The sequence below is a fragment of the Chlorocebus sabaeus genome, chromosome 13, assembly GCF_047675955.1.
Source record: "Chlorocebus sabaeus isolate Y175 chromosome 13, mChlSab1.0.hap1, whole genome shotgun sequence".
NCBI classification, from domain to species: Eukaryota; Metazoa; Chordata; class Mammalia; order Primates; family Cercopithecidae; genus Chlorocebus; species Chlorocebus sabaeus.
In genome coordinates this window covers 74,770,405-74,914,583 of record NC_132916.1, presented here as the reverse complement: position 1 = coordinate 74,914,583, position 144,179 = coordinate 74,770,405, and the positions used below count along the sequence as shown (strand labels likewise).

Here is a 144,179-nt window from a genome sequence, read left to right as displayed (position 1 = left end):
TGTAATCCCAGCACTTTGGGAGGCCGAGGCAGGCGATCACAAGGTCAGGAATTTGAGACCAGCCTGACTAATATGGTGAAACCCCATCTCTACTAAAAATACAAAAATTAGCTGGGCATGGTGGCAAGCGCCTGTAGTCCCAGCTACTCTGGAGGCTGAGGCAGGAGAATCACTTGAACCCAGGAGGCAGAGGTTGCAGTGAGCCGAGATCACGCCACTGCACTCCAACCTGGGTGACAGAGTGAGACATCATCTCAAAAAGAAAAAAGAAATTGGCAGCATCAGCTACCTCTAAAAGTAGAGGTCAGGATGAAGGCAAAAATAAGAGAATTGGTTGGAAGTTTGAAAAAGAAATAGATCCTCAGATTGCCTCATTGACTCCACATAGCCAAGTAACTCTCCTACTCCCAGGAAAACCTGGAAATCTATTCCCTGGATAGGGTAAAATAGTGCCTGCACAGGGGACATCAGGTGTAGCTGAGTGTGATGGTGTCATACTGAAAACAAGGAGATTAAATGAACACTCAAATACTAATGATTACATCCACTTCTCTGCCCTCTTCCCCTATTCATCTTTCTGAAAATTAGCAACTAGATTAATACCTTCTGTGAAGGCAGTTAGAAGATGCTTCTCTGGATAATCTGATGGGTCCGAAAGAAAGACAAAACTGTGCTTATACTGAGGGTCCTTAAGGGAAAAGCCAAGCCAAAGTACCCTGCAGTAAGTATCACAGATGAACATCATTGAAGTGTCTGATCAGCTTTTTAGTGGAAGAGACCACTACAAGAGAGTGAAGAACGCTTGTTGATCATGTATTTATAATCTAAAATGTGTTTCAGAAGAGTTTGAGAGGATCAGGGTGGAATTTGAGCCAGTGTAGCTCATATTCATAGCTGTCAGAAGATAATTTGGGAGATAATTAATACCGGAAGAGGTTTCTACTTTGGACAGAAATACGTTCTGGTTTGCCCAGAACAGACTCGGTGTATACCTCTTATAGATTAATTCATGGCTTTATTTTGTAGCATTCCCTTTTTTCACTCTCAAAAGTGTCCTGATTTGAATGACCAATGTCCCCAGGGATAGAAGGGAAGGTAAATTTAGTCCACAACACAGCTTGGAGAAAGACTTTAAAATAGTCCTGACAGTATTCTTCTGTGGCCCAGGGATTACAAGGTAAATTCGACTTCCTTTGTCTCCTGATAAGTAGATGTCAAATTCAGTACGTATCTCTGCAACAGTAAAAGTGAGCAACTATAACATCTTTATAGGGTAGCAACCATCTTAAGGAAATAGGGTCAATGCTCTCTGAGAGATTTTTATTTCTACTGATTCAACTCTAGCAAGCATTGGTTACATAGGACATCCCCATTTTAAATTTTGATTGAGATTATATTATATTTAAAAATGACTTTTTAAAAAAAAATCTGTAACTGTTTCCCCTCATCCTTCCCTGACAATTAGTGTAAATGAGATTAACTCTTATCACATTCCTGAGGCAATCCAAGCGTTAGATGAAAATTGTTCTCTTATTGCAGGAAGCAAAAAAAGCAAATGTAATAGACACATTAATGGAATACAGAAGTTTTATAGGTCATGACTCCTAATTCAAGTCCTGTAACTCCCAAGAATGTCTTCAACTATCATTAAAGAATGTCTTGGGAAAGAGTGCAGAAAATCAATCAGTCCATCAGTAGATTAACCTATCAGTTGATATTCCCATAAAGAGATAAGAAAATACAAATGCTGGTATAGCTTCAGGATAAACAAAAAATAAATGCCAAAATTAATTAAGTAATTTAAACATTGTACGAGAGTGAAATTACATGAACTAAGGTACATTCCAACTTTGAAAATGAAGTTATCAGTATCAATACTGCTGAGCTATATTAATACCTGTATAGGGAGACTTGTGATATATGCAGTACATGTGCAATACAAATAGACCAAATAATTTGTTCCCCATATTTTATAAATTGGGGGGTTAGATTTCATAAAGGGATTTTCTACTTCAAAAAACCATGAGTTCCTTTCAATTAATAAAGAGTTTATTCTTCCATAAGACTTTATAGAACACAACACGATACTTCTAGGATGATTTAAATGTGGATCCCTCCAACCTAACTTGTACCCTACAGTTGATCTTTACTTACCTACGCATTCCTCAACTCCCTCCATGAACGTACTCTTATTCCTACCTCTTAATCTCAGGCTTGTCTTCCCCCTGCCATGCTGGTCTCTCTCCTCCTGGAAAGCCCAGGTCCAGCCCCCTCTTCTGCTTGGAGACCTTCAGAAAACATTGATTTTTACTGATTGCTATTTGTTCTGATCCCTTCTGAACTGTGCCACTTTAATTAACACCAAGAAAATATCTGCATTGTACATGCCTCACATAATCAAGAAGAAAGACTACAGAACTCTTGGTTTTAAGAATCAGATCAAATTGTATACTTGTAATCAATGGTACAGATCCATGCACACAATAGGGTCTCAATAAAAATGAGTTTTATTTAAAAAGGTGAAAGAGAATTCTGTGACCAGCATGAGAGAAAAGATTCAAGCTTGAAATGCAAGGGACTTCTAGCTTTTCTTCCATTTTAGGCAAGTAGTATTTTTTTTTTAATTACTATTATACTTTAAGTTCTAGGGTGGTTTTTAAGTGGTTCCAAATTAATTAGCTTTTATGAGGATTCCTAATTTCTTTCAAATCAACACTTGGCTACACTGTAAAGCTGGGTTCTCAACTTCTGACTCCAACTCATCTCGCAATTTTACTTTTAGTCTTCATTCTATGACTATACTGACATTTCTATTTTCTTATCTCTTTGTGTGGTGATTATCTTGCAAGTGATTTGCTAAGTCAATGTTTTAATAGCACTTTGAAGAAGGGCCCATACAAAGGTGCATCTTCACTGATGCAAATAATGTCCAAACAATATGTGTTGTATGCTTTCCTCACATGTGGACACACAAGTGCTTATATCATCAATTGACTGATGCATTAGCATTTTACCACACCAGAAATATTGAAAACAGACCATTAAAAAATAGTTTGAGCTATATACAAAAGGAAAACTAATTTCAGAGCTGAATACAAACAATAAATTAGGCACATTACATTGAATTTGTATTTATAATAAATTATATGTATTTTATATGCATTTATTTTTGTATTATTGTGTAATATGTACACCTCAAATGATTAATAAGTATTACAAAGTGTATCCTGAAAAACTTAGTTTCAACACTAGATTCACTATCAAAAAATATACAAAAAAAAATACAAGTTCACCTTTTAAAGCCAAAAAAATTGTTTGCTGTGGCTGTAACAACAGAAATTCTTTCATATATTTTTATCAGGTTATTTACGGGTGTGGTCTAGAAACAAAAGAAAGGGAGAGGAATCAAAATCTTTTTAAACATACTATATTTATAGATATCTATATATCTCATAAACATGTTAGAAGTGTGATAGTTTTCCCTGAAGAATCTAAAAGATATTTTTCTTCATATTCAATCACAAAAACAGAAACTGACATGAAAGAAATCACTCAAAAGAAATGAGACATCTTAAAATTTCACAGCTGGGAAAAGTCTTAGTTCCACTCTCATAGTACACAGATGGGTAAGTTGAGGATCAAAGTGTCATCTGGTCAAACTTTTAAGTAGCAGAACCAAATATAGAATACCAATAAACTGACTCTAAGCAAGGCTTGCTATGTCATCTGATAGTCTATTATTATTTATTTATTTATTTATTCATTCATTCAATAAATATGGGGCAGTCGCTGTATGCCAGATACCATGCTAAGTGTGAAGGGTAAAATAAAACTAAGTTCTTATTCTTAGCCTGGACAAGTTCAGAGCTTTTAGAGAAGATAAAGAGTTGAAGAAATAAATTGAAATAAAATTTGGTAAATGCTATAATACAAAAGCAGAATGAGCACATAATCAGATAATCCTTCGTAAAATTACACTTGAGCTGGGTATTTTAGAGGATATATTATTTTTCCAGGGCTACTATAATAAATCACCACAAACAGTGGCTGAAAACAACAGAAATTTATTTTCTCATAGTTCTGGAGGCCAGATCCCTGACATGAAGATGTGAGCTTCCTTGGTTGCTTCTAGACGTTCTGAGGAAGAACAGCTTTCATGTGTCATTCCTAGCACAGGATGGCTGCTGGCTTCTAGGCACATCACTCCAAACTCTGCCTCTGTCTTTGTATCACTTCTTCCTCTGTATGTTCCTTCCCCTTATCTTCTCTTATAAGGAAACTTGTCATTGGATATGGGGCCTAGCCAGGATGATCTCACCTCAAGGTCTTTATCTTAATTACATCTACTAAGACCTTTTTTCCAAATAAGATGACATTCACTGGTTCCAGGTGGACTTCTCTCTTGGGGCTGGAGGGGGCGGGGCCACTATTCCACCTACTCCAGAGACAATCAGGATTTCACAGGTTAAAAAAGTCTAAAAGGGTATCCCAAGAAATAAAAGCATATGCCAATGCATAAACATTCATAAAAAAAAAAAAAAAAAGGCATGCCATTTAAGGGGAAGAGTAAGAAGTGTAATGTAATTAGAGTGAACCTAGAGAAGTGATGGGAGATGAGGCTTAAGCAGCAGGTTGGGTCAAATTGAGAAGCACAATGTAGATCAAATTAAAAAGATTTGAGATAAATTAAAATTATTTTGAACAAAGATGTCAATAACAACTTGGAGGCTATAAGAGGTAGAGAGGACACTGGAAGCTGAAAGGTTTTAAAATGGGCTGGCAATTTTTTTCTGTTAAGGGTCGGATTGTAAATATTTTAGGCTTGCAGACCACATTATTTCTGTCAAAACTACTCAACCCTGCTATTGTAGCACTGAAGCAGGTATAGATAATATGTAAATGAATTCGTGTAGACATGTCCCGATAAATATTTATGGACACCAAACTTGGAATTTCATATAATACTCACAGGCCATAAAATAGTATTCTTTTGATTTTTAAAAATGTCTTACTGTAGTCCTGTAATATAGTATTAAGTCAGGTAACTTGATGCATCCAGCTTTGTTCTTTTTGGTTCCATATGATTTTTAAAATGGTTTTTATTTTTTAATCCTGTGAAGAATGTCATTGGTAGTTTGATAGGAATAGCATTGAATCTGTAAATTGGTTTGGGCAGCATAGCCATTTTAATGATATTGATTCTTCCTATCTATGAACATTGAATGTTTTTCCATTTGTTTATATCTTCTTTGATTTCTTTGAGCAATGTTTTGTAATTCTCATTGTAGAAATCTTTCACCTCCCTGGTTACCTATGGTACTTATACAAAAACAGGCACATAGACCAATGGAACAGAATAGATAGTTTGGAAAAAAAGGTCACACATCTACAACCATCTGATCTTTGACAAAGCTGATGAAACAAGCAATGGAGTAAAGGCTACCTATTCAATAAATGGTGCTAGGTTAACTGGCTAGCCGCCATATATAGAAGATTGAAGCTGGACATGTTTCTTATACCATATACAAAACTCAACTCAAGATAAAGACTTAATTGTAAAACCCAAAACTGTGAAAACTCCTGAAGACTATCCAGATAATACCATCCTGGACACAGGAACAGGCAAAGATTTCATGACAAATACACCAAAAGCAACTGCAACAAAAGCAAAAATTGACAAGTGGGATGTAGCAGAAGAAACTATCAACAGAGTAAACAGACAAGCTACAGAATGGGAGAAAATATCTGCAAACTATGCATCTGACAATGGTCTAATATCCAGCATCTATATAAAGCTTAAACAATCCCATTAAACAACCCCATTAAAAAGTGGGCAAAGGACATGAACAGACACTTCTCAAAAGAAGACATACTTGCCACCAGCAAGCATATGAAAAAAAGCCTAGTAACACCAATCATCAGAGAAATGCAAACCAAAACCACAATGAGATACGATCTCACACCAGTCAGAATGGCTATTAATAAAAAGTCAAAAAATAACAGATGCTGGTGAGGTTGTGGAGAAAAAGGAACACTTATAGACTGTTGGGGGAAGTGTAAATTAGCTAAACCATTGTGGAAAGCAATATGGCAATTCCTAAAAGAGCTAAAAAAAGCAGAACTAACATTTGAACCAGCAATCCTATTACTGGGTTTATAACCAGAGGAATATAAATCACTCTACCATAAAGACACACGCATGCCAATGTTCATTGCAGCATTATTCACAATAGCAAAAACATGGAATCAACCTAAGTGCCCATCAATGACAGATTGGATTAAGAAAATGTGGGACATATATAACATGGAATGCTGTGCAGCCATAAAAAAGAATGAGATCATGTCTTTTGCAGGAACATGGATGAAGCTGGAAGTCATCATCCTCAGCAAACTAACAGAGGAACAGAAAACCAAACGCCACGTGTTCTCACTTATAAGTGGGAGCTAAATGATAAGAATTTATGAACACAAAGAAGGAAACAACAGACACTGTAGGGAGAGTGACAGAAGGGAGAGGAGCAGAAAAGATAACTATTGGGTACTGGGCCTAATACGTGGGTGATGAAGTGATATGTACAACAAGCCTACATGACATGTTTTTACCTATGTAACAAACCTTCACATGTACCCCCAGACCTAAAATAAAAGATTTTTTAAGTCTTAAAATAAAAAACCATTTATAGAGATAATGTTAGCAAAAACGGTAGGATAGCTAGCTTCAAGGGCCCATTTCAGTAGAGAAACACCAAAAACTCAAATAAAACTGTCAAAATCAACTTTGTCAGAACTCTGAAAAACAGATAACAATTTATATCAATCAAGCAAATATTTAATCAAGAAAAAAAAGCATCATGAAAATGGTAGGGCACTTATACTTGCTCTTGCGCAACTCCTTCTTAAGCTTGGTGATGATATTGAAGAGGGTAGGAAGCCCACCGGAAATGTGGGACTCTGGCCTCTGGTTTGTGAGAAAGCAGAGAAGACCCCATTCTCAAAAGAATTGTGTTTATCAGTTTTGTACTTTCCAGGGGCTACCAAAGGACTGATAGAAGGTGCTTGCCTTTGTTTAAGCTAACTTGGAATGCTCTTAGGTGGAAAAGGAGCCATGCTGAGGGAATTCTTTGAAAACACTGTAAGACAAAGGAGCAACCTACTACCATGTGAGGCAAGAGATTCCAGTTGAGGTAAACAGTAGACATGCCAAAAGCATGAGAAGAAAAGAAGGAGAGTTTTCTTGGGAAATAAGGGCATTGAAAAGCTCCCATGAAAACAGGAAAATTTAGAAAACCATGCACATGACGAGGACAGAACACAGACTTAGAAAAGATCTGAGAACACTCTAGGCTTTCACCACTGACTTATGTCTAGATTTAGCATAAGCAGGAAGTGAAGGCTAAGGCAGAGTTGTAAACACCCTGGCTGAGTTGGAGTGTCCCAACGGAGCAAAAGCTGCAAAGTATAGGAGGGTTTCTCTCTTTTCTTTTTTACATTTTCTTCCTTCTTTCCTTCTTTTGTTTTGTTTTTTGTTATTGTTGTTCCATTCTGTTTTTGGAGCCAGGCATTTAAGGAAAACTCTGTCAAAACACTAGCTGAATAGAAGCTAAAGAAACAGATTGGACACTACACGCAATAAAGAATACAGACGTTGCAAAATGACTTAGAAAAGTTACTAAACAAGCAACCAACTAAAACCCACAAAAAACTGCAAAACCAAACCCTGAGTAAGGGGAGAATCTGATTTCCAGAGGTACCACATTACAATATTTAAAATGCCCAGTTTGCAACAAAAAATACAAAGTATGAAAAAATAAGAAATATGCCCTAAACACAGAAATAATTAACAGAAACTGACCCTGTGAAGCAGAAACATTGGACTTACTAGAAAAAAACTTTAAATCAGCTGTCTTAAATATATTTAAAGAACTAAAGAAAACCATTGAAAAAGAGTGTAATGAAACCAAAATAACAATGTCTCAGCAAGTAGAGAATATTAACAAAGAGATAAAAATTATGAAAGAAAGGTACCAAAAGTATAAAAAATGGAGCTCAAAGTATAATAACTGAAATGAAAAATCCACAAGTATTTCCATAGTAGATTTGAACAGGCAGAAGAAAGAAACAGCATACCTGAGGATAGGTCAATTGAAATGATTTAGTCCAAGGTGTACAAAAAAGAAATAAATAGAGCCTCAAAGAACTATGGAACACCATCAAGTGTACAATAATACGAATAATAGGAGTTCCACAAGGAGAAAATAAAGAGACAGAAAGAATATTTAAAGAAATAATGGTCAAAAACTTCCCAGTGTTGATAAAGACACAAATGTAGATATCCAAGAATCTGAAGAAACTCAAAAAAGGACAACACAAAGCATTCCATATCAAAACACATTGTAGTCAAACTGTCAGAAGTAAAAGAGATAAAATCTTGAAGGCAGCAAGAGAAAAGTAAATTACAGGTACAAGGAATCCTCAACAACATTAGCAGTCAGTTTCTCAGCAGAAACTATAAAGGCCAGAAAACAGGAATGACAGAGTTAAAATGCTGAAAGAAAATACTGTCATTTAAGTATTGTATATTCAGCAAAACTGTTTTTCAGAAATGAAGACAAAATTAAGATATTATTTGATGAACATAAGCTATGGGAGTTTGTCACCAGTAGCACTACCCTATAATAAATGCTAAAAAGGAGTTCTATTCTTCAGATGGAAATGAAAGGACTCTAGACAGTAACTTGAAGCCATACAAATAATTAATGTTACTGGGATAACCACATAGGTAAACGCAAAGATTTGTATTATTGTATTTTTGGTTTGAAACTCTTCCTTCTTTTCCTACATGATTTAATGCCACAGGTATAAAACAATAATTAAATATCCATGTCAATGCACACATGATGCAAAATGTATTATGTAAAAACAACATAAAGGGGGTGGTAGAGCTGTAGGGAGCAAAGTTTTTGTATACTATTGAAGATAAGGTGGTGTTAATTCATAATATATTTTTATTAGTTTAAGGGATTAATATTCCTTGTGAATATAGATACAAAAATTCTCAAAAATATTGGCAAACTGAACACAGAAGCCCAGTAAAAGGATTATATGCCATAAGCATGATTCATCCCAGAAATGCAAGTTATTCAATATACAAGAATCGCTCAATGTAATATACCACATTAATCAAAATTTTAAAAAATTTACCACCTTAATTTATACAGGAAAAGCATTTGGAAAAATCCAACATCCTTTAATACTTAAAATAATTTAATTTAAAAATCAGAGATAAAATAGGACTTCCTCAACCTGATAAAGCACATTCATTTTTAAAAAGCTAATATTATACTCAATAATGGAAAACAAAGTTTCCCTAAAATCAGGAAAAAGACGTGGATGCTCACTTTCACCACTGCTATTCAGTAATGCACTGAAAATTTTAGACAAAGACTACTAGACAAGAAAAAAGAAACAAAATCATTCAAATTGGGAAAAAAGAACTAAAACTATTCCTGTCCATAGCAAAAATGGATATTTACAAAATACATACATAAAAAAATTCTAAAGAATTCACACAAAAAAACTACAAAATGTAATAAATAAATTTAGCAAAGTTGAAGGATACAAGATCAACACACAAAAATTAGGTGCATTTTTAAACATTTTTTATTTTCAATTGTGGGTATATAGTAGGTATACATATATATGGGGTACATGCAATGTTTTAATACAGGCATGCAATGCATAATAATCACATCATGGAGAATGGGGTATCCATCTCCTCAACCATTTATCCTTTTTGTAATAAACAATCCAATTGTACTCTTTATTTTGAAGTGTAGTTATTATTTACTGTAGTCACCCTGTTGTGTTATCAAATAGTAGGTCTTATTCATTCTTACTAGCTATTTTTTGGTACGCATTAACAATTCCCACCTCCTATCCACCCCCAATACCCTTCCTAGTTTCTGATAATCATTCTTCTACTCTCTCTGTCCATGAGTTCAATTGTTTTAACTTTTAGATCCCACAAATAAGTGAGAATACATGATGTTTCTTTCTGTTCTTTTCTTATTTCATTTAACATAATGACCTCCAGTTCCATCCATGTTATTGCAAATGACAGGATCATGTTCTTTTTATGGCTGAATAGTACTCCATTGTGTATATGTATCACATTTTCTTTATCTATTCATCTGTTGATGAACACTTAGATTGCTTCCAAACCTTGGATATTGTGGCCAGTGCAGCAACAAACATGGGAGTGCAGATATCTCTTTGAATATACTGATTTCCTTTCCTTTGAGTATAGAGTCAACAATAAGAAGATTGCTGGATCATATGGTAGTGCTATTTTTAGTGTTTTTGAGAAATCTTCAAACTACTTTCCATAGTGATTATACTAATTTACATTCCCACTAACAGCATATGAGGGTTCCCTTTTCTGCACATTCTTGCCAGAATTTGTTATTGTCTGTCTTTTGGATATAAGCCATTTTAACTGGGGTAAGATAATATCTCATTGTGGTTTTGACTTACATTTATCTGACAATTAATGATGTTGAGCCCCTTTTCAAATGCCTGTTTGCCATTTGTTTGTCTGAGAAATGTCTATTCAGATCTTTCGCCCAGTTTTTGACTGGATAATTATATTTTTCCTATAGAGTTGTTTGAGCTCCTTATATATTCTAGTTATTAATATTTTGTCAGATAAGCAGTCTGCAAATATTGTCTACCGTTATGTGGGTTGTCTCCTTCCTTTCTTGACTATATCCTTTGGTATGCAGAAGCTTGTTACTTGATGTGAACCCATTTGTCCTTTTTTGCTTTAGTTGCCTGTGCTTGTGGGGTATTACTCAAGAAATTTTTTGCCCAGGACAATGTCTTGCATGGAGAGTTCCTCCAATGTTGTCTTGTAGTCGTTTCATAGTCTGAGGTCTTAGATTTAAGTCTTTAATCTTTTTTGATTGAATTTTTGTATATGGTGAGAGATAGGGTCTAGTTTCATTCTTCTGCATATGAATATCCAGTTTTCCCAGCAGCGTGTATTGAAGACTGTCTTTGCCCCAGCACATGTTCTTGGCACCTTTGTCGAAAATAAATTCACTGTAGGTGTGTGGATTTGTTTCTGGGTTCTTTATTCTGTTCCATTGGTCTATGTGTCTGTATTTACATGAGCACCATGCTTATTTGGTTATTATAGCTCTATATTTGAAGTCAGTTAATGTGATTCCTCTAGTTTTGCTATTTTTGCTTAGAATAGCTTTGGTTATTCTAGGTCTTTTGCAGTTCCATATAAATTTTAGGTTTGTCTTTTCTATTTCCATGAAGAATGCTATTGGTATTTTTATGAGGATTGTGTTGAATCTGTAGATCGATTTGAGTAGTATGGACATTTTAGCAATATTGATTTTTCCAACCCATGAACATGGGTTCTCTTCAATTTCTTTCACAGGTGTTTTATAATTTTCATTATAGAGGTCCTTCACTACTTTGGTTAAGTTAATTACTAAGTGTTTAATTTTATTTGTGGCTATTGTAAATGGGATTACTTTACTGATTTCTTTTTCAGATGGTTCATCACAGGCATATAGAAGTGCTACTGATTTTTGTATGTTAATTTTGCATCCTGCAACTTTACTGAATTTGTTTATCAGTTCTAATAGTTTTCCTGTGGAATCCTTAGGTTTTTCCAAATATAAGATCATATCAACTGCCAAAAAGGATAATTTGACTTCTTTCTTTCCAATTTGCATGCCCTTTATTTGTTTCTCTTGTCTGATTGTTTTACTAGAATTTTCAGTACTATGTTGAATTACAGTGGTGAAAGTAGGAATCCTTGCTGTATTCCAGATCTTAAAGGACAGACTTTCAGTTTTATCCCATTCTGTATGATACCAGCTATGAGTCTGCAGTACGTTACTTTTATTATGTTAAAGTATGTTCCTTCTATACCCAGTTTCTTGAGGGTTTTTATCATGAAGGGATATTGAACTTTATCAAATGCTTTTTCAGTATAAATTGAAATGATCATAATGGTTTTTGTCCTTCATTCTGTTGAGCGATGTATCACGTTGATTGATTTGCATATGTTAAACAATTTTTGAATCCCAGGGATAAATCTCACTTGGTCACGATGAATGATCTTTTTAATGTATTGTTGCATTTGGTTTGCCAGTATTTTTTTGAGAATGTTTAAATTTTCGTTGGAGATTATTGCATCAATATTTTTCAGAGGTATTGGCCCGTAGATTTCTTTTTTGATGTGTCTGTGGTTTTTGGTGTCAGGGTAAAACTGGCCTCAAATAATGAGTTTAGATGCATTCCTTCCTCCTTATTTTTCAGAATAGTTTGATTAGGATTGGTATTAGAACTTCTTCAAATGTTTGGTAGAATTCAGCAGTGAAGCCATCAGGTGCCAGGCTTTTCTTTATTTGGAGATGTTATTATGGCTTTGATCTTGTTATTTGTTATTGGTCTGTTTGGGTTTTGGATTTCTTCCTGATTCAATCTTGGTAGGTTGTATTGTCTAAAATTTGTCCATTTCTTCTAGGTTTTCCAATTTACTGGCATATAGTTGCTCATTGTAACCACTAATGATCCTTTGAATTTATGCAGTATTAGTTGTAATATCTCCTTTTTCATCTCTTATTTATTTGACTCTTTCTCTTTTTTTCCTAGTCTGGCTAAAAGTTTGTCAATTTTGTTTAACTTTTTTAAAACCAACTTTTTCTTTCATTTATCTTTCATATTGTTTTCTATATTTCCATTTCATTTATTTCTGCTCTAGTCTTTATTATTTCTTTTCTTCTACTATCTTTGGGTTTGGTTTGCTCTTGCTTTTTTAGTTGTTTAAGATGCATCTTTAGGCTGTTTATTTGAAGTGTGTCTATTTTTTGACATAGGTGCTTATAGCTGTAAACTTTCCTCTTTATACAGTGCTTTTGTTGTTCCTATAGGTTTTGGTATGTTGTGTTTCCATTATCATTTGTTTCAAGAAATTTTTCAATTTCCTTCTTAATTTCTTCATTGTCTTTCAGGTACAGGATTTTCAGGAGCATATTGTTTAATTTCTGTGTATTTGTATAGTTTCCAAAATTCCTCTTGTTATTGATTTCTAGTTTTATTCCACTGTAGTCAGAAAAGATGCTTGATATTATTTCAATTTTTTTGAATTTTTTATGACTTGTTTTGTGACCTAATATATGGTCTATCCTTGAGAATGAGCCATGTGCTGAGGAAAAGAATGTGTATTCTGCAGCCGTTGGATGAAATGTTCTCTAAATATCTATTAGATCCATTTGGTCTATAGTGCATATTAAATCCAATGTTTCTTTGCTGATTTTCTGTTTGGAAGATCTGTCCAGTGCTGAAAGTGGAGTGTTGAAGTCTCCAGCTATTCTTGTGTTGGGCTTATCATTTTCATTAGCTCTAATAATATTTGCTTTACATATCTGGGTGCCTCAGTGTTGGGTGCATATATATTTAAAATTGTCCTGCAGAATTGACCCCTTTATCATCGTACAGTGACCTTCTTTGTCTCTTCTTATAGTTTTTTTCTTGGAATCTATTTTGTCTGATATAAGTATAGCTACTTCTGCTCTTTTTTGATTTCCATTTCCATGGAATGTATTTTTATATTTGTTTTTAGTTTGTGTGTGTCTTTATATATGAAGTGTATTTCTTGAAGCAATAGATCATTGAGTCTTATTTTTTAAGTTGCTTCAGCCACTCAACGTCTTTTGGTTGGAGTGTTTTCTCCACTTACATTCAACATTATTATTGATAAGTGAGGACTTAATCCTGCCATTTTGTTATTTGTTTTCTGGTTGTGGTGTGTTCTTCTCTTTCTTTTTTCTTCCTTCCTGTCTTCCTTTAGGGAAGGTGATTTTCTCTGGTGATATGATTTACTTTCTTGATTTTTATTTTTTGTGTCTTTATTGCATGTTTTTTGGTCTGAGGTTATCAGGAGGCTTACAAGTGGTGGATCACTTGAGATCAGGAGTTCAAGACCAGCCTGGTCAACATGGCAAAACCTCATCTCTATTAAAAATAATGTTTAAAAAATAGCTGGTTGGGGTGGTGGTGCATGCCTGTAATCTCAGCTACTAGGAAGGCTGAGGAAGGAGAATCGCTTGAAGTTGGGATTGCAGAGGTTGCAGTGAGCCGAGATTGTGCCACTGCAGCCTGGGTGACAGAGTGAGACTCTGTCTCAAAATAAAATAAAATTAAAGTAAAATTTAAAAAAAATTAACCTAGCAACAATTTAAAATTGCTCACATAAACAAACAAATGAAAACTAATAAAAACTCTAAGGCTTAACTTTGTCCCACAGCTTTTAAACTTTTTGTTGTTTCTATTTATATCCTAAGATACTATATCTTGAATAGTTGTAGTTATCATTTTTAATCGGTTCATTTAATCTTTCTACTTACGATAAGAGTAGTTTACACGTCACAGTTACAATTTTATAATATTCTTTGTTTTTCTGTGTACTTACTACTACCAGCAAGTTTTGTACCTTCAGGTGATTATTTATTACTCATTAACATAATTTTATTTCTGACTGATGTACTTCCTTTTGCACCTCTTGTAGGACAGGGCTGGTGTTGATGAAGTCCCTTAACTTTTGTTTGTCTGGAAAAGTCTTTATTTCTCCTTCATGTTTGAAGGGTATTTTAATAGGATATACTATTCTAAGGTAAAAGGTTTTTTTTTTCCTTCTAAATTTTATATATGTCATGTCAATCTCTCCTGTACTGTAAAGTTTCCACTGAAAAGTCTGCTGCCAGTTGTTTTGGAGCTCCATTGTGTGTTATTTGTTTGTTTTCTCTTGCTGCTTTTAGGATGCTTTCCTTATTCTTGACCTTTGGGGGTTGGATTATTAAATGTCTTGAGGAAGTCTTCTTTGTTTTAAATCTGCTTGGTATTCTATAATCTTCTTGTACTTGAATGTTGATATCTTTCACTTGGTTTGAGAAGTTCTCTGATATTATCCCTTTGAATAAACTTTCTACCCATATCTCTTTCTATATTTACTCTTTAAGGCCAGCAAATCTGAGATTTGCCCCTTTGAGGCTATTTTCTACATTCTGCAAGCATGCTTCATTGTTTTTTATTCTTTTTATCTTTTGTCTCCTCTGACTGTGCATTTTCAAATAGCTCGTCTGCAAGCTTACTAATTCTTTCTTCCACTTGGTCAATTCTACAATTAAAAGACTCTGATACATTCTTCAGAGTACCAGTTGCATTTTTCAGCTGCAGAATTTCCTTGTGCAAGGGAAACGGGGACCGGTGGAGCCCTCTATTCTGCCATCTTGCTCCACCTCTCCCTCCTGTTTTTTACCTTCTTTTCTCACTTGCTTCCCAGCATGAGTGAAAATTCCCTAAAGCCCTCACCAGAAGCAAATGCTAGTAACATGCTTCTTGTACAACCTGCAAAACTGTGACCCAAATAGACTTCTATTCTTTATAAATCACCCAGCCTCAGATCGTCCATTATAGCAACACGAATGGACTAAAATACTATTCATTGAAGAAACAATAGTCTTCTTATAAACGGTGCCGAGACAACTGAATGAATATTCCCACACAAAAGATGAAGTTGGATCTTTACCTCATAGAGTACACAACAATTCACTCAAAATGGATCAATGATGTAAATGTAATGTCTAAAACTATGAAACAGAAGAAAACATAGTGATAAATCTTCATAAACTTGAATTTGGCAATGGTTTCCTAGATATGACACCAATGGCATAAATAGCAAAAGAAAAAATTGATAAAGAAAACTTTATTAAAATTGTAAGCTTTTGTGCATCAATATACATTATCAAGAATGTGAATAACCTGTAGAATAATAGGAAATATTTGCAAATCACATATCTGATGAGCATCTACTATTCAGAACTCTTATAGCTAAATAACTCTTATAACTCAATAACAAAAAGAAAACAACCCAATTAAAAAGTGAACAAAGGACCTAAATATATATTTCTTCAAAGAAGGTATACAAATGGCCAACAAGTACATGAAAAGATGCTTAACACAATTAGGCATTAGTGAAATGCAAAATATAAACCATAAGATACCACTTGACACCCAGGAGGATGGTGTTTTAAAAATGGAAAATAACAAGTATTGGTGAGAATGTGAAGAAATTGAAACATTCCTGCATTGCTAGCAGGAATGTAAAATGTTGAAACCACTGTAGAATACTGTCTGGCAGTTTCTCAAAAAATTAAACATAGTATTACCAAATTACCCAGCAATTCCCCCACTAGGTATATACACCAAATTATTAAAAACAGAGACTCGGCTGAGCGCGGTGGCTCACGCCTGTAATCCCAGCACTTTGGGAGGCCGAGGCGGGTAGATCACGACGTCAGGGGATCCAGACCATCCTGGCTAACATGGTGAAACCCCGTCTCTACTAAAAAAAGACAAAAATATTAGCCGGGTGTGGTGGCGGGTGCCTGTAGTCCCAGCTACTCGGGAGACTGAGGCAGGAGAATAGCGTGAACCCAGGAGGTGGAGCTTGCAGTGAGCCGAGATCACGCCACTGCACTCCAGCCTGGGCAACAGAGCGAGACTCCGTCTCAAAAACAAAACAAAAACAAAACAAACAAACAAACAAAAAACCACCAGAGACTCAAACAAATACAGGTACATGAATATTCATAGCAGTACCATTCATAACAGTCAATTCATTCCTTCCTGCCTGCCCCATCCACTCCACACATGTTCCATTAAGACACTGAAAACAACTCATATGTTCATCAATGGATGTATTGGTAAATAATATGTGATTTAGACATACAATAAAATAATATTTAGTAATAAAAAGGAACGAAGTACAGATACATACTGTAATGTGGAGGAACCTCAAAAACATTAGGCTATATGAAAAAAGTCAGATGCAAAAGGTCATATGTTATAAGATTTATTGATATGAAATATCCAGAAGAGTTAAATCTATGCAGACAGAAAACATAATGCTGGTTTCCAGGTAATATGGTCTGGCTCTGTGTCCTCACTTAAACATCATTTTGAATTGTAATCCCCACGTGCTGGAGGAGGGACCTTGTGGGAGGTGATTAAATCATGGGGGCAGTTCCCCTATGTTGTTCTTGTAATACCGAGTGAGTCCTCAATAGATATGTTGGTTCTGTAAGAGACTTTTCCCTGTTTGTTTGGCACTCATTCTCTCTCTTGCTGCCCTGTGAAGAAGTGCTTTCTGCCATGATTGTAAGTTTCCTGAGACCTCCCCAGTCATACAGAACTGTGTGTCAACTAAACCTCTTTTCTATATAAATTACTCAGTCTTGGGTATATCTTCACAGTTGCGTGAGAATGGACTAACACAGTAAATTGGTACCGCAGACAGTGGGCTGTTGCTATAAACATACCTGAAAATGTGGAAACACTTGATGTCAAGGCAGAAGTTTGCTGTGGGGGTGGAGTCATCTTGGAGAACCTCTGCTAGGGCAGTGCAGAAGGAAAATGTGGGGACTGAGCCCCTACACAGAGGCCCCACGGGGGCACTACCTAATGGAGCTGTGAGAAGAGGGCCACTGCCCTCCAGACCCCAGAATGGTAGATCCACCAACAGCTTGCACTGTGTGCCTGGAAAAGCTGCAGACACTCAACACCAGCCTGTGAAAGCAGCCAGGAGGGGTCCTGTACTGTGGAAAGTCATAGGGGCAGAGCTGCCGAGTCCCTGGGAACCCACCTCTTGCATCAGCGTGACCTGGATGTGAGGCATGGAGACAAAATAAGTTATTTTGGAATTGCATGGGGCTGGTAGACCCTTTGTTTTGGCCCATTTATCCCATTTGGAATAGGTGTATTTACTCAATGCCTGTACATCGTTCATTTTATCTAGGAAATAACTACCTCGATATTGATTTTACAGGCTCATCGGTAGAAGGGACTCACCTTGTCTCAGATGAGACTATGGAGTTGTACTTTTGGATTAATGCTGAAATGAATTAAGACTTTGGGCAACTGTTGGGAAGGCATAATTGTGTTTTGGAATGTGAGAAAGATGAGATTTGGCCAAAGCCAGGGGCAGAATAACATGGTCTGGCTCTGTGTCCCCACCCAAGTCTCATCTTGAATTGTAATCTGAACTGTAATCTCCACATGTTATGGGAGGGACCTTGTGGAAGGTGATTAAATCATGGGAGTAGTTCCCCCATGCTGTTCTCATGACAGTGAGTGAGTCTTCTTGAGTTCTGATGGTTTTATAAAGGATTTTTCCATTCTTTGCTCTGCACTTCTCTCCCCTGCTGGTATGTGAAGAAAGATATGATTTCTTCTCCTTCTGCCATGATTGTAAGTTTCCTGAGGCCTCCCCAGCCATGTGGAACTGTGAGTCAATTAAACGTCTTTCCTTTATAAATTACCCAGTCTTGGGCATGTCCTTTTGCAGCGTGAGAACAGACTAATACACCAGGGAAGAGGAGGTGGTGGGAAACAATGGGGAACGACTGCTTAATGAATGTGGTCTTTTCTTTTGAGATGATGAAAATGTTTTAGAAGTTGATATAGGTAATAGCTGTGAATGTACTAAATGAAATTGAAATGTACAGTATAAAACTGTTAATTTTATGTAATGTGAATCTCACTCTTATTAAAAAAAAAAAAAAAAAGTGAAGGAAAAAGCTTTAGGTCACAATCCACGCAATAAAAGCCAGTAGGTTGGATTAGGCCCATGAGCTGTAGTTTGCTGATTACTATTTTAAGAGGTCACTACAATATAACAAACAAGAATGACATTGTTAGTGTCTATGACGTGGTTAGAAATTTCATAAGCTCTTTGAAGGCAGGATTCAAATCTCTCTTTCTACTATAAATTCATTATTCTTGGAGCAATCAACTGCTCAATAAATATTTATTCAGATGAATTAGTATTTTTTTTTAAATTGGGATACTGGATAGGTCTTAATCACCCTTTATCACCATTAGGTATTTAGAAAGTAGCGTGAAGTTTTCGAAGAGTGAAATAATGAATTCTTTGGGAAATGTTAAGCCTGTGAAAATTCCAGGTGTGTGTGTTCGGTGGGGTGCATGAGGGGATGGGTGTGTGTGTGTAGCAAATGTGGGTCTGCAGCTTAGAGGTGAGGTCATAGCTGGACATATGGACATACAGATTTGGTTAACATATATGAAATGAATCAGTGCTATCTAAAGTCATGGTCTCCAACTACAGCCAGTCCCTCATCACTGATCAATAATCTTTTTGTTTGGCCCCAGTTAGTCTCCTATAATACTAATAAATAAAATTCATCACTATCTCTGGAATCCTTATTCCATAACATTATTTCAATCTCAGTTGACTTTTCCCCCCACCATATAAAGATTATCAGAGAGGATCATATTCAATGTTTCTCACCCATCTACAAATCCATCCCTATTTTCCCTTTTAATTTTTCTCAGAGGTATAGTGTCCCACTCTTCTCCTAAGGTGAACTATTCCTCTATATCTTAGGTTCCATTCCCTCTCTTCTCCCAAAAGTCCCAAGTGCACGAATTATACCTTCCATACTCATCCCTCTTCAGCAGATTAACAGGGTCAAGTCCTTCTTATCTATAACACATTCTCTCTCTGTATCATTTGCTCTCTTTCTCTTACTCTTTCTCTGTCTCTCTCTCTCTCTCCCTCTTTCACTCTCTTCCCCCTCCCTATCTCTCCCTCCCTTTCTCTCTCCTCTCTCTGTTGTTACACACACATACACACACACACACACACACACACAAAATCCAGAATAAACTCCACCCACTCTTATTTAATGAAGAGGAGGAGTGTAAAATTCCAGTTAAAGAAAATTTCTGAATTAAAGCAACACTTAGTAGACCACAACAGCTGGGTACAAGAAAAGCAGGAGATGCTATTCCGAAGTCAGGGATGGAAAATATAAGGTGTTATTTCTCAATGTGATCAATTAACATCCAGCACTAGTTTGAAAATTCTATGAGGTCAATGATTGTGTTTGATCACATCCTTAATTCCTAAAAGAATGTCTTGGAAGAGTTGGGGAAGGCTGAAATACCACTGAGATAAATAGGCACTTGGGAGCTGAGATCCGGCCACTGCACTCCAGCCTGGGCGACAGAGCGAGACTCCGTCTCAAAAAAAAAAAAAAATAGGCACTTGGAATGGGGACTTTAAAGGCATAATGATAATCCAATCCAGGGTGGAATTTATAAAATTTGTGACACCAATCCATATGTTGTTCTCTATCATTGGTCAAAATCCAAGGTGCTGAAAAGGAAAATGGTGAGAAAGGCAGATGGAGAAAGACAAAGAATAAAACAGGTGCAGAAATAGGTTTAGTTGTGTACCTGACACCACCCAGGGTGACAGAGATTGAAATTCAGATTCTAATTATTGATAAGGATAAAACAATTAAGTACAGGTCAATGATTATTTAATATGATCCTTTATAATTTTTAAAGCTTCAAAAGGGACCTTGTCAAGAAATCAACTTCGTTAAAAGTGAGTTGTGTGTGGAAGAAGCCCCACTTCTAAAGTGTAGGCACTCAGTTTTAGGTGCTGGTTCAGGAAAACTGAAAAAAGAAATAAACAGTTACCACCATACCTCTTTCATCAAGTAACAAGAAGCAGTAGTCTACTGCTGAGGGAGTGGGCATGGAGAGAGACCTCCTCAAAGGCACAGGTGTTAAGGGCCTGCTCAAAGCTGAGAATGTAGCAAGAATAGAAAGGAAGATGCTCTCCCACTCCAGGCCTCACAATAATCACAATATAAAGCAATCTCCACTGAGTAATATAAAGACTGTGCAGCATTAAAGATAAGTAGAGGAACAACAAAACCAAATCCAGTTCAGTTCCGGACTACATCAACTCAATCTTCTGTTGACAGAAAAGTAAGTATTCCTGTTTCTGAGCAAAAATCTTATTTATAAAAGTCTCTACTGTTATATATAATGTTAGGTATTCATTTAAAAATTACTAGACACACATAAACAAAAGAAAAGCAAGAAAAAATATTACTAAATGTCTAGAGATAGAACAGTAAACAGAAACACAGTGACATCCTATATGTTGGAACAATTATACAAATAGGTTAATACAACTACCAGCAGAGAAATGGGAGATATAAAGGCAATTGAAAATCTAGAAAGAAAAATATTCAGAAACAAAGAATTCCTTTATGTGCTTATCATCAGATTGAACAAAACAAAATTAAAAAAATAACAACAGTGAACTTGAAGATAGGTCAGTTGAGTTCTAAGTGAAATGCAAAGAAAAAAAAGTGGAGGAAAAAATATAACATAGTATCCATGGGCTCTGAAACAGCATCAAAAGCACCTAAACATGTGAAGCTAAAGAAGAAGGAGAGAATGAAAAAAAAAGATACGTTTTAAGGAATACTTGCCCAAACCTAAAAATCAATGAAAGTCAACAAATTTAATTTCAAGAAGCTGAGGGAACCCAAAGAAAGATAAGCACAAAGAAAAACATATCTGTGCAGATTAAAACCGAAGGTAAGAAAAATGTCTTAAAAGTAGAGAAAAATGCAACGTTGTATAGAGAAAAACAAGTAAAAGAATGACAGCATAGTTTTCATCAAAAAATAGGGAGCCAAAACTCAATGAAGATCACCTTTGAAGCACAAAATGAAACAATAAAACATTGTCAACTTAAAATTCTACATCAAGGGAAAATATCTTTTAAAATAATAGCAAAATAAAGGTTTTTTCACACAAACAAAAGCTAAGAGAATTCACCTCAGCAAACCTGCACTACAAGTAATGTTGAAAATTCTTCAGGTAGAAGAAATGAGACTAGATAGAAATTTGGATCTACAAGAAGGAAGGAAACATACCAGAAATGGCAAAAATAAGTACAAACATAAAAGGAATTTTATTCTTATTTTAATATCTTTAACAGAAAATTGTCTAAAATAAAAATAGGAATGATGTATTGGGTAGTTTAAAACAAATGTAGAAGGAAAATGTGTGGCAACAGTACAAAAGATGTAAGGGAGAAAATGGAAATATGCTGACGTATATTCTTATAAGGTTCTTGTACTCTGTGAAGTGTTAACAACATTATTTGAAGATAGACTGTTAGAGATTTCTATTATAAACTTTAGAGCAATCATTTAAAAATTTTAAAAGTGGAATAACTAGCACGCCAAAAGTGAGCATAAAATGGAATCATAAAAAATACTCAATTAACCTGAAAGAAGGCAGAAGAAAGCAGATTGTTAAACATTAAGAACAGTTGAGCTCCAAATGGGCTGAAAATGTTCATTTTTAAAATAGAGCCACATTTCCTAGAAATAATGACTTGGTGAGGAAAAGATCAGAAAAGATAGTATAACAAACTATTATCACAGTTTTGGGTAGTAAATAAATACTTCCATGGATATGTTAGTCATCCAATAACTATGACCTTATTAGAGAACATAATTACAGTAGCGAAAGCTTGCTCCAATACTGAGTGAGACCAAATATACCTTTTTTTAACTTTCTATTCTTTCAGTTTTCATTGAGAGGAGAACAAAACAGTTTGTAAACATCACTGAGAAATAGGATGCCATATACAGGGTTCAGATATAATGAATCACCAGTTAGAATATGAGGCTAAAATCATCACTCATGAACTAAAGAGCTCAAAATCCAGGGACAGGCAGAGGTAAAGGAATGCTTTCAGAGAAGCAGAGAATGCAAAAAATAGAATTCAAATAAAGTTTCTTGATAGAAAAGCAACCAACTACCCATGGGGAAAAAACACACACACACACACACACACACACACACACACAAAATTTAGAGCTAACAGGACAACCATCTTGTCTGCATGTTATATCTCTTCTAAATCCTATCAAAGTTTGCCCATTTACTTTTCCAAGAAAAGAAGGCATATAATAGTTGAATGAATAAGCACTCTGGGTTCAGACAGATCTGCTTTCAAATCCTAGCCCTTCTGCTTACCTACTCCTTAACCTTGAAAAAGTTACTCATGTCTTCTCAACCTTCACCTCTTTAATATTAAAATAAAAACAATGCCTTCATGGAATAGTTTTGAAGATTGATGAGATTGTGAATGAACAGTGCCAAAGACTGCCTATCACACATAAGATACCACATATGTAACCATTGTTATTTGAGAAAGTAGTCTAAATTCACACTGCTATTCTAATTGTTGTATTTACAGAAAAAAATTGGGTTGAAGCATCTTTTTAAATATAAATTATCATATATAACATATCTAAATTGCAGAATATGTGCTACCTATAACAACGTCCTGAAGAGGGTCTTTTCGAATGGTAACCAATCCTTTCATCACCAAGATGTCTTTTATGGTAACTTCATGGATGCAAAGAATTGTGCCACTTCATTTACAACAATGCAAAAATATCCCATTAAATTAACATCATCTAGCCGAAAGCAAAGAAACCTAATGGTTTAGTTAGCCTAAGTGGTGGCCTTTCCTTCGGGAAACAAAACTTCCATTAGACTTCCTTTTTTTTTTCTTTTCTTTTTTTCTTTTTTGAGATGAATTTCACTCTTGTCACCCAGGATGGAGTGCAATGGTATAATCTCGGCTCACTGCAACCTCCACCTCCCAGGTTCAAGCGATCCTCCTGCCTCAGCCTCCTGAGTAGCTGGAATTACAGGCACCCACCACCCTGCCCAGCTAATTTTTGGTATTTTTAATAGAGATAAGGTTCCACCGTGTTGGCCAGGCTGGTCTCGAACTCCTGATCTCAAGTGATCCACCCAACTTACCCTCCCAAAGTGCTGGGATTATAGCCGTGAGCCACCACGCCCAGCCAGACTTCTTTTAAAATTTAAATTTCTCTGATAGACCATGAAATATTTAAGAAAACTCTAATGCTCCCAGCATCCCTGATCAGGAACCACTACTCTAATATACTGAGAAGCATGCCTGGCAAAATCAAGTAATTTTATTGCTAACCAAGTGATAAGATAATCCTAGAAAACCAAATTACCTACATCACTTTTTCTTCTCAAATATTATTTTTGACATATTCTATTAAAAATCACATGAGAATTCCAAATATAAAAATGCCAGAAAAGTGTAAGAACAACATAAAGCAACATCACCATAAATGACAAATATTTTCTTAGACACATAGGAACTAAAATGATACTTAGCAGTGGATCCTGGTCAAAGGACGTCAGTCAGAGATTACTTGATGGAAGAGGCAATTTTTGAGTTTGGTTTTAAAGGGGAAAAGAAACATAAGTCAGCCAAAACATACACATGTTTTTCAGGGAGAACGGCTTTCCAGGGAGAACGGCTTTCCAGATAGGACATATTATATTTGAGAGCTAAAAGGCATTACAGGAATGGGAAACAAGATTAGCTTGGAAGAAAAGGAGGACTTATATTTGGTGATAAAGTCAAGTGTTGATGTGACTGGGGAAGGTCATCTGTACTATCTACTGTCTCCAACAAAGTTTATATCTAATTTATCATGATCTTGTTTTGTTTGTAGTTACTTTGTTTTTAGGGTTTCCAAGTCAGAAATTTTACCAAGTTCTGATAGTCTGCTCCAGGGTACATAAAACAAGGGGAATATAAGTCTATAAGATACAGAGGAATTGCAATTGGCTATTTTCCTCTCCGTATGTAGTTTTGTCTATTTTGTTTTTGTCAATTACAGATTTCAACATAGAAACAGTCTGCTAAAGAAAATAGCTTCTAGATATATGTTGTTCTTCTGACTGGTTGCTAAGTATTTTCAGTTCTTAATTTGGGGTCAGGTCCTTATTGTAATTATAGATTTCACTTTGAAGCTTAAAAATAAAAGAGTTGCTGTGTGCTCATATATCTGTCCTGCATACATGTTATTTTTTTTAATGTGTTATTTTCAAAGCATTAAAATTGCTTTGAAAATGTATTGCTAAGTGTCTCTGTTTCAATAGAAAGAGCTCAAATTTTGTCTGAGACATAATAAGACATAATACCAGGAAGTCCAGGAGTCAGTCCATTGAATGGCTAAAAGGAAAATGCCCCTCATTCATTCATCCATTCATTCAAGAAATATTTTTAAACACTGACTTTTATATATATTCCAAACATTTTGCAATAATCAATGACTAATGATATGGTTTGGCTGTGTTCTCACTCAAATCTCATCTTGAATTTCCATATGTTGTAGGAGGGACCCTGTGGGAGGTAACTGAATCATGGGAGCAGGTCTTTCCCATGCTATTCTCATGGTAGTGAATAAGTCTCATGAGATCTGAAGGTTTTGAAAAGAGGAGTTCCCCTGAACAAGTTCTCTCTCTTTTTGCCTGCTGCCATCTACGCAAGATGTGACTTGCTCCTTCTTGCCTTCTGCCATGATTGTGAGGTTTCCCTAGCCACGTGGAGCTGTAAGTCCAATCAAACTTCTTTCCTTTCTAAATTGCCCAGTCTTAGGTATGTCTTTATCAGCAGCATGAAAACAGACTAATACAGAAAGTTGGTAACAAGAGAGTGTTACCTGCATTGCAGAAAAGATACCTGAAAATGTGGAAGTGACTTTGGAACTGGATAACAGGCAGAGGTTGGAACAGTTTGGAAGGCTCAGAAGAAGAGAGGAGAATGTGGGAAAGTTTGGAACTTCCTAGAGACTTGTTAACTGGCTTTGACAAAAATGGTGATAGTGTTATGAACAATAAGGTTCAGGCTGACATGGTCACAGATGGAGATGAGAAACTTGTTGGGAACCAGAGCAAAAGTGACTCTTGTTATGTTTTAGCAAAGAGACTAGCAGCATTTTGCCCCTGCCCTAGAGATTTGTGGAACTTTGAACTTGAGAGAGATGATTTAGGGTATCTGGTAGAAGAAATTTCTAAGCAGCGAAGCATTCAAGAGGTGACTTGGGTGCTATTAAAGGCATTTAGTTTTTAAAAGGGAAGCAGAGCATAAAAATTTGGAAAATTTGTAGCCTGAAAGTGCAACAGAAAAGAAAATTCCATTTTCTGAGGAGAAATTCAAGCCAGCTGCAGAAATTTGCATAAGTAACGAGGAGCTGAATGTTAATCCCCAAGACTATGGGGAAAATATATCCAGGGTACATCAGAGGTCTTCACAACAGCCCCTCCCATCACAGGCCCAAAGGCCTAGGAGGAAAAAATAGTTTCGTGGGTCAGGACCAGGGTTCCCATGCTGTGCATCCATTTAAACAATGTGCTGCCATTTAATATGTCTTCTATTTTAGATACTGAGTTTCTAACTAACAACAAATTAACTCATAAGTACTTACAATATATGCTTATATAAAGGCAAACGCTCCAATACATATGACAACCGTGTACTTGACAGAAAAACAACACAATAAACAGACCTGCATGACTGGGTTATTGGAGAATTCATTGAGTTACAAAGATGAATTTTTTTTAATAAAGCTATACCAAATCTCTTTTGTTGAACTTCCTTTTCCTTCTGAGGAACTATTCTCTCACTATCCTATCTAGATTATATTATTTTTAGCTGCTTTGAGTTATTAAAACAGTCTGATTCCAATTTTTTAAACTTTGCTTTGTTCATTTTAAAATTTAATTCTACATTTGATTCAAAGACCTTCTTATATCCTTATCCTAACCCAAGCTAGGGCTGTAGCTCTATCGGCAGAAATATCTATTTTTCACACACATTTTTCTTCTCTTTGCCTCTTCACTGTGCTGATTCTGTCATTATTGAGCATACCTGAACCATATGACGAATGGAAGAAAATATAAAATGATCACTGCTTAGCGCTTGAGTCTAAGTTGCATACCCCAATTCTACTTTACCAAGGAGTTATTGGAAGTATGCATGGTAAGTGTTTATGTGGTTCTTGAATCCCCATTCTGCTATTGTTTCTTAGATACGTGGTTTGTGTAGAAACCCTTAGGGAGTGGAGAAGGAGAGAAGAGATAATCTGGATACTCCTAAGTCCCAGTCTGAAACACTTCCAAATAGCACCCAACTGTATCACCATTAACCTCTAACAACTGTGCCCCACAAAACTATTCAGAACTGTTGGGCACACCAGTCAATGAAATTATGCCAAATAATAAGCATATATTCCGAGAGAGAAGAGAAAAATTAGATAATGTTACTAGTAGTTTCTATGAGCTCACTTGGTCACTTGTGTCTATGCTACCAAAGGATTCAAGAAATGTAAGAGGTAGATGTGAGTAGATACCATTCAGAAATTGAAATGCCAATCTTCTTCTTGCTGTGACCTTGAGGAGAGAGAGAGGAGAGAACACACTTTGTTCATAATCACAGCATTTCTCCAAATCCCACTACCTCTCCCTTATAATGACTATGAATGAGTGGGCAGGGGCGTAGTGTCAGAGCCTCTTCGTGGAACTGGCACGTCTCAGTGAGCCCTAAACAACGACAGCTGTCCCCAACTACTGGTGGACTTGGAATGTAATAGAAGGAATACATTTTCATTTTATTTTAAGTTTTGGGTCATAGTCATTAACTGGGGGCATCAGGGAAGGATGTTACTTTATATCTTGTCAAATATTAGCTAACAGAATCTCAGTTGTTTTCAGGTAGCTAAGATTCCTTGATGTGAGGGAAGGTAGAACTTTTTGCTAGCCCTAGAAAATGACCCATGATTAATATAAACCAGTCACAGAAGTTCCATTTTCCCATTCTCCTTCATTATAAACTCTCCTTCCCATATTCCTTGGAGCTAGAGGTAGCCATGTGACAACAGCCACATTCAATGAGACCTAAAGGAAAGTCTGTTTGGAAACTTTTGGGAAAAATTTTGTTTCAAGATACAAAGATCTTGCAAGAAGAAAGTTTTGTGCCCCTGCCCCTTTCTTTCCACTTGAGATACTAGTGTGTGGTTTTGCTGCCTAGAGCTGCTGTAGCCGTCTTGAGGCCATGAAGGCAAAGTCAATGAAAATGTGCAGGTGCAGGCCGGGCACAGTGGCTCATGCCTGTAAGCCCAGCACTTTGAGAGGCCGAGGCGGGCAGATCACGAGGTCAGGAGATCGAGACCATCCTGGCTAACATGGCGAAACCCTGTCTCTACTAAAAATACAAAAAAATTAGCTGGGTGTGGTGGCGGGCGCCTGTAGTCCCAGCTACTTGGGAGGTTGAGGCAGGAGAATGGCGTGAACTCAGGAGGTGGAGCTTGCAGTGAGCCGAGATCGCGCCACTGCACTCCAGCCTGGGCAACAGCGTGAGACTCCTATCTCAAAAAAGAAAAAATTTTCAGGTGCAACAAAGCAAAATGTATGAACCAGCTGCTACAGCAAACCTGCAGTCACTTTCTTCCAGACTTCTTGCCTTTATTATTTAAGCCAAAATTCATCAGGAATTCTGTTAATTGCATGTAAAATCCTTCCTAACCAAGATAACTCATGCTTTAAAAAATTCACAGTTAAATTATTAATAGCCATGCATTTTTTATTTAAAAATTATATTTACCTCCAGATAACTTCCTTCAAGATATCAGGACATGCAAATACACTCTGTCTTGATGATAATATTGTTTTCTGTAATAATTATTGATTGGTCTCATTGTCTTTAATAGTTGTGACTTCAAGGGATTGGGAATGAACTACCGGTTTTTTAAAAAATAACTAAACATTTTATTTTCAAGTTATTTAACATTTAGTTCCTAGAGTTGGGAATACAGGTTCAATGAAAAAATAAAATAAAGTTCTAAAAGGTGTGTTACAATTGGAAAAGTTAGAGTTAGACTAACCTTTGGAGTTAAGGTTATCATATAAAGAGGTTATCATATAAAAAGAATTCAATAATTTGAACATCTGTCTCTGCAGAGGTATAGGTTATTGAACTTGGGAGAAACCACTACATGGTTCTAATTCCTACTTTAAAAAATTATTCTTTATTGGTAAAGGCAACAAAATATTTTAGAATAGCTTACAAGAACAGTTTAATGTCAAGCACATTTTTTCAAGGAAAACCTTTTTAAAAATTAAATATAATCTATCACATATATGAAAAAGAACAATGGTTAATTGAATATGTTTATGATATATTTTTAGATGTCACTTTCCATATTCTAACTGAATATTTCAGTTTAAGTAATATCTTTCTACAAACTACACATACATACTCAGATTTACTTTGGAGAAAAAGTGCATATAACTATATATTGAATTATCTTTTACTTTTAATTTGTTCATAGCACATGTTCTAGTCATAAAATCAAGTTTTCTTCATTTTATTAAACTGATTAAGTGTGATAAATAACCACAGATAGAATTTATAAAATACAGCACTAGCTCTTTCTAACCAAGGGAGCTATTCCAGTTGTCTAGTTGCTTCATAGTCTAGTCTAGTTATTGCAGCTAAAAGTAAATGGTTATTCTCTGGTTGGAGATTTTATCTTTGTAGGGAGAAATAAAATATTTGTTTGTTGAAGTAGGTTGAAGCCGTTTTTGTTTCCCACAGGTATATAAGACAGATATTTCCAATGCTGTTATTCTCAAGTTAAATTTGCTAATATTTCAAAAACAAAATTGGTTTGGGATTTTTTTTCTGTTGCCACTGAAGAATCATTAGGCTGTATATCACAAACAAAATGTACTCATTCAAAAAGAAAGGCCCCAGTCTTCCAGTGTATCTATTCCCCTACGTTATTATTCTCAAATTGCTCACAAAATAGTATTTTCCCTCTTGTAAGCTCAATGCATATAAACCACATATATACAAGAATCTGGGTATGACTTAAAAGTAAACCAATTTTCCTGTTTCTTAACAGTTGTCTTTACCAACCAACAACAATATTCTCTGATTATAATGTCCAAAAATGGTGCAGACGTAGATGAAATTGTGATTTAGGCAAAGCTATTTTTCATGTCTTCTTAACCTCACTTCTGGAATCATCTTCCTGTTTTCTATAGCCCTAACCAACGAATCATTAATTCAACTGGCTACTTTTCACACAAGCATTTGGATGTACTGGACTTTGCAGGGTCATTGCTTGTCAAATGTATATACCCTTTCTCCCAGTCCTTTGGGACTCTGCTTTCCCTGGTGAATCTCGTTCTACCTGGTTTTATTGGGTTACCCTCTCCTAAGATATTTCTATATTTACTAAAACATTCTAAAAATAAAGTAAATGTGTTTTAAAAATTCTAAATTGTTATGTAAATGTAAGTGACCATTGTTATTTTTATTATTATGAATTTACCAGTGATCAATATCTATTGAATACCTATTATATGCCAGGTACTTTTCTAAGTAATTGGGATACATCAATGAACAAACCACACAAAAACCTCCGACTTCTTTCTACCAAGGAGAAACAGAAGATAAATACTAAATACAATAAATAGATTATATAATATGCTATAAGTACCCTTGAGAAAATAAGAACTATAGGTTAGGGAACAGAAGTATAAGGTAGACACTATAGAGTGGGATATAACTTTAACGGGTATTCAGGTTTCATTGAGAGGGTGACATCCGAACAAAGATTTGAAGGGGTTGAGGGAGTTACCCTTGAGAATACATTGGTGAAAGTGTTCCAAGCAGAAGAAACATCCAGTGACAGACCCTAGGGCTTGAGGGTACCCAGTGTGACTGAAGACATGCCAGGAAATCATTTTGTTTGGAACAGAGAGAGTGGGGGAAAGAGCAGTAGGGAATGGGAAATGGGAAACCAGCTCATGTAGAGCCTTGTAGGCCATTAGGATTTGTTTGGGTTTTTTGGGGTTTTTTTGTTTGTTTGTTTGTTTGTTTGTTTGTTTGAAACAGGGAGTCATTGAAAGACTGTGAGCAGAGGAAAGATCTGACTTATGATTTAATGAGATAAGTCTGGTTGCTTTGATAAGAATACATGGTAGGGAGGCATGAGTGCAAGCAGTGAGACTAGTTAGGAGACTACTACAATAATCCAAACAAAAGATAATGGTGCCTTAATTAGACCAGGCTAGTAGCAGTAGAGATAGTGAGAAATGATCAGTCCCTGATGCATGTTATGGGTAGAGCCAACAGCATTTTCTGAACATGGAATGAAATTTAAGAAAATAAGAATCAGGGATGACTCCAACATTTTGGCTTGACAAGGAATTTTTGGCAGGATGTAGTTATCGTTAGCTGTTACTACCAGTAGGCTTGAAAAGTTACTATTACCAAGGTCGGGACAAACTGTAATGACTGTAATGACTGTTCTTTAGCTTGCTTCTCATCTTAAACACAAGCAAGCAGGGTCAATTCTACGCACCTGAGAAAAAGTGTCTACATGGTATGATTTCCAGGGTACCAGGAAGCTATAATGCCCTCCAAAATCTCCCACTTCTTGTTTGTATTAGGAATCCACATTGTTAGAACTTTTCTGAAAGGTTTTGAATACTATTACAATACAAATGACCCTGAAGACAGATGCCTTTTAAGCTGTTATCAGTTAACAAATATGTTTATATTTTAGCATGCAAGAACAGTCGAAGAAACAGAAAGAGAGACCTGGAAAAAGCCTACTCAACTGGTACAGTTTCAAAAAATAAGAAACCTGAGGGCCATGGAAGTTAAGTGACTTACCCAGAATTATAAAACTTAGAGGGACAAGATGTGAGACTAGAATCCAGGTCTCCTCATTCCTGGGTCAGTGCTGGTTTTAGGTAGATTTGCCTTGGAACAGAATGAACAGCGCAGGATGAATCTCTATTTGGGAAGACCATGGTGCTGAAGGCTGAAATGGACTTCAAACTCCAGCAAGAATTATATAGAAATCCTATTTGAGGCTGTTCCCTTTTGTACTTTTGCATCGTACCAGCTCTAGGACACCTCTCTTTATTTTCATCTTCTCCCTTTGATGCATCTTTCCCTTGAGCCTCTTCCTATAATCATTCTCAATATTCTCTCCAGTTAAAATAAACAAGTTAAGATGTAAACAAAAATTCTTCCATTGATCCTAGATTCTTCTTCATCTCTCACAACCACCTCCAAGAAAGAAGACTTTACACTGGATGAGCCCTTCTCTTCACCTCTTATTCAATCTTCAGCCCTACTGCAAGCAAGTTCCCCTTTCACTGTTACTTAAATTCTCCAAGAAAAAGTTCCTGTATACTTGACCTCTCCCTAGCATTTAACTGCTGACTGTTCCCTCATCATTAAAACTCTCTCCCCACTTGGTTTCTGTGACTTTATGCTTTCTGGGTTTCCCATCCTATCACTCAGCTCATATTTTCTCAGTCTCCATTTAAGCTCTTGCTCCTATATTTGCTCTTTATTTAGTGGTGTTCCCCAGGGTTCTATTCTTAGTCCTCATCACTTCCTGATTTACAAATTGTCACTGATTTACTTTGCCTTTCCCTTGACTTCAACTACCAACTGTGTGCTCATGACATCTCTATTTTCAGCCCAGGATTTCTGCTAGCCCCATTCTCATGTAGTCATTCATTTGGTCATTCAACTCATCTAAATCAAGTGCCCCTATGTGAATGGGTGGCCACCAATACCTGAGCCTCAACACAGCCAAAGATGAAATCATCTTTCTCTCCAAATTGGACCTACTGATATACTTATTTCTGTGAAAAGAACTGCCCAACTCTCAACAGCTCCTCTCCTCTCCATTGCTGCCTTAGTTCAGCTCCTTCCCATACTTGAGTTTCCCAGCTGCAATGGTGCTCTGAGGGTCTCTCTGTCTCCAGTCTTCCCAACTGTTCCATCTTCCATAACATGACTAGAATTATGTAAGACACAAAAACTGATCATATCACTTCCCTGATTAAAATCATTCCATGTTTCCATATGGATAATGGGATAAATTCCAAATGCCTTGTCATGGTATAAAATGTTTCGATACTCAAACTCTTAGCTACTCTCCTATCTTACTTCATCTTTTGTCCATGCCTCACCACCTCTTCATTTTCACTTTTAATTCCCCGTGTGTCCAGTAGCTTGCAATCTCTTCAAATAATGCAGTCTGCTTTCCATCTCCAGGCCTTCCAGATTTAAGAGGCTCTTCTTGTCTAGGATACCATAGATCCCTGTTTACCTGGAACATACCTATTAATCCTTCAACATACAATTATCATTTCCTCTATGAAGGAATTTCTAAACACCCCAACAAATAGAGTTTATCATACCCTCATTTGTGCCCTCACAATATTCTGTATTTCTATCATATCACATACAAAAGTTCATTACACAGTTTTTAACAGGTTTGCCTTTCTTACTAGACAGTGAGAACACTGACAAAGATGCTACCTCATTTAACTTTATGTTCCCAACAATTTGTAGTGTTTGACAGACAATTCTGTAAAATATTTACTGAACAGTGTTTATCAGGTGCCAAGGATTTCTGCATATATGATATCTTAATTCAAATAAATATTTGTATACTAATACAGTTTCAAACACCAAGAACATGGCTAAAAGGGAATAATTTAGAGATAGAGGAAGGGGTGTGGATTTCCTGTATTCTCTAAATTATTCTCATATTGCAGGTATTCTTACAGTACCTGTCTTCGGTGCTTCTGCCAAATAGACCTCATATATTTTCCTTGGTATTATATTAGCAATAAAGTAGCAGAGAACTCAACTCTGTAGAGAAATTGGCCATGTATATTTTGACTTCTTCTGTGCATTATTTTAAACAAACAAAGCCTCCTATAACTTTCAGGCAGGGTCTCTACCAAGCCACAGCATTTTTCTTCAAACCGTGGATGATGAACACTTTCCTGTGAGACTTGATTGCATAAGTGCAAAGCATCCAAATTTCTTAAGAAATTGAAGGATATCAAATTATAAGGACAAGCTCAGACTAAGTTAGGAAATCTGTCTAGATTGGTATTTTGATACTTGCTACAAATGACTTTAATATACCAGGTTTTAAAAGAAAACTGAAATAGCAAAATAACTCATAAAATAGAGATAATAGCAATGAAACTTTTTGTTGATTTTATGTAGTTATATTTATCTCTAATTAGAAAATAAAGCATATGGTACAAGAATCTAAAAGCAAAATTTATTTACATCTGCAAATATAGGGTTTTTCCCATCATTTATTTCAATATCTTAAATTTTCTAATAACTTTTTATAGCCAGCAGTCACTTTAGAAATATTCTATTAGATCTCCTTGAAATGTGCACCATCAAAGGGATGAGGATAATGAGAAATTTAATAACTAAAACTGGTCCTTTAGGGTAGAGAAACCTTAATCAATCTGAAATGTTTTATAAATACATATCTGTATTCAAAATAACTGAAAGCACATTTTCATAAATATGCTGTCCTACATAAGATAATATTTCTTTTGTAATCAGTGTAATGATCACTGATGTTTTGGATTTATTTTAAATAGTTGATTAAATATTTCATTTCTGCCAACATATCCATTATGAATTATCTCCCTTAATGAGACAAATCTATGCTTTTCAGGTTGATTTTAATACATCACATCCAACTGGAAATAAATTGAACAAATATTCTGCACAGGAGAAAATAGGCATTAAAGGAACATGAACTTCTTCACTGGTCTCTGGTAAAACAGGGAAAACATTATCTCCCACACCTTTGTAAATCAAAATTCAAAACCTCTCTGTTCAAAATATTTGGGGCAAGCAAAAAATTCTGGCCATTTTCATATTGTTTGGCTAAAAACTTTTCCTACATAAATAATTCCTTTTGAATGGATTGAAATGCAATGAAATATATATCAATTTTATTACAAATGAATCTTTTCTTGATGAAGGTCATTCAAACTGTTAAAATTCCTCAATTACTACTATAAAGTTAAGAACTTCTTGTTTTTTTTCTAGCTGTTAGGAACCCAGAGAAATAAGTTTGCTTGAGGTTTAGAAGAGGATAATGTCAAAAATTGGATAATTCTCTATCCCAGCATCTAAATTCTAAAGGTCCCAGGCCTGATACCATGTCCTTTTTGTTTTCTTATCCACATTCTCTATTCTCTTTTTAGGTAATCTCATCCACTTTCTTTTTTTTTTTTTTTTTTTTTTTGTTGGAGATGGAGTCTCGCCCTGTCGTCCAGGCTGGAGTGCAGTGGTGTGATCTCGGCTCACTGTAAGCTCAAGCTCTGCCTTCCTTGTTCATGCCATTCTCCTGCCTCAGTCTCCCAAGTAGCTGGGACTAAAGATGCCTGCCACCACGTGTGGCTAATTTTTTTGTATTTTTAGGAGAGACAGGGTTTCACCGTGTTAGTCAGGATGTTCTCGATCTCCTGACCACATGATCCACTCACCTCGGCCTCCCAAAGTGCTGGGATTACAGGCATGAGCCACTGCGCCCGGCCCACTTTCATATTCATGTAGTGGTTCTCAAATGTGGCTCCAAAACCAGCACTGTCAGTATTACCTGGGAACTTATTAGAAAAGCATGTTTTCCAGAGCTCTCACTTTCACAGCTTCTGAACTGGAAACTCTAAGGGTGGCCCCCAGCAACTGATGTTTTAACAAACCCTCCAGGTGATTAGGCCCACTGGGACAATGACTCCTTCTACCTATGTACAATTATCTGTTCCCTGAGATACCCTTGTGGATATTTAAACAGTCATTTCACACTTAGTATGTCTGTCAAGAAGACAAACCTTCGTCTTCTTCCAAATCTTCTCCATTTCAGCAAATGTCACTACCATTGACTCAACTTGCTCAAGTTTAAAACGATGTCATCCTTGACTCCTCCTTTTCTCATTTTCCCCCATCCATTCTATTACAAAATCTTGTCAATTTTGCCTCCCAAATACATTTTAAATCCACCTACTTCTCTCTACCTGCTCCTTTTACATTCTTCCAATCTGCTTTCTAACCGGTCCCTCTCTTCCCCTTTTATGCCTCTCTAATCCATTATCCATATGACAGTCAAAATGACTTTGAAATTCAAATCATATCACTTCCCTGATTAAAAATTTTACCATCTTTAGATTGCCTATAGAATAAAATTCAAATGCCTTACCATGATCTGCAAAGACTCACATGATCTGGCTTCTCCCTACTCATTCCTTTTCACATGATACTACCTCAAGTATCTACTGCACAACAAACACATCCTCTTTGTTCTTTGAATATGCCAATAACTTCTTCCACCAGGAACCCTTACTCTTGCAATCCCCTTTGCCTAAAAGTGCCTAGAGTAACTGGCTTATTCTCATTCTTTAGTACTCAGCTAAAATGATAATTTCTCAGAAAAACCTTTTCTAACCATCTTATTTAAAATAAAATAAACCATCCTATTAAAATTTCAGCCCATTACATGGGTTCTTCATAAAATTCTCCAGAGTAAATATCACTTCTACAATCATCCTCCTTCTGTGTTGATTTGCTTATTGTTATCTGCCTATACCAATTCAACTCTAAGTTCCTTAAGGAGAAAAATTTTGTCTATTTTGCCATTTTATTCCGAGTTTCTAGCATGGTGCTTCACATTCAATATATGCTCAGAAGCAATTTTTTTTTTTTTTTTTAGACAGAGTCTCTCTCTGTCACCTAGGATGGAGAGCAGTGGTGCAGTCTCGGCTCACTGAAACTTCTGCCTCTGCTCAGAAGTAATTTTTAAATAAATAAGGCAGCACTGCGTTTAGCTGAGTTCCTCAATGTAACAGAATTAGCAATTTACTTTGAAACTATGGTATAAAGAAGGCATATCTTCTTGTTCACAAATTTTGCCCAAAGGCTTCATGCAAAAATGGTAATTTTTTTAAATGAAGTCTTGGGCAAAATTAAAATGTAATTAATATTTGGACAATTAAATTAGAAAATATATTATTGATTTGAACATAATACTTACATGCTTTTCACTTACTTTTTTAAGAGACTGAAATGTTTTAATAGAGTGCCATGTTGTCCAGGCTGGTCTCAAACTCCTGGGATCAAGCAATCTGCAGCCTTGGCCTCCCAAAGTGCTAGGATTACAGGCATGAGCCACTGTGCCCGGCCTACTTATGTGATTTTTAAAAGATAAAACCCATTTCACAAGTGTGCTAGATGGCTTCAAAAGCCACATCTTCAGGCTCCTATGGCACAGCAGACCTTTCTCTGACCACAGGGACATTTTGGTAGAAAAGTTAAGAATCAAAAAAGAGATTTCTCTTTAAAAACCTGGTAAAACACGTTCTCTTCCCCCAATCCCTATTTTTATCTACCACTTTCTCTTTCTACTATGGGTTAGATACTGTCCTAAGTACATTTAGTCTTTTCAAGAACCCTGCAAAGTAGATATTATTAATTCCAGGAAACTGAGGTTCAGAGCAGTTAAGGAACTTGATCAAAGTCACACCAAAGATTAGTCTAACTAGTAGATGCATGTTTCCCAATATATATTTTGCCAAGAAGATGTTACTAGCATTTTAGGAACAAAAAAAGAGTTCCAAGGTCAAATAGCTAAGAAAAGCTATGGAATCTTTGATCTCAAGCATTCTCAGCTCTATGGAGACATAGGTATTCTCACATACTGATGGCTGGAGAATAACTGGCATAGCAACTTTGAAAGGCAATAATGACAGTTGTCTAGGCTGGGTGCAGTGACTCATGCCTGTAATCCCAGAACTTTGAGAGGCTGAGGAGGGTGGATCGCTTGAGGTCAGGAGTTCGAGACCAGCCTAGTCAACATGGTGAAACCCCATCTCTACTAAAATACAAAAATTAGCCAGATGTGGTGGCGGGTACCTGTAATCCCAGCTACTCGGGAGGCTGAGGCAGAAGAATCGCTTGAACCCAGGAGGTGGAGGTTGCAGTGAGCAGACATCACACCACTGCACTTCAGTCTTGGTGACAGAGCGAGACTCCACCTAAAAAAAAAAAAAAAAAAAAAAAAAAAAAAAAAAAAGGCAATAATGACAGTTGGTTGGTCTCCATTTCTTCTCCATCCCAAGAGACATTTTCTGCCTTTCTCTGCTCTAAACTGTTCCCTGAGAGATTGATTCCTATAAACTCATCACCTGAGCTGCATCACAGCTGGCTTTCCATGATACTCAGCCAACAGGAGATACCAGTAGAAGATAGGAAGACAGGTCAGACCATTTCTCACCTGTTCTCTCCCTGCTTGGTACCTCATTTCTGATCACAGCTGCATCTCTCTAAGACTCCAGCTCCCTTTGGACAGTCAGCTCTCTCTGTAAGTAATATTATTTCTCCTTCTCCCTTCAAGTTTGGGCTAATAACAGCTTCCCTTGTTGCTAGTTTCTGCGTGGCTCACTCTCTCATGTTAGCTCCCTCAATCCTGTCAATTCTTCTGTGGTGGACTCCTCACTAAAGTCTCTTGAACCATTTGAATCGCATTCTATTTTATGTTGAAACCCTGACTTGCTATGTGTGTGTGTACATGTGTGTGTGTATGTGTGTCTAATATGGAAATCCAAGATATACTGTTGAATGAAAAAAGAGGAGCACCATTATGATATGATCCAACAAAAAACACTCTAAGTATTTCTAAGTGCATATGTGTGTTAGTAAATATATAGAAAAAAGATCTAGAAAGATCTTTTCCAATACAGCAATAAAATTTGGGATGATACACACTTTGGGTAGGAAACGGGATTAGGCATCTAGGAGAGATTTTATAATATTTTAATTTTTTAAGTGAATACATTCATGGACTACCTGTATAATTTTAAATAAATATATATATATTTTAAACTATTGCAAATCATTCAGGGAAAAAAATCTGCTACACCTCCACCTATTTAACCTATTATTAGTCAGACACATTTGGCCACTTAATCCTTCTCCCTGGAACCTTTGTTGGCACCTCACACAGTCTAGAAAGTGCTACATCGGGCCATCTGGCCCTTAGTTAAACATGATTAAGAGAACTTTCTCTGTTTGGATTTTGCTTCTTGAGACCTACCAGATCCATGATGCCATTCGTGTGTATTTGCTCACTCTTCTTATTATTATCCAATCCTGTGACCTCCTGTTCATTGGTCTTCTCCTACACTAAGGGGCAGACAGCTCAGTTCAGCATCAAGGATTCTGAAGGAAAACCTGGAAATGTTTGCAGTCCTGTTTTATGTTAACATGTTCTACTTAAGCTTTTAAAGCTACACTGTCCAGTATGGTAGTCACTGGCCATATGTGGCTCTTAAATGCTTGAAAGTGGCTAAACTGAGATGTGCTATAGGAATAAAATCGAAACCATATTACAAAGATCAAGTACAAAACCCAAGAATATAAAATATCTCATTAAGAACTTTTATATTGATTACATGTTACAATAAAAATGCAATTATAACAATTACACTATGATAATATTTTGGGTATAATGGGCTAAATAAATTTATTAATTAAATTAATTATTATTTTTTTTTACATTTTTATAAGGCTTTTATTTTATTTTATTTTATTTTTAATTTATTTATTATTATTAAACTTCAAGTTGTAGGGTACATGTGCACAACGTGCAGGTTTGCTACATATGTATACTTGTGCCATGTTGGTGTGCTGCACCCATCAACTCGTCATTTACGTCAGGTATAACTCCCAATGCAATCCCTCCCCCCTCCCCCCCCCCCCATGATAGGCCCCGGTGTGTGATGTTCCCCTTCCCGAGTCCATGAATAAATTAATTATTAATAAAACTAATTTCACCTAGTCCTTTTTACTCTTTAAATCTGGCTACTAGAAAATTTAAAATACATATGTAGCTCACATTATATTTCTATTCAACAGTACTAGCTAAGAGATGCCTACTTTTTTTATATTAAGATAAATACTTTTCCACAGGGCAGTCAGCTAGGCTGACAGTATAATTTTGACAGATGCAAACAGGTTAGCCCCTCCAACAGGCAGTTCTCTCACCCTCAGGATAAGGTCACTCAATAAAATCAGAATCATTTTTACCATTCTTGACATCAACCTCCAGAATCCAGAAAACCAAGCTGAACATATCATGTTCAGAGTAAATATGTCCTCTGATGCTAACCTGGAACAGAGGAAAAAGAAGAACTTAAATTTATTGACTGAGTTGGCTCCCTGTTAATGAGGATTCAGTGATGAATAGGACATATCCCTTGCCCTCAAGGAGACTACAATCTACTAAAAATGAGACAAACGAGTAAATAGCCAATTACAGTACAGTGCCAAAAATGTCATGAGAGGCACCTCCACAATGTACTGAAAAAACAAAAAAGAAGCACAGTAACTCACACTAGGAAAATCAAGGCAAGGTAGTCTTAAACAAGACCCAGTGAGTTTGAAAGGAGTGAAAAGTTGTGAGCTGGCCTGAATTGGATGGCATTATTTTATTTTATTTTATTTTATTTTATTTTATTTTATTTTATTTTATTTTGAGACAGAGTCTCGCTTTATCTCCCAGGCTGGAGTGCAGTGGCACGATCTCGGCTCGCTGCAACCTCTGCCCCCTGGGTTCAAGCAATTCTCCTGCCTCAGCCTCCCGAGTAGCTGGGACTACAGACATGCACCACTACGCCTGGCTAATTTTTCATATTTTCAGTAGAGACAGGGTTTCACTGTGTTAGCCAGGATGGACTCGATCTCATGACCTCATGATCTGCCTGCCTTGGCCTCCCAAAGTGCTGAGATTACAGGTGTGAGCCACCACACCTGAAGCATGTATACATAGCTGGAGAGGAGAAAATAATGCTAGAGGAGCTTCAAGTAACACAGTATGGTTTCAGTACAGAATCCAAGAACATAATGAAAGATAAAGAAAGGCAGATAGGTAGAAGCCAGGTCAGAAAACTCATTACTGATCAAGCGAATTTAGACTTCTTCTTGAAGGAAATGCAGAGTTATTGAATAGTAAGAACAAGAAATAATTTAATCAGATATGTTTAAAAAAATAATACTGACATGTGGAAAGGAGTTGAGTAGAGAGGCACATGACTTGAGGCAGGGTGACCTTTAATCTGTTGCAGTGCTCCAGTGGAAATATGGACTAAGGCAAAATGAACTAGCATAACGACAGTAAAAATGAAAGTTCATGGTCAGAACTTGGTCATCAAGCAGACATCGGCTGGGAAGAATCAAGAATAGGACGTAGCACAATGAAATTTACTCTGTGCCTCCTACGTGCCCAGAACTCTACTCCTTCCTTAGATAAACCCCCCAAAATAAACTATTAGCAACTTTCCAAGATAGAATCAAGCAAAAATAAAAATCTTAAGAGAGTTACTTCTAAAGAGAGTAGCTTTAGACAGTTTTCCATATTCCACCAAATTTACCGCCACAGAAGAAGTTAGGTTAATATTATCTATTGATAATACTAATTAATGTTAATTATCTATTGTTAACAGATAATATTAATTGTTATCAATATTAAATATCTATTGACATTTTCACATTCTAGCTTTAGTAATTTAAAACACAATTTTTCAACGTGTCCTTTTAGAATCCAGGATAACACAGTATATTTATGGTTCCCAATACAGTAAATGCAAATCCTCCATATCGTTCCAAGGATTTTTCAATCCTGAGTAAATCATCATACCTTTTTCTCTGGCCACAAGAAAATTTGTTTAATCGAAAACACCCATCAATTTAATAATCTAAGATTTTTTAAAAAGATGCCAGCTTTATAAAAACTTTAAATTAATATAATAATTATAGTAACTTATGAAAAGAAAATACTTAGATGAAGTCAAGTCATACATGTGAAATTACATCAATGTCAGTTGCACTGTATGGATTATTATTGGCACTGGTTGAGGTATAGAAAATGAATCATCACAGTATCTATCATATAACTTAGTGAGTAAATATGAAACATTAAGAAATACACAAGAAAAGCATACGAAAAGAGTAAATAAGCTAATTTCGCTTATCAAGATCTGTTTAGAAAAGATAATTATAATTTAGACAAATTTATTTTAAGAGTGGACATGATGCCAAAGCATCTGAATATTCCACCCAAAGATGAAAGTTTCAAAGTCTATATCAGTGGTATTTACCTGCCAACATAACCTAGTTATGAACACTTACATTACCACAAATATTTATTGAACACCTACTGTCTGCAAGGTAATCTGGTAGGTACTGAGGATTCAAAGATACAGGTATCTAACTTAGTGATTCTCAACCAGAGGCGATTTTATCCCCTAGAGGATGGTTGGCAGTGTTTGGGGACATTTGTGATGGTCACGACTGTGGTGGGGGGTTGCTACTGGCATTTAGTGGGTAGAGACTAGGGATGCTCCTAAACATCCTACAATGCACAGGAGAGCCCATCATAAATTATCTGATGTGAAATGTCAACAACACTGAGGTTGAAAAACCCTGACCGTGAGATGTTTTCTTTTTCACTTTTCTGAGCTTCAGTTCTAAAAACTGAAAAAAAAAAAAAAAATTCTACCTTGCTTACGAGCAAATGTGTATACAGTACATAATACACTTAAAGAAGGTGTTTATATTCCCATTATACTTCTTAAATTGTAACTCAAAAAGAGAAATGAATTGCCCAAAGACATGCAGCTAGTGTTGGGTCAAAGATTTTAACCTGTCTGCAGAGTCTGATTCATTCTACTAGAAATTTGAGAAATATGCCCTTGGCTAGGAAATACTCACCCCATATTGCAGAATATATGAACACTGTGATAAAATTTATCTTTATGATTTTCCCCATTAAATTTCAGTGTCTTTGACAAGGGTCTGATTCTGTATCCTTTTTCTTTTTCTTTCTTTCTTTTTTTTTTTTTCTTTTTGAGATGGAGTCTCCCTCTATTACCCAGGCTGGAGTGCAGTGGCCCAATCTCGGCTCACTGCAACCTCCACCTCCTGGGTTCAAGCAATTCTCCTGCCTCAGCCTCCTGAGTAGCTGGGACTACAGGTGCACACCACCATGCCTAGCTAGTTTTTTTGTATTTTTAGTAGAGACAGGGTTTCACCATAATGGCTAGGCTGCTCTCGAACTCCGGAGCTCATGATCTGCCTTCCTTGGTCTCCCAAAGTGCTGGGATTACAGGTATAAGCCACTGCACCCAGTCTCTGTATGCTTTTTCTATTTGAAAGGGAAAAAAGAGCTCTACATGACGTGAATCCTAAGGAAACTTCTTTGGCCTTTACTTTTGCAACTCACCTTTACTTCATGAACTCACAACTAGCTACTATATTTACAGTAACCCACAGGAAAGGAGGGAAATAATTGAGGCACCCAAAACTCTTTATTATCATTTGGGAAAATTAGAAAGTTTTACGTTGTCTGACCCATCCAGAAAAGTGATTCCCATCAGCACAACACAACTGGTGAATGTCTTCCTTGTCCATTCATTCTATTTGAACCCACTGGACAATTATGTTTTAATCTGTCTTTGTGGCTATATTCTTTTCCTTCTGGACAAGAGAAATATCATTTCAAAAAATGAGTATTGTTGTCATAAAATAGAGAACCATATTATATAGCTAGAGAAGACTTCATTAAAATAACAATTACTCAAAAGGCTGAGTAATTCAGATGTCTCTGAATTTTAAGGTAATTCAACAATCTTTGGGAACATGAAGAATGCCTAAAATCACTCATTTCTGAAATACTTATTTTTTTAAAAAATGCATCTTTAGTCCTAACTTCTTTGAAATCATGTCTTAAGACACTTCAGGCATTTTAATCAATGCTGAAAATTTTCTCAAAACATTATTTAGGATATAATTTCCAATTAGTTTTGTTTCGTGTACTTAAGATATGGTTCTTAACACCTGTATTTGTGGATGTTTATTTTCTATTTATTTTCATGACACTATTGGTATGTTAAAGGTACGAAATGGGTTTCCAGGAAGGAAGTCCCAGTTTATAACATTTTGGCTACAGGAAATGAGGGTTTGATTTACATGAGCTTGGTTTTTTAGCCATCCAGGAATCAATTAGTTCATAAGTTGGAGATCATCTGTTCAAGTGGTTCCCAAACATCTGTTGTTATATTGGTTTCACTGGAGTTACCTGAGATGGTTGGATGGTTTGGTTAATTTTTTAAAAATGAACTACCAGGAACTCATAGTCAACATGGGGGTGTTATGGCATAAGATCATAATTAGGCCAGGTCCAGTGGCTCACGCCTGTAATCCCAGCACTTTGAAAGGCTGAGACAGGCCGATCACTTGGGGTTGGGAGTTCGAGACCAGAGTGGCCAACATAGCAAAACCCCGTCTCTGCTAAAAGATATAAAAATTAGCCAGGTGTGGTGGTGTGCACGTGTAAGCCCAGTTATTCAGGAGGCTGAGGCAAGAGAATCACTTGAACCCGCAGGGTGGAGGTCACTGTGACCTGAGATAGAACCACTGTACTCCAGCCTGGGAGACAGAGTGAGACTCCATCCCAAAAAACAAACAAACAAACAAGGAACATAATTAGTAATCACATACTATTATTGTGTGGTATTTAAAAATACTTATTTAAATTTGTTTAAAGCCCTAATGACGAGTTCAGAAATTTAACAGAGCTTAAAGGAAATGGAATTCAAATCTAATTTTGTCATTGTCCCAAGGTGACCTAAACAATACACAAATGCTGAAGTCTAAGCATGGCCCTGCCCTGCTAGTGGATGGAAGCTTTGGAAAGGCTCTTCATTTCCTGGCAAGCACCATTTTATGTTAACATTATTATGAGTAAGATTTCTTGAGGTCTTAGATTCATTTTGAAAATGCGATCTACTATTTTTGTACTTCAAAATGACACATGATAGTGACCCTTGAAATACTCAAAGAATATTTTACTTGTAGATCTCAAAACTGCATAATGAATATTACTCAGAATCATAAGCATTGATAGAGTCGCCTACAATATTCCTATTCCTTAATGCCTAACACCATACTGACAAGATTAATTGAAAAATACGCCTTAGGGGAAAAAGTAACAGTTGGGTAAGGAGGGTGGGGAGGATCTGGGAGAGCGGGAAGGAGGGCCTATGATACAGATTATACTATCTTCATTGTTAAACACTGAATATAATCTCCCATCTTTCCTTACCAGCAGATTCACCTTCAACCTTCTTGCTTTTACCTAATTTAAATCGTTGCTTCATTCACACCTAAAACAAACACTGTCATGGGTTCATGTCCAATGCAGCATTTTGTGTACAGACTACAAGTTTTGCTTTAGAAGTTATGGGAGGCAGAAGGAACACAGCTTGAGTTTTTAGTTTTCAGGTTGAGCTTGCAGCAGGGGAGACAGAACAAACTTTGGACTTTGAAACCAATCCAACTTGTAAATCATCAAGAAAAAATGAAATTGAAAATTAAAAATTAAATCTATCCAGGTGTAGTCTAGGGAAAAGCTGTAAAGTTCTTAAAATGAGTATTTGGGTTCAGTTCGCACACCTCCTGTCCTTGATATATCCTGCTTATGCTCCTGCAAAGCATGTCCGACCCTTGGTACCATTTTGTTTGGTTGATCTGATATCACTCCTTTCAGCATAGCTGATGACCCCTGCTAGCACCAATTTTCCAAGACCATGTTTTTTCTTCCCACTCTTTTTTTAGTACTACATGCTTTTTAACAGTGGTTTTGGACATTGTAATTCATTCCAGAATAGTGGAGATTTTGATCCTAATATTTTCAATTTGTCAGAAGAAGGGAAAGCATTCTCAAGACAGGTTGGTAGTAGGAATTGGCAACAAGGAGTCATCTTTGGGAATCCCCAATCATACTGGGTGGGCCAGTTACTTTGTTTCCAGAGCGCTGGCAAAGGTAGGTGGAATAAGGAATAAATTTCTCTAGTCATTTTGTTAATAATGTATTCAGGAGAACACAGTGTTGGTACTGAATGATCCTTATTGTTGATATACAAGCCCTATGTCACCAAGTAATGACACACTTCTTGCCTTCAGTTTGCCCATGCTTACTTAGTAAGTCTGATGACTAAGTTGTATATTTTTATTTGACAGACAACATGATTTAGTAATAAGAGACAATAGCCTAGACAGAGGAATCAGGAGTTTTAGGTCCTCTTGTTCTCTTACAGCTAAATTGTGGCAAATTACCAAATTTCTGAGTCTCAGATTGCTCTCCTGTAAAATGGAAATTTTAAAAGCCTATTACTAGTCTGGGAACCAAATGGAAAAATAAATATAAAAGGGCTTTGCAAAATATACAGTTCTTCACTGATAAAGCATCATTTATCTTGTTTCTGTCCCTAAAGGGAGTTAAATTTGCCTTAAGTCCTCTACTCCCTCTCAACTAGTCCTCCTTCTTAAGAACAACTTAGAATATTCATTTGTAAAATAGATGCCCCAGTTAGGGGTATGGCTACAATAAAGCCACTGTCCCCAAAAGAAAATGAATCTACAGCTAAAGTTAGTGAGACCATACAAGGAAGAAAGTGGTCTGATTGATCTCATATTACAGTTTCAAGAAGGAGCAGATGAACTCCATGAACACTGAGTTATTCGCTGTCATGATGTCCAATCAGTTCATTCTGATTTGTGGAATGTCATTAAATCACTAGCATCTAATAGGTGGATGAACTCAGTGTACTCAGGGGTGAACAGGTGTCTCACAGCTGGGAGCTGCCAGAGGGCCAAGGTGCAATCATGAATGATGTTTTCTGAAATTAGCTCTGATGATTCTAATATTGAAAAACATTGTTCCACAGAGAAATTTTTCAAAGAATACGCAGAGCATTTGGTAAATACGGGATTGAACACTGGAAAATTTAAAAGAATTTTGTTTCATTATAATCACTGAATGGCAATGTACAGAATTCCATCTCTACAGTTGAAATTGCATCTCCATACAATAGACAACTGGACCTGAAGCTTAATATCTTGAATGGACATTACCATGATTACATATATAAATTACCACAATCAAGGTGAACAAAGGTGAAATGATGCTGTGGTTATTTTTAAATATTTCTGCTAGCATTAGTTGGATAGACTCAGCCAAACTTTGGGCCTAATTCTCTGCTTCTATGATGAGAAGTGACATAAAAGTAACAAGGATAACCTTACACAGCACAATATATGTTTAAATAGCAAGTTGCAAATTACACTTCCAGAAACAAGGTTATATCATCTTGTATTTGACAAAATGATTAGTTTGCAAAGGAAGGAGGATCCTACTTGCCTATTGTTCCAGCATTAGCACTACTTTTTCCAGCTTGCCTCATAAATCCTGGAATAAGGTAACTGATTTCCATCTATAGGCATACTTTGGAGATATCACAAGTTTTGTTCCAGGCTACCACAATAAAGCAGATATTGCAATAAAGCAAGTCGCAGGATATTTTTTGGTTTCCCAGTGCATATAAAAGTGACACTGACACTACAAAGTAGTGTATTAAGTGTGCAATAGCATTATGTCTAAAAAATGTATATACCTTAAGAAATATTTTATTGCTAAAAAATGCTAACATTCATCAAAGCCTGAGTCTTAATATTCTTCCTGGTGAAAAGTCTTGCCTCAATGTTGATGGCTGCTGACTGATCAGGATGGTGATTGCTGAAGGTTGGGATGGCTGTGGCAATTTATTAAAATAACACGACAAGGTTGGCTGTAACAATTGACTCTTTATTTCACAAAACATTCCTCCATGATATGCAATCTCTTTGAAGGCGTTTTACCCGCAGTAGAACTTCTTTCAAAACTCAAGTCAATCCCCTCAAACTCTGGACTGCTTTGTCCACTAAGGTTATGAAATATTTTTAAAATTTTGCTGTCATTTCAACAACGTTCACAGTATTTTCCCAGGAGTATATTCCCTCTCAGGAAACCAGTTTCTTGGCTTATGTATAAGAAGCAATTCTTCATCCATTGAAGTTTTACTATGAGATTGCAGCAGTTCAATCATATCTTCAGATCCCACTTCTAACTCTAGCTCTCCTGCTGTTTCCACCACATCTGCAGTTACTTCCTCCATTGAAGTCTCAATCCCCTCAAAGCTGAGACTTTGAGTCTCTGGGTGTTGGAATCAACTTATTCCAAACTACTGTTGATGATATTTTAACCTCTCCCATGAATCTCAAATGTTGTTAATGACATACAGAATAGTGGATCTTTTCCAGAAGTTTTCAATTTACTTTGTCTAGACCCATCAGAGGAATTACTATCTATGTCATCTATAGTCTTATGAAATTTACTTCTTAAATAATAAGATGTCAAAGTTAAAATTACTCTCAATCCATGGGCTGCAGAATGGGTTTTGTATTAACAGGCATGAAAACAACATTAATCTCCTTGTACATCTCCATCAGAGCTCTTGGGTTACCAGATGCATTATAAATGAGTGGTAATATTTTGAAACAAATCTTTTTTTTTTTTTTTTTTCTGAGCAGTAGGTCTCAACAGTGGGCTTAAAATATTCTGTATATCTATGTTATAAGCAGATGTGCTGTTATCCACACTTCATTGTTCCATTTATAGAGTACAGGCAGAATAGATCTAGCATAACTCTTCAGGGCCCTAGGAGTTTCAGAATGATAAATGAGTATTGGCCTCAAATTCAAGTCACTAGCTGCATTAGCCCCTAACAAGAGAGTCAACCTGTCCTGTGAAGTTTTGAAGCTATGAAAGTCCTAGATGGCCTTTTCTTTCTATAGAAAGCTGTTTTATCTACATGGAAAATCTGTTGTTTTGTGTGGCCACATGCTTCAATTATTTTAGCTACATCTTCTGAAAAACTTGCCACAGCTTCTACAACAGCACTTGCTCCTTCACCTTATACTTTGATGTTATGGAGATGGCTTCTTTTCTTAAATCTCATGAACCAACCTCTGCTCGCTTCACATTTTTCTGCTACAGCTTCATCACCTCTCTCAGCCTTCACAGAACCGAAAAGAGTTAGGGCCTTGCTCTGGATTAGGCTTTGGCTTAAGGCAATGTTGAGACTGGTTTCATCTTTTATTCAGGCCACTAAAACTTTTTCCGTATCAGTATGAGGCTGTTTCATTTTCTTATCATTTGTGTTTTCATTGGAGTAGCACGTTTAATTCCCTTCTAGAACTTTTCTTTTGCATTCACAACTTAGCTAACTTTGGCACAGGAGGCCTTTTTTCAGCTTATCTCGGCTTTCGACATGGCTTCCTCACTCAATTCCGTCTAGTTTTCGATTTAAAGTGAGAGATGTGCCCCCCTTCCTTTCACTTGAACACTTAAGAGTCCATTGTAGGGTTATTAATTGGCCTAATTTCAATATTGTTCTGTCTCAAAGAATTGGGAGGCCTGAAGAGAGGAAGAGAGACGGGCCATTGGTGAAGCTGTCAGAATACACACAACATTTATTAAGTTTAGCATCTTCTATGAGCAGAGTTTGTGGTGCTCCCAAAAAAACTACAATAGTAACATCAAAGATAACTAATGGTAGATCACCACAACAGATGAACAGCAAGTGAACACATGCTGCTTGAAAAATGATGCTGACAGACTTGCTTGAGTCAGGGTTGCCAAAAAACTTCAATTTATAGAAAAACACATTATCTGCAAAGCACAATAAAGGGAAGTAAAATAAAAGGATGCGGGGATTTGCTTATGCAAACAGTTTCGTATCTGTGATAAAGGAATATACTAAGTAAAATATGGACTACCCTGGACGGTCTCCACAACTACAACCGATGTTCACTTGGGCAAGAACTTAGTTCAAGTGCTTCTGTGGTCACACAACCCAAAAGGCCTCCACAGCAGAAATGCTGCTATTAGGTACTCACTCACTAATTATTGAGTCCCCAGTGTTTCCTGAGGGTTATTTCACAGGCTCCTGACTCTGAAGCCTCTCAAAGTTATTCCAACGTTAAGCTCATTTCTACGAGAAAGAGGTGAGAGGAAAAAAGACCAATAGTGGAAGGCCAGCTTCAGCGCAACACATGTACTTAATAGTTTCTCTCATCTTAGACTATATATTCACATTTCCCTTTAAAGTCTGTTTTTGAGGGAGAGAAGCTTTATTCCTACCTACTTAGTGGCTGCTTTATAACAGTAAAATAGACGCTTTTGCAGAATTCTTTTTTTTTTTTTTTTTTTTTTTTTGGTGAGACAGAGTCTCACTCTATCACCAAATGGGGAGACCTCGGCTTACTCAATCTCTGTCTATTGGGTTCAAGCGATTCTCCTCTCCTGCTTCAGCCTCCCGAGCAGCTGGGACTACAGGTGCGCACCACAACGCCCGGCTAATTTTTCTATTTTTAGTAGAGACGGGGTTTCGCTATCTTGGCCAGGCTATTCTCGATCTCCTGATCTCAGGAAATCCGCCCGCCTCGGCTTCCCAAAGTGGTGGGATTACAGACCTGAGCCACCGCGCCCGGTCCCTGCCTTTTATTAAAGCTACAAATCACACACACTCTTCGCTTCACAGGGTAGCCCCGCTCGCTACTTCAGGCATCCAGCCCTCCGGTATTCTCCAATGGCGTGGGGCAGAGCTATCGCGAGACTCCACTGTCGCCTCAGCAAGTCTTTAACAGTGTGGACTTGCGCAGAAGAGACTCTTGAAGCCAGTTCAGGAGAAAGGGGGCGGGGTGCTCTGACGAGCGCGTTCGCCTTGACCCCACGCTACAGCGCGCGCCCGGCAGCTAGGCGCTGTGGTTTCTGGGTCTCCCGGGGAACCCCTACACTATCCCGCAAAAAGCGCTTGTGCCCACCTCAAGCCGATGTTCAGTGGGTGGCGAATGCGTGCCCGTGATCTGCGGGATCTGTAGAGGAGCGCAGGCCTGGTGCAAAGAGACTCAAGAGGCTCGGAGAACCAGCTTGGGTAAGCGCTAGGGTGATGGAAGGTCAGGGGTCAGAGGTCGGGAGGGAGGGAGGTGGCCTCTGGCCTCCGGTACCAGGGAGGGAGGACGCTGGTTGTCCTGGAGCCCGGGAAGCTCAAGGGCTGAGAGGGAGCCGCTGCGCGAGTCTTCCCCACCCCTTCCCGATCCCGGATTAGCGAACCCCGGACCACCATGTCCCTCCGGGGATAAAGTGGGGTCGTGGGAAAGGAGGCTGTGCTTCTCATGCATTGGGGCCTGCGGTGTTTGTCTCGAGCGTCCAACACCCTAGGATCCGGGAGTCCGTCGTCACGCTCCTCGGCCTCGCGGTCGTTTGTTTGCTCGGCCTGCTGGGAGCGATCCAGCGCTGACAGCCCCGCTCAGACTCCGGGAGCCGCTGTGGGTCTTTCGGAAGATAACTGAGTGGGTATCACCGTGCGCCGCAGATCTGCCCCCAGAGGCTGGAACTGGGCGGCCGCCTCCCTTCTTTGTGCGCGGCATTGTGTTAGTAAAAAGGGAGGCAAAGGCTTCTCAGTCCGACTCAAAGTTCTCCGTTACCTCTGGAGCCAGATTAATTACATTCGAATTCAGAACCACTCTTCCACATTGTACAGTTTGGTAGTTGCTAGGTTTATGAACGAAGATAGGGTGTTGTTTGATGATTGATGGTCACTGTATAATAAATACAGTATTATTAAATAATGACCAGGAAGCTTTACACTTTTTCCAAGTAGTTGGACATTATCACGAGATAGAAATCCTAGATGTTTGATGCCTTCCAACTTGTACTTAAGGAACTTGGAGCTTTTTCTGAACAAAATAAGATAATTTTAAAGTTATTACTGTTACTTTAAATTATTCCAGTGGGCATTAGTAGGAATGATGAAACTCTTGAATAGAAACGTTCCATGATATCTCTACTGTCACCAAAAAGACTAGTTTATGATTAGTAAACATGCTGGAGACAGAGCAGTCCTGAGCAGTATTGTGATAATTATGTCCGTGTTCGCAAACCTGGACTTTCTAGAGCTTTGAAGGACCAGTTAACCAGTAAGCTGGCAATTGAGAATAAAATAGTTTACTTTTGAGAGATGCTATTGTATATCCTCTTTGTCCACCCGAAAGGAGCTGGACTTACAGAATTATTAAAGCTTTTATTATTAAGAGTTTAGGCTAGTAAGATTTAGGGGAAACAGAATTTGGTGGTGAAAAAACTTATGAGGGCATTTTTCAAGTTTATGTAACTAACATATTTTAGCATTTAGTAGATGAAAATACTCTCACCTTGCTGGAATTATTTCTACAGTAAAGGAAAAGATTATGTTAACCCTGGATCATTAAGAGCTTCCTAGTACTTAGTAACGAGTGGGCTTCGTTTCCATAAGACAACATTTTGGACAGGAATATGGCAAGTGTATAATCCTGTTTGCCCTTTATAGCCTAAACCCAGATCTACCATGGATTTGTTGTAATTCAGGATTTGTATGTATCTTATAAACATGAAATAATATTTTTTGGGGAAAAATATGAATTTAAGTTGTGTTATTCATTTGTTGGATTGTCTTAGTAATTTAACATTTTATGTTTATTTTTCTAGCATTCCATCCTTGTTTTCTGTTGAAGGTAAAATTCAGTCAATTTTCCTGCCTTGTTCTAGTATTTCATTTTTCTCAGAAATACTAAAGAATAGTTTCATATTACCTATAGTCTTCTAGAATATGGATAAGAGAGATTTCTCTAAAAAGAAATATTAGTAAAGTACTGTTAGGTCCTCAAAAGGAGGGAATATATCCACAGAATTAGAGATCTTTGTTTCACCCTTTCTGTATGTGTTTACTTCCTAGTACTGACCTGGCATTGGGAGTACAGCACTAAATGGGATACTACTCCTGCCCATCTTTCAAAGTGAACATTGTAGCAGTTGGGATCCAGGAGAGAGAGGACCTTAACTCAGCTTCTCTGGTCATGGAAGCCTTTCCAGGGAAGACTGGGATGGAGACAGGCATAAAAGCAATTCAAGCAAAAGGCTTTTACATTTAAATACAAGACAGTAAAAGTGTGGTCCATATAGAAAACTTCACATAATTACATTTTACCCAAACACTGCTAATTAAGAAGGAGGAAGAAATAGTTGTGACTGATAAGGTATGAAGAAAACTGGAAGAATATGGGATGTGGTTAGGTACAGAATTTCACCAGTACTTGACTTACTAGTTGCCATATTGCATTTTAGTCATAAGTATTTTTGACCAAATACTATTTTCTTTGGTGCGAAAAGTTAACCCTAAATAGAGATTTCCTTAAGTAAAGACTCAGTCAAAACCAAGAGCTTTTTGTTTGGTTGGTTGATTTTTTTGATCATGAATGTTTACTCAGCTAAGAACTGGACAAAGGCAGAGCATTGCTAGAAATGCTGGTATTGACTTTTCTGCAGTGTATTATTATCACTGATAAGTGCCTTGAGGCACTAATATTGGAAGAATCAGGTTGAAAGAAAACATCTGAAGGAATGTGCAAATTATAATGGTGTACATAATTTAAAAGATACTGGATAGGTTTTACCAGAGAACAGAATAAATAGTTGAAGTAATGTTTTCTGGTTTGGTAATGTGTCTGTTACAAAATTATTGTAGGAAATATGGCACATGTTACTTCTCACATTCCATTGGCTAGGACTGGTCACAGGACCATACTAAGCTGGACAGCCATTTCTCAACTACTCTATACTTTGAGTGGAAATAAGTGGATTTTAGTAGGCAGCTGGTTATCCATAACAAGGTTTTTTGTAGGGATTCTAAAAAATAAAGGGAGTAGTGCCTGGGTATTTCCCTGAGACATTCTGACTTAGTTGGCTAGGCATCAGGATTTTTTAAAATTTCCCTGGTGATTCTGATGTGCAGTCAAGTTTGAGAAGCACTGATCTGTGAACCCCCCTCCTGTGACATTAAAGTTTGGTTATTGTGAAATGTAATTTAGAGCAGGGGTCCCCAACCCCCAGGCTACGGACCGGTGCCAGTCCGTGGCGTGTTAGAACCGGGCTGCACTACAGGAGGTGGGCTGCGGGCAAGCGAGCATTACCACCTGAGCTCTGTCTCCTGTCAGAGCAACAGAGTCAGTAGATTACCATAAAAGCATGGACCCTATCGTGAACTGCATATGCACAGGATCTAGGTTGTACACTTCTTATTGAAATCTAATGCCTGATGATCTAAGATGGAACAGTTTCATCCCTAAACCACCCCCTCCCCACCCCACCCCTCTCCTCCGGTCCATGGAAAACTTGTCTTCCATGAAACCCGTTTATGGTACCAAAAAGGTTGGGAACTGCTGGTTTAGAGTATTCTCAGGATGACAATAAATAGCAACTACCATTTATGGAATACAGGCCAAATTTCTGGTACTGTGTTGTTGTACTTAAACTATTTCTAACCACAATCGTGCTATCATCCCCATTTTAGAGATGAGAAAATTGGTACAGAAGACTGGATAACTATTCCAGTGCCACACAGTTAGTAAATGCCAAAGCTGGAATTAGAATGAATGTAAGACTTCAAAGCATCGCGTTCTCACCTTTAAGCCACATTACTTTGCTAATGTGAGACTCTGCTAGAGAGTTGCTTTTGGAGTTTTCAGAGTTAATGATTCCACAAGAACCATGTTATTAATATTATTATGGTTAGTGTGATACATTTTGTAACTGGCCCACTTCCCTTTCTACACTCCCTCTACCCCTTCACCCCCCATATCCATGCTTTTTGCCATGTGCAGTTTCACCCAGTAAAGAAGTGTAGCATATTTCTCCACTACTTAACATGGGGTCCATGGATATGTCTTGCTTTGGTCTGTGGCACCTTAGTGGTTTTTAAACACTTTGAAAACTACTTGTGTGATTGGATTTGCACTAATACACCTCAACCATTGCCACAAAGAACATTCCTGAGTTACTTTGCTGATCCAAGGAGAGAGGATAAGAACTATATTAAGCAGAGCCAAACTGCTTTTCCAGAAACCTAGCCTAGATTAACCTCCTTCAGCTAATGTGCAGATCTATGAGAATAAATGATTGCTGTATCAAGGTATTGAGCTTTGGGGTAGTGTGTTATACAGCATGTTTGTGGCAGTAGTTAACTGATAAGCCTAACTTTTCAAAGTTCCTGCAGTGACCTGACTCACTTTCAGTATTCCAGCTTATGCTTTGAAGAAAACTGGACAAACATAAACACTTAGGAAATTAAGAGCTTTCTATATTATTCCTCCAAGATAAGAGAGGATAAGATGCTTTAAAAGTAGTTAACCATAGCCAAGGATTAAGTGAAGCACTGGCTAAGAGAATAGAATTCTCATGATTGACTTAAGCACTGTCTGATATATAGAATTTTTGCAATTATGTGAATGCTGTATATTTGTGCTGTTCAGTGCAGTAGCCACTAGTCACATAGGGCTATTGAGCACTTGAAGTGGGGCTAGTGAGACTGAAGAGCTGAGTTTATAACATTTGATTTTATTTACAGTCACACATCACTTAATGATGGGGCTGTGTTTTGAGGAATGCATCATAGACAAGTTTGTTATGTGAACATCTTAGAGTATACTTACACAAACCTAGGTGGTACCGCTGGCCTACTACACACCTAGGCTCTATGGTACAGCCTAATGCTCTTAGGCTACAAACCCGTACAGTATATTCTGTACTGGATACTGTAGGCAGTTGTCACACAGTAGTATTTGTATATTTAAACATATTTAAATATGGGAAATGTACAGTAAAGATATGGTATAAAACATAAAATATAGTACAGCTTTGTGGGGTGCTTAGCATGAATGCAACTTATAACACTGAAGGTTGCTCTGGGTTAGTCAGGGAGTGAATGTGAAGGCCTAGGACAATACTGTACAATTCTGTAGACTTTGTAAACACTGCACGCTTGTGCTACACAAAATTTAGTAAAAAATAAAGTAATGCAGTCAGGCACGGTGGCTCACGCCTGTAATCCCAGCACTTTGGGAGGCCGAGGCGGGCGAATCATGAGGTCAGGAGATCGAGACCATCCTGGCTAACACAGTGAAACCCCGTCTCTACTAAAAATACAAAAAAAAAAAATTAGCTGGGCATAGTGGCGGGCGGCGCCTGTAGTCCCAGCTATTCGGGAGGCTGAGGCAGGAGAATGGCATGAACCCAGGAGGCGGAGCTTCCAGTGAGTGGAGATCGAGCCACTGCACTCCAGCCTGGGCAACAGAGCGAGACTCCGTCTCAAAAAAATAAAAAATAAAAAAAAAAGTAATGCATTATGATGTTACAATGGCTATGATGTCACTAGTCCATAGGAATTTTTCAGCTCCTTTATGGAACCACTCTAATATTTGGTCCCTTATTGACCAAAATGTCATTATGCAATGCATAACTGTATTGAAAGTTAAGTAGTCATATGCAGCCAATAACTACTTTATTGGATTTGCTTTGGCCAATAGTAGACAGAAACTACTTACTTGGAGCTGCCAAGGAAACCACCTTCCTTTGAATCACAGGGCCACCTTGTTCCTAAATAAAGGTTCAATCATCAGGGAAGGAGAATAGACCTTAGGCAGGTAAATAATGTCACTTTAGTTTCTTTATGGTTATTGGTCTATTCATATTTTCCTTCTTGTGCCAATTTTGTTCATTTGTATTTTGTTAGCAAAATTTTATCATTTATCATTTTATCCAGATTTTTCAGGTTTATTGAATAAAGTTATATTTAATATTAAAATTTCTAAATCTCATGCATCTACTTTTTGTTTCTGCTCTTTAAATCAACTTTAAGATATAGTTTATATATGAGAAAATTCAATTTAAAGTATATAATTTGATGAGTTTTGACAGATGTATACTCTGCAATCATGTGTTGAACATTTATGTTCCAAAGTCTGCCTTCCTGTTCCTTTGCTGTCAGTCACCTCTTTCTACTTCCTTGCCCCTGATAACCACTAATCTGCTTTCTGCACTTAGGTTTTTGCCATTTCTAGAATTTCATGTAAATGGAAGCATATAGTATATAATCTTTCACATCTAGCTTCCTTCGGTTTAGCATAATGCTCTAACAGTTCATTCATGTTATTTTACAGAAGTCTCTTTTTATCACAGAATAGTATTCCATTGTATGAATATGCCACAATGTGTCCATTCACCAGTTGTTGGACATTTGAGTTTTCTTCCAGTTTGGGGCTTTTAAGAGTAAAGCTGTTAACGTTGAAGTTTAAATTTTTGTGGATTTATGTTTTGATTTCTCTTGGATAAATACCTAAGAGAGGGATTGCTAGGCTGCATATTAAGTTATATTCAATTTTGTTAGAAACTGATAAACTTTTCCAAAGTGACTGTGCTGTGTTCGAATGTTGGAGAGTTCAGTTCTGTTTGAACCATACTTGCAGTGTTTTAAATTTTTGACTATTCTAGTGTATGAATAGTGGCATCTCATTGTGATTTCTGGGTTGAATTTGCATTGCTTTAATGACTGATGCTGGTGAAAATATTTTCATGTGCTTATTTTTCACTTATGGGTCATCTTTGGTGAAATGTCTGTTCAAAATTTTTGACTGTTTTTTAAATGTTTATCTTACTATTGATTTGTGAGAGTTCTTTACATAGTCTGCAAACATATCCTTCATCAGATACTTGATTTGCTAGTATTTTCTCCCATCTATGACTTGCTGTCATATTTTGATGACAGTATCTTTTGAAGAACCAAAATATTTATTTTTGATGAAACTTAATTTATCATTTTCTTACATAGTCTGTGGTTTTTGTTTCCTGCTTAAAAAGTTTTGTGACTTTTTTTGGGCGAATCCAATGTCATTTAGGTTTTCTCCTCTGTTTTCTTTGAGAAGTTTTAGTTTTAGCTTTTATTTTTATTATCTATTTTTAGTGAACTCTTATATTTTATGAGGTAAAGCTTCATTTTGTTGCATATTGGTATCCATTTACTGAAAGGATACCTTTCCCATTGACTGCCTCTGAACTTCTTTCAGAAATCAATTGACCATATATGTGTGGGTCTACTGCAGGACATTTTATTGTGTTCCATTGATCTATATGTTTGTCTTTACACCACTACTGCGCCATTTTTATTTCTTTTGACATGCATCTTGGAATCAGTGTAAATCATTCAACTTTATTTTTATTTTCTAAAATTATATTGACTTTCCTGTATTGTAGGCATTTTAATATAAATTTTAACATCAGGTTATCAGTTTCTACTAAAGAAACCTGTTGGAATTTTGAATGGAATTGCTCTTCTATAAGTTAATACTAAGAAATTGACATCTGAACATTTTGAGTCTTCTAGTCCATGGATATAGTACGTTGTATAGATCTGTAATTATATACTATTATACTATTTTCTAAATTTTTATGTATGCTTGAAAATTTTCAGAATAAAAATATAGTAAGTTGTCTTTTGGAGAAATTTAAAAATCAAAAAAGTTTACTATATTTATGCATGTATTTTTAATTTTTGCTTTTTATTTCCTTGTGTGTGGATCCAGATTTCCATCTGATATTATATTTCTTCTACCCAAGCGCTTCTAACATTACTTAGATTTTAGGTATACAAGTGATAAGTCCTTGTGGCTTTTGTCGATCTTTTTTTCACCTTCGTTTTTGAAAGATATTTTGCTGAGTTTAGAGCTGTAGGGTGGGAGCAGTGGCTAAACCAGAAAAATAGGGCAAATCTGGAGAGAAGTCCTCACTTTTCGGTAATTTAATCATGGCATACCTTATTGTGATTGTTCTTTATGTTTGCCTTGATTGGGTTTCATTGAGCTTCTTGGTTTTCTGGGTTGATGGTTTTTATAGAATTTGGAAAATTTTCATGTATGATTTTTTCAAGAAGTTTTTTGTATCCTTTCTTTTCTGCTGACATTCCAGTTTTATGCATGTTTGACTCCTTAACATTGTCCAGTAGGTTTCTGATGTTCTATTTATTGGTTTTTCAGTCTTTGTTTATCTTGGCTTCATTTTTGACAGTTTCTGTTGTTACTGTTGTTTCCATTGTTTAAGCTTATTCTCCTCCTTTTTTTTTTTGCCATTTCTAATGTGCTGGTAATCTCATACAATGTGTTTGTCGTTTCAGATGTTGCATTTCCATCTGCATAAATTTTATAGGAGTCATTTGTATATCTATAATTTTTTTGTCATATTCATGTTTTCCTCTACCTTCTTGAACATATTGAGAATATTTACAGTAGCCGTTTGAATGTTTGTTTCTGCTAATTATATCTTGCTGGGGCTTTTTGATTTTTTTCTTGTCATGGGTCTTATTTTTCTGTTTTCTTTTTTTTTTTTTTTTTTTTTTTTTTAACGTGCCTGATAATCTTAGATTTGATGCCAGACATTTGTGTTAGATTTTGTTTCACTCTTTTAAAGTATTGTTGGGCTTTGTTCTGAGGGGCAGTTAAATTACTTGGGATTAATTGAGAGATTTACCTTCCTATTATATTGCTCATTAAATTATTTCTACAATTTATTTTATTTTATACAACAAATTGCCTTTACTAAATTTATCTATTAAAGACTAGTAAAACCATTAGAATTTATTTGATGTATAGATTATGGTTAATATGTTCATTCCTTAGTCTTATTGACCTGGTAAAAAATTGCTTATTGCTTTATATCTCACTGAAGATTTCATATTATGTTTATGGGCTATGAATTTATGCTGAATTTCTCATCTGGTAACCCTTAAGTACTAAATCATCTCTCGGTATACCTCCTGTTGTTTCATTTGTCCTCTAGAGTTCACAGTTACCAGCCAAGAAAACTTGAAAATGAGCAGCCGGAGGAAACGTGCTCCTCCAGTGAGGGTAGATGAGGAAAAGAGGCAGCAGCTTCATTGGAATATGCATGAGGACAGAAGGAATGAACCTATCACCATAAGTGATGATGATGAGCAGCCCTGCCCAGGTTCCGATACCTCTTCTGCTCATTGCATCATTCTAAGTGATAGTCTGAAGGAAGAAGTGGCTCACAGAGACAAGAAGAAGTATTCAAAAGTGGTGAGCTTCTCAAAACCAATTGAAAAAGAAGAGACTGTTGGTATTTTTTCCCCTTTGTCTGTAAAGTTGAATATTGTGATTTCTCCCTATCACTTTGACAATTCCTGGAAAGCATTTCTAGGAGAATTAACTCTTCAGCTTCTTCCTGAGCAGAGTTTAACTGAAAATTTTTCCGAAAGGAGTATTACATTGGTGAGTTCAGAGTCAAGCAATCAGTTCCTGATTTATATTCATTCAAAAGGTGAAGATGTAGAGAAACAAAAAAAAGAACCAATGAGTATTTGTGACAAGGGTATTCTAGTGGAGTCATCCTTCAGTGGTGAAATGTTAGAAGATTTGGGTTGGCTGCAAAAGAAGAGAAGAATAAAACTTTATCACAAACCAGAAGGAAATCACATTATCAAGGTACTCAATTTTTTGTGGTGTCTTTTGAGGCTCTTCTACATTGGCAGTCCACTTTTAAATTAACCTGTGAGAGAAGTCTGAAAAGCCAGCACTAAGCCTTTCATTATTAAGTTTCAAAGTACACTTTAAGCTTTTAATAACTATTAAAAGTATGTTACAACTAATCATTTTCAGGCTACACTTTTTCAAGATCTTCCATCTCTACTTTCAGTGACTTGTTTTGGTCCTCATCATCTGTTCCTCTTACTGCAGCAGTCATTTAACCATTTCTCTGTTTGCTATTTTGTGTTTTCAAATGCTTCGATTTTGTCTCTGGAATTGTATGATGTGAATGCAAATGAAATTCTGTTCATTACTGCCTACAGAATTAAGCATAATCTTTCTAATCTGGCACAGAAGTTCCTCCCTTGACAAACCCTTGAGCCTTATTTACCCTTTATTACTCTGCTTTTTATTTTGTCCCAGAAACTCCAAATTGATTTATTTCTTCCATATACCACACTGACTGTCTGCGTCTTTGCTTTTGCTCTTATAGTTCCCTCTGCTTCAGTTGTCCCTTTCCCTGATAATTTCTGGTTACTTTTTAATATTTAGTATAGCATTAATTCACCCAGGGAGATCATTTCTCAAATCTATTGGTAGTGTTATGTGCCCTCTCCTCAGAATCTCTGGTAGATTTTTTTTTTTTTTTTTCAGCCTTGGCGACTTGTCATGTACTTAACATTTTATATCATTCCCCTTTGGTAAACTATGAAGCCTTTCATCTTTACAGCCTAGTAAAGTACCTGGTACCTAAATTTTCAGTAGATGAATGAATAAATTTGTAATTTATTTCAGTCTCTTGCCATTCACTGGCCAAATAACTTTCTGTGAATCATTTAAATGCTCTAATTACAGTTTCTTTATGAAATGTCAGTAATACCCATTCTTCTTACAGCATAAAATTGTGTTTAAAATGAGGTCAGATAATGTAAGAAAGTATACTTTGCAAACTGTGAAGCAAATTAATATGCTTTTATGTTAAACCTGAAAATTTAAAACGTTAATTTCATGTTGTTTAACCAAAAACTGTTTCATATATTTCTTGCATCAATAACCTTAGTTATAGTTTTAGAATTGTCAGAAGGAAAGGGGAAAATTTAGAATTATTAGATTGCAATTAATTTTTCCCTGTACAGTGAAACTGTGTAACCAGACATTCCCTCTCTTTACTGATTTTGCCAAAATTGTGGCTCAGTGATAACAAGTATGTAACAATTTATGACTCACATATCTGTGTTCTATGTTCCCTACAAACCAAGTCTTAATCTATTGTGTTTTTCCCGATCCTGAATTTTACAAATATTTAAACATTTATTGCTGCTGTAATAAGACATCTCCAAGCAAGCCAAGACAGAATACAAACAGGAATGAAATACACTTTGTCATTCATTTTTGTGTAAGGCTGGTGGATTTCTGTTCTTTAGTGAAAGAATATGAGATTCTCAGTGATTAGGGACTCAGGTACAACATAGTCAACATGAAGTAAAGGGAACTAACATTTATTGAGTGTCTACCATTAGAAACTTTTATAGTTATATTATTTAAGCTAAACGTCTCTCCATTTTGTAAATGAGAACACTTGGGTCAAAATAAATAGGTTATTTTTTCTCCAATTCATTTAGCTTCTAAGTATCAATGCCAGGATTCAAAATCAAGTCTTTCAACTGTAAAACTTCATACTACGTTGCTTCACTAGGGTCAAAATATTAACATTAATCAAGGTCTGTGTTTTTACACATTTTAGTGTTTGATTCAGTAATAAGGATGCCCAAACCTAACAGTGTAGACGATTCCTAGCATGTATATCATAATCTTCTGGGGAAATCTGCATTTTTAACAAACTTGACTGATTAATTCATTAGTTTTGGGAATCATTTTATTAGTAGATAGAACTAGGTGTTCTTATCGCATTCTCCCAGGTTCGATTTCAGTTAGGGAAATATTTTTTTCCAGCAACTCGAATTGTACATTGTAGGCACTTACATTTGTAATTTGTTAGTGAAAATGAAACACGTGGGGAAAATTTGGTAGGTATGTATTTATTATTTGTGGCACAAATGCTATGAATACCTTTAAAAATAGTGATGCTAATTTTTTCTTTCTTATGTCCTCATAAAGAATGGTGTATTTCAAATGAAACTACTTTTATTTTGATTAATTATTTGTAGGTTGGAATTTATCTTTTGGAAGCTGGCCTAGCAAAACTAGACTTCTTGAGTGATGCAAATTCAAGAATGAAAAAGTTCAATCAGCTTATGAAGAAAGTAATGGAAAAGTTACACAATTATATTATTCCAGGTAATGTTTACAGTAAACTTAAAAATTGCTATTAGGAGTTGTGAGTTTTTTTCTCTAAGTGCTGGACATAACAATCAGAAAAACAGCTGATGAAGTCATAATAAAAATTAAATGATTATATGTCAAATTATGCTTATTTGAAATGCACCCACTAATATAATTTATTTCTTTGGTTAACTCTGTGTTTACCTTATTGTAAATATTAAAGGAATATTTACAGAGTCAATATGCAAGTCAAAAGGCAGAGTGTAAAGGGATCTGAACTGGTTGGGATTTTTGCATTATTCCTGTGCTTTTATTTTGTCATGGCCAGAAATTCTTGGCTGGCGTTTATTCCACCTCTCCTTTGCAGTCTGACAAATAATTTCAAAAGCCTGGTTCCCATAAAGACCAGATAACTTTGCTCTGTTTCTTGGCAAGACGTTGCATCTTTGGTCAGGACTGCAGATTCAGAGTTGTCTGCCATTGGTCACCATGGGAGAGTGTGGATGGCTTGGTGCAGCTCATCAACACTACTGGAAAAAGAGCCCAAATTCTCCAAGTTCTGCTCATGGTGGGTCAGCATTATTTCAGGTGCAAATTATAGAACATTGTCATACTGGAGTATTTGAAAATCAGTTTCTAACTTTGATTGTTATTTCTCTGGTACATTTTTTGCAATGCTTTATAATATCAGTAATAGTAAATCATTTTGCAAGTTAGATACTTTAAATGAGGAAACCTCTGGTTTTGGGATTAGAAGGAATGAATTTAAGTACATCTAGAGTTTTTAAAGTTATGGCCTTTTAAAAATATTACAATTTGTACATTTTAAAGCCTGGTATCTAAGGAAAGCTTCAAATTTAGCTATTAATCTTAGATTATATAATTACAGTAAAAGTCTATAAGAACCAAGCATAAAGCTATACATTAATTGTGAAGTCATGGCATATTTTTTATTGGAAAAAAGTAAATCATGAATTTTTTGGTGTGATCTTTTAGTTTTAGAAGTTATGAGGTGTGTCCTGTAAAAGTATATAGGCCTCTTTCAAAGCAGTTCAGAAATAAATGATAGACTTTTTCACCTTGAAAGAGTTATGTTTTTAATAAAGAACCATTAACTGAAAGGAGTTTGTAAATATGTTCAAGGTTTTTATTACTTTTTTCATGTTATAGTAAGCATAAATCTTCCACAGAACAATTGTGCCCACGAAATGAAATTAGTATTTTTACTATTTTACAAATTTGCATTGATAACTTAATAATCACTTGTCTTCCAATTGGCTGCTACTGCTACCAAATGCCTGTCCTTTTTTAGCATAAGAAATAAAATTAGAACCCGTTTCTTATTGGGCATGAACAGTTATGTCTCCATATGGATTTTGTATGTTAAAATTGTAAAAGTAAAAGTTGCTCCTGTATAAACTTCAAACAGTATTCACATTGAGTTCCTCAAATGTTTGTAAAATATCCGCAATGGACAATACACGTGTCAGCTACGTGTCAGCTTCTCTGAGGGGCTACAAAAATGAAAAACTTTGCCTTTGTCTCACTGGGGAAGGGACCAATGGACATAAATGATTGCAGTTGGTACTGCAGTAGATTACAATGTAATATTACTATATCCAGAACATAAAAGTATTGCACAACAGAGGAGAACATAATTGCAGCCAGGGAAAGCAAAAGAAAATGCCATGGAAAAAGTAGCAGTTAAACTTCCTTGAAGAATGGATGAGTAGATTTTTGATTAATGAAGAATTAAAGATAGGGCCTTTCAGTGACAAAACACGCTGAGCAAGAACCCAGAGTTGGACAAGTTCATCATATGCTCTTAGAATAAGAATTGCTTATAGTTAGAAAAGTCACGTCAGTTTTTGAGTACATTTGTTGTGTGATGTACAGATGTGTTGGAAGAGGATGAAGATGATCCGGAGAATGAGCCAGAGGGACAAGACATTGACGAGCTGTATCACTTTGTGAAACAAACACATCAGCAAGAAACACGGTCCATGCAAGTGGATGTCCAGCATCCTGCACTGATCCCTGTGTTGAGACCCTACCAAAGAGAGGCTGTCAATTGGATGCTACAACAAGAGTGTTTCAGAAGCAGTCCTGCTACTGGTAAGAATAAGATGTTTAAAGAAAAATTGATTAGAGAGATTACATCAGAGACAATTAGGGCAGGGGGAAATTAATCATTAAAATAAACATCCTGAAAATATAAGATAGAATGGGTGCTATGAACAAAATTATTTTCTAAGAAATTCTTTAAAATTGTAATCTAGAAAAATGAATTTGTGGGTTTCTTCATTCAGAAAAGTTTGAAATGGTTTTTCCTGCCAAAAGGAAATCAAAGGCTGCCTCAATTGGAATTTTTGAAAACCAAGAAATTTTTTTTACATTCCTTTCAAACAAAGAATTGCTGTTCAGAATCTGGTCCAGTGGGAATCTTACTGATCATCTGTAAGAAACTCACAATGTAATGGTGAATGTTAGTGACAGAAAGCAAATTTACAAAAGTAGGAGACTTATGTGTGACTAATTTACCTAGATTTTGCATTTTTTTCTTTACAGTAGTGTCATCTGTTGAGTATTTTTATGAAAGTAGTAGTTTTACGGGAGGCTTTTGTGCCACTTCTTTATTGCTGTCTTTTTTCAATAACTTTGTGGGGGTAAAAGTGATTTTTGGTTACATGGACAAATTGTGTAGTGGTGAAGTCTGGGCTTTTAGTGTACCCATCACCTGAATAGTGTATATTGTACCACTATGTATTTTTTCATCCCTCACTTCCCTTCTGAGTCTCCAGTATCCATTGTACTACTCTGTATGCCCCCATGTACTTATAGCTTAGCTCACACTTGTAAATAAGAACATGTGGTATTTGTTTTTCTGTTCCAGAGTTACTTCACTTGGGATAATGACCTCCATTTTCATCCAAGTTGCTGCATAAAACATTATTTCATTCTTTTTTATGGTTGTATAGTATTCCATGGTTTCCATGGTGTGTATACACACCTGCTCCCCTCCACCCACATTTTCTTTATCCACTCATTGATGGGCACTTAAGTTGGTTCCATATCTTTGCAATTGTCAATTCGTACTGCAATAAACGTGAACATGAGTGTCTTTTTGATATAGTGACTTGTTTCCCTTTAGGGAACAAGTTCCAGTAGTGTTCTGGAGTGAATGATAGATCTACTCTTAGTTCTTTGAGAAATCTCCATGCTGTTTTCCATAGAGATTGTACTAATTTGCATTCCCATCAGTAGTGTAAAAGCATTCCCTTTTTACTGCCTTCGTGCCAACATCTATAGATTTTTGAATTTTTAATGGCTATTTTATTCTAGAAGATAAAAATATAAAATACCTATTAATCTCTAAAGAAGCCAACTAAAAATTACTTGCTGTTTCATTGGTAGGTAGAGACATACTACTTATTTGGCATTTGGTTTAAATAAGTTAAAATATTAAGGGGAAGGATAGTGGAAGATTCTGGTAGAAACAAACTCAGCACTTCTGAGTTATGGTTTTAGATATTTTTTTCCCAGTTAAGTAAGCCTTTCTTCTCACTCTCAGACCCATAGAAGAGGTCAGGTCTGATTCGGGTAAATGTGTTAGCCAGCTGGCATATGTCTATTGAGTTATTCAAAGACTTCATATAATTTATTGCAAGATTAATTTAAAAAGACTCATTTATCAGGTAGGAACTGGTTATATGTATCAGTTTTCCTGTTAATTCTCTGTAATCAGCTACAGTTTGCTTATCTGTCCCATTATTTGCTGATGTGGATTTATGCCCAAAACAAAGAGAGCTAAAGAGTAATACCAGAAGAAAGGAAACTGAGGGACCTTTAGCTTTTTACTCACATGTTAAGTATGTGGCTTTTCTAAAATGAGATTTCACAAGAATATGGGTATCACTATGTCAGAGTATCCTCACAGTTAACCTATTCTTATTTTAATGTGATTATCTGACTGAAGGTAAAACAAAAATTTGTTATTATGATTATATTTTTCTTTAGAAAGTGCCCTGCACTTCTTATGGCGAGAGATTGTTACATCTGAGGGTCTGAAACTCTACTATAATCCATATACAGGCTGGTAAGGCAAAATTTTACTTATATGCTTGATTTAAAAAATACATATAATGAAAAACTGTCTGAGATTGTTAGCATATCTGTAACTTTGGCTTTACCTCATGAAGGAGTCAAAGGTAAAGTCTTATTAGACATCTCTATGGATAGGATAGATTTAGAATTAATAGCACTTGTCATTTTTCAGTGAATGAATTTGGAATAATAGACATAAGGTGCTTAGTTATCAAGATTTAAAGAGATTATTATTCTAAGTAAAAATGTTATCTTGTTTATTATGGGGCCAGTTTTTTTTTTTTTTTTCTTAGTAATCATTAAACATCATGAATGAATCAGTAGTTATTGCCCTTTTTATTTTTCTTTTTATTCATAGATTCATAAAGGTCATAGAAAGAAGGCAGACATGTTCTCTTTTGACTGCCACTCATTTCTGCGGAGTTACTTGTCAGCTCAGGCAGTTTTTTTGGTTATCACATTTTTTATGTTCGTAATCTAAGGTTTGAATTATTTTACCCTAAAATACAGTTTCAGTAAACTTAGACTTTATGCATTGCTTCCAGTTCTCTTTAGGAAAAGTATAATTTGTATTCACATTCTTGTGATGTGATTTATCTTGTTTTGTTTTTTTTTTTCCTTAGCATCATTCGTGAGTACCCAAATTCTGGGCTGCAGTTGCTTGGTGGAATTTTAGCAGATGAGATGGGTCTTGGAAAGACAGTGGAGGTTTTGGCTCTGATTCTGACACATACTCGACAAGATGTCAAACAAGATGCTCTCACTCTTCCTGAGGTAGGAGGGGTACAGTAGGGCTTGCAAAAGCTGGGGACATATGTTCTCGAAAAGCATCATATGTTGAACATTTGCTTGGCACTTAAGTCAACACTTTCTGTTCACTCTGTGGGTAATGATTTATATTAGTGGTTAGTTAACTTCAAGTGGGCAGAGAGAATGGGGTGTTTGTGACCCAGAAGGTTTATTTTTTAAGTAATGTTGGCCAACCTGGAAGAGAATTAGCAGTCACTTACTAAACTTCCTTCTAGTTGGCAGAGAAACTCCTTTACAAAAGTACTGTTGACTCCTCAAATGTTTTGTCACTAATAAAGTCTCCATATTACTACTAAATATTTTTAAGAGCTATTTAAAAATATTGTACAAATCTCAGATATATAAATCTTAGAACCAAATAATTAGAACTTTGTTAAAGAACAGGTAGCTTAGTAAATAGATTGCTAAATGAAACAAATTTCAAGTCCTTGTCCCAAAATACATAATTGTGTATAAAAATATAAATTTTAGAGTTACAGAAACAAAATCCACTAAGGCAAATATAGTATATAGCTCACATTTTCTAGTAATGAAATCCAAAATCAGCGTTTACATTAAATCTTGCTGAAATGAAGTCAGTAGTTAAAGGTGTAATTATAATTAATTACCTCTAGGATCCACCAGTCTCACAGCTTTAGCATTATGTTATCTTTCAGTAGGGTCAAGTTTGCAGAATTAGCCTTTCAGATTTGAGTAGGAAATAGAAAAAAATATGTTTTCTTTGTAGAAATGTGACTTGGAATATGTTGATTTAGCTCAGTAACTTCTCTCTGAGGTGTCCTACTCATTACTCTTTTAATTCCAAGTTATTTTCATATTATTATAAATTCAATGGGTTAATTTTATATTTAAATATACCTTTAAAAGTTAATTTCAGGCCGGGCACGGTGGCTCACGCCTGTAATTCCCAGCACTTTGGGAGGCTGAGGCAGGCAGATCACGAGGTCAGGAGATCGAGACCATCCTGGCTAACATGGTGAAACCCCGTCTCTACTAAAAATACAAAAAATTAGCCAGGCGTGGTGGCGGGCACCTGTAGTCCCAGCTACTCAGGAGGCTGAGGCAGGAGAATGGCGTGAACCCGGGAGGCGGAGCTTGCAGTGAGCCAAGATCGCGCCGCTGCACTCCAGCCTGGGCGACAGAGCGAGACGCCGTCTCAAAAAAAAAAAAGTTAATTTTGGAGGTTCCACACATAACATTTAGGTAATTTAAGATAATATGCACATTTTTTTAAGTGATAGCTAGCTGTAAACTCAGAAATAAAACAATGTATGTATCTACAGCTATTTGGCCCTTTCTCTTGCAAGTTTTTTACAACTGTTTTGCGTTTCCATAAAGAAGGAAAGTTAATTTCAATAAACAATTCAGAATACTGAGAGCAAAACACTGTGTAACTACTGACTGTTGTTTGTATCAGGGAAAAGTGGTGAATTACTTTATTCCGTCACATTATTTTGGAGGAAAACTGAAAGAGACAGAAATCCAGAATATCGAATTTGAACCAAAAGAAAAAGTTCAATGCCCTCGTAAGTATGACATCTCTTAAAGGAAATACCTTTTTGTAGTGATCTTTGCTAAAGTTCTTGCAATCCTTAGAGATATCTTGTAATTGTTATAAATAATTGTTTTTATAGTTATGTATGCTTTTCATAAATGAATTCAATTGCAAGTCATAATATCTTAACAAAAGTAAAGATGTATTCTTTTGTTTGACTTGGCCTAGGTAGTTCTTGCTCAATCTGTTGTATTTAAATCTCTTTAGCTTGCAGTTTAAACCAGGCTTTATTTATCTTTTAGGAAATGAACGTTTCATATACTAATCATAGCGTATACTTAAATAATTGTGAGTGTTTTCTTTTATAATTCTGAATGATTGTTGTTTTATAACACTAACAATTCAATATGAGTAATTCTTCCTTCAATTATTTGTATTACACTAATTTGTTTCTTAATATGCTGAGATACATTTTTATTACATATTTTTTCAAAATGACACTATGTTGTAATAAATCTTTGATTTATTTTTTTCTTAACTCAGTCCTCATGCAGATTAAGATTAACCAAGTTTTACTTTCTTTTCATTTTAATTATTTTGACTGAATTAGCATATCCTTTTACATTTAGCTACACGTGTGATGATCCTGACAGCTGTGAAGGAAATGAATGGAAAAAAAGGAGTGTCCATCCTTTCCATCTATAAGTATGTCAGTTCTATATATAGATACGATGTTCAACGGAACAGGAGTCTTTTGAAACGGATGCTGAAATGTTTAATTTTTGAAGGTCTCGTGAAACAGATCAAAGGCCATGGTTTTTCTGGGACTTTTACATTAGGAAAGAATTACAAGGAGGAAGATATATGTGATAAAACAAAAAAGCAGGTAACAGCTTAAGTTAAGCTGCATATTAAGTACATGTATGTGATACCTTACCGAGTACATTGACAGATCCCACTTTGACACTGAAACTCTTACAATCTGAAGATAAAAAACAAAATAGGAAGAGTACTTATATCTGTTACTTATATTTTCTACTTTATGGATATAAACTCCGTGAGAGTAACTTTATTTTGGCTATCATTAAACCCAGAGGATAATGCTTGGCACATAACAAATACTCAGATATTTATTGAATGAATTATAAAATTAGTTGGCTAAGCGTATTATAGAGTCTAAAGCATCTTCTGTATTATTTATTTTTAGTATTTTTAGTATTTTTTTAAAGAGACAAGGCATCTGTCTATTGCCCTGGCTAGAATGCAGTGGTCATAGCTAACTGCAGCCTTGAACTCCTATGCCAAGCTATCATCTTGCCTTAGCCTGCCAAGTAATTATGAGTACAGGCTCATGCTACCATGCCTGGTTAATTTTTCTTATTTTTTGTAGAGATGGGGTTCTCACTGTGTTGCCCAGGCAGGTCTGGAACTACTAAATTCTTATTTTCTTTATATTATTATCTTATAAAATTTCTGCATTTTGTTAGAAAACTGCTTCTGTTGGGCCAGTAATTTCAGTTTGCTTTTAGGAAAATAGTTAAAATATTTGCAATTATAAATAAAGACTAAAGACAACAAGTCAAAATGTGGAACTAGCAGCTTGGCCACCAAGAAAAAGACAAAAAAATTATTTCCTGGAGTAGAAAGTCTGGTATTGTCCTTGGGTAGCATTGAAGACAGTAATCAACTGTGCTTTTGGTAATCCTGCTACCACCAAAACTAGAAAATTTCCCATTGAATACATGTTGTGTCTTAACTCCCCTGTTCGACCTCAGCCCTGATATCACTTGGAGGAAGCTGTCCCTGTTACCTACCTGCCTATCATACTCCCACTATGTTGTACCACCCTCTTAGGTATTCCTATAGCATCATTTTACTTTTTACTGTTCTCACTTCTCCAGTAGACCCCTTTGAGACCAGGGGCCAAATATTGTTCATATTTGTGTCCCTAGCATCTAACACATCTGGCGCAGAATTGTCAATAAGAGAGGACACATGTAGAAAAGGGAAGGAAAGAAGGAATCAATTTGCTAATTGCAGTAACCAGTGGATTATTTTTTACTTTCTTTGGATGCAATATGTTAGTACTTGGTATTATTGTAGTTGCCCCAATTTGTGTATTTATGTACTTGAAAGTACTAGTCTTGTATTGATTTAGGCAGACTAAATCATAGTATGTTAATAACAAAATATCAGTAGCTTCCTTTATCTTCCTAATTTTTCGTCTCTTCAAATCTTATACTTGTAGAGTCTTCCTTTTCTTTTGCGATAAAGTAAGGGTCCTTACAGAGGGCAGATTGGAAGCCACTTATCAGGAGTGATTCTCCTCAGGGAAAAGGGTAGCAAAGACTGGCTGCTAGATTTTTATATGAAGTACTTACATAAAGTCAGGAGTTTAATTTCAGAAGTGCAACTATGTTGAAATCAATTAATTAAATATTTTTTTCATAGGCAGTAGGGAGTCCAAGGAAAATTCAGAAAGAATCTAGAAAATCAGGGAACAAGGACACAGATTCTGAATACTTGCCATCAAACACCTCTGATGATGATGATGATCCTTACTATTATTATTATAAGGCCAGGAGAAATCGTAGTAAATTGAGGAAAAAGCCTGTTCCATCCACAAAAAAGGGAAAAAGTCAACCATTTATCAATCCCCATTCACAAGGTCTCTGTCCAGCTACTAGCAACTCTGGAATAACTGATGTTGCTATGTCTAAAAGTACATGTATCTCTGAATTCAACCAAGAAAATGAAACAGAGGACTGTGCTGAATCTCTAAATCCTGATGTTAGTGATGTGCCACCTTCTAATACCATGAGTCCCTTTAACACCTCTGATTATCGCTTTGAGTGCATATGTGGTGAACTTGATCAGATAGATCGTAAGCCTCGTGTTCAGTGCCTGAAGTGTCACCTGTGGCAGCATGCAAAGTGCGTGAATTATGATGAGAAAAATCTGAAGATCAAGCCTTTTTATTGCCCCCATTGCCTTGTTGCAATGGAGCCAGTGTCAACAAGAGCAACTCTGATCATCTCTCCAAGTTCCATCTGTCACCAGTGGGTGGATGAGATCAACAGGCATGTGAGGTCATCATCTCTTCGAGTCTTGGTAAGGCCACTTGGACTAGAGGGAGAGGAAGATGTGAAGTTTTTCTTGTTCATAATAGTTTCCGAATCTTTGTTTCTTTGTTGTTTATCCTCAAAACTAACTGAATGATTTAATAGTAATGTTAAAGCTTAAAGAAAAAAATTGAGACTAAGAACTAGAACAGTACAGTGTTATTCTTTTCTAACATCAGAATTTCAGCAGTTTAAGCATTCTGAATATAAAGATGTGAACACTTTTTAAAAATTCTTGAGTATGTAAATGAAAAAATCTTGGTATAAGCATTTATAGTCTTCAGAGAGAAATGCAATCCAAAGGCAGCACTGTGGTATAGGAGCTACTTATCTGACCTGCCATCTCTTAGCTCCAGAATCATCCTCTAAAGCTTCAGTTACCTCAGCTGTAGAATAAGAATTTACTTATACAGAAAATCTTTATTGACCACTTATTATGTGCCAGGAACTGTGCTGAGCTTTAAAAATAGTATCCAGTCATTTGTGAAGATTATATGATTTCATCAAGTACTGGGCACATAGTAATAATATTGTTTCCTAATATTAATACCCATCACTAATTTCATTCTTCCTTCTTTCCATGCAAATGTTACTGAAGGTTTTCATATTTCATCCACTCTACATAGGCATGGAGAATACAGTAATAAGTAAAACAATTTTTGCTGTTAAGAAGCTCTGTTCTGTGTGGGTAGGCAAAGCTTTGAGTCTTAGTTCCATCAGTTTTGAGCAAGTCACTTTATTTTTCTTATGTGTGGGATAGGAATGTTAACTACCAACAGAGTTATTGTTGAAGTTTGGAGGTAATGCTTAGCACAGTATCTGAAATATAAAAGACGTTTCATAAATAATAGCTCTTATTTTTCTACATTTTGATACCATTGTGCTTTCACATATGCTATTGATTCCATCCTCTTACCTACATATAGCCCTTTTCTTTTTTTGCCACCTATGAGAACCTTTAAGATATACCTCAGGTTTTAACTCCTCTGTGATTTCACCTTCTCCGCTACAGAATTGGTCTTTCCACTGTGATGCTGTCATGTTTACATTTATTACAGTTTGTTGCACATCAATTATGTAATTCATCTTCCACACTAAAACATGTCTTTTTCTAAACAGATATGGGATCTGTCTCATAGCATGAATGCTCCTAAGAAAATAGAGAGGACTTAGTAAAGGTATAAATGAGTGAATATTTCATTGCCTTTAGTGAGCCTTTTTGCAGTAACTGCCTGTATTATTTCCTAGGTGTATCAAGGAGTGAAGAAAGATGGCTTTTTACAACCTCATTTTTTGGCAGAACAGGATATAGTTATTATCACCTATGATGTACTTCGTTCAGAATTAAATTATGTCGATATCCCACATAGCAATAGTGAGGATGGGCGTCGACTACGGAACCAGAAGCGCTATATGGCTATCCCGAGCCCCCTAGTAGCTGTGGAGTGGTGGAGGATCTGCCTTGATGAAGCTCAGATGGTTGAATGTCCCGCAGTAAAAGTGAGAGTTTCTGCAAAATCTTTTGAGGGCTGGGGAAGAAGTGGTAAATGGAATTAGGGGAACTTGAGTAGTTTAATAGTTTAAGCATAGTTAACCTGTAGTACTGATATTGGTCAAAAGTTTGTTATTAAACACTACTTGTGCTTTTCTCTTGTGCTTTGAACTACATAACCCTTTGAAATTAATTTTGTACTCTGTGAATCTTTGCCCTATGTGAAATATATATTTCTCAGTAAGATGTCAATTTATATATGATGCAAATCAAAGTAAAGTGTGTTTAGGAGCTTCTATAAGCATTTCTGCTAACTGGGAGCTCATCATGTAGCCTCAGATAGCTTTGAACCAAAGTTGACTTTGACAGTCTTTTAAATCAGAGGCCAAATGGTAGCAGAAAATACTACTTTAGAGACAGAATTTTAATTCAGCCTTTGAATGTCATATGTCTTTTTTCTTTTGTCTTTGGCCAGTCTATAACCTGAACTGAATATATGAATCATATCTATTAGTATATCTGGAGGATAGAGTGATGTAGGACATGGATCAGTTATTCAGGGGGCTTTTTCATTCTGTATGTATTTGAACTACCCCTCTGTTTTAGGGGACTGCGTGGCAGCTTCCCATTAATGAGAACCACTGTACTGGAAGATGGTCCATTGAATATGACATTCAACATTAAGTGTGATAACTGTTAAATAAAAGCAGGTACATCTCACCGGAAGTGTAGCTTTTAATGGGCTGTTTTTCATGAGTATGACTGACTTCTGTATTCTTTCTCTGGTTTTCTGGATTTTGTTTTTATTTCATTTTTCTCTCTCATCAGGCTGCAGAAATGGCCCAGCGTTTGAGCGGGATTAATCGGTGGTGTATCAGTGGCACTCCAGTACAGAGAGGATTAGAGGGTAATGTATGGTTTCCTCACATATTGCATGCATTTGGAAAGCTTCATTTTTTAGAGAGAAAAGTATTGTTGTGCTTAACCTTTGCTGAAGTCCTTATTGACGTGATGATTCATGTCTTTATAGTTGACTCCTGATAGTTTTAAGCATTTATCTTTTTAAATGGGACTCAAGTGATTTTTCTGTTTATGTATATGAGAACAGATATATATTAAGAGGTCTCATTACCTTAAGTTGAACAATTATTGAACCTGCCTAAACAGCATAGATATGTCTGAATTAAAATTAGAGTTCCAAAGTCATAGGTAGAAAACAGAAATAATCTAACCCAAAAAGAAACAAAGGGTAGAGGCAGGGAGGAGGAGAGGCAGAAAAAGAGAGAAAGGGAGTTAATTTCAATTGACTGTGTCTATGAAAATGGAGACTAGTTTTTATTGTGTGAACCCATGAATACTAGGGCCATAATTTTAGTAATTATAGAAGTTATTAATAGCCTTATAATGTCACACTGTATGTATATACCATTATTCCTTGTACCATTCCTTTTCTTGAACATTTAGATGTGTCTAGTTTTTTCCTCCTCTCCACATATACATTGAAATTATCCTTCTACGTTAATCTTATTCAGTATCACTTTTTCTGTAGAACAGACACTGCATTTCTAAAACCTTTATTCAAGTTGTGAATATCTAAAATGAAAACTTTAACTAAATCTTGTTTTATGTATTTCCCTAAAAGCTGTTATTAAAGTGTAGTTAAATTACAAAATTTAAACATATTTGGAGTTCTGTAGTAAATACTCATCTTCAAAACTTATCTTTCTGAAAACCCAAGTTTTCGTATGTTTGTGTTCAGCAGCATGACTTACTCTGCTAAAACAGAAATCTCAGCATCTGTTACTTTGACCTTTAAAAGCAGTGTTTTCCAATGATTATTTTTAGGAGGAAAAGGTTTTCTAGTAATATTTTCTAGTATATATTTAAATATTTGCATAACTTAAATGTTACGTTTAGATACATATTTATAGAATCATATCAGGTTCAGTAAAGGACCACATTTAGTGGTCTCCTTTCATGTTTGGAAACTGTCGAAATTGTAAATAGGCATTAATAAGGTCTAAGATCTTACTCAGTTCAAAAGTTAGCTGAGAGGATATAGAAAAGAGTACATGATTATCAGAGTTACTCTTTCTCATTTTAATATTGAGAGCATATGAGCAATAATTTCTTAGTTCTTGTGTAGGTTTTTTTGGAGATATAAGATGTTGGCAAGTGTTTTGAGCACCTGTCACCGTTCAACAAATTCTTGAGTAATTTTTTAAAAAACAGCTTTATTTTATTTATATCTTTGAACTTCATTGAGGTATGAATGACATAGAATATAACTAAATATTTAAAATACCACATTTGAAAAGTTTTGACATGTATGTGTAGCCATGAATATATTTGTACAATAAGGCAAGTTTCCTCATGTTCCATGTCAGCTCCAAAAGAGCTTTTCCAGACTTTCTAGAAATTTGTCTTTCCCCCTTGCCTCCATATCTCTCTGGTATCTTTATGATTCTTGCAATTAAATGGTTTTTTTCTGGTTGTCACACTGGGAATGTTAGCCTACTCATGACTTACTATGTTGTATTTGGACACGGAAGTCTCATTTCTTTTCTTTTTGTGCTAAACTAGGGTTTCTCAACATTGGCCATATTGACATTTGGGGCCAGATAATTCTTCTTTTTTGGGAACTGTCCTGATGTTTTAGGATGTGTAGCTTCTACCCACTAGATGCTGGTAGCACTCCTACAATTCTGACACCCAGAAATGTCTTCAGAAATTGCCAGACTGAAATAATGTCATCTACTTGGAATGTCAAATATGGAAGAACGCTTCCTAACACTTCCCATCCCCCACACTGTATGTCTACATAATGTATTCATTTGTATATAGAAATCATTGGCTTTGGGGAATATAAAAACCAGGGTTTACATCCTGACTTATTAGTTGTTTGTCCATAAATAAATTCCTTAAATATTTAAGTCCTTATTTTTCTTATCTGTAAAATAAGGTGTTTTAAAGGTGAATTATGATGAAGTATACAAAGGATTTAGAACAGTACCTAACAAATATTAAATATTCAGTGAATGATAGTTGCTTCTACTTCTGCTTTTGTTTTTTTTTTTCCATTTGTGTAGTCATTTATGTATTTTAGTGTTTTGAAAGTTGACTTTAAAATAACAAATGCTTTGTGATGCATTTATTATTTCATTTATTATTATTTATGTGTTTCATTTATTTCTTTGTGAGGTAGGATAGAATCTTAGTCAGATTTTTGCTGTTAGGAAACCACAGACTGGATAACTACAAAAAAGAGAAGTCTATTTAACTCACAATTCTAGAGGCTGGGACATCTAAGAGCATGACACTGGCAGCTGGCGAGGATCATCCCATGGTGGAAGGTGGAAGGGAGTACATAAGATAGAGAAAAGCATCAGGGGCTGGACTCACTTTGTGACAACCAACCCTTGAGATAACTAACCCAATCCCGCAATAATGACATTAATCCACTCATGAGGGTTCCACCCTCATGAACGAGTCACATATTATTAGGCCCCACCGCCTAACATTGTTCATTGAAGTTTAAGCTTCTAACACATGAACTTTTGGGGGATATATTCAAACCATAACAGATGATAAGCAAAAGTACATACAATCCCTGATCTATTGAGCTTACAGCTTAGAGGAGAACATACATTTCTTAAAATATTTCTTAAATACTTAGATAAATATCAAAATTGCAATTGAGATAACTTTCACAAATGAAAAAAATGGAAAATTCTAACTATAACAGGTTTCATTAAAAAAAATCTTACTCTGTAACATCATATAATTGGGATGCAGAAGGAACTGACAACTGAGCTGTGATCTGAAACATTAACATGGGCTAGGTAAAGAGGAAAGAAAAATCCTCTATTGTAGCGGAAACAGAAAATATTAATGTAAATAGATCATGTGGCAGAAATAGTGTGGCTAGAGCATAAAGAGCTAGGGAGATGATGGTGGATGGAGAGACTAGGTGAGTAGAGATGGGACCATCCATGGAGGATGTTATTCCCCATGTTAAAGAATTTTGTTTTTTTTCTTAAAAGTAGTAGGAGCTATTGAAACAATTTAAATACAGTGGTTGGGGGTCATTTTGTGGTTATATTTGTATTTCAAAAGATCACTCAAGTCGCAGTGTGGAGAGTGGTTTAGAAGAGGGTAAGAGTGGGTGTTAGGATATCAATTGATTGTCTATAAGAAGGAATCTAGGCAAGTGGTGCTGACACTTAATTTGGACTAGGTTTGTCCTAAAGGTACAGAAAAAAGTGGATAAGGCAAAATTAACAAGCCTCAGGGACAGATCAGGAGATATCAAGATTTCTGACTTGCATAAATCCGTGAATGGTGACTGGTTTCCCCAGTGAATACTACCAGAAAAGAAACATGGGCCAGGCGCGGTGGCTCACACTTGTAATCCCAGCACTTTGGGAGGCTGAGACGGGTGGATCATCCGAGATCAGGAGTTCGAGACCAGCCTGGCCAACATGGGGAAGCCTCATCTCTACTAAAAGTATAAAAATTAGCTGGACGTGGTGGTGGGCGCCTATAATCCCAGCTAGTCGGGAGACTGAGGCAGGAGAATCCCTTGAACCTGGGAGGTGGAAGTTGCAGTGGAGTCGAGATTGCACCATTGCCCTCCAGCCTAGGCGACAGAGCAAGACTCTTTCTCAAAAAGAAAAAAAAAAAGCACGTGTGCAAAAAGATTATGAATTTGAGATTTCGGCAAGTTGAGTTTGAGATGGCTTTGGGACCTCAAAGAAGAGGTAGCATATAGCAATTGAATTGATTTGAGCTGAAAATGTAAATCTGCGAACCTTTGTATAGCAGTGATGCATTGGTTCTTTCAGATGTTGCTAACTCCCAGCAACCATCAAGGTAACTTAATTCAATCTAAATATTTGTTGATCATCTTCAGAATAAGTGTTGTAGGTGTGGGAAGGATATTTGTATTATTATTTTATGGCTTCTGAAGAGAATATATGCCCATTATGGAAAAGTTTGAACTGTACATAAAAGTATAAATAAAATTACAAGCTGGACATGGTGGCTCACACCTGTAATTCCAGCACTTTGGGAGGCTGAGGTGGGAGGATAACTTGAGCCCAGAAGTTCGAGATCAGTCTGGGCAGCATAGGGAAACCCTGTCTCTACAGAAAATAAAAAAAAGTAGCCAGGCATGCTGGCACACACCTATGATCTCAGCTACTCGGGAGGCTGAGGTGGGATCACTGAGCCCAGGAGGTTGAGGCTGCAGTGAGCTAAGATGGTACCACTGCAGTCCAGCCTGGGCAACAGCAAGACTTTGTCTCAAAAAAAAAAAAAAAATTACAAAATTACACTCATAGTCTTCATTTGAAGACAAAACCACATCGAATCTTTTCTATGTAGATGTTTATATATTTGAGCTTATTCTGCCTGCACAATTTTATATTCCCTTTTTTTCCCCCACTTAACATCATATCCAAAGCAGTTTTTCTTAACTCCTTACAGATAAATATATGGAAAACTGTTTAGGGTATGTTAAGTGGGCGGGTGGAGGGGAATAGGATATAAAATTGAGTGTGCCCAGTAAAGAGATATACAAGAAGTCCCATGCTCTAAAGCTAACAAATACAAGGCATGCTGAATCAGAAAAGAAAAATAGTTCTGTTTTATGGGATTACCATGATTTATTTATTTGAGTCATTTTTCTACATATTGTTGCTATGAATATCTCTGTGTAAGTAAATCTTATCTATATTTTTATTACTCTCTTAGCCTTCTTTTCTAGGAGAATTATTAGATAAAGGATATGAGGAATATTGCATCAGAGAATATTCTTCATGTCATCTGTGTGATTAGAAATTCTTTTTTCCAATCCAGCAAATCTTGCGTCTATTGGTTTCAGAGCATGGTATTTCTTAGTATGTCTTACCAAGTACATTCAGTTGAGTGGTTTTTTGGTTTAACTTCTGATAGAAATTTCAGATTTTTGAATTAAGTATAAGCTTTGTGTAATGAATGATTCTATAAACCTAACATTATTTTAGCACCTAGCACAAAACCTAGGGCAGAATAGATGCTCAGTAAATATAAATGGAATTGGAATTGAATTTCAGATTTAAGAGCCTATACAGCCAGTATTTTAATTCATGGAAAGTTCTATGTGCGTGTAATGTCTGTAGAAATGCTTCTGCAAACTAGTAATGAAGTAATAGAGTTATTCTCAATGTACTTTATTTTTTTCTTTTCAGATCTTTTTGGGTTAGTGGTCTTTCTTGGTATTGAACCTTACTGTGTCAAACACTGGTGGGTTCGACTTCTCTATCGGCCTTACTGCAAGAAGAATCCTCAGCATCTCTACAGCTTTATTGCCAAGATACTGTGGAGGTCGGCAAAGAAAGATGTAATTGACCAAGTCAGTACAATAAGTTTTTATTGATACAGGCACTATAAGAGAAAAGAAACAACTGGGATAGAAAGTTAAATTTTTAGGTGACATCTTTTTTTTTTTCTGCTCCTTTTTACAGATCCAAATACCACCACAAACCGAAGAAATACACTGGCTCCACTTTTCTCCAGTAGAAAGGCATTTCTATCACCGTCAGCATGAGGTGTGCTGCCAGGATGCGGTGGTAAAACTCAGGAAGATTTCTGACTGGGCTCTGAAGCTCAGCAGCCTGGACAGAAGGACTGTCACCTCTATCCTGTATCCATTGCTGAGGCTCAGACAGGCCTGCTGTCACCCACAGGCTGTTCGTGGGGAGTTCTTGCCACTCCAAAAAAGGTTTTATTATCAACTTTTTTATATTGCAGTTGATATATCATAGTAGACAATATATCTGGCCCATAGTTTCATTCAGAGACGTGTAACTGAGTTGTCAGTTATTTTTAATGGTGTGGAGGGTTTTCTTTGGTGTGGAACCTCATTTGCAACAGAGAATTATATCAAAATTATTTTCATGGTTTTCAGCTTTTCTCTTTTGCAGTGGGTTTGGTTTTTTTTTTTTTTTTTGAGACAGTGTCTCACTCTCTTTCCCAGGCTGGAGTGCAGTGATGTGATCATAGCTCACAGTGGCAGCCTCAAATTCCTGGGCTCAAGTGATCCTCCTGCCCCAGCCTCTAAGTAGCTAAGACTACAAGTACACACTACTACAGCCAGCTAATTATTTTATTTTATATTATTTTATATTTTGAGATGGAGTTTCACTCTTATTGCCCAGGCTAGAGTGCAGTGGCACAATCTCAGCTCACTGCAATCTCCGCGTCCTGGGTTCCAGCGATTCTCCTGCCCCACCCTTGCAAGTAGCAGGGATTACAGACATGTGCCACCACGCCCAGCTAATTTTGTAATTTTAGTAGACGTGGGGTTTCATCATGTTGGTCAGGCTGGTCTTGAACTCCTGACCTCCAGGTAATCCACCCCGCTCAGCCTCCCAAAGTGCTGAGATTACAGGCATGAGCCACCACGCCTGGCCTGTTTTATGTTTTTGTAGAGACAGGGCCTTGCTATGTTGCCTGAGCGGATCCTGAACACCTGGCCCAAAGCAGTCTTCCTGTCTCACCCTCCCAAACTGTTGGGATGACAGGCGTGAACCACCACACTTGGCCTTGAACATTTCTTTCAAAATTAGGATTATTGTTGAGGTTTTTTAAAAATTATTATTTTGTTATTTAGGGTTTTGGCTGTACTCTAGATATGAAAGGCTTTTGCTCTTTATTTCATAGTTCCCACATCAAGGAATTAGATTACCATTAAATGTTTTCTATCTCTCTGATTATTCATTCTGAGAACATTAAGAAATTTGTGTTCATAATACTCTGTTGTCCCAGAAAGTTTTTGTGAATCAGACTGCAACTCAGGAACTGGCCTTTGGCTATAAGAGATAGAAAGAGGATTCAATTTTGTCTTTGCTTTTAAGCAGGTTATAGACAAATAAGGGAAATGATGAAAATTACAGATTTCTAAACTATGAAGTCAACATGGTAAATTTCAAAAAGTATATGTACACATTACTATGTACAGTTAGAGTCCAAAAACAATTTATGTGTGAATGGTTAAGGTTAGACAACCTTTCGGTGGAATGGCATTTAACCTTTGAGGATCTTCATTTTTTACTAATTAAAAAAATATTCAGGCTCAGAGGTTTTCTAATTAAGTTGCAGTGCTGGGATTCAGAGTCAGTCTTACATTTTAATATTTGTAATGTTTAAATAGATCATGTTGTACTTTGTTCTTGAGGAAGATTTTTCTAGTTTCATTCTACCTTTACTGAAATGGGAAAAATTTAAAGAATGATGTGATCAAATAAAGGTACTTACATGGGAAAAAATAATGATAAAAATGGAAGCAAAAAAGAAATGCTAGAGATATCACAAAAACTGCAAGAGTCTCATACTCTTGATCATTTGTGATATAACACTCCCACTGGAGTAACACTTGGGATTTTCTTTCTGGTTTTCAACAGTCTACCTTTTCTTTTAGCACCATGACAATGGAAGAGCTGCTGACATCTCTGCAGAAGAAATGTGGAACTGAATGTGAAGAAGCACATCGACAGCTAGTTTGTGCTCTCAATGGCTTAGCAGGCATTCATATTATTAAAGGTAGAAGGTGATTGCTTTGTTATCTCTGATTCTTCCAAACACTTCCTGAGTAAAGTTAATTATAGAATCAAAATCCCTCCCAAAAAGATACTCTCACACACTACTGAATATAGTTTATATAGGCTCAACTTAATAGAGAGCAGTTTCATAGAACGTCTCAAAAAGCTTTGAAGTTTACATATGATTTAACCAAACATTTCCATTTTTAGTTCTTTTTGGAGGAAATGAGGAAACAGATTTGTATTTAAGTTGTTAATCTTAGTCTTTAATAGTATAATAGTAAACAACTAGTCAAAATAATTAGAAATAGAAAAATGGTTAAATTTTGACACATTAAAGGGATATTGTTCATTGATTTAAAAATAGTATTGTCTGTAGGATCATTTTTTCAGCAAATATTTGTGTGCCACACCTCATCTAGGTAACGATGATATGGTAAATAAAGTAACTCTCTGATCTTGCAGACTTTAAATTCTTACAGAGGGTGACAAGTACACATACACCCTCCCACACAGACACAAAATGTATATGTGTAAAATTATAGTGTTATATATTATGCACAAAATTAAAGCGGGTTAGAAAGAGCATCTTATATTTACGTATCTACATGGATGAATATTAGTGACTTCTCCATCTGTCATGGATCACTCTTTTTGCGTTAGGTCTAATATCTTACAAACTGTCATTTCATGTATTTTGCCTGTTACTATAGTTTTTACAGGAAAGAGAGTAAATCCATTCTCTGTTACTCTATCTTGGCTGGAAGCAAAGTTATATAACTGGCACTTTTAATAAGCTGCATGTGGATACACCTTTCCATATAACTATGAGAAACATTAAAACTGTATTCCATAGGTTCAAGAGTTAAGATGAAACGTGTTAAGTAGAAACACTGAAAACATTCAAACTACTGGAAATCAAAATTTCAATGTCTAATACAGAAAATTGACTTAATAAATAAATTAGACACCGCCTAAGAAAAAAATCAATAAAGTCAAAGTATAGAATAGCGATAGAAACTCTCCAACATGAAAAGCAAATGAAGAATACTGAAAATTTTGAAAAAAGCATCAGTGAGGTTGTGGACTACTTCACATGGCCTGATATAAATGTGTAGAGTCCCCAAAGGAAAAAAGGAAAAAAAAAAAAGGAAGAAATATATTGTGGGTTTTATATCATGTAAATGTACAATGTACAAAAGCAATAACACAAAGTCTTTGTGGGGAGACATGGATGTATAATATTGTAAGATTATTATCCTGTATATAAAGAGGTATTATATGAAGGTAGACTGTGACAAGGCAAAGAATGTGCACCCTACAGCCACCACTTCAAAATACAACAAGGAGTTAGAGGTAATAATCCAAAAGAATAGATAAAAGTAAAAAAATAAAAAATCAGCAGGGCGCGGTGGTTCGTGCCTATAATCCCAACACTTTGGGAAGCCAAGGCGGGCAGATCACGAGCTTAGGAGATAGAGACTATCCTGGCCAACATGGTGAAACCCCGTCTCTACTAAAAGTACAAAAATTAGCTGGGCATGGTGGCATGAGCCTGTAGTCCCAGTTACCTGGGAGGCTGAGACAGGAGAATCGCTTGAACCCTGGAGGTGGAGGTTGCAGTGAGCCGAGATTGCACCAGTGCACCCCAGCCTGGGCTACAGAGCGGGACTCCATCTCAAAAAAATAAATAATAATAATAAATAAATCTTCAATCAAAAAAAAAAGCAAAAAGTAAAAAAGGATTCAAAAAACAAATGAGATGATTAGAAAACAAACAGCAAGATGGTAGATTTAAACACAAGCTTATCAGTGATCACGTAAACTGTAATGGTCTGAATAGCCCAATTAAGAGGCCTGGATTGTCAGACTGGATTAAAAACAAACAATAACCATCAATGTGTTCTCTATAAGAAACCCACTTTATATTTAAAGATGCAAATGTAAGAGGATGAAAAAAGATACGTTAACACTAATCAAAAGAAAGATAAAGCCACTATATTTCTGTCAAGTAAAACAGATTTCTTATTAATACTGCCTGCTAACTGATTGTACCACTGGAGCTTCTAAAGTAGATTTCAGAGCAAAGAATATTACCAAGGATAAAGGGTGTTACTTTATCACTAGAGAAAAAAATTCTAAATGTATCTAAAACAAGAGTTTCAAAATAAATACTAAAAACTGATAGAATTATAATGAGAAATAAGTGTGTAATGTCAGAGATTTCTGCATCCCTCTCTCAGTTATGTATAGAATAAGTAAAAAATAAGTGAAGGCATACATAGCTCAGACACTGCTGTCAACCAGTTGACCTAATCAGTGTTTATTGACTACCCAACCAAAGAGGAATATACATTGTTTTCAAGTACATGTTAAATATGTATGCAGATATGGCATATTCTGGTCTGTAAAACAAGGCAGTAAATTTCAGAGGATTCATGCCTACAGAGTGTATTCTGTGGCCAGAGTGGTAGATGCCAATAACAGAAGGATAATTAGAAAGTCCCCAAATACTTTGAAATTAAAACACACTTCTAAACCTTTGGGTTAAAAAATAAAAGGAAAAGTAGGAGATACTTTGAAGTGAATAAAAATAAAATACCAAAATTTGTGGGGTATAGCAAATCAGTTATTAAAAAGAAATTCATAGCATTAAACATGTACTAGAAAAGAAAAAAGTTTCATATCGGAGACTTCAACTGCTACCTTAAGAAATTTAAAACAAGAGCAAATGAAGTACAAAGAAATCAGTTGCCCAAAGAAATGTTTGCTTTTTGTAGAATATAAGGAAATATTAAGCCTCTTTGAGAAGCCCATCTGTAGTTGTTAGCTCTTTAGCATAATAGAACCAGAAATGGCAAGTATCTCTGTATCTCTTATTGTGCTAGATACTTGGGTAGAGTTATAAGGATTCTCAGAAGCTTAGTAGAAATAGCTCTAGACAAGAACTGAATAGGATGGGCCTTCTTATATGCTGCAGTTGGAACCCTGTGAAATGATGTATATTGGTCAAAATTTCCGAACTTCAGTGTCTTTGTCAATAAAATATACAGGTGCTTTACTTACCTCAACTATTGTTCTTAATACAAAATGTTGAAGCACATTGAAAACTTTATAAAAACATAGAGATGAAGAATGATGTTATTGATTATGGTAATATGAAGGTTACCTCGGATTCTTACCACTTTCAACCTACTCACAATGTAAATTCTGTTATCAATATCTAATAGAAAAAGGCATATTATTATATATTCCTGTTAAATTGTTCACATATAGTACATGTAACTTTGTGGGCAAATCTCCCCTCTAGGGTATTCCCTAGAAAGTCCTCAATTTAGCTAGCAGTGTATTGTTTATTATTAAGAGAAATCCCCTACCAGAAAGTACATTAATAAAGGATATATTCCTTCTGAATTTAATTGTAATTTCCTTTTTTTTTTTTTTTTTTTTTTTTTGAGACAGAGTCTCGCTCTGTCGCCCAGGCTGGAGTTCTGTGGCCGGATCTCAGCTCACTGCAAGCTCCGCCTCCCCGGTTTACGCCATTCTCCTGCCTCAGCCTACCAAGTAGCTGGGACTACAGGCACCCGCCACCTCGCCCAGCTAGTTTTTTGTATTTTTTTTAGTAGAGACGGGGTTTCACCGTGTTAGCCAGGATGGTCTCGATCTCCTGACCTCATGATCCGCCCATCTCGGCCTCCCAAAGTGCTAGGATTACAGGCTTGAGCCACCACGCCCAGCCTAATTGTAATTTTCTACTTAATTGTAATAGATTTGCTGCTTTAAGTTTTTATTAACTTTATAGTGATGTGTTAAACAATATTCATTTTTTAAAGTAACATTACATATATAACTTACATAAATTAGATTCTTCTAATGTGAAGATCAGACAGTGAAGGTCTGACTTCTCAAAGAAATCTAAAATTAATTTCAAACTCTAAAAATACTTGCTTATATGTAAATAAATACGTGTGATACATTAATTCATATTCTGAGATTCTCCTTGACTGGTATTAAACACATTTTATTATTCCAATTTTGAATATTGTGTTTTCTGCAGATGATTTTTGGAGAAAATTAACTTGACAATATCAAATCCACTACAGTTTACTCAGAAATGTTAGCGCCATCAAGTGGCTAAGAATGGGTATTTCCAAATTTGACTTAAACCTTTATAACATTGAATATGGGTATTTTTGTGTCTTCCTCAGAAAGCATGTCTTTTTAAAAATAAACATGAAAAACCAGGTATTATAGTGAATAGGTCAAATTCAGCTGCTTCACACTATAGTCTAATCACTATACCTTCTTTAAAAGGTATGGTAATTATGAAGAGAAAATTGTTAAATGAATTATTCTCTATAAATGATAGTATAAATACTGATAGAATTCATAATGTCCTTTGAAAAGCTTTTATCAAGACTCTTAACTAAAAAAGAACTCACCGTGAAGATAACTGAATGTTAATGCCTGCGTTATAATGTAACTTTATTATTGTGAAAATAATCTCGCTTATTTAAAGGGAATAGAAATTGGCTGACTACAGTTCTTTGATAATGTGTGTTTTAGAAAACTTTGTATTAGCTAACTAATAGAACTAGATGTAAAGCAATAGTATAAGAGCTATTGTTCCAAAAATTTCTTTTAAATTAGGTATTTTGCACAACACTGAATATGCATAATGCCACTGAATTACACACTTTAAAAAGGGCTGAGATGGTAAATTTTATGTATGTTTTACCAAAATTAAGATATGTGTATAAACTTATATATGAGCTAAAAAAAGAAACGACTTCAAAATTTACAAAGGTTTGCATATATATATATATATATATATATATATATATCATTGTAACTATGAACATGGTCCTAATTACATGATATTCATCAAACCAGCTTGAAGTTTTTTTAAAAAAAGAAGTATGTGTGATACTTAGGAAAAAAACTTGCTCAGCAAATAAGAGCTAGAACATCTGTGTACCTTTTTTGGTATTTGATTGCATGGTTTTGCCACTGTTAGATTTTTGCTTTGATAGTATTTATAATTTACCTGTTTTGAATTTTCCAAGCAGCAATTAAGATAGATTCTATTATTCAAGCCATTAAAAATGTTCATCTCTTATTTTATTGAGGTATCATCAAACTTTCTATATAAAGAAGTAGATAATACATAGGCATTGCAAGCCATAAGATCTCTGCGCAACTATCAGCTTGACTGTTGTAGTACAACAGCAGCCACAGGCAGTACAAAAACAAATGAGTAGAGCTGGGTTCTAATAAAACTATTTATGGACCTTGAAATTTAAATTTCACGTCACGAATTTTTTTTTTTTTTGAATTTTTTTCAACTATTTAAAAATGTAAAATTCATTTTAAGCTGATGGGCCCAACGGATAGGCAGAGGGTAGAAATGACCCGTGGGCCATACTTTGCCAGCCTGTGCTTTAATCGATACTTTTTGAATTGCTTTATTTGAATGAGGTGCTAATTATGAATAGTAGAAAACAGCGTACATCTCAGACTAACTGATTTGTGTGACCAGAAGTAGAGGTGAGATCTCTAAGTTTCTGACATGAAGTTTTTAATTGCAAATTATTTGGCCTAATACCAAGAACAATAATAGCTACCAAGAATAGTATATTTTTCTGATCATTATGTGTAGGTTGGTCGGAGTGTCTTAAATTTTTTTATAAATAATCTATAATTACCTTAAGTTTTTCCTTAATTTCAATCATCATAATGACTAGTGATTGACACCCTTTAACTTCAGCAAGAGGAAATGTTTTTGTCTAAATTAAAAGTTTATCCAGTAGCATAATCTCAAAACATTACAGACAAGTTTGATTATAAACATATTTCAGTATAATTTTAAAACATTACAAATGTAATATAAGAACATTATATTCCATGGAATTAAAAAAGGAACTGTACTCAGCCTTTTGTAAAACTTGGGCAATCATATTAATACCAAGTCAGATTTCTTTATTAAAAAAATAGGTATAATCATTACATTTTATTTTTACAGTATTCTTAAATAATGGACAACTAGATGACATTGGGAGCTAAATATGTGACTCTCATACTTTAAATACATTTTAATTCTTTAGGTGAGTATGCCTTGGCAGCAGAATTGTACAGAGAAGTGTTGCGCTCCTCGGAGGAACACAAAGGAAAACTCAAAACTGATTCACTTCAAGTAAGTAAAGACTAAACAGTTTCATCATATGTATTCTGTTTGTTTTTTTAACAAAATAATTTTTCTGAACATTTAAGAAGGTAAATGGTAACAAACAGTCATAATCACTGGATGAAACTTGGGATTCAGTCTTCTCAATAAGCATTTTAGGTGATTTGTGTGTACACTATTTGAGAATCAACTACTATTCTATTCCATTCAGGGACGTTTTGGGCACAAGCCTGACAAGGTAAGTCTATATAAGCTACATTTAAAAATAGCTCAGAGTACTTGTACTTCCAAGAGTAGGTCAGTTTTATCACTTTTGCATATGAATATCAACATATTCACATGGTTTTCATTAAAAAGAAAAGGAACTAAGCAATAAAATCTATCTAATGATAATTTTTAGAGGTCATTAGGGAGATTTGGATATATTAATTATAATACTTCCCTGGGATCTATCATTGACTTCTTGGATCTGTCATTGACTCATATAAACAAGGCTCTGTAGCTAAATAGGAAGTGAGCATGGGTTTATTAATTTTGGCAAGATTAGGTTTGAGTCCCAGGTAAGATGTCATTACCATTCAGAATATTGACCTTGGGACTGACTAACATGTTCACAAGTACCAGAGTGGATATTTAGAGGAACATATGAAAAAGTGGAGGGAGAGGAAAAATTAAATATAAATCTTATATTCTGCATGGATAAAGGTTACAAAAGGCAGGTCCTAGACCTTAACACCCTGCTCTTGAGTAAAGAAAACAAAGTAGTAGTACCCAGATTGTTTTATAGGAAAAGTATTCAGTGATATGATCTTAATGTGGTGTTAGTGTTCTGTGTGCCACATTAATATTAGGTTCTCTTCAGAGTCTTCTTCATTGACTGTCATAATTATTGCCTTTGATTTGTTTGTAGAGACTTCATGCTACCCATAACTTAATGGAATTGTTGATAGCCAAGCACCCAGGAATACCGCCTACCTTGCGTGATGGCCGACTTGAGGAAGAGGTAATTATTATTTTTTTCATTCTGTCTGTGAAAGTATATTTTCTTCAAACTTTATGCTCCATATAGTTGATATATCCTAGGACATACAACGTATGAATAAATGTAATCACGTTTTCCTGTTACTTTGATGTTTCAAATTTTGTCGTGATTTTGGGTAGCAGAGAATGGCGCAGTACGTATTATTTGGCTTCTCTACTGATCTACCTGCAGTTATGTGATAAATGTTTGTTGTAGATATGGCTGTTGGTAGCCAACAGAACGGGATGTAAATAAATGAGTTTTAAAAAGGAAACTTTGATCTCATGGCAGATCTACAAAAGATGTAGCTTAGTAAATATACAAACTTTTGCAGTCTCTCCACCTTTCTCTATATTTTTTAAGGGGGTAAATAAAGTCAAATTTTTGGTGGTAGTTGTCTCAAAGAAGTTTCCTCTACTAAAAGTGTTGCCTGTTTTTGAAAGAATGACATCGAAGAGTGATATTATAAATTATTTTACTATAAATTGTTAATAGCTTATTATGCAGATTCTTCCAGGGATTTTTGCTGTTGTTAAACATTAAAGAGCTAAATCAAAAGAGGTATGTTTGAAATGTATTGAACCTATAAACGGAGCCTTTATTTGTGTCGTCAAGATAAAAAATGAAATATGCACAACCTTTTTGCACTGGTTGTTTTGGGGATGGAGGGGCTCTGGTAAACTATTTTAATTAACAAAAATTTTATATATTTATGAGTAGAGAGTGATATTTTGATATATGTAGACACTAGAATGGCTAAATCTAGAAGAAAACCTAGGTAATACCATTCAGGACATAGGCATGGGCAAAGACTTCATGTCTAAAACACCAAAAGCAACAGCAACAAAAGCCAAAATGACAAATGGGATCTAATTAAACTAAAGAGCTTCTGCACAGCAAAAGAAACTACCATCAGAGTGAACAGGCAACCTACAGAATGGGAGAAAATTTTTGCAATCTACTCATCTGACAAAGGGCTAATATCCAGAACCTATAAAGAACTCAAACAAATTTACAGGAAAAAAAACAGCCTCATCAAAAAGTGGGCAAAGGATATGAACAGACACTTCTCAAAAGAAGACATTTATACAGCCAACAGACACATGAAAAAATGCTCATCATCACTAGCCATCAGAGAAATGCGAATCAAAACCACAATGAGATACCATCTCACACCAGTTAGAATGGCAATCATTAAAAAGTCAGGAAACAACAGGTGCTGGAGAGGATGTGGAGAAATGGGAACACTTTTACACTGTTGGTGGTACTGGAAACTAGTTCAACCATTGTGGAAAACAGTGTAGAAATACCACTTGACCCAGCCATCCCGTTACTGGGTATATACCCAAAGGATTATAAATCATGTTGCTATAAAGACACATGCACACATATGTTTATTGTGGCACTATTCACAATAGCAAAGACTTGGAATCAACCCAGATGTCCATCAGTGACAGACTGGATTAAGAAAATGTGGCACATATACACCATGGAATACTATGCATCCATAAAAAAAGATGAGTTCATGTCCTTTGTGGGGACATGGATACAGCTGGAAACCATCATTCTCAGCAAACTATCGCAAGAACAGAAAACCAATCACCACATGTTCTCACTCATAGGTGGAAATTGAACAATGAGATCACTTGGACACAGGAAGGGGAACATCACACACTGGGGCCTATTGTGGGGTGGGGGGAGGGATAGCATTAGGAGATATACCTAATATAAATGACAAGTTAATGGGTGCAGCACACCAACATGGCACATGTAACAAACCTGCACGTTGTGCACATGTACCCTAGAACTTAATGTGTAATTAAAAAAAAAAAAAAAAGAATGGCTAAATCAAACTAATTAACATATCAATTACCTATTTTTATTTGTGTGTGTGTGTGTGTGTGTGTGTGTAGTGAGAACATTTAAAATCTACTTTCTTAGGACTTCAGCATATGAATTTTGGGGAAACAAAATTTAGTCCCTATCACCTATATTACTGTATATTCTCAAGGATTATTTTTAAACTGCAGTAACTCTAAGAAATTTTAATAACTCAATTAGCCAAATTTTAGAAAGGTGTCTTTGCTTTGCCTATCATTTGAAATATTACTGTTCTTTTTCTCCCCTCTTTGCTTATTCTAACTAAAAAAATAATTTAAATGAAAATTTGGCAAACAAGTCTTTGGTGTTTCTTAAATTTTGTTACTTCGACAGGTACATTTTGTTAACTTCCATATATAAGGAATTTTTAGTGTGACTTTTATGTTCTCTACAGTGTAGTTGTACTTATATGTTTAAATGCAGTTAAGTAACTTTAAATATATAAAATGAGCCATTCTTCTTGAAACATCATACTGAATTATATTCTGGATTGGGAGTGAAAATTTATATTCTGTGTTTCAACACAGGCCAAACAGCTGCGAGAGCACTATATGAGCAAGTGTAATACAGAAGTTGCTGAAGCCCAGCAAGCTTTATATCCTGTGCAGCAGACTATCCATGAGCTTCAAAGAAAGGTATGCCAAAATGCAGTGTTTCTTACTTGTATTTGTCTCCAGATATCATTTTGGGTTTTGGTTTTTTTGTGGGGAGAAACTTGAATTTTTTATACATCTTGGAATTCCTAGCACCTAGTGCATTGCCTGACCCACAATACAAGTTTATTTAACTGTTAGCAATGATTATTGGTTGAATGATCAATAAGTCAACTATTTGAATTGCATAAATAAGTCAACTATTTGAGTTCTCTTTCTTTTGAACTCATAGGTTTTCTCTGACCTTGAGTATATAACTGTTGTCTTTTGAAGTAAAGACTTCTGTACCCTCCTTTTTATCTTGTTTCTGAGATGTTTTAAAATGTTAAAACATTAGAACCACAGTTATTTTTCCTGCAGAATTTATACCATTTGTCATTTCTAAAATTTCACTTTTATGAAATCAGTAGCAAAATCTGAAGAGGTTACACAAATACACTTTTATTTTCAATGTTTAAATCAGGTGTTGCAAATTTTTGTCTTTCTAATTTATTTATTAGTATTCATTAAGTATTCATTATGTTATTCATTAAGTAGAATCTAGTTCAATTAGTTAAAGATTAGAATGAAGGCTTTCTTATGCTAATAAAGAGACCTGTGACTTTTCACATATATAGATTATTGAATTTTCATTTGGTGTTAATAATTTTTTTAGTTACAGCCTTGTTATATAAATGCATACAATAAATTCTCATTTATCCAGAGTAGCTAGGAAATAGGGGTTTCTTTTTAATTATATTTTCAAAAGAAGAAGCGAGCATTGTACATGGAATATGTATACTCATCTCCCCTCTGTGATAGTCCTTTTGAGATTAGCATTTATTACTTTCTTTGAATTTTGACGCCACCCTGCCCAGTGATGGAAGCTTTGTGAGTACTAAAAAAAAATAATAATTGATTAACTGCTACCTTTTTTACAGATTCATTCTAATTCTCCTTGGTGGCTAAATGTGATCCACAGAGCAATAGAATTTACTATTGATGAGGAGCTTGTTCAGCGAGTGCGAAATGAAATAACCAGCAACTACAAGCAACAAACTGGCAAGCTTTCTATGTCAGAGAAGTAAGAAAACAGGAAGAAAAAGTGTCTATCATAACTTTAAAAGCAAAGAAATCCTTGTATTTTTTAGTTTCTAATTTTTCATTATTACTGACTTTTTTTCTCCATTCATAAACTTATACACACACATTCATACTTCTTTTTTGCAGCCTTTTTTATGGGTACTATAATTGGGTTTAACTCACAACTGCCACATACCTTTGTTACTTTAGTTACTCTAATATTTTACACTTCATAATGTGAGCACATTAGTAACTATTGAAATTATACAGGAAAAGTGCTTGGCAAAGTGCCTCGTATATAGTTCATAATTACAGATTTAATTAAATGTATATACATATATATATATTCAACCAAGGAGTATAACTCTTAGCCATTTTTCTTCTTTCTTCCCAATTTTCTGCTTTTATGTTTCATCCTGCAGGCACCTCCTCATATAGAACAAGGATGTCAGGAGGGCTATCTGTAGTCAGGCTTAAAACGGAAGAATGTGGCAATCGTACACTTTCAAAGATATCTGAGACAGAGACATACATTTTTCCTGCTCTTTTTCAGTTCCTGATCACAGGACTATCAAATTTTTTTTGGTGTCTTTTACAGTAGACAGCCCAATATTAGACTTTGAATACACTAAGGAAAACTCAGTCAAATGTTGCTGGTTTAAAAAAAAAAAAAAACCAAACAGCAGTTTCTTTAACACTTTGTTTGGCAACCATTTTCTGAATTTAAGGAAATTGACCTATTATTCTTTTCTTTGTGTTGTGTGTGGTGCTGGTGTGGGAATCAGGTTCCGTGATTGCAGAGGTCTTCAGTTCTTACTTACAACACAAATGGAAGAGCTAAATAAATGCCAGAAGCTAGTAAGAGAGGCTGTAAAAAACCTGGAGGGACCTCCATCTCGTAATGTTATTGAGTCTGCAACAGTCTGCCACCTCCGACCAGCCAGACTTCCTCTCAACTGGTAGGTAATGGAAGAAATCATACAATGAAATGGTACTATTTAAGTTAGATTTCTTAGAGAAGAAACAATTGACTCATATAGTAAAGGTTTTTTTGTTTTAATTGAGACGGAAGTAGAAAGAGATGTATCAATCTAATTTAAGAAAAAATAAAGTCTCAAGGACAAGGTATGAAAAACCATGTGATTTCTTTTTTCTAAAATGGCGTATCTAGTAGAAAGAGAAATGAAATTAAAATATTAAGCTTCTCCTTAAAATTATCAGATTGCTGGTTATGTTTGTGAATGTTTCTCTGTTAATCTCTTTTTTCAGCTGTGTCTTTTGTAAAGCTGATGAATTGTTCACAGAGTATGAATCAAAGCTGTTTTCCAACACGTAAGTTCTCTATTTGATTATTACCTGTCAAGAAAATGAAACATTTTTCAAGACTCAGTATTTGATATGACTATATTTTCCCCCACAGTAACCTTTATTATATTGTTTCTTTAATTAAATTGATGAGTACACCTTTGGCATTTTGATTGTTTAATATGCCCAATTTTACCTATCCAGAAGTTACCCCCTAAATGTTCTTAGTGTAGTAATATATAACTAATTGAGGTGCAGTTTTGGGGAGTGGTAAAATCCTGGACTCTAGAGTCCAATGGATTCGAATTATACAGATTTTACTAGCATTTTACTGCTATTCGAGGTAGAACTTACAGTGTCTGGCATAACTTCTTCAAGAATAAAGAATGACATAATCAAATATGTTATTACTTTAATAAAACCATAAGTAAACATTGTCACAAACACCTGGATTCTCAGAGGGAAGCTTGCTAGAATAATAAATGTGTCCACTTTCATCCAGTTATGTTACTATTCTGTTTTAGGTCAAATCTGTTTCTGTTATTACTGAAGTAAATAATACATTTCTTCATGTTTCTATCCAAATTCTGTTCATTCATCTCCAACAGATATAACTTCTCTAGAATAGAAATTTTCCCCGCATGTTTCCTTGCCAAGCGTTCACTTCTGCATGTGAAGGAAGAAAACAAGATTTTTGTGTTGTGTTATGGCAAATGAATCAGTAGTCTTTTTGTTTACTACAGTCTACACGATAGAATTAAAAAAAAAAAAAAAAAACTGGCCAAATTTATGATGTTTTCAGCTTTTCCAGGGTTTCTTTGTTTTTTCCAAAGACTTCCAAACATGTTCTTTTAGAACTCACATTGAAAGTTGTTGTTGAAGTTACTGACCCTGCTTCTGTATTTGCTTTGCTAATATCACTCATTTACAGTGCTTTTCACTCACTGATAGCAGTTACTGTTGTTTTGTTCTGTTATGTTTTCAGAGTCAAAGGCCAGACTGCAATATTTGAGGAGATGATAGAAGATGAAGAAGGACTGGTGGATGATCGAGCACCTACCACCACCCGGGGTCTCTGGGCAATAAGTGAGACAGAGCGATCTATGAAAGCAATACTATCATTTGCAAAATCACATAGGTTTGATGTTGAATTCGTTGATGAAGGAAGCACTTCAATGGATCTCTTTGAAGCATGGAAGAAGGAATATAAGGTATAGTATTTTAAAACTTCCTTCCAAAATTAAAAATTCCTTCTTTTTTACATCAATTTTGACTGCTACTTTTTCTCTCTCTCTAGTTTTTTAAAATCTTCTTTTCGGATTGGGGTGGCATAATTTCTCTTTGCCTAAAATGTAATTGTTGTAATAAAGGATAGCAAATACCATAATACTCAAAGACATTCTATTTATTAAACTACTATAAGAAAATCATTATTAAACTGGAACTTATATGAAACTTTTTGTTTAGCCATGAAAGTGTTTTCATTCTATTATTAGCTTGATCTTCCACTGCTATTGTATGAAATTTAGAGCTTTGTTTTCGTTCTGTGAATAAGAAGCAAGCACCAACTACCTTAAAGACTGGGGAACATAGTAAATACTTCTCATCCTATAAGTCTGGAAACCATTCCAGTGAATAAAGACCAATATGCCCTTTCATATTTGTTCTTTAATGATTCCATCATATTAAAACTCTGTACTTGAGATTTCATATTCATTAATTTTCAATTATTGTTTTATTTGCATTAGTTATCCATTGTACTGCTTTGCAGGTGAGATAGGTGAAGGAAGGAAAGAAGTGTTTTATTTATTATGACATATTTTCATTCAGTTTCTTTTTTTTAAAGTCTTGCTTTTTTAAAGTAGGATAAAAATTTTTATGCAGAAAGGTAGTTATTTGTACTATCAGTTCGTATGTCATAAATTGGGGAATACTTTTATAGCATCGAAATCATTGGTTTATAATAATTTTTTTCTCACACATTACTCTTGTGAATACAAAGCAGATTAACACAGTTAATTACAGTAAGCTTTGGAAGAAGTGTTATGTACGATGTGCAGTTTCCCTTGTATTCTTCCTTTCGACTCAGTTTGGCCACATGCCCTTTATCCAGAAGAGAGCTTATTGTGCAGTTCTCCCAGGTCTTTGTACATTTTTTTTGTGCATAACTTTGCAGACCTTTTCACAGAAGAGCAACTTGAATGAGGTCCTGCTATGCATATCCACCAGATCTACCTGAAAATGTAAAGTCAGTGAAGAGAGCCTGTCAAAAAATGCATACTGATTGATACCATTTCTGTGAATTTCAGAAACATATATAACTGAATTATTAAGAATACGTTTCATATAGTGTAAGTGCAGTGAAAAGTGTAGCAGAATAAGTACAATTCAGAATAGTGGTTGCTCCATGGTTAGGTATTGAAGGAGGGATATGTGAGGAAAGAGTGATACAGTTGAGAAAGAACATGCAGAGCCTTTCTAAGGAATTCATATTATTCTTTCTTAAATTAGATGGTGGGTACTTGATTGTATATTTTAGTATTCTTCATGCCATTTATACATAGTTGAATATGTGAAATATGTTATAATAAAAACATTTTAAAAAAATAAAACAGAGAAGAGATTCTGGCAGCCTACAATTGGACTTTATCAAGATTTTTGGTCCTACCAAGAAATCTTTGTATTCTGTTCCTGAGAATCTAAAGAGGCAGTGTCCTATAGAGATTTTTTCATTCACATTTCATTCTAAAAATGACCCCAGGAACTACTTGTTTTAGACACATAGCGAAAAAATGTGAGATCTCATTGAAGATGTTTGCTGAAGGCACATCTTGGTGGTTTTAACCAGTTTTAATTACATGCTTTACCACTGTGTTTGTCTTTTCTGTTCAGTTGCTTCATGAATATTGGATGGCTCTGAGGAATCGTGTGTCTGCTGTTGATGAACTTGCAATGGCTACAGAACGACTAAGAGTGCGTGATCCTAGGGAGCCAAAGCCTAATCCGCCTGTTCTTCATATCATTGAACCACATGAGGTAATTGGCAAGTAAATCACAGAGAAGGGAACAGCAAGCAGATGTCACAGATATCAGAGACCCATAGAAGAGGCAGAATCAGGGCACTGAGCTCTACTATAAGTGTATATTTAATCTCCATTTTTAATTTGACCCATAGAAGATTGTCTTTGTAGATCAAAAATGGTCGAAGATGAGCAATTTCGTATCTATTACATGCTTAGCATTTTGGTGCATCTTGTTTCTCTCCAGGTTGCACGTTCATCTGTTTTTGAGTTTAAAACCTTGTATGTGCTATTAAGACCAATGGATATTCTCAGTCACTTTTTAGACATTTTCTGTTACCTTAGTTTTATCAGAACTAGAAAAATCTTCCTTAAAAACAACTGAAACCTTTTCTTTTGCAGTGTTTCTTTTGCTAATGATGAACTAATATTAACAACTTTACCTTCTAATAAATTTGTCTTTGTAACTCAGGTTTAAAAACAGTACTCCACCAATCTTTTTTATTCTCCATTAAAAGATATTATTTCCTTTATAATTCATTATTCCTTATTTGTTTAGTGCTTTAAGTCTTTCTGTACAGCTTGGAGACTGTAATTTGGAAAAATTTAGATATATTCATTATATACTATCTCACTTAAATGTGAATTCTGAATTAAGTTTTTCTGAGAAAATACATTCTTGTTTGAGTGTTCCTTCTCTGTCTGCTGTATTCTACCAGGGGGACAGAGGAAAGAAGGGCAGAGAAATTCTTTCCTGGATTTCATGAAATCACTGAGGCCAGAGCAACAAATCATGTAACTTTTCTTTATTCCATGGATGTATTACTGAAAAAAATGGTACATAATAGAATTTAAGTTTATTTTTTGTCTAACTTCAGGTACACAGGGACATTTCCTATTTGAAAGAACTCTGCACTGAATTGTGCCTTTCATGAAGCAAAAAAAAAGAAGTCATTTGAAGTATATTATCTAGTATCCATTTTGAAAACTTGTGTTTTAGAATGTAAATGGGTTTTTTTAAAAAACAGAACATTTGTGTTACTGGATAATTGTTCATATTTAATATAATTTAACTGTCTTTCTGAAAGAATAAAGAAGTTTTTATTTTTATTTTCTTTAGGTAGAACAAAACCGAATAAAACTACTGAATGATAAAGCTGTTGCTACATCACAGCTTCAGAAAAAACTTGGGCAGCTTCTTTACCTAACTAATTTGGAGAAGGTATTGTTTTTAAGACATGCTACTTTTTCCTATGCTGTATTATCATAAACGATTTTAGTGACTCCTTTCATAATGGTGCAAATTTTTTAAATTAATATTTTGTGTTATATGAGTCCAAACACTAACTATGTCTCTACAATAGCTACAGAGATCACAGAAGAATATTGTATCTATAGAAATTATATTATGCAGATGATATAGAAGGCATGCACTGTATAGTAGAGAACAATGTAAATGGACTGTAGTTCAAAGCCTCGAATAGTAAAAGTATTACAACATATCTCTTGGTGAAAATGGCATAATACAATTTATACACATGCATTCATTTGTAAATACAAAAATACTTTGTAATTTGTTATTTGAAACTGTGAAGTGTGTTTGGAAAGCTACTAAATCAGAGTACATGGTGATAAAGGTAGACTTCAAATATTAAGTGTAATTCAAAACACATGTTCTGAGTTGTGATCTAAGTATTATATTGGACACTGATGAATTGGTGGGTCATTGATTAAATATAATTTCATTTTATTGCAGGCATTCATATTTTGCTAGTTGACAGAGAACCTTCTAGGGGCAAGATATAGTAGTAAATATTTGGATAGGGCAAGTGAGGACAAGCTATAGATTTGAATTCTTCTGGAAACTGGCATAACATATATTTAAGTGAATCAGTAAATCTCAGACAAAATGAAAAGTTAGACATTCATTATAGATATAGCATGGCGACTAAGAAGATAGACTTTGGATCTGGACAGCCCAATTTTGAATCATGACTCCACTATTTTCTAGATATGTGACTTTATTTAAGTTATTCACCTTTCCTCGCATCATCAGTAAAATGAGAATGATATCAACACTACTTTATAGTATAGGGCTGTCTTGAGGATTATGTGAATTAATGTATGTAAAATGCCAGAGTAGTTTCTGCTCTGTTAAGCACTTTCTAGGTTTTTGCTGCTATTAATATTATTAAGATCATTATTACTGTTATGATTACCAACACTTGTTCTGAAAGGTAAAAAGAAGAAAAAAATTTAAAAGTTTCATGCAAATTGCTAACATTAAGAAGATAACACTTAGGCTGGGCATGGTGACTCAGCACTTTGGGAGGCCAAGGAGTTTGAGACCATGCTGACCAACATGGTGAAACCCCATCTCTACTAAAGATACAAAAAATTAGCCGGCATGGTAGCACACGCCTGTAATTCCAGCTACTCGGGAGGCTGAGGCAGGAGAATCACTTGAACCTGGAAAGCAGAGGTTGCAGTGAGTTGAGATCGTGCCATTGCACTCCAGCCTAGGGGACAGAGCGAGACTCCATCTCAAAAATAAAAAAAAAAAAAGATGACAGGAAAAATGTCTCAACATTCCTGGGCATAAGTTTTTTAAATGTAAGATTTCTATACTTTAAATATGATAGTCAAAATAAAAAGACAGTTATCTTGTACGTCATTGTTTATATGTTAAAATATTTTTTAAATTTTAAAATTTTAAGGATATAAATAATCTACCTAGGAAAATCCATTTGGCTATTAATAAAAGAAAAAGCATTTAATCTATGATGATGGAAAAATCAAATTACACGGATGCTATTTTCTGCCAACAAGTAGGCACAGATATTTTAAATGATTACACACCCCAGTGGTGAAAAAGGGCAGGGAATGGATGCACTTTATGCATTACCAATGGAAATATAAATTTATATAAGCTTTTCCTAAAAGCACTTTAACAATATCTATCAACAATTTTATGTAGGTTGAACATCTCAAATCCAAAATTTGAAATGCTCCAGTGAGCATTTCCTTTGAGTATTGCATCAGCACTCAAAAAGTTTATGATTTTAGAGTGTTCTAGATTACAGATTTTTGGATTTGGAATGCTCAACCTGTATGTGAAAGAAAGGAAAAGGAAAACTGGACAACATAGATAAAATGAACTGGAATCTACACGGTAGGATTAAATGGACATTATAGAACTGCAAAAATACAGTATCTGAAATCAAAAACTCACTGAATGGAAACCAGATACAGAAAAAAACAGGATTCATGAATTTAGGTACAGTACAATAGAAAATACCCAATTTGAAGTGGCATAGATATAAAAAGAGCAAAATAGGGCAAAAGAGATTTGAGACACAGTTGTTTGATCTAGCATACTTGTAATTTTATAGATCTAGCATACTTATAATTGAAGTTCAAGAGGAAGAGAATAGGACAGGAGCTTGAAGAGATAATGGCTGAGAATTTTCTAAAACTGATAAAAGTATGACAAATGACTCAAAGATTCAAGAAGTTAAGAAACACTAAGCAGAATAAGTAAAGAAAAAAACAAAATACTGCCTAAGTACATCATAGTCAAACTGCTGGAAACCAAAAATAATGAAAAATAGAAATAAAAAAAGTTGAGAGATAAAACACTTAATACTTACAAAGGAGCACTAATAAAACTGGTGACTACATAGAGGTGTTTTTCTTTTCACCTTTAGAGATGTTTCAGTGTTTCCATAGTTTAACCAGTTGACATTGGAACATCTTCAAACTGCTAAAAGAAAAAAAACAGCCAAGCTAAAGTTCTATACTTAATGAAAATTTCCTTTTTTAAAAAAAGTGAAATGAAGATATTTTCAGGCAAACATAAACTGGAAAAAGTCATCTCCAATAAACCCACATCACAATAAGTATTAAAGGAGCTTCTTTGGATTGAAGGAAAATTGTTTCAGATTGAAGGATGCAATTACAGTAAGGAATGAAGAGCAAAAGCTTAAATACGTGAATAAATATGCAAGGATATTGACTATTTAAAAGCAACAGTGCTGTCTTATGGGTTATGCAACATATAGAACTGAAATATATGTCAGTAGCACAAAGGAAGGAGGTAAGCAGAGGTAAACTATTATAAGATTGCTCCAGAGGAATGGACAAAAAAGTCCGTAAGGCTATTGATCATTTGAACACTAATGAACAAATATGACCCAATTGACACAGACCACTACACCCAACAACTTCAGAATGCATATTTTCTAGGTGTACATGGAACATTTATCAAAATAGACCTTATGCTATTTCAAAAAGCAGCTCTTAAAAGTATGTGAGAGCATGTTTTCTGACTGAAGAGGAATTTAAACCAGAAATCAGTAATGGAAAGGCAACTAGATAAATCCCTAAAAGTTTAGAAATTGACAGGATACTTCCGAATAACGCATGGGTCAAAGAAGAAGTCAAAATGGAGGTTAAAGAATGCTCTGAACTGAGTGAAAGTAAAAATATGTGACAGTGCTTAGAGGAAAATTTATAACTTGTTTAACTTAAGGATCTGCAAATTATGCATGGGAAAAATTCATCCCACTACCTTTTTTCGTAAGTAAAGTTTTATTGGAATATAGCCACACTCATTCATTTATCTATTGTCTGTGTCTGTATTCATGCCACAGTAGCAGAATTGAGTAGTTACAACACAGATCATATGGCCCACAAGGCCTAAAATATTTATAATCTCACCGTTTATATACATGTCAACTCTTTATTGACATATTGGAAAAGAAGAGCTATTGTGAATTATGGTAGATTATTTACAAAGTGCTACAGCAGTGACCCTCCCATTCTTGTTGCCCTTTGGAACTCTGTGAGACTATCTGAAAAAGCCTAGTTTACCTTCTTGAGCAGCAGAACCCTCAGCTCAGCCCTCCGTGCAGAACAGATAGCCTACCAACTGCCAAACATGAGCATGAGGCCTTCATAGACCATCCAACCCCAGCCAACTCAGCCCATCCCCAAATCACCTGTAGTATCATGGGAAACATGTTTGCTTTAAGTCACTAAATTTGTAAGTGATTTATTATATGTAAAAAGGAAAACTGGACAACATAGTAAAATGAATCGGAATCTATATGGTAAGAACAAATGGACATTATAAAACTGTAAAATATATACATACATTATTGATTTACTTATAAAAATCAATAATTAACAGAGGAAAAGAAAAATTCATTGATTCAATTTGTTTAGATGCCTTATCTGAAAATCTGTTACCTGAAATGCTCCGATGAGCGTTTACCTTGATTGTCATGTCAGCACTCAAATAGTTTGGATTTTGGAGCATCAGATTTCGGATTTTGGATTAGGAATATTCAATCTGTATGATTAAAATTGTTTTCTTTTTTTTTCCACTCCTTGAATAAATGATATTTGTAAGTAAGTCTCAGGAATAATAATGTTAGGTAATATATTGATGGGTCATCTACATTGTTAGATTATGTAAATTATAATTGCCAGTATTCATTTCCATAAATGAGTTACAAAACATGGATCAGGTTTTATATGTAAAAATGTAACTAATATATTTTTTAATTCTTTTTTGGATAGTCTCAAGACAAAACATCGGGAGGTATTAATCCAGAACCTTGTCCAATCTGTGCTCGACAGCTGGGAAAACAGGTAAAATTATAATAAACATCAGATACATTTATAAAATACCTTATGGTTTTCAAAGGTTTCTACATAAAATTTTTCTTTTGCGCTCTCTCGTTTTTCCCACCACTAGTTTCTATGAAAGGCAAGTATTACCATCATCTTAAAGATAGCACTAGAGGTTAGGTGACATGCATAGGGTTAGATATTTGAGCAATGCTTTTCTGAAATGGGAAGTGAAAAAATATTTCTAGAATGACCCCATCTTTTTCATTAAAGATGCATAGTTTGGAACATTGTTTCCAGTCACAAGGTTGTGTCCAGTAATTTGACTTTGTCAGGTTAATATAGTTATTCAGTAATTATACAGAAATGTAATATAACACACATAGATTTACTTAAGGAATTACATTAGTATAGAATCACAGTTCTTACTTGCCAGTATTAATATCTCATAATACTTGTACTTTAGAGTACAAATTAATCTCTCCTACGGAAATTTAGATGTGATTTTGGTAGACCACTTAAATATATTTCTTTGTGAATATTAATATACATAACGTTCATAAACATTCTTTAGGAGAACTGCAATTTATGAAAATACAAGTTTCTGCTTTCTATGATAAATCTATGTGTGTGTGTGTGTGTATATATATATATATCAGAATATTCATTGCCCTTGAAAATTTGAAAGATAAGCCTATTATTGTTGAAGAAGTAGAGATATTCTTGCCTGTTTTTTTCTATGGAACCGAGAGTTGAAAGGTAAATATATGCATTCCATATTCTGACCAGTAATAATCAAGAAGAAAGTACCTTTTGGTTTCCAAGATGTTGGAGAAGGTGAGATCACAAGAATATGTGGTAATACATCTTAAAGGGAAAGATGCTACATTGGAAACTGAGCAAATAGTAGTATACAAATGCTGGTGACTTCTGACAAAAGTCAGTGATGAAACTGTGATAAAAGTTGTGATAAAAATGGAAGAAATCATGACATAAAGTAGTCTTTTTTGCTTTTAGTTTTGATAAGATTTATGCAACTAAGTGACTGTCTCAGACATTTTATTTCATTTTGTCTTAAAACATTTTCAGTTTTTAAAGTTCTTTCATATACATTAGTTCATTTAATTGTAGCATAACCTAGAAGACCATATTGGATTTCAATAATAGTAACAAAACTACTTTTCAAGCCCTGTTCATATTCACAGTGTATAGTAGCTATATATTTTTTTTCCTTTTTGACTCCCCAGTTCTCCCCTTCTTCTAATTTAGAGTTATTAAATTAGAATCTATCAGAGATGACTCATATATACCAGCTGATGCCCCTGGAGGCATTGTCATTTGTCTCTTCTGTTTGGGTCAGTCAGCTTCCTGTCACTCCTAATGCTCAGGTGCCAGGTATCTCGTTGCTTCTTCTCCATTGCACATGTAGGTGGACCTGTCTTGATATTTAGTTCGTCCATTTTGAGCTCCATTGAGTCAGAAAACTCCTTTCTAATAGAGTACCCCAGTGGCGCTAGAGGTACATAAAGTACAATATAGTGCTGCTCTGTGTCATACAAAAATACTAGTAAAACAGCTCTTCAGTTTCATTAATCTTAACTCCTGTGGACTCTGGCAGAGGTGCAGCTAGAGAACAGTAGGAATAGTATTAGCTGATAATAGGCAAAATAGTGGTTTTAAAACCAAGCTTATATACCTCAATTTTCTCTTCTTTCAATGTGAATTCTTTTCCTAAGAGCATCTTAGTTGATCCAGCAAAGAACCTCAAGTGGGCCAGCCTCATACTTTCTTTCCATACATGTGCATATCCTAAAAAAAAAACAAAAAACATAGCTTAAGGATTTAGAAGTTTTGTCACTCAAAAGACAGTTTTTCTTATTGTTTTTACCAGATGAAAAAAGTTAAATCTACATTTCTAAGATGCCATAGCTTTTAGAACTTACACCTAGACTAAATCTATTGCTCTTTTACATCTCTCATTGCCAAAGAGGGCAAAAGTCTCCATGGTATGTTGCAGAGATTCACAGAGGATTATTTTATTTTTTCCAGATAAGACAAGGGGTTTCTTAAAAATTTCTTTTTGGCCAAGTGCGGTGGCTCACGCCTATAATCCCATGCCAAGGCGGGTGGATCACGGGGTCAGGAGTTCAAGACCAGTCTGGTCAACATGGTGAAACCCCTGTCTACTAAAAATACAAAAATTAGCCAGTCGTGGCAGCGAGCACTTGTAATCCCAGCTATTCGGGAGGCTGAGGGAGGAAAATCGCTTGAACCCTAGAGGTAGAGGTTGCAAGGTTGCAGTGAGCCAAGACTGCGTCATTTGCACTCCAGCCTGGGTGACAGACCGAGACTATCTAAAAAATAATAATAATTTCTTTTTGGTTGTATTTTTAAAAAAATAACCAGAACCACTTTCAAAATAAATTTGAGATACTAACTAACCCATAATTATTTTCTATATAAGTGCTTTAATTGTGAAAATATAAATCTGTTTTTTAAACTAAATGGAATATGTCGAGTATGTTATTATCTCCAAATTAATGTTCTGATTCCCTCTGTTATATCTATTGTTAGAGTGCTGAAGGACTGATTTACGTTCCTCCCAAATACAGAAATGAGACCACCACCTTTCTACAATGACTATCATGCTCACTTTTAGGATGAACACAACCAAAGATTATGAAAGCTTACTTTGGAATAAAAAATTAATTTAAAGACACAACTTGGCTTTATGACAAAGAATATTAATGTCATAAAATCTTTGGGAAGAAAAATTGTGATTCTCTTCTCCTTTTGATATACTTCTAAGTTGTAAGGCATCTTTGATAGCACTAAGGCTTGTTCTGTTTTCTTTTTAGTGGGCAGTACTGACCTGTGGTCACTGTTTCTGTAATGAATGCATTTCTATAATTATTGAACAATACAGCGTGGGATCTCACAGAAGCTCCATTAAGTGTGCAATCTGCCGCCAGACCACATCTCACAAAGAAATCTCATATGTCTTCACCTCAGAGAAAGCAAACCAGGAGGAGGACATCCCTGTGAAGGTAAAGTAGGTCAGGAACACGTAGAAGCATAGGTAAGGCAATATAATATAGGAAGCAGTATCTGATTAAGAAAGCATGAGCATCATAACAAGCTTGACAGTGAATAGGTAGATACCACTGTTGTCCATAGATATACTGCCTGAAAGCCTCAGCTTAACCATCTAATTTTTTATTGTGAGAGGAACACAGAATGCTTATTCAAACATAATAGTGATAGTCATGTACACTGTGGCTAAAATGTAACAGCTTAAAATTCCAGTTTCCTATCATCCTCTATAATATTGCTATCTACCACAAGTAGATAGAGGTCTGGTTACATTAGAGATTTATTTAAAGTAAGAGTTTTCCTCATTCTTTTACTCAACCCTGGATCTAAGGAAAAAACGATGTGTCTAAACAGAAGGATAAAATAAATTGGCTAATGAACGCAGCTACAAGATAGATGTAATGTTCTTTTTAAACAGCATGGATTGCTATTTCAGGGTAAAGCCAAATTTTGGCTTTATTTTCCTAATTTTTTTCCATGCTTCATTCAGAATTTTAAGAAAATTGCTATAATTTGATATCCAGACTGGATCTGTAATTGGATTTACTGCTTTTAAGGGGTATTTAATAAAAAGCCAAGACTATTTTGTTCTTTCTTTTCCTTAAATATGCTTTTTTAATATTTTTTTTCTAACCAAACTTAAACAAAAGACACATCAGTATCTAAATGTAGTAGCAAATGTGGGCTTTAAGGAATAATTAGAGAATGAGAATTAGAGAATGGTGGGGTTGACTCTTAAGCAAGATGAAGTATTCTTTATTCCTTCTTCTGAGTTTTTGATACTCTCTTTTCACTTTTAAGTAATGTGGTTTGTAAGTAGAATCAGCTATAAGTTGAAATTCACTACCAGTAGTTAGGCAGTTATTAGGGTACCCTTCTCCCAAGAAAACTGTAGTTGCATTAAATAACTTTTAATTGCTCTTTTTCACTGTTATTTGAGTAAAACCTGAAAATATCAGTCATATTGCTCTTTAGTCTGTTGGGATAAACAGAATCCCACAGTTAGAATAAACGTTCATCCATTCATTCCACACATATGTATTGGACATATACTAGCACACAGGCGGTGTGCTAGGCCTCATAGACGCAGCATACACATAAATAAAACAGATATGGTTACTACTCTTGTGGAGATTGGTGAAGGAGTTTGAATTGGGGCAAGAAGCACAGATGTTAACAAATAATGTGTTATAATTGTGATAAGCACTACAAAAGAACAAAGCTGGAAGCATCACGCTACCTGATATCAAACTATACTACAAGGCTACAGTAACCAAAACAGAATGGTACTGGTACCAAAACAGACATATAGGCCAATGGAGCAGATGATTTGGCTGATGGCAGCCAATGATTTGGGTGATGGCAGTAGAAATGGAGAGACGTTGGGTATATTCTAGACATGTTTAAGGTAAAGATAGTAAGAGAATGTTGGCAGCATTAGTGAAGGAGATTTCATAGATCACCCCTGGTTTCTGATGTGAATAAGCAGGTAGGTAGTGGTATGGCTAATGATATAAGGAATTTGGAAGAGGATACATTTAGACATACCATATTTAAGGTGCCTAAGACATCCAAGTAGAACTGTCCAGAAAAGTGTTGATAAGTGGAGCTGGAGATACAAAATTCAGAGTCACTAACAGAAAAGTTTGCTTCAGATCACGTCCTATGAAGTCCTTAACTTTAAAAGATTGAATCAAGTTGGGAGGGCTGGAAAATGAGAAGGAACAACCAGGGACAGGCAATCCAGTGGGGTATGCTGGCAACAAAGGCCACAGGGAAGCTCTGCTTCGGTAAGGAGGCAGTAGTTCTGAAGGTGGATCAACTACAGTATGGACTAGTTTGTCTAATGAGGTCACTGATGACTTTAGAAGGAGCTCTTTTAATACAAATGTAGAGGCAGAAAGCAGATTGGGAGGGATTGAGGGATGAGCAGGAAGTCAATAAGTACAAAAAATGCCCAACTGTTTCATAAATTTAACTGTGAGATAGAAGCAGAATTGTAACCAGAAGATATGAGTACAGAAAGACATCACTTTTTTTTGGTTGTTTTGTTTAAGACAAAAGATTCTTGAGCATGTTTAATCTCCAGTGGAAAAAAAAGGGTAGACTGAAGATATAGGAGAAAGGATAATTTGTAATATAAGTTTCTTGAAAAGAAGGAGAATGTTGATGTATAGAAAGTAGAGGTTTCATTGAAGTCAAATATCTGTTGAGCACAAAAGATGTAAACATAAGTGTTCTTATCTGAGAATGGGAAATTATAGTCATTGCAGAGAGGACAGGTCTGCCAGATGTGACTGTAGAAGTAGGTGACTCAAGTGAGAAGGAGAAGAAAAGATGCTAGAAGATTAAACAGTGAGACCTGAATTTTGGATGAGTTGTCCAGACAAACAGTATGTAATATCTAGAGTTGAGGTATAGAGTAAATTAGGCACCAAAGTTAGGGTTCAGTAAATTATAGCAAAGAGTAGAGTTGGGATAACTGGGCTTCAGGAGGCTCAAAAAATGGAAGTTGTTATACAAATGAGAACTAATGCTCTGAAACCTGCATTTGCGTACCAGCAGTCAAATGCAACACTCAAATCCTTCTTTCAAAAGGGCTGCTGAGAGACCAGTATGTTTAGAGGATAGCCAGGTTCTAATTAGAGCAGGGAAGTGAAGAGCAGTATTTCTACAAGAGGTAGAAAATATGAAACAGTTTGTTTCATGAAATACAAGTTCCAGGGGGCGCCAGCGAAAGGTCCAGCAGTGAAAGAAGAAAAGTGAGAGGGTGAACAAGCAGGAAGGAAGTGCAGGACAGTATAGGAGGAACAGAATAGGCAAGGGTACGTGATGAGAGCATCATGACCTAAGGATCATCTTGTCCTGTTCCCTATCGGTGAATCCCCTGAATACATTTTACAGTCAGCCCTGTGTGTCTGTGGATATAGCCAACCATAGATCAAAAATATTTAGAAAAGGAAAAATTTCATGAAGTTCTAAGGGGAGAACTTGAATTTGCAGCATGCTGAGTTTACGTTGAATCCATGCAAATGAAATGATGTGTAGGGATTACATAAGGTAATCTGGAGATGATTTAAAGTATACAGGAGGATGTGTGTATGTTAAATGTAAGTACAGCATCATTTTATACAAGGGCCTTGAGCATCCTGGGATTTTGATATCCACAGGGGTTTTGGAAGCAGTCAGTCCCTCACAGATACTGAGGGAGGACTGTATTTTTAAAGCAAATGCCTAAGAGTTACTGAATGAAGAGGTAGGTGACTTACGGTGCAGCCGAGGCATTTGACAGTTACTCTTTATCCTGCCTGCAACACTGAGAGCTACGCTCCTTCCCAGTCCCTCTCTCCGCCTTTCTTCCCACTCCTATAGTTTCTCTTTTCCTTCCCATAAAGATAGTCTTTCTTAGCCCTTCCTTTTTTCTCTTCATTCTCTTCCTCTGGCCACAGCATCTTAAGGGCCAGAGATGGCCTTTGTGGCTAAGAAGAAGTGGCTCACCCTTAGGTAAAAGCATGCATCACAGTACAAGGAACTGGCGTAAGAAAGAACTGCTGTGTCAGGTTTTGTGCAGAGAGGTTAAGGAAGTGATTGCTCTAGCTACCAGTAAACAGCACAACCTCTACGAAACTGAGTCATTGAGCCCATCAAATCCAAACACCTGTTCATTTTATGGCAACTTTCCTAGACACCCAGGATAGAGATTGGCACAGTTACATGTGCCGTGCTGTTGGAGCAGGGATATCAGTGTGTAAATACTGTTTATTGTGCTCTCACTTCTCGCTGTCTTTCATGGGTATTGATGAACACGTGAATTAACTGAAGCATCTTTAAAAAAAATTAAGATTATAGAATTTACTAAAGATAATTTCCCTTTGATAAAAAGATGCACATGTAATTACATTTTCTTTTCTTGAACGTAAGACTGAATATTTTATCATTGTGCGGGCAAGTTTTATCCCTCCTCGATGTCCTCACATTGCTTCATGCCATGTTCAGGTTGGCTCTTCGCTGCTTTTTCTGTTACCATTTGTGTCTGCCATATTTGCCTTGTGCTTCCTGTCTCTTCTTTTGACTTCTGTCACATTTCTGCCCTGCTGTCTGTCATGTCCTCCTTGAAACATCTGCTTATTGTATTCTGAGACTTCACCCCTCTCTTGTGACTCTTTGGAACTTCCACATAAAAGGTCATATTGCCTATTTTGGATTTGTATGTAAATAAAGATGGCTGTGTGTAAATAATTAAGGCATTATTTTCAAATTTTAGAACTACTAGTTCCAATTATTTCTAAACTATTTATATTACTGTTGATTATCAAATCCCTGATCTTTAACAAACAATAGTGATAAGTAATTTTTTATTTAATTGAAATATTTATATTTTCTGAAATATGAAATTTTTTTCTGAAATGGTTATTTCACTGTATTTATGTCAAGATTCTCAGACATAGCAAACCATATATCATGCATACTGCTTAGTCATATAGCTGTTTTGTGGATAAAAGATATTTAGAAAACATAAAACTACTATTTATTAGTAGTAGACATTTTTAAGTAGTATTTCTTGGAAATAAGAGATTTTCCAATGTAAGGAATGCTGTTGATTGACCATAGATACAAAATGAATACTAGGATCACAAATGTCCTGTTTGGTGGATACACTTAAGTTGAAGACCATTTCTTCCCTAGCAACAGTGTGACAGTATTCCTAAATGACCTTTGGAACCTACTGGGCATCTCACAAAGTAAACAAAATTCCCCTTGCAAGTTCTGACAACTGCCAGGCATTTTGGATGGTGAAGTGGGCCTCTTGGCAGAACATATGGCCCATGTGTCTTGTTCCCTGTGTCTTATGTTTGGCTAGGTTTCATACAAAGCGTTTTGCCAGTGGAAACCCTGACCCTATAATGAACAAGAGTCTTAGATAATAAGAATTTCTGTCCGGGAGAAAATAGACATAACCACTACGTAGATACAGTGACAGCAATACAGCACCCTCTCCACCCACCACATACTACACAATTGCTTCTCTTGTCAAACTTTTAAGTATCTGACCATCAACTGGCCTGCTTTTTAAAATAAGTATTTTTGTTCATTCTCTACCTCCATAAACTTTGACTCATTAGACCTGGGATGTGGTCCAGAAATCTGCATTTTTAGCAAGCAAATATCTTAATAATAGAGATACCTTATATGGCCTGTTTGTAGGAAAAAAACTCTGTATCTCTACATTCCAACTCACAGAGAAGCCTAGCCATAGTATTGTAGAATTCTACATGTGGAATCCTGTTCTGTTCTTTTTTAATTTGAATTTTTGTTCAATTAATTTGAAGATCTTTTGTGACATCTGTCTCACACTTTTAAAATATAATTAAACATCTGAGTGGAAAAAAACGAATTATGAAATTCTGACTGAGTTTAAAATAGGAATAAAATAATTTGGTAAATATAATCCAGAAGTGATTATATTTAAATATATTTATCTAAATATTCTTATATAAGACAAGATTTGTATAACATGAACATTAACTGGTAAATTTGGAATGCAGTTGTATATTTTTTGTTAAAATATGTTATGACTAAATATAATTGCAAAAAAAAAAATACCATTTCTCTTTCTCTTCACTGGCCAAGTTAATACTTGTAATTCTGAACTGTTAGCCTCATGTTAAAGTTATCCATAGCTTGCAATAAATTGAACACACAGTAGAGACTTCTAAGATATGAACTAAAAGTTATCTTTATGAAATTATCTTTATGAAAACATCATTTGTAGAGTATAAACTCCATTAAAAGGTAGAGGACTTTTCATGAGGTAGGGATGTTGTTTTATTCACTATTTTATATGAGGCATTTGGAACAATACCTGGCATATAATAGACACTCAGTAAGTATTTGAATGCATGGATGGATAACAATTGAATAGTCTGTATACCTAGTAACCCTAAGAGCCTTTGTATCCAAATAAAATTCTTAACTTTTTTTCCATTGCTAACTTACATCTTTGAAATAAGTATGCAAAATGTTTAAAAGAACAGGATAATATTTTTGTGGCCTAGTACACTTGTAAGATTTTCCACAGCCTAGACATAATTTCCATTGAGCTTTATTCAAATATCATGTGAATGCTTGAAGAACCCAGTACTTGCCCTACACATGTGCTTAAAAAGTATTTCCCCTTTGTAGCACCAATCATACAAGCTTCATAACTGCACTCAATTGTATCTGTGGCCACCAGTATGGGTTTTAGCATGGTCAACAGGTGCAGACAGAAATAAAACAATGTTAACTGATCTTACTCAGCTGAACCTACTATGGACAACACACACACATTGAAGGAGTTAGCTCTATTTCAAAAAGAAAAGTCTAGAATAAAAGTAACAGAAGTCAGAAAATACCAAAATAGGAAGTAACTTTTGACTAACAATCCACTCAATATAAAACTTTTTTGGAAGTTTTTCCTATATATTTGTGTGTATTTCTTATGTATGAATACAAATATTAATTAATATATATAAAATCTCTAAAGATACAGCCTGCTTGTTGACATAAAGTAGTCTCCAAACAAGAATGTTCTCTCTTTTGTTTGATTAAAAAAATAAGACTGGGCCGGACGCAGTGGCTCCAGCCTGTAATGCCAGCACTTTGGGAGGCCGAGACGGGCGGATCACGAGGTCAGGAGATCGAGACCATCCTGGCTAACACGGTGAAACCCTGTCTCTACTAAAAAAATACAAAAAACTAGCCGGGTGTGGTGGCGGGCGCCTGTAGTGCCAGCTACTCGGGAGGCTGAGGCAGGAGAATGGCGTGAACCTGGGAGGCGGAGCTTGCCGTGAGCTGAGATCCGGCCACTGCACTCCAGCCTGGGCTACACAGCGAGACTCTGTCTCAAAAAAAAAATAAATAAATAAGACTGAGTGTATTCATCATCTTCATTGCATTGACTTTTCTCTGATGTTCTTGAGGAGTCAGCAGCGACTTTAGCTCTTAATTTTACAAATGGAGCTAAGCATGACCATGGGAATCCACAGGTCCTGCACAGAAAAAGAGGTGGCAGAAAGATGTGGGCAGATGAGGTAAATAGAAAAAATAGAAAATGGCAAAGGAAAAGGAAGAACTAGATTGGTGACAAAGGGGTATATTGAGTAACAAGCTCTTAATTCAGGGTGATGGATTGCCAAGCCCTGTTTCAGATAGTGCTCCAGTATTCACTTTTCTAATAAAGTCATTGAAATGAAATACAAAGGAACAATACCTTCCTAGTCACTGAGCATTATTTTTCTTTTATATGTGTAAATCAAGTGCAAGTGGCCCTTTGCTGCTGCAGCAGAGAACTCTCATATGTGTTCTCATTCCTTTCCTTTCTCCCTTAAGTAAGGAATCTCAGTAGATAGGATATGGACATGAATCGAAATAGAGTAAAGCCAAGCTACAGTGTATCTTTCTACACCAATACTCAGATTTTCACTATTAATGATGCACCCTCTTTTTTCCCCAATAATAAGTCTTCAGTGCATAAGAAGCAGTTCATCCCTCTGAAATTGCATCAGTGAAATAGTTCATCTCATTCTGGAGGGGAGAGGATTAAAATCTAGATCAGATGCTACTTGGTTACTTTATTAGAAGAATTTTTTCAGTCTACTGAACATATGACAAAGAAACAAAACTGAATTTTCTGTCATTTTAACACATTTAACAACTTGTAATTCAAAGGTTAGGTTCTCCACATTTTACAACAGGAGGCTGCAACTATAGAACACCTTATTCCAATGAGACTTAACTCTGATAAAAACAAGTTAGTGGCACCTGTTAGAGCAGATAAGAAGCCACATGACATTTCTGATCTTGAGTTGTGTTACTAAGTGACTTCCAGGCCAAACTTCATTGGAAATATTCTTTATTGGCCTTTGGTGCTATTGGGTCTCTACTGTTTTTTCAGTGTGTTGACTTCCTGCCCCAAATTCTGGAGCTTTTAACTTTGCACTTTATTTTCCAGAAAGTGAAAGACTTCACTTTACTTCACTTCTTTATTTTTAAGCATTTTAGTTCTCCTGGCTGCTGACTTTGTGTCTTGAGTAGAAAACCAGGAGAGATAACAGCCATGAGCTGAGTGGGAACACTTTCTATGTCTCCCATCCCAGTTTTCTAGTTGACCTTAGAGAGAATTAGTGCCTTGGAGAAAAGAATGACAAAGATACAGTCAGTGAGGGTACAGGACAGAAGCTGTGTCCTTACTCCAAAACTGGGCCTTGGTCATTAATGTTTCAGAAACATGAAGGAAAACCAAACATTAAGCACAAAGTTAGGATTGGGGGTGTGTGTGTGCTGAAGAGACTAAGGAGAAAGGATGGGAGTAAGGAAAGGGACAATAATGTCAGAAGAGGACAGAGGTGCTTATAGTTAAGTACAGCTTTATCAACCTAATATATTAAGAGATTATCTAGCAAGTTTGTGGGATTTCTGTTCCCATGTACAGTCTTCCCTAATGCATGACATTCCCTAATGCATAACATAGTATGCATCCCTAATGCATAAGCAAAGCTTAACTTTGCATCTGTTTACTGCTGTAGCTAAATAATGAGTTTGCCTGAGGCTACCAGTTTACCTGTCTTGAGAATGTTCATACTGTGTTAACAGCTTATACAGGAATAGATTAGTATCCACATTTCCTTTTGTTACTTTTTTGCTTTTTTGCAAGCAGCCTTGCCTGTATGTAACCCATTCCCTTTTTCCTGTGTTAATCTTACCTTTTTTTAACAATGTGAATATTTACTTTCTATAGTAGTAACCGCATTGAGTAGTCTTCTCAAAAGCCGGCAGATTTGAACCCAAGTTTATTTACATATTTAAAATAGAAGAAACATGACAAAGAGCAGTAGAATGTGTATAGTGCTCATTAAGACAGTATAAAGCATTCATTTCAATTGCCAAACCAGCAGATAAACCATCCTTTTACGTTTTTCTCCATATTCTGTAACACGCGTTAGAGTGTTATGTATTTGGAGACAAGGGAGTGTGTTTTTTCATCCAGTTTCTCATATAGTTCTTTGTTAACTCCAAGTGAAAAACTGTATATATTTGTGGTAGTATACAACATGATGTTTTAATATATGTAGATATTATGGAAGGATTGAGTCAAACTAACATATCCATCACATACTTAACCAATTTTTGTGATAAGAACATTTAATATCTGCCTTCTTAGCAGTTTTCAAGTACAGTTGGCCTCCCATATTTGCAGATTCTGCATCAGCAGATTCAGTTAACCGCAGATAAAAAATACTCAAGAAAAACCCAGCAACAATAAAAAATCACGATACAACATATTTAAAAAACACAAATTTTTAAAAGACACTATAATTATTTACATAAGAGTTACATTGTATTAAGTATTATAAGTAATACGGAGATGATTTTAAAGTATACAGAAGGATGTGTGCAGGCTATTATGTAAACACTGCCATTTTATGTAAGGCACTAAATCTGCAAGTCTTGATATCCAGTGGGAATCCTAGAACTCCCTATGGATACCAAGGGACAGCTGTATACAATACATTATTATGTACAGTAGATCTTTAGATCTGTTCCATCTGTCTAACTAAAACTTTGTACCGTTTAACCCACTCCCTTCCCCAACAAACTCCAGCCTCTGGTAACCACCGTTCTGCTCTCTGCTTCTGTGAGTTCAGTGTTTTTAGATACCACAGGTAAGTGAGATCATGCAGTATCTATCTTTTCTTTGCCTGGTTTATTTCAGTTAGCATAGTGTCTTTCAGGTACATAGATGTTATCTCACCAGATAGGATTGATTTACTTTCAGGTAAAAACATATTCCATTGTGTATATATACCCTGTTTTAAAATTTATTCATCAGTGGGTGGACACTTACATTGATTCCATGTCTTTGCTACTGATAATGAATAATGCTGAAATTAACTGGAGAATGCAGATATCTCTTCCACATGCTGATTTAATTTCCCCTGCATATATACCCAGAAATAGAATTGCTGGATCATGTGATAGTTCTATTTTTAATGTATTGAGAAACCTCTTTACTGTTTTCCAAAATGGTCCTACTAATTTGTATTCCTACCAGTAGTGTACAGGGGTTTCCTTTTTCTCCACCTTCTCACCAATACTTACCTCTTGTCTTTTTTATAATAGTCATTCTAACAGGAATGAGGTGTGTATCTCGGTGTGGTTTTAATTTGTATTTCCCTGATGATTAGTGTTGTTGAGCACCTTTTCCTATACCTGTTACCTATTTGTATGTCTTCTTTTGAGTAATATCTTTTCAGGTCCTTTGCCGAGTTTTTACTCAGGTTGTTTTCTTGCTCTTGAGTTTTTTTAGTTTCTCATATATTTTGGATAATAACTCCTTATCACATGTGTGGTTTGCAGATATTTTCTCCTTTGCTGTAGATTGCCTTTGTTAATTATTTCCTCTGCTGTGCAGAAGATTGTTACTTTAGTGTAATCCTATTTATCTTTTTGCTTTTCTTGCTTATGTTTTTTGGGTCGTATCCAAAAAGGCTTTACCAAGATCATTGTCAAGTAGTTTGTAGTTTTGGGTCTTATATTTAAGTCTTTAATCCATTTTGAGTGGTTTTTTATATATGGGGTGAGATAAGGGTCCAGTTTTATTCTTCCGCATGTGGATAACTGGTTTTTTCAGCACAATTTATTGAAGAGACTGTGTTTTCCCCATTGTGTGATCTTCTTATGTTTGTTAAAGATTAGTTGACTGTGTACGTGTGGGTTTATTTCTGGGCTCTCTCTCCTGTTCCATTGGTCTGTATGTCTGTTTTTATTTCAGTAGCATACTGTTTTTATTACTGTAGTTTTGTAATGTGTTTTAGAATCAGGGAGTGTGATATCTCTAGCTTTTTGCTCAAGATTGCTTTTGTTTTCCAAGGTCTTTCATGATTCCATATGAATTATAGAATTGTTTTTTTCTATTTATCTTTGTCTGTTTTATGTTGACATAGTAGAATATTTGAGACTGGTTAATTTATAAAGAAAAGGAGTTATGGCCAGATATGGTGACTCATGCCTATAATCTCAGTGCCTTGGGAGGCCAAGGCAGGAGGATCACTCAAGGCCAGGAGTTCAAGACCAGCCTGGGCAACATAATAAGACTCTATCTCTACGGAAAAAAAAAAAAAAATTAAATTAGCCAGGCATAGTGGTGCACACCTGTAGTCCCAGCTACTTGGGAGACTGAGGTCGGAGGATCACTTGAGCGCAGGAGTTCAGGGTTGCAGTGAGCTGTAATTACACCACTGCACTCCAACCAGGGTGACAGGACAAGACCCTGTCTCAAAAAGAAAAAAAAAGAAAAGAGAAAGTGTACTCGGGAAGTTGAAGGAGATTGCCCTTCTGGTGAGGGCTTCCTTGTTACATGATAGCATGGCTTAAGTCACAGGGGTAGCAGACGGGTACAAAGAGAGAGCAACAAACGGGAGGAGGAAACTTACATTATAACAGCCTGCCCTCACAGGAGCTAATTCTTCTTGCACAAGAAAGAATTTACTCACTACCAAGAGAATGGCACCAAGTCATTCATGAAGGATCCACCCCCATGACTCAAAACACCCGCCACTAGGCCCGACCTCCCAACACCTCCATGCTGGGTATCAAATTTCAGCGTGAATATCGCTGAGGACAAACTCAAATCATAGCACTATTTCCATGAAAAATGTCATTGGAATTTTCATAGGGATTGCATTGAATCTATAGATTGTGTTAATATTTATGTAACAATATTAATTATTTCAGTTCACGAACATATGTCTTTCCATTTATTTGTGTTCTCTTTAATTTTTTTATTAATGTTTCATAGTTTTCAGTGTACAAATCTCTCACCTTGATTAAATTTACTCCTAAGCGGTTTTTTTTTTATGGTATTATAAATGGGAATTTTTTCTGGATGTCCTTTTTGGATCATTCATTGTTAGTTATAGAAATGCTACTGATTTTTGAGTTTCTTTTGTATCCTGAAACTTTACTAAATTTATTTATTTTAACAGGTTTTTGGTGGAATCTTTAGGAATTTGTGAAGATCATGTCATCTGCAAACAGTTTAACCTCCTCCTTTGAAATTTGAATGCCTTTTATTTCTTTTCCTTGCCTAATTACTCTAGCTAAGACTTCCAATACTATGTTGATTAGCAGTGGCAAGAGTGGGCATTTGTGTTTTGCTGATCTTAGAGGAAAAGCTTTCAGCTTTTCACCGCTGAGTATGTTGCTAGCTGGTAGGCTTGTCGTTTATGGCCTTTATTGTTTTGAGGTACGTTCCTTCTATACCTAAGTTGTTGGTAGTTTATTAAAGTATGTTGAATTTTATCAGATATTTTTTCTGCAAATACTGAGATGATCATTTTTTTCCTTTATTCTGTGGTGTATCACATTTATTGGTTTGCGTATGTTAAACCATCCTTGCATGCCGGAGATGAATCCCTGTTGATCATGGTGAGTGATCCCTTCTAATGTGTTGTGGGATTTGGCTTCCTAGTATTTTGTTGAGGATTTTTGCATGTTTTCATCAGAGATACTGGTCTGTAATTTTCTTATAGTATTCTCATCTGACTTTGATATCAGAGTACTTCTGGTCTTGTAAAATGAATTAAGAATATTCTCTCTTCAGTTTTTTAGAAAAGTTCAAGAAAGATTGGTACTAGTTCTTCTTTAAATGATTGTTCAACTTTACCAGTGAAACCACTAGTTCCTATGCTTTTCTTTGATGGGAGACTTTTTATTACCAACTCAATCTCCTTACTACATACTGTTCTGTTCAGATTTTCTATTTCTTTGTGATTCAGTCTTGGTAGATTGTATGTTTCTGGGAATTTATCCATTTCTTGTAGATTTCCTGGTTTGTTGGCATATAGTTGTTCATAAGTCTCTTACGATTTTCTGTATTTCTGTGGTATCAGTTTTAATGTCTCTTCTTTCATTTATAATTTTTTTAATTTCACTCTTATTTTTTCTTAGTGTGCCTGAAGGGTTGTTCATTGTGTTTATGTTTTCAAATAACCAACTAAGAATTTCATTAGTCTTTTCTGTATTTTTTTTTTTCCGTTCTCTATTTCATGTATTTCTGCTCTGATTTTTATTATATCCTTCCTTCTGCTGACTTTCGGCTTACTTTGCTCTTCTTTTTCCAGTTCCTTGTGGTGCAACATTAGGTTATTTGGAACATTTCTCTTTTTTTATGTAGTTGTTTATTTCTGTAAGCTTCATTATTAGAACTGCTTTTGTTGAATTCCCATACCTTTTATTATGTTGTATTTCCATTTTCATTTGTCTCAAGGTATTTTTAATTTTTCCTTTTAATTGCTTCATTGATCCATTGAATGACTGTTCAAGAGCATGTTATTTAATTTCTACATTTTTGTTATTTTTCCAAAATTCCTCCTATTGTGGATTTCTAGTTTCATTCCATTGTCAGAGAAGATACTTGATGTAATTTCAGTCTGAATTTGTTTTCAAGACTTGTTTTGTAGCCTAACATTTTCTGCTAGGAGAGTAGGAAGTAACTAGACTGGGATGAAATGGTTCAGAACTGTAGCATTTGGAAGGGATCATTGAGCGCTACCACTGAACTGGCCAGTCGTTGATAAAAGTGAATGCTCTGTTCTTTTCCTCCATAGAGTTAGCACTACAGTGCTAGGAATGTTGGTTACAAAAAAATTATTCTACTTTTTTTTTTGAACTTTTAGTAAGAAACATTAATTGGTGGAAGGATTCATAGTTATCCTGGTATTTCACTTGAAATATTTTTGAAAGTAAGCACTTGCAGGGAACATGGATGTTTTTGTCTAAATTCTGAAATGATCACCTTTACACTAATTTCCTATTTTCTCTTCGCTCTTACTTGAGATAATTATTAGACTGAAATAGGTTCTTTGTAGTACATTTCTAATCTTGTAAGTATACTTGAAAGTGCGTATCCAGAGAAAATAAGTAGAATCATGATTTTAGCATGAGGATTTTAAAACTTTTTCCATTATTCTATCTTGCTGACTTAAAATTAGTATAGCTTTCTTTCTTGTTTTGTTTGTATTTTTACCTTTGAATGTTTCTTCATTCAAAGGTAAAAATGTGTTGAGAGGATTGAGGGAGTGTGTTGAGAGGATTGAGGGAGAGGGTTATGCTGCTGTGGAAATATTTTTCTTTCTTTTTGGTTAAATCTGCCCTCCCTTGTGGTATAATCTAGGTCATTATAGTGCTCATATTTAATATCTCAGAAAGATAGTAAGTTCTTGAGTGTTTACTCCTTACCAGATGTTAGGCTAAATACTTTGTATACATTTGCTCATTTAATCATCACAGCCACCTTTGGAAAGAGATATAATTATCATTCAGCCCTGTTTGACAGATGAGGAAACAAAGGGTTAGAAACTGTAACTAGTGAGTTGCAGAACTATGAGTTCAACTTAAATTTCTCTCATTCAAAATCTCATAACCTTAATTTCTCTGTCATACCATCTCTGAGAGTACTCCAGAAGGAAAACTTTCTCACTGAGGGCTGCAGAAATACTTGCACTATTTTCCTCACTTTCTTATTTCTCCATTTTAAAAATCATTTTTTCACTTTCATCCTCATCTGATAGAAATGGTTATGGAAGATGCAAAAAAAAAAAAAAAAAAAAAACAGTGTCTAGCTTTGTATGAATCTGTCCCATTCTAAGAGACCATCATTTGTACCTCTGTCATTGTTTTTGCTAATACCCTTGCAAGAAAACGTTCTCTGTTGGTTGGATCCTTCACTGCTTAAGTTGGGAGTTTTGATTCATTGTATTCTTAACATTTCTAATGACATAATATCTGAAGAAAGGAAGAATAAATGAAGAGTGTTTTAAAATATCATTTCTGCTAATCTAATGTAACAAAATTTTGTAACTATAAAACCTGACTACTTAACTAAAAGATCTTATCTTCAGGGTCATAGCACTGAATGACTTTCTGGCATTCTTTTACATTCAAATGTCTGGGTGTAAATTTAGTGACTTCTACTTTTCGAAGCTAAAGAAAATTTCCAGCAAACACAAAATGGAAAAGAGTAAACACATATGCACCTGATAATTTGTTTTGATGCCTTTGTAGCTTTGATAATAAAAAGTATTTTATATTGCTTTTCCTTTCTATTCTTAACTAGATTTTATTTAGTAGTAATGTGTATTTTTTGTGTGTATTCAAAGGGCAGCCATTCTACAAAAGTGGAAGCTGTGGTCAGAACTCTGATGAAAATACAGCTTAGAGATCCAGGGGCCAAAGCACTCGTTTTCTCAACGGTATAATCAACATTTTCATCCTCAATATTAACTCGAACTGATTTTCCCTCGCTAATCAGTTTGCAGCTGAGAACTAATTTTTAATGTTTACTCTTTGATTTTTTTCCCAAATCCATAAGATAGAATTATTTTTAGAGAAATGTGATGATGCTTCACAAGGCAATTTGTATAGCTACATTTCATGATTTTTTATTCGTTTCATTTAAGGATTTTCTTAGTTTAATATTTTTAAAATTGGAATTTCTAACCTCGAAAGTCTCATTTCACAAGAATTTGGGTTAAAAAAAGAAAATCTACTGAATAAAGTGTTGAGTAAAACCCCTAGTTTTCATTTTAGAAAACTAAGTAACTATATTCCAGTGTGCACTCCATTATGTATTTTCTACTGTTTGTTTCTCTTAATTCCATTTTCAAAACTAGCATTTGATGCAAAAAAAAAAATACTGTTTCAGATAGAGCTAAATAATATTGATGGTACTACATTTGAGAGTTTTGGTTTTGGTTTTATTTGCTTAACTCCAGTATAAAAGTCATTTTGATTTAATTACTTTTCAGATACCCTTAGATAAATGTTACATATAAATATTGGTTTTCTAATTGTTTTATGTGTTCTAGTGGCAAGATGTATTAGATATTATTTCAAAAGCTCTCACTGACAACAACATGGAATTTGCACAAATCAGTCGGGTTAAGACATTTCAGGTATGTTAAGATTTTACTCCTGGTTTTTGTAGTAGATACAGTTGCAAATTGAAACTGCTGTTAACTAGCTTAGTTACATTTATTGTCTTGTGTCACATAAGCCACATAAACAGCATCTGAGTTCTTGATTAATTATAAAGTGAACATTTAGAAGCAGAGAAACTCTAGGTATTTTCAGTCTATGTAATTATACCTATATATAACAAGACCATTGGCTTTTTAAAGATCTCCCAACTTGAGGTTCTTTTTTTTTTTTTTTTTTTTTTTTAGTACAGGAAAAGATTGCCTATGATATACCTGTTGAATAGACAGGGGCCTCGCATCGCAAGGATTAAGTTCTAAAGTCGCTGTCAGGCAGAACTGCATGTGGTCACAATTATCCTTACATCATGCTCAGCATAGTGACAGACGTATGACCTCAGGCACACACAGAGACCAAATGAAAATTTAACAGATTCATGTCTCTTATCTCACATTCACTCTAGCACATTCTTTCTCTTTCTCTCTTTTTCCTCTAACCTCGTATAGTTTAATTTGCATGCATCACATGCATCTGTCTTGTGATTCCTCTAGATATTATGAAGAACAAGAGAGCTTATATGATACATTTCTTCATAACTAAAATCAAGCGACAAGTTTACATTTTCTAAAGTTGGTTATTTTGCATTTAAGTTTCTTAGCTGTTACGTTTCACAATAGTAATAGATAGCATTAGACATCTTTAAAGTGAGCTATTACATACTGCTCTTATTTTAACTGATCCAGCTAAAATTAAAATGTACCTTTCTTTTTTAGGAGAACCTTTCAGCATTTAAACGTGATCCCCAAATCAATATTTTGCTGCTGCCCCTGCACACAGGTTCTAATGGATTAACTATCATTGAAGCAACTCATGTTCTCTTGGTGGAGCCCATATTGAACCCTGCCCATGAGCTTCAGGCCATAGGGAGGGTGCACCGAATTGGACAGACAAAGTAAGGACTAAAATTAGAATCAGTCACATTTGCTTCAGTTTTCTGAGAAACCAAATCAGTCTTTAGACTCTTCATTTATGTTCATCATAGCCTACTTGTTTTTAATTACTTCCTTAGATACATTTTTAATTATTTAATTATTTTGTAACTTATTTATTATAACTTTTTAATTATTTAATTAAAAGGCATGAGAATTCCAACCCTCCCTTCTCTCCAAGAAGCAAACCCCTAAATTGTCCCAAATTTTTCTCTTCCCTCCCACAAAAACCTTATCACTTTATCCAAAAAAACTTGTTAGAAATACTTAAGACAGCTACAAAGTTGAAGGCATCCATCATGCCTTTGAGGAGAATGGAGTTTTGTCTAAAGTAGTCCCGTGTTTAAAAGAAGACATACTTTGTACATGACTGAAAATAAATGGCTCCTTTTAAAATTCTTAACCTTAAGAAAAGACACCTCGTAGGTCAGCTCCAAGAGATGATTAGATTCAGTTTAAGGCCCAAAGCAAACCTAATAGTGAATATTATTATATGGCATGTATTAGTTTTATTCATATATCAGAATAGACAGTTATCTTTGATAAGGCCTGCTAAATGTGTTATCTTCTGGATGTTTAAAAAAGAAGTATCTTTTTTATTTAGAAATGTTAAATATCTTCGATGTTTAAAAAAGAAAAAAAAAACACACACATCCATAATAAGCACTTATTAAATCAATATTTATTGAGTACCTACTGTATGTCAGGCATTATTCTAAATACTGAAGATTCAAATTGAGTGATATATAATTTGTTTCCCCAAGTAGGTCACTGTGTAGTACAGGAAGCACGATTTAAAGTGTTGGGTAGAATGTGCAGAAGTATAATAATAAAAGGACTGTGTTAACAAAAGAAGGTAATGATCACTCGAGCCCTACAGAGTCAGGAAAGGCTTTATGATGTTGAGTCTTGAAGGAATAATTATTTCAAAGTTGGCTGGAAAAGGGTAGTCACACAGCCAAAGAGAGTTAGATATGCAAAAATACAGTGGTGGGAAATGACATGACATTTCTAGGGACTATAAGGAGTTTGGAATTGTTGCAGTATAAAGTATGAGAAAGGGATCATTGGCAGGAAATGAAGTCTTCTGTGTCATACTCAGAAATGTAGACTGCCCTGTAAGTAGTAGCGGGAGAGAAAATAAAGGATTTACTTGTAAACAGGGAAGAGACATGTTTATTAAACCCCTTAACAAATAGGGCAAAGTAACTGTAATAAATGCAGGCTTCTTCTAACTTACCACCAGTGTCATTTAAAATGCAGTCACGTCTTTACTTGTTTTTTTGTTGGTTTTCTTCTATGTTTTTAAATATTGATATTTTGTCCTACCAATGTTCTTCTAAAGCATAGGCTGGACTGGTCTCATATTTAAAACCACAAGTCCAAATGGCCATTCAGCATTACCCAACAATCTTACTATGCCTCCCAAGTGAATCTGTTTTTTTCTACCTTCTGAGGAGTCTGTCTGAAGTCTGTCTTCTTTCTCACCATTGCAATCTTGCCTCGTACAGGGGAAACATATACAATCAGATTAGAAGTACCTCATCTTTCCATCATCAACTTGAACAGTCTGCCTGTATCAGTACTCAATGCTTTTTGGTAGATTTTTATTGAGTATCTTCTGTGTGCCAGGTACTGTTATGGGAACATGAGATGTCCTCATGGAACGCAATTCTAGCTGTAACGGGGTTGGTAGACAGAAAGATGGTAAACAATTAACATAAGTACAATCTAGACTATGTTCGGAGCTGGAAAAGTAGAGCAGGGTGAGGAAGTAAGAGTGCAGTGTTTGGGCAGGAAGGCATGCAAGGCCTTATTGAGAAAGTCTGAGCAAGGACTTGAAAGAAATGGGAAAATGGAAAAGTTAGTCATGCAGCTGTCTTGCAAAAGAATGTTCAAGTAAACAGTGCATTCGGTGCAAAGGCCCTAAGTCAGAAGTGTGGTATGTTAGAAGAATAGCAAGGAGCCACAGTTGCTAAAGGGGAGAGAAGCAGGAGTTGAAGTGAGCGCACTTAGTGGGGAGAGGGATTATATTGGGCCCAGGAAGCCACTGTGAGGACAGTGCTTTTGCCCTGTGTGAAATCGGGAGCCATTGGAAGGCTTTGAGCAGAGGCCTGGCATATCTTAAGTTTTAAAAGAATCATTCTGAGTGCTATGATGGGGTGGGAGTGAAGGGGAACAAGGGAGAGTAGAAACAGGGAGAGTCTTGGAGGCTATTGCAGTCGTCCTGGTGAGAGATGAAGGTGACCTGACCATGGCGGCAGCAGTGCACATGGTGACGAGTGGTCAGGTTCTGGATATATTTTGAAGATAGAACTGATAGTACTTTTGGACAGACTAGACATGGGGTGTGAGAGGGTCAAGGATAACACCATGGGTTTTGGCTTGGATAACTAGAAGGATGAAGTAACCTTCAGCTGAGCTGGAGAAGTCTACAGGGTAGAACAGATTTGGTAAGAGAAGAACTGACATCCAAATGGAGATTTCTTTTCTGTAACTAGATGTACAAGTCCATTAAGTCACGAGACTGAATGAGATTACCTAGGGGTGAGTTTAGATAGAGATAGAATTTAGATAGATGGACTGAACTCCAGGGCACCAAATTTCAACTATTCTAGGAGAGGAGAAGAAACCAGCAAAGGTAACAAAGATCAAGCAGTGAGTTAGAAGAAAACCAGAAGACGGGTGTCCTAGGAACCAAGTAAAAAATGTACCTCAAAGAAGAGGATATGGTCACCTGTTGCAAGTGCTGTGAAAAATGTCAAGGAAGATAAGGATTGAGAATTGATCATTAGATTTAGCAACATGGAGATCAAAATCAGGTTAAGTGGTAGAGGTGACAGTCTGACTTTAGTTTTGGAGAAAATGGGATTTTGTGTATTTCTTATTTAGCAAATACTTGTATAACAAAGAGAGGTTAGGTAACTTGCCCATGGTCAGACAACTAGTAGAAGCGGTGGCAGATTTCAGGCACAGCCATTCTGCCTTCACAGTACAAGCTTTAACCACAGTGCACTGCTGCTTCTGTGTGGCTGGTACAGCTAGTATTTTGAGGAGTTTTGCTGCAGAGAAAAGGAAGAGAATGAGATCAAGGGAAGTATTTGTTTTTCCTTTCAAATGGGAGAATTAGTAAGAGAATGATTCATTAGAGACAACAAAAACTAGTGAAGGAGGAGAACAGGGAGAATGCTTGACAGTGTCCTTAAGTAGCCAAGAGGATACGGGATGGAACACTGAAGTGGAGGGAGGGGTTGGTAGGCAGGAGCATGGATATGTCATCCAGTAATAAGCAGGAAAGTACTTCATATGCCTTCCCTTTTATTACAGCAGAAGTGTCCCTTTTCTTTCAAAAGCCACTCATTCATTTGTCCTGGACTCCATTCCTTCTCGTATTTTCAAGGACAGGTATACATTTCCCTTGTACAGGTTGAGTATCCCTTAACTGAAATGCTTTAAGTGTTTTGCCTTTAGAATTTTTTCAGATTTTAGAATATTTGCATATACATAGTGAGATATCTTAGGAATGAAACCCCAGTCTAAACATGAAATTTATTTATGTTTCATATACAACTTCTACACATAGCCTGAAGGTGATTTTATATAATATTTTAAATAATTTTGTGCACGAAAGCAAGTTTTTACTGTGCTTTCACTGTGACTCATCACATGAAGTCAGGTGTTGAATTCTCCATGTCACGTTGGCACTCAAAAAGTTTTGGATTTTAGAGAATTTTGGATTTTGGGTTTTTGGATTAGGGATACTCAACCTGTCATATATTACTCCATAAATATGTCTTAATATTATCCATCTTTAAAAAAACACTCCGATACATCCTACCTCCATCTCTACTTTTTTATCCCCCATTCTCTGTCAAACTGGTTTATTTTTCTCTCCACCATATCACTGAAGTGAGGCTTATAACATTTTTAGTGACCTACTTCTTGCCAGTGGTCTGAGGGTTCTTTCTCTACACCCCTTCGATGAATTTTTCCAGTCTTAGGGCTTTAGGTAGCTTTTACGGGTTGACGACTCTCAGGTATATATTCCCCAGCCCAGACATGCCCATATAACTCCTGTCCCAGGTGCATATATCCCGTTCTAGCTCTGCACACATATCTCTGGACTCACCTTGGATACCTGTCTAATAGTTATCTAATAGGTTTCACATGGACAAAACAAAACTGTGTTGCATCTGCACTCTCACTCCCACCCTGAGCTTTCCCCATCTTATAATGTGGCACTGTCATCTGTTCCTGCCCAGATCAGAAATCTAGGACTCTTCTATATTTTTGTTTTCACATCTCACATCCCAGTCATCTTTTAAGTTTTGTCAGCTCTGCCTCCAAAAGATATTCCAAATCTACTTGACTGCTGTCTTCTCCACTGACACAACCATAGTGCATTCACCCTTACTTACCCAGATGACTACAGTACTTAACTGACTTCTCTGGTGCTCTTCTTGCTGAACAAGAAGTACATCCTCCACACAGTCGCCAAAGGGATTTCTAAAGTACAGTCAGGTATACATCAAATCATGCATACAAACCCACCAAGGGCTTCCCATTATAACCACAATACAATTCAAATCCTTGGTCACATCCTGGAAGGCCCTGTGTGACCTGGCCCCTGCACACTTCTCCACCCTTATTTTCACCTCTCTCCCTTGCTTACAGGATGCTTCTGCAAACATGCTAGCCTTCTTTTGGCCTCTTGAACATGTTAGACTTGTTCCAGGCGTGTTCCCTTCCCGGGGAATGTGCTTCTTCCGTTTGGATGTTATTCCTACTCCTCGTTTGCCTACTGGCCTCATTCCCATCCCTGTTGTTTCAGTTTGCATGTCAGCCTCCTCTCAGCATTATATTTACCTGAAACTGTCTTACTCCTTTATATGTTTATCGTCTGTCTCTCGTTAGAATGCCAGTTCAGGAGATTAAATAGTTCATTTTATTTGCTGCTGAACCCCTCCCAGCACCTGCCACAAGTGGGCACCAACTGACTGATGAATATAGCATGTAAAATGTGAAGTCAGTTTGTACTGATTCGTTTTACTGTGTTTTTAAGCTTAAAATTCTTCTGTACCTTTTAGACCTACTATTGTACACAGATTCTTAATTAAAGCAACAATAGAAGAAAGAATGCAGGCAATGCTGAAAACTGCTGAGAGGAGGTAGGTAATAATTTATGACAAGTAGAAGGGGGAAGGTTTTCCTGTTAAAAGTTTGTATCTTTGGAACTTCTTCACTTAGATGACAACAAAAAATACAACACAAATACTTCTTAAAAGCAAGGTCTGACGTTTTGCCTTTTCACTGTTTCCCAGTCAGTGCTCCAGACTTTGTATATTTGAATTAATGTATTAATCATAACATAAATATAAACTATACTACATTTCTTTGCCACATTGGATCACTTTCTAAACAAAATATATCTTTATGCCTGACGTAAGCCTTAGTCTCATATGTGTAAACTAAACTCTTATTGCTACTTTCTACATCACACTTGTTAGTCACGTGCAGGTATAAATATCTGAACTTTAAAATTTGATTGTAAAATTTAAAATTTGGGAGTCTGAGGCAGGTGGATAACCTGAGGTCGTGAGTTCGAAACCAGCCTGGCTGACATGGCGAAACCCCGTCTCTACTAAAAACACAAAAATTAGCCAGGCGTGGTGGCACACGCCATAGTCTGAGCTACTTGGGAGGCTGAGGCAGGAGAATCGCTTGAACCCAGGAGTTGGAGGTTGCAGTGAGCCAAGATCATGCCACTGCACTCCAGCCTGGGCACCAGAGCAAGACTGTGTCCCAGGGAAAAAAAAAAAAAAAAAACTTAATTGGTTAAGGTTAATTGTGGTGTCAATCCAAAGACAAAACAAAAGCAGAGAGACCAAACCAGTCTTAATTTTAAAAGCTTGACTCTGGAATCATAGAATTTTCTAATATTTATGGTATAATTTATTTAAATCTTTTTGAAAACATAAATCTTTCTACGTCTTTAGGAGGTAGGTAGGTTTGGAAGGTACCCAAGGAAGAGATGATTGCCTTAGAAGGGATTGTCACATAGCAAAGAAGCAATTTGAAACCACAAATTTTCTTCCATTGATGATTTCTGGGAAGGAAAGAGGCTTCCACAGGAGCCTTTTTACCTAAAACATGAAGGCTTTTTAAAGGTCTTGTTTCCTTGTGTATCAGACTTCAGTGATTTTTATTTAGGTTGTTTTAATAAAATAACAGTTATGAGTTGTTTGAAATTATCTTGAAACAATTTAACTTTAGGTGGTAAGAAGGTAATTTGTAAGGTGAGAGCCTTAGTAGCAGTTGTCAAGGGTTTTATTCTTTGTTCTGTTAAGTGCACAGAGAAAAAAACATTTTGACAAACCCTAAACGTAATATATAGAAGTCTTCACTAGTTTTGACAAGGTATAACAATGATCTTATCACTTGCTTTCCTCTGGGAGTTTCTTATAGCCCAGTTACAAAAACTTAAGAAAACATATGTGTCTAGTTCGTATTACTACAAATACAATCGCTGATGGCTTGAGGTTTCTTTCTGACTGTGCTCATTTGGAAAACCTTGCAGTCACACGAACTCATCAGTGAAGCATTCAGAGGCTTCTGTCTTGACCTTGGCTGACCTGGCAGACCTGTTTACCAAAGAAACTGAAGAGCTTGAATGAACTACACTTGATTCATTCCATGGACTTTAGTGTATTAATAAACTTTCATAGCTGTAGAGCAAAGTTACAAGTTTTAAAAACCCAGTAGATAACAGTTACCACTGTTCCTAGTTGAATGAATTTGTTTCTTGTTCTGGTTATACAGTGGCCTAGTACTTACTGAGTCCTTTTCAATATACTGTTTAAAAAAGATCTATAAAGATTTTTAATTTTACACTCCTAATAAAATATTTATTTTTTGTCCCAAATAATATCTATATCTGACGATACAAGGGAATTAAGAGAGGTAATGTGTACTTTTCTTATGATAAGATCAGTCATAAAAAGAGTTGGAATAAGAAAGTAAACTAGTCTAGTTTTATATGACCTGATATATTCAACCAACATAGATCTCAGTTTTTGGAAGGGCCTTCAGTATCTTTAGCACATGATTCACCAGTATCTTGTTAGTAATATTTTAAGTAGATGGTGAATTACATTAACTCATTTTTTAAGTAGGCTTATACCATAACTTTACAACTAGTAATTTTGCAACTCCTTAGAATAAGTTAGTGTCAGACAGTTATTTCTTTCTTCTGCATCTTGCTACTGAAAACAAAAACAATGAAAATACTCATATTTCTGTTATGTGTAAAGTGGTGTTAGTGTAGACAGTTAACTCCAAGTAGATTTTTTTAATGTATTAATGACTACCTTAAAATTATCTGCTTTCCCTACTCTTAATTTTTCTTATTTTTAAAGTTTTTATATGTTGTAAGATTGATGTATCTGTAAATATTGCAGTTTTTATGATTTTGTTTTATTATAACATGGAAATATGGCAGAGTTTTGTTTCAATCATTATTATACTGATGTCTTGGATTCTTTTCCTCTCCCATGTTCTTGTGTAACTAGAACTTTTTAGCCAGTGATATCTGAATTCGTGGTAGAGTTGTTATTTCACTCCAGTTGTTCCTCCCTTAAGCACGAGTCTTTGACCTTTCGAACAAGAGAATGCCATGTTCACATAAGCGAATCGTTGCAAGTGGTAATAACCAAGTGTTCTTCTTCTGTGAGGAATTAATGGACTTTGAAATTGCTGAATAAGGAGTAGCTTGTTATATCCTAGCCATTTGATGTAATACAAATGTTCTTGTTTGGCTTCCTTTTCTTTGAGCCTTCAGAGTTTTAAAGGACCCTCTTTGACCCTCAGGACTTACTAGCTCCTAGTTAGCTGCCTGGAAAACTAATAGAACCATCCCCTGGATCCCATTTGTCTGAGAGGCTTTGGTGCTCAGTTAAGGTGCATTTTCTTACTCTAGGTTTATAGAGTGATGTAATTCAACTGAAGAAAACACACACATGCTTTTGGTGCTTATTCTTCAGTTAAAAGGAAGTATGCATTGATTCTTTTATATGAAATTAAATCAAACTTATTTTTATAGCTCTTTACATATTAAAAAGAGCTTTCCTGTACATTTACGTGTTTAATTTGCCCAACAATCTTGTGAAGTTGATATAATTAATATCATTCCTGTTTTAAAGGTAGAGAACTGAAGTTCAGATACATTGAAACTTTCTTAGGACATGTAGCAAGTAAACAGTGGAGCCCAGGTACCCTGACTCCATATCTTACATTCTTTTACTAATAACATGTCATGCTGAGATTCAGAAGGCCCATGCTTATAATTTAAAAATGAGACTACTTCAGTATTTCTTTGTGTTTATTTTCTACTATTCCTTTCTGAGCTATGTTTTAGAGAAAACAATTTGATATGCTTCAATTTTGTAAAAACAAATTACATATCTATATAAAAATTATCTGTATTAGACAAAAACTGTTTTTATTTATTTCTGTAAGATATCAATTAAATAAATATTTTAGTGGAAATGAAAATTGTGGAATTCTTTGATTTCTGAGCCTCAGAACATATGGGTTTTTTTTATTTTTTCTTTCAATAAAAGATATCAAAATGGCTAATACTACAGAATCCCATATTTTATATACATTTGTTACATCTTAAAAACAATTATGACAGTTTCCAATTGTTCAAAACAAATACAAATCTGTTCCTCACATTTTCTTGGCTGCAAAGGATTTTTTTAAGTTTTCTTCCTCTATTATTTTATAGCCTCTGAAATATTACTATGTTTATAAGTAGTTGCTCTTAAATGGGTGCTATGCTAATGAAACAGTGAGAAAAAATGAGATAGCCGCAATTCTTAGAATAGCCCCAGTCATTACACTTAAATGTGTTTGGACCTGGAGAATCATTTTCTGTTACATGATTCCAGACGAGTTTACTAGAACTGAAAAGATATGTACAACGTAAAGTGCATATACCTTACTTCACAGCCGTTTTGCTTCAAACCCAGATAACTTTACTGTGTTTATTGCAGCATCAGTGTTTCTCTTTGTATGTGACCTAAGCTGAATAAGCCATGCATTCAGTTTTAGGAATTGTTATCTTTCATATCACATGAACAACAAACTAAAAATCTTAACATGATAATTCAACATGCAACTACTAATACTTTACAAATAATGATCAGACCAACTATTTATCTAAATATTTAGGAACTGAATTTAACAGTGCAAGATTAATCACCAACACAAGCTCTCCTTTCAGGTGGACAAAGTAAGAAATCATGTCTTTTTAATCTCCTGCTCTCATTTAATAGCTCTTCCAGTGTGCTTAAGTTATTTGTGTTTATTAAACGACAAGATAACCTTTCAGAAATGCAGAGATCACCCATGCTGAATAACCTCAGGCTTACTTAATTCAAATAAAAGGTGTCTTTCAATCTTTCTGGAATTTAGGTAAACAAAATCCCACAATGTGCCATTTCATAATTTTTAAATGGCATACAAATGCAAAAATGGAATGTAAAAAAAAAGAAGAATTTAAACCAATTAAATGAATTAAAAACCAATGCAAAAACAAAAAGAAGGCATTACAACAGAATACTACAAGCAATGCATTTTAAGCCTGTCTACTCTGATAAAGGACATCTAGTCAGTAAGACTTCTTCAAAGTGAGATCAGTTAACTGTTTATAAAATTTTCTGTTTACAAGAATCCCTGTGTACCTCTGTTACATTGTGAAGCCGACATGAATGCTTATCACATGTAAGGGTTGAATATGAATCATTTGCAAGCCTTCCCTTAGAGGAAGGCTATGTAAGTAATTGATAACCCCAAAGGGAGTTCGAGCCCTGTGTTCGGTATGTGGTGTTGCCTCTGAGTTACAAAACAGATAGTATCACATCCAGAAAATAGCACGAGTACTTGGCAGAGGCCAGAGTTGCCATCTCCAGCCTTCCCCTGCCTTCAGACAGCCTTTCAGGGGCATGTATAGCTCGTCTTTGAAGAGTGAAGGTCCCCACACCATCCTTGTATCTTCTTCATTGAATGTCAGTGACTCAATACTGATTTTTGGGGACTGACTTTGTTATCTTGAAACCAAATTTTTATTGCAGCTTATGCTTCTTTTCCTGCAAAATAGAAATAAACAGTTCTGATCACTAACCCTTCCAGTGTTCTAAGGAGCAAACATTTGTGCTCAAATTTCCTTAGAAATCATTTCTGTACATTTTATTATTTATTTAGGTTATACTTACTGAAATTACCTGTGGTCATTTTCTGCCAAGACTATTTAACATTTACCGCATCATGTCCCTAATTCTTTACCCAGATCCGTAAGGCACCTCATGCATGCCTCTTCTGTTCTGTTGGCTTCCCATAATCAAACAACTTCTATCTCCAGTTATTTTTCCAGAGCCTTTGTAAAAATTTCCATTGACTGAGAGCATCATTGCCTGTTGATAACGTTGAGTGTATTTTTCGTTTGTTCCAGAATCATGTCTTCTTTGGTAAATGCAAATCTGTGTTTTAAACAGGAATGCATTTTAGTTTCTGATCTTTATCAGAATGTTTATAAGTGATTCTGCTATTAAACTGTGAAAGCATCAGTGTGGAATGTTGTATTTACCTAAAACTTCCCCAGTGCTTTTCACTTCTCAAGTCCACAATTATAATCATGTTAATGTTTATGTTCTGCAACTGACCGTTTTCTACCCTGCACTCAGATTTGCCTTCCCAGGTTTTCTACCAGCATGATAGGGTGCAAGTAAAACTTTACACCTCTGTAAGAGGCACTTCTGTCTTTTTAATAAGTTGTTAATGATGACTCAAGCAGTCATCTCATTTACGCAGTGATTTATTTTTAAGGGATTACTCTTTACGCATACAGCAGAAGATTTAGCAAGTTTCCTTCTTAAAATGGCTTTGGCCTTTCAAGCAAGATAAAGAGCTCTACTGAGTAAACCACCTTTTTTTTTTTTTTTTTTTTTTAATTTTTTTGAGACACAGTCTGTGTTGTCCAGGGTGAAGTGCCATGACAGCTCACTGCAGCCTCAACTTCTCAGGCTCAGGTGATGTCCCCACCTCAGCCTCCCGGGTAGCTGGGACTACAGACATGCACCACCACACCTGTTTATTTTTTTGTAGAGACAGGGTTTCGCCATGTTGCCCAGGCTGGTCTCGAACTACTGGGTTCTAGCAATCCACCTGCCTCGGCCTCCCAACGTGCTAGGATTACAATAAACCACCTTTAATTATCTCTCTTTTTCCCTTCCTTTCTTCCATTATTCCTTATTTCCTTTTCTTCAATCTTATTTCCTCTTTGGTTTTGAAACTGTATGTTTAGACATTGGAAAAAGCAATTTATCCACCATTACATAAAAAGGACACTTATCAGACCACTGCCCAAGCATTCCTAACCGGAGTCAGTGGACTTATGGAGGGAAAGAAGGTCCACAGGTGAGCTTCAAAGGGCAAACTCCCAACATTGCATACCTTCCAGCCGCTTCCTAGAGACAGAGTTTCATATTGTCTGTCAGATTCTTAAAGAGATTCAAGGCCTAAAAGGACCCATTGCCATAGACTATCAGTTTCGAAGTGTGATCCTTAGGGATCTCCAAGACCAAGCAGTCTGAAAGGCCCTAGGATTTTCTTCATATGTGTCAATGAAAACAACATAATACATTTATTAACAAAGCTGACATACGAGAAGCTGCTTGCCTTCAGTTAGGGAACTTTAAAGAGATTTGCAAAATTGTACAACAATGCCATTCTTTTCACTAAGTCTTTGTTTTATTTTAGAAAATAGTTATTTTTCATTTCACATGTTATATGTTAACATGTAATAGATTTATTATTTCTAGTTAATATTTTTATATTGCTTAGTTTTAATTTCTAATAAGGTAAATAGTTGTGGATATAACCCATATAAACAAAAGCAAAGTCTTAATAGCGTCCTTAATCATTTTGAAGCATATATTCTTGAGCCCCAAAAGTTTGAGAAACATTGATCGCTTGTATCATCTTCAGTTTCTCTCCATCAAGAACAAGGCAAGGAATTGGCATAATTTTTTCCAGCCAAGCTCATATCAAGGTACTATATGCACATTTGTAGAAAGAAATCTACCCACAACAGGTGCATTGGCTCACACCTGTAATTCCACCTCTTTGAGAGGCTAAGGTGGGTGAATCACTTGAGGCCAGGAGCTCAAGACCAATCTGGGCAACATGGTGAAACCCCATCTCTAGTAAAGAAAATTAGCTGGGCATGGTGGCGGATGCCTGTAATCACAGCTACCAGGAGGCTGAGGTGGGAGGATCACTTCATTTTAGGAGGAGGGAAGGAGGAAGAGAGGGAGGGAGGAAGGGAGGAAAAATCTGGTAGACTTAGTATAACAAGCAGTTTGATTTAATTTTGCACCTTATGCTTTGTTTGAAAAAAAATTAAATGGTTAAGGTTGCGTATGGTAGCTTTTTAAACCAAACCCTGTCTCCATATGAACGTAAAGTGGACAGTGATGTTCTGTGCTTTGTGACCAAAGAGATAATTGTCACCTGTAATGGTCAGTTTTATCTATCAACTTGGTAAGGCTGTAATCCCATTTGTTCAATCAAACACTAATCTCTGTGTTGCTGAGAAAATATTTTGTAGATGTGATTAACATCCATAATCAGCCTATTTTAAATAAGAGAGATAATCCTAGATAACCTGGAGGATTTTAGTCAGTCATTGGAAGGGTTTAGTTACAGAGTGGAGCTTCCCAGAAGAAATGCTGCCCAAGGACAGCAGCTTCAGCTCATTCCTCTGTGTGCCAGCCTGCCCTCCCTGATGGCTGGCCCTCCAGATTTCAGACTCGTCTAGCCAACTCCTACAATTATGTAAGCCAATTCTTTGGGATAGATCCCTTAATTTATTGTAGCTACTGGTTTTTTTTTTCTCTGAATTGTGACCGGTACACCACCCTTGGGGAAGACTTTCAAATGTACAAAAGAAGATACCCAAACTACCAGACTTTTGCTCAGCAAATGGTGATACTGTTTATGCTGCAACTTTTAAACAGCACTATAATGTTTCTTAAAAAAAATACCCAAAAATGTTTAGCCATGACCTAAACACATAAAGATTGTGAAAAAAAAAAAAAAAAAAAAAAAAAAAAAGAGAGAGAGAGAGAGAGAGAGGTTGGCTAGACGTGATGGCTCACATCACACCTGTAATCCCAGAACCTTGGGAGGCCCAGGTGGGCAGATTGCTTGAGGCCAGGAGTTTGAGATTAGTCTGGCCAACATGTGAAAACCCTTTCTCTATTAAAAATACAAAAATTAGCTGGGAATGGTGGCCCAGGTCTGTAGTCCAGATGCTGAGACACAAGAATTGCTTGGACCCGAGAGGAGGAGGTTGCAGTGAGCTAGATCATGCCACTGCACTCCAGCCTGGGCTGCAGAGCAAGACTGTCTCAAAAAAAAAAAAAAAAAAAAAAACCCTTCGGTGGGTGATATAGTTTGGATATTTGTCCTTTCCAAATCTCACGTTGAAATTTGATCCCCAATATTGGAGGTGGTGCCTGGTGGAAGGGTTTTGGTTATGGGGTTGGAACCCTCATGAATGACTTGTTACCATATGTGTGATAATGAGTGAGTTCTTACTCTGTTATTTCCCATGAGAATTGCTTGTATAAACAATCTGGCACTTCCCTTCTCTCTCTCCATCTCTTGCTTTCTGCTTTTTGCTGCCATGTGATGCCTTTCATGAGCTTTTTCTTATGAGATCTGCAGATCAACACCAACACCCTTATTCTCATCCACTTAGCAGTCACATGTCACCTATCAATGGAGATGAGAGCTAATCACTAAGAAATGAGAGTAATTGGACTCTAATTTATTTACTCCAAGTATATTGTTGTTTCCATGTGCATGATTGCTTGAGTAATTGCAGATTATACTCTCTAGCTTTAAACTCACTTTCTCAAAATGAACAAGTGACATTAAAAGATTGCTCCTACAAAGAATCCTTGTATCAAAGATAATAGTAATAATGCCAGAAAACGACAAAATAATAGCACAGCTGATACTTTTACAACTGACTACTGAGTTCTGTTAGCTATGTGACTAGGTAAAAACAATGAAGACTGATCAGATCTGTCAAGCTGTCATACAATGAAAATTCTGGATTATCAAGAAAATCTGAAATACAAATTTACACCCATTATTAATAACTACATTCCTATTTTATTTATCCACTCCCACACTGCTAATAAAGACATACCCAGATTGGATAATTTATAAAGAAAAAGAGGTTTAATGGACTGAAAGTTCCATATGGCTGGGAAGGTGAAGGAGGAGCAAAGGTACCTCTTACATGGCAGCAGACAAAAGAGCTGTGAAGGGGAACTGCCCTTACAACCATCAGATATCGTGAGACGTATTCAAAAAGCTGCCCCCATGATTCAGTTACCTCCCACCGGGTCCCTCCCATGACACATGGAGATTATTATAGGAACTAAAATTCAAGATGGAATTTGGGTGGGGCATACCCAAACCATATCACCTATTATGTTTCAGTCAGATATATCTTTGCACTGTGACAGCCCATAAAAGAGAATTTCAAAATACACTGAACTTAGAATCAAGTTAACATTTGCCATTTGACAAAGTGCTGAACAACAATGATGTGGTTTGGCTGTGTCCCCATCCAAATTTCATCTTGAATTGTAGCTCCCATAATCCCCACATGTCATGGGAGGGACCTAGAGGGAGGTAATTGAATCATGGGGTCAGGTTTTCCCATGCTGTTCTCATGATAGTAAATAAGTCTCATGAGATCTGATAGTTTTATAAAGGGCAGTTTCCCTGCACATGCCCTCTTGACTGCCACCATGTAAGATGTGCCTTTGCTCCTCACTCACCTTCTGCCATGATTGTGAGGCCTCTCTAGTCATGTGGAACTGTGAGTCCATTAAACCTCTTTTTCTTTATAAATTACCCAGTCTCAAGTATTTCTTCATAGCAGTATGAAAATGGATTAATACAGTAAATTGGTACCAGTAGAGTGGGGTACTGCTATTAAGATACCAAAAAATGTGGAAGCAACTTTGGAACTGGATAATAGGCAGAGGTTGAAACAGTTTGGAGGACTCAGAGGAAGACATAAAGATGTGGGAAAGTTTGGAGCTTCCTAGAGACTTGTTGAATGGTTTTGACCAAAATGCTAATAGTGATATGGACAATGAAGTCCAGGATGAAGTGGTCTCAGAGGGAGATGAAGAACTTATCGGGAACTGGAGCAAAGGTGATTCCTACTATGCTTTAACAAAGAGACTGGCTGCATTTTGTCCCTGCCCTAGAGATCTGCAGAACTTTGAACTTGAGAGAAATGATTTAGGGTATCTGATGGAAGAAATTTCTAAGCAGCAAAGCATTCAAGATGTGACTTGAGTGCTCTTAAAAGCATTCAGTTTTATGCATTCACAAAGATATGGTTTGGAATTGGAACTTATGTTTTAAAGAGCATAAAATTTGGAAAATTTGCAGCCTGGTGATGCAATAGAAAAGAAAAACCTCTGAGGAGAAATTCAAGCTGGCTGCAGAAATTTACATAAGTAATGAGGAGCCAAATGTTACTCACCAAGACAATAGGGAAAATGTCTCCAGGACATGACAGACATCTTCATGGCAGCCCCTCCCATCACAGGCCTGGAGGCTTAGGAGAAAAAAATGTTTTCACGGGCTAGACCCAGGGCCTTGCTGCTTTGTGCAATCTCAGGACTTGGTGCCCTATGTCACAGCCATGGCAAAAGGGGCCAACATACAGCTCAGGCCATTGTTTCAGAGGCAATGGGTAAATACACCCATTCCAAATGAAAGAAATTGACCAAAACGATGGGGCTACAGGCCTCATGCAAACCCCAAGTGTTGGCAGCTTACATATGGTGTTGGCCCTGCAGGTGCACGAAAGTCAAGAACTGAGGATTGGGAACCTCCCCCTAGATTTCAGAGGATGTATGGAAACACCTGGATGTCCAGTCAGAGGTGTGCTGCAGGGCAGAGCCCTCATGGAGTACCTCTGCTAGGGCAGTGCAGAAGAGAAATGTGTGGGAGCCCCCACACAGAGTTCCCACTGAGGCAATGCCTAGTGGAACTGTGAGTAGAGGGCCCACCATCCTCCAGAGTGCAGAATGGTGGATCCACCAACAACTTGCACCATGCCACAGACACTCAATACAGGCCCATGAAAGCATCTAGAAAGGGGGTTGTGCCCTGCAAAGCCACAGGGGCAGAGTATGAAATTGGATGTGAGGCATAGAGTCAAAGAAATTCATTTTGGAGCTTTAAGATTTGACTGCTCTCTGGATTTTGGACTTGTGTGGGGCCTGTATCCCCTTCATTTTGGCCAATTTCTTTAATTTGAAGTGAGTGTACTTACCCAATGCCTGTACCCTCATTGTATCTAGGATGTAACTAACTTGCTTTTGAGTTTACAGGCTCACAGGCAGAAGGGACTTGCCTTGTCTCAGATGAGATTTTGGACTTTTGACTTAATGTTGAAATGAGTTAAGATTTTAGGGGACTGTTGGGAAGGCATGATTGGTTTTGAAATGTGAGGACATGAAATTTGGAAGGGGCCAGGGGTGGAATGATATGGTTTGGCTGTGTACCCACCCAAATTTTTTCTTGAATTGTAGCTCCTATAATCCCCATGTGTCATGGGAGGGACCCAGTGGGAGGTAATTGAATCATGGGGGTGGGTTTTCCCATGCTGTTCTCATGACAGTGAATAAGTCTCACAAGACTTGATGGTTTATAAAGAGCACCTTCCTTGCACACACTCTCTTGCCTGCCACCATGTAAGACATGCCTTTGCTCTTCCTTCACCTTCCACCTTAATTGTGAGGCCTCCCCAGCCATGTGGAACTGTAAGTGAATTCAAGCTCTTTTTCATTATAAATCACCCTGTCTTGAGAATTTCTTCCTAAGAGTATGAAAATGGACTAATACAAACAACAACAAAGAATTTAAATAATGAATTATATTCAATAGCCTGTTTTTGTCTAAAAATTTTAAAATACTGTGTTTTAGTAACAGCAAAAAGATTCTGTCCCTTAAGTAAAAACACAATATTTTACATTGTTTTACTTTTATTCTTACTCCAACTATAATTTATGCATGCTTTAAAATAGAAATAGCTAATAAGCTATTTACATTTTAAACAAATATGCACTGGATATATAGTTGTACAAACCTTTTACTGGTGAGATATGTAATTAAATAAGTTTGGAGGTCACTGGAAGTGAAATAATTGTTGCTCTTATGAATGTGAGAAGCTTTTATTCTAGACACGTTTTTATCACTCAAAACTCTTTTAGGATGCTTGAAATTGCTTTCAAAACCAATTAAGAAATCATACAATTTCTTCATAACCTCACATCATTTTATTAACCAAAAATATATGTTTTCTATTTTATGTACATTAACTTATATTTTCTAATGTATATAGTTTCTAATTTATACTTATTACGTGCCAGGCTTGCTTTACATGTATACACTTCCTGAAAAGTTTCTTTTCAACCATTTTTTTTTTCTTTTTTTTTTTTGAGACAAGATCTCACTGTGTCACCCGGGTTGGAGTGGCATGATCATGACTCACTGCAACCTCAACCTCCCAGGGTCTGGTGATCTTCCCACCTCAGTCTCCCAGGTATCTGGAACTACAGGCACATGCCACCACACTAGGATGATTTTGTATTTTTTGTAGAGATAGGGTTTCTCCATGTGGCCCAGTCTAGTCTGAAACTCCTGGGCTCAAGTGATCATCCTGTCTCAGCCTCCCAAAGTGCTAAGATTACAGGCATGAGCCACTGCACTCAGCCTGTATTTTTAATCTTATAATTTGCAGTTATGGGTCAAGAATTTTGCAGAGGAAATGTAGACCTATGTTACTGTTTAATAATGAATTTATTCCATGTTCCAATTTTTTGGTCAAAAAGTATATAAAGCACCTAATTTATGCTTAATAATAATTTATTCTCTCATGAAATTTCTATTGGAGATACACCTGGTAACATGAGGGAAAAAGTCAACAGTAAATGTTCTATTTTCAGAAACCTAAACATTCAGAAACTTAATAGTGTCAACAAATGTTAGTACTTAGTCTTGTGTCTTCCAATATTTTCATGTTTTTTTCTCCCTCACTGAGTAGAGAAGGTGTGAAGAATTTCATCATTATATCAAGATGGTGGGAGGAAGCTAGTCACCTTTTCTTTTTTTCTTTCCTGTTTTTGTTTTTGTTTTTGTTTTTGTTTTTGTTTTTTGAGATGGATTTTCACTCTTGTTACCCAGGCTGGAGTGCAATGGTGTGATCTTGGCTCACCACAACCTCTGCCTCCCAGGTTCCAGCAATTCTCCTGCCTCAGCCTCACAAGTAGCAGGCATTACAGGCACCCACCACCATGCCCAGATAATGTTTGTATTTTTGGTAAACACGGGGTTTCACCATGTTGGCCAGGCTGGTCTCGAACTCCTGACCTCAGGAGATCCACCCGCCTTGGCCTCCCAAAGTGCTGGGATTACAGGCGTGAGCTACCGCACCTTGCTGCTAGTCACCTTTTCTACTGAATATGTAAGAGGCGCCTACAGGATCGATTTTTATTATCCATAAGAAAAGAAAGTTTTAGAATGCAGAATAAACTATCAAAGGAGATAGCGAAATCCTTTCTGAAAAATTTTAAGAAAAGGAAAGAAATTTTTTAAGTACAGATAAACTTCAAGAGTTTCTTTTAAGTCCTATGTTTGAATAACTGTGGTATTTTCTGTTTTAGGTTTGTTTTTCTTTCCCCTAAAATATATGGTGTTAAGTTCCAGAATATCTTCAGCCAACTAAGAAATACAAGGAGGGGAGGGGCGGTGCTATTTTCTTTTAAGAAGTTAGTAAACAGAGAAAAAGCAACTATTTCTTTTTTGAAATGTATCAAAGAATTTAATGACTTCAGTAGAAGAGGCAGTGGGTGTTCAGTAAATAGCTATTTAACTGGTTAGAATAAATAAAAATCTGGTAACTATGGCTCACAACAGAGCAGAGTCATATAGTTACTAAAACATTTGCACAAATACTGTCCACCAAAGGGACCCAGCTCATAAGCACAAAGAAATGACTAATATTTCTCATGTAACTGTATTATTCCCATGTGTTTCATATTTAAATTTAGAGGAAGTTTTAATAGTACCAAATTCATATAAATCTTTTGAAGTCCAAGAACAGTAAGAGGTGCTATTTGATTCTTATTCCTTGATTTTGATATCAGTAATTGTTATACACACTGATTAGCTTTTATCTCTAAATTTTATTTAATATTGCCTAATGCTGGTTGTTTCTTTTGGAGTCCTATAAATCTGGCGGCCAAGAAAAACGACGGCTCTGCTGCAAAACCACAAAGTGGCTTCATTAACATTTAGTGAATCCCAACTAGAAAGGAACAGTGAATTTGCTGAGGAAGCCATTCCCAGAATAATAAAGTATTAGTGTTTTTCTCACGGTAGACAAAAGTCATGGGTTTTCCTCCTTGGCAGGGAGTAAACTGAACCTTAAAAAGCAGTTATTTCAACAACAGAAAGACAAATAACCCAATTTAAAACTGGGCAAAGGATTTGAATAGACATTTCTCCAAAGAAGATAATATGTAAGTGACCAATAAGTACATGAAAAGATGATCAACAGCTTTAGCTGCTGGGAAAGTAGATATTAAAACCAAAATATGAAGGTTTGGAGAGGAGGAAGGAATGAATAAACAAAACGGGATTTTTAGGACAGAGAGCCTTCTGTATGCTACTACACGGGTGGATACGTCATTAAACATTTGCTGGACCATAGAATGTACAACACCAAAAATGGACCCTAATATAAACTATGAACTTTGGATAATGATGTGGCATAATTTGAAACAAATGTACAACTGTGATGTGTGATATTGATAGTAGGAGAGGTTGTGCATAGGGTGCATGGGGTTGGGGGGAGGTAGGGATATATGGGAACTCTATGTACTTTCTGCTGAATTTTGCTGTGAACCTAAAACTGCTCTAGAAAATAAAGTCTGTTAAAAAACGATGAGCCATCACTTTACACCACATGAGTTGTCTATGAAAAGAGTCAAACTCTAAAATATTTGAAGAGATTTATTCTGAGCCAAATGTGAGCAACCATGGCCCGTGACACAGCCCTCAGGTGGTCCTGAGAACATGTGCCCAAGGTGGTCGGGGTGCACCTTGGTTTTATATATTTTAGAGAGACATGAAACATCAATCAAATACATTTAAGAAATATATTGGTTTGGTTCAGAAAGGTGAGACAACTCAAAGTGGGGCCTTCCAGGCTATAGGTAAATTTAAACATTTTCTGGTGGACAATTGGTTGAGTTTGTCTAAAGACTTGGGATCTATAGAAAGGAATGTTAAGGTTAAAGATAAAGGATCGTGGAGAACTAGTTTTGTTGTTCAGAGGAATCTCAGATAGCAGACTTCAGAGAGAGGGTAGGTTGTAAAATGTTTCTTATCAGACCTAAAAGGGTACCTGACTCTTAGTTGATTATCCACTGGATCTGCAAAGAAAGGAAGGAAAACAAAAGGGGAAGGGGATTTTCTATACAATGTGGATTTTTCCCACAAGAGACTTTGCAGGGCAATTTCAAGGCATGGCAAGGAAATGTATTTTGGGACTAAATATTTTTTCCTTGTCTCATAATATTATGCCAGAGTCAGATTGAAAAGCAAGTCACAATACACATGGTCAAATAAAACCCATCTGATGAGGATCCATGGTTTGTAGGACTTGACTCTCCAGACCCCTTAGGTAGGAATTTGGACAATATAAAAAAATCAGAGATTAGTTCTCAAACAATAACCAAAAAATAGACAATAACAAGTTTTGTTAAGGATATGGAAAATTGGAACCCTCAAACATTGCTAGTAGGAATGAAAAATGGCACAGCTGCTTTGGAAAACTATCCATGTCTTAAATAGTTAAATGTATACCTAGCAGCTATGCCACTCCTATGTACTTATGAGAAAATAAAACATATATTCACACAAAAACTCATATGAACAGTCTGGCAGGTCCCTGGAGTGTTAAATGGAATTACCACATGACCCAACATTTCCACTCCTAGGTATATACCTGCAGTAGTCTACTAGAGCTGCCATAACAATTATCACAGACTGAGTAAATTAAACAACAGAAATTTATTTCTTACAGTTTTGGAGGCTGGCAGTTGAAGATTACAGGGCTAGCAGGTCTGTAAGATCTCTAAGATCTCTCTCCTTTCTTGCAGATGGCTGTTTTCTGTGTCCTCCCATGGTCTTTCCCTGTGCAGATAGGCCTCTGATGGCTTTTTATAAGGAAACTATTCATATGG

At 35.9% G+C, this 144,179-nt stretch overlaps 1 protein-coding gene across 3 annotated transcripts; it reads left to right on the top strand.

The window, feature by feature from the left end:
* The first annotated feature begins 50,327 nt into the window (after positions 1–50,327).
* Positions 50,328–133,391, top strand: SHPRH (SNF2 histone linker PHD RING helicase). Of its 3 annotated transcripts, none has more exons than XM_008006739.3 (30): positions 50,328–50,547; positions 59,313–59,977; positions 62,188–62,317; positions 64,199–64,417; positions 66,320–66,398; positions 67,030–67,180; positions 68,634–68,742; positions 69,341–69,597; positions 71,163–71,822; positions 73,082–73,333; positions 74,154–74,232; positions 79,556–79,719; positions 79,832–80,088; positions 81,787–81,908; positions 88,012–88,100; positions 89,002–89,094; positions 91,521–91,628; positions 92,567–92,709; positions 93,494–93,667; positions 93,978–94,040; positions 94,999–95,224; positions 96,906–97,049; positions 98,154–98,255; positions 102,617–102,688; positions 105,526–105,714; positions 120,961–121,053; positions 121,669–121,755; positions 122,551–122,729; positions 127,854–127,934; positions 129,344–133,391. In XM_008006739.3, exons 2-30 carry the CDS (start codon positions 59,345–59,347, stop codon positions 129,438–129,440), a joined length of 5,052 nt encoding a protein of 1,683 aa, XP_008004930.1. In that variant the 5' UTR covers positions 50,328–50,547; positions 59,313–59,344; the 3' UTR covers positions 129,441–133,391. The 3 variants fall into 3 exon arrangements, with proteins under 3 accessions (XP_008004930.1, XP_008004931.1, XP_008004933.2); XM_008006740.3 differs by having other exon boundaries at positions 50,328–50,965; XM_008006742.3 differs by lacking the exons at positions 50,328–50,547; positions 59,313–59,977; positions 62,188–62,317 and adding an exon at positions 62,394–62,870.
* Positions 133,392–144,179: the final 10,788 nt, after the last annotated feature.

Excerpts from the sequence above, each read along its gene's own strand:
- SHPRH (XM_008006739.3), top strand. The coding sequence starts at position 59,345 with ATGAGCAGCCGGAGGAAACGTGCTCCTCCAGTGAGGGTAGATGAGGAA. Across the intron at positions 81,909-88,011 it reads AGGCATTCATATTATTAAAG|GTGAGTATGCCTTGGCAGCA; the intron begins GTAGAAGGTGAT and ends TTAATTCTTTAG. Across the intron at positions 127,935-129,343 it reads CTGAAAACTGCTGAGAGGAG|TCACACGAACTCATCAGTGA; the intron begins GTAGGTAATAAT and ends AAAACCTTGCAG.